Source organism: Phaethon aethereus, assembly GCF_964289735.1.
Source record: "Phaethon aethereus genome assembly, chromosome: 1".
In the NCBI taxonomy this organism is placed as follows: Eukaryota; Metazoa; Chordata; class Aves; order Phaethontiformes; family Phaethontidae; genus Phaethon; species Phaethon aethereus.
In genome coordinates, this window is record NC_138575.1 from 118,207,503 (window position 1) to 118,351,681 (window position 144,179).

At 43.4% G+C, this 144,179-nt stretch overlaps 2 protein-coding genes across 2 annotated transcripts; both read left to right on the forward strand.

Moving 5' to 3' along the window:
• Window positions 1-19,506: 19,506 nt before the first annotated feature.
• On the forward strand, window positions 19,507-71,134 carry MRPS6 (mitochondrial ribosomal protein S6; the record flags this gene model as incomplete). The annotated part of the gene is made up of 3 exons (XM_082014480.1): window positions 19,507-19,551; window positions 52,950-53,089; window positions 70,954-71,134. The coding sequence occupies 3 exons, from the start codon at window positions 19,507-19,509 to the stop codon at window positions 71,132-71,134; spliced, it is 366 nt and encodes a 121-aa protein (XP_081870606.1).
• SLC5A3 (solute carrier family 5 member 3) lies at window positions 32,997-36,197 on the forward strand (the record flags this gene model as incomplete). The annotated part of the gene is made up of 1 exon (XM_081996385.1): window positions 32,997-36,197. The coding sequence occupies one exon, from the start codon at window positions 32,997-32,999 to the stop codon at window positions 35,136-35,138; it is 2,142 nt and encodes a 713-aa protein (XP_081852511.1). The 3' UTR covers window positions 35,139-36,197.
• Window positions 71,135-144,179: the final 73,045 nt, after the last annotated feature.

Below are 144,179 nucleotides of genomic sequence, written 5' to 3' on the forward strand. Positions count from 1 at the left end.
AATGGGTGCTGCTTTTGAAAATGCTGCCTTCCATCTTGCTTTTCTTCCTGGAAAATACTGCAAATATTAATAACCCTCATCAGGAGATAATTTGGCTGATGGTCTTTTTTGTCTCTTTGGGCTGTTTCTGTTTGACATGCAAGGTGACCGAAAGTGTTAAACTTCAGCAAATTTAAATTAAGCACAAACTGCATTTTCTTACCTAGTAACATAGCCTATTTGTTAAGTTCAAAGGGGCTCTCCTGACTCCTCAGGTGTGTACCTGAGTGTGGGTACACACAAATGAGTACATGCCTAGAAGTAGGGAATAGGAAGCACAAATGGATAACATGCGGAGGCATTAATTCATCTTCACTTGTAAAATTGACTGTCTAACAAGTGTTTTATAACAGTGACTTCTGGGACCAAGTCCATCTGGGATGAATAACTTTTATATAACATTTGGGGTCTAAATTAAGAGCTGGATTCTGCCTTTGGCTGCCCCCCTAAGTAAGAAAGCAGAAAAGCACAGATGGTAGAAAATCTCACTGTAAAGTAGTGACCTTACACGCAGTATGACTGCCCAGCCAACAAATCTGCTCTCTGCCCTAGAAGATATTGCTCATGTAGCAGACCGCACACTGAGGTAGCTCTTAGTAGCTAGAAAATTGCTAATGGACTATTTCTTGTGTTAGCATATGCATGTGTGGTCCTCAGCAGCAAAAGCAGCTGCTGATACAATGTGCGATCAGTTGGTGCTGGGAAGAGGAGCAAGGAGCATCCCACGGCACCAGGCTGCCTGGTACAAACTGGCCTTCGGTGATTGTGCTCTTTATGAACTGGGGTCCCCAGTGTCTCTGTTCTTTGCTGACTGGGGCAGGACTCAGGGGCAGGGCGGTCCCTAACACTTGAATAACAACAATCAATTGTTTTAAATACTTCTGTACAGGATTGGGCTCATCTTCTTTTTGCTGTTTGGGTTTCATTTGGAAGACTAGGGAGCAAGTGTACCTCCTGCTGGAAAAAGGCCTTCCAGTCCAAGCAGTGCAGGCAACTGAGTGTCCTTGCATGGTAGATCTTCACCAAATGGGGAATAAAAACAAAGGGAAGGAATATGTGACCTTCCAACCTTAAGCTCTGAATGCCATGTGGCTGGTGGGAGGCATTAGCAAGGCTCCAGTGTTCAGTGTTGTGGGTGTCTTTACGAACGCTAGTGCCAGAGAGCCAGCAGGCTAGCAGTAAATCCAGATAAGCACCAAAATCCACATTAACACTTCTCTACTCCGCTGACAAGAGAAAAGATACTGGAAGTGTTACTGTTTTTCAAAAGTTATGTGTTGAATTCGGTCTGCAAAGCTGAGGTATTTAGGGCCCTGGTGACATCATATATCCCATCGAGTAAGCAATATTTGCAGGGACGGTGTACAAGGCAGCTATATGTGTGCTCTAGCCCTGCTTAAAATAAACCTACACATACTATCACTTTCTTATTCTGGGAACCAGCTAAAAGGGAACGAGGGCTGCAGCAGCTACATATCAGTATATACTGCACATACGCTGATTACTCCCACTCTTGTCACGGCCATTTCTACTCAGCAGTTGCCAGTGTTGTGGTGAGGCATACCTCCTGGTATTTTGGAGAACGCAGGAACAGGGTAGTCAATGTTTGCTTTGCACCCTCAATGTTGTCAGCCTAGGTGAGGGGTTTCCAGCTGCGTGTGTGCATGTAGAAGCAGTCTGTCTGCACCCAGGCAGCTGGGTTAAAATTCCTTGCTGCTGTGGGAGAGAAGGGTGTATTTATTGACTGAGGAGCGCCTGAACCTTGATCCAAGCTTCACTGAAGTCAGTGGGAATGTCAGTCAGCAGTGATGGTGTTACAGTTGCAGTGTTACAAGCCTAGAGATGGGAAAGCAGTAGCGGAAAACATGCATGATACTCACTCAGCTGAGGCTACAAACCCTAATGCCTACCTCCCCTCTCCCACTCCCCCTATTCTTTTCCACTCAAGTGTGCTGGAAGAGCTGGTAGAGATGAAAAAATAAATGCTTTGGGATAATGATGCTGAGTCATTAACCATGTGATGGAAACAATTCATTCAGTTATCACCAGCCAGCTCCACCTCCAGCCTCCCAGTAGCTGGGGGCTGCTAAAGTGCTGTCCCTCCTCCTCAGAGCCTTTTGTGTTACAAGTCCCTCTGTCCACAGGCAGGAGCGGGCACTCTGCTGTATGACTCACACCCTGGGCACTGCACTACAATAATACTTTCTTCTCAGACCCTTTCATATCTAACACAGTCGGGAAAGTCTGAAATAAGTGGAGTGGGGAGGGGAGAAAGATTAGCTCCCAATTTCTTCTCTTTTACATATTTGAATTAGTATCTGAAAGCTCACTTTGAAAGGGACCTCAGCTTGGCCTCTACAATTGTTAAGTCTCAGTTTTCACATCCATTTCTGCGTATGCACCATCCTGGATATAGGTGCGTACATGCTGCGGATGCTAGTTTGCATATAGAAAAACTACTTGCATGGTTTAGGAGATGCGGGAAAAGCTTTTCTATATGCAAACCAACATCTAGATTTTGAAAATGTATCATTAAGTGGTAGTTTATCACAGTTTTTTTGCTTTCCTTCCTTCCAAAAGACTGTATGCATACAACTGAAATACTGTGCGAGCTGCTAGCTGGAACAGGATTTTCTGATTCTTCAGTAATTTATATTTACTTCCATCTAACAATGGAAATTGCTTACAGTGCACAACTTTCAGCCTACTATGGATTAAAATGCATTTTGGAAATTTCCCCAGATTCCTGGCACATTTATTACAACAACTCAAAAATATAGAGCATTTGGGATCTTTAATCTTCACATTCCTGTAATAAGAAAAGTTGTATAATCCATCTCTGAAGGACAAATCCTTATGAAAGTGTTGCGACTATATACTGACGGTAGGCTTTCTTTGTATTAAATCTCTCATCCATACTCGGTGAGGAAAAGCCTCTTAATTTTCTCGCATTATAACATTTGCTTGTTTGTTGAAAGGCGCACATGAAAACTCAGCAGCCTGCTTCTGGAGGTCCAATTTTCCCCTCCACTCCCCTTTTCCCTCCGTGCAGCTGGCCTCCTGCGCTGGCGCGGCTTGTGGGTGGGCAACGACAGGATCAGAGCAGCGCCCGCTGGCACGGCGTGCCGCCTGGGAGAGCGGAGAGAGGCGAAGCCTGGAGGACGGACACCAGGGCGGAAAGGCAGGGTGGCGTATGTAAAGTAAGGTGCCTGTGCTTCCTACTCTTCCCTGCTTGGTGTACCTATCGCAGTCCTGGAGGAGCAGTCTTTCTCTGGTGGAGGTCTTATGGGTCATTTCCATCCCTAGTTTCTAAAGTGCTAAAGTCAATGGCATTTTATTGCTTGTTTTCCAGCTCACCCCTAATAACTTGGCCTCCGTACATTGCAGCTGCAGATAAAATATATACATGAAGGAAAATTCCACCGAACATGTTGCTTTTCACTTTCTCCTTGTTTCCAAACACCACTCTCAAAGCATGCAATGACAAGTTACATATTATATACCAGTCCTCGTTCTTCTGTTCCCCGGTCCTGTACAGAAACCTGTTTGTCATCTGTAAGGGCAGCTGAAGAGCAAAAAACAAATGGATCATTCTTTCATCTGCAGTCCAGATAGCAAAACAGCTGAGCTGGTCTGTTGACAGAGACCTAGTATTAGAAAGCATACAATTTTCTGGAAAGGTGTGTTGTTCAGCGATCACCTATCTAAGGAGTGATCTTTGGATATGACACAACATGAAAAAGTCTAGCTATTACTTGGATTCTTTCAGGGTAGAATTGTGTATTGCCTGCCGAATCTGAGAAACCAGAGAACCTGTTTAAACTAGAACAAGACCCTACTATGGATAATAAACAATGGTTGTTGGTGACATTATGAAAAAAAATGGGATTGAACCTATCAGAGCTTCAACAGGTTCAGTTCAAAACTTTGACAGTCATTTGCTGTGTAATATCTACATTTATATTTTTATCTATAGATATAGCAAGACCTGTTGCTATCCTTGCCAAATGAAAGGATAGATATAAATTGTCTACAAAAAGATGAGATGTGGGACCATTGTTTATATGATATGGAACAATTTCATTATTGTTAATTACTCATTTTGGTAGAACAACAAAGTGGTAAAAGCTTTTTTTTTTAAGAAAGATAGGAAAGAAAGCAAACTTAAAGAAGTCCAGTTTCTTTGACATTTTCATACTGGGCTTGTTCAGCCTCAAGACTTAGAAATGCTTAGATCCCAGGAAGCTAAGGTTAAAAAAGGCAAGTTTTGCCTTACCACTCTGCTAAAGGACATTTGTCGCTTCCTCTGTATTTCTAAGTCAATTTTTACTGCTCTCTCCAGTGTGGCTGTCAAAAACCACCACAAATGCTGCATAGGGCAGAGCTGCTGTTTCTTACAGGTAAAGGAACTTCTGTTTCTTTTTTTTAAATTATTTATTTATTTGTTGTTGTTGTTGTAGTATTCGTCCCCCAGTTCTGCAGCCCACACTCACCTGCAGTAATGCATGAGTGTCCTGCTCACATCTTTGCAGCAGGTGTAACACAGTTGCACAGCAGATCAAGCCACCAAAGAGACAAGATTACAGTGATGCTGGTATTGCAGTTCCACACTTTATGCTAATGCTGCCACCAAAACCGCGGTCACACCTTGCCCCTGCTGCTCTTCCTTCTCCACAGGCTCGTTCTTTCCATCTCCGCTTGCCAACGCTAGCGCTTATTTGGCTGATTGTTGAGCCAAACCATGGATTTCATCTGTCTGAAAACTAAGCAAGCCCCGCGACTCCTCCATGAGCATGTATGCGTGTGTACACACACAGGCATGCCTTAGGAGTTACTGTAGAAGTGCTACCATAGGCTGCAGACACTGGTCATCAAACTGTAAATAGCTTGGGCTTTGTCTTGTTTCTTCTTCACAGAGTACCTGGCACACACAAAGCACTAGACAAATAACAGCATTGCCATGGAAATGATCATAGCCCGTAAAGATGATTGCTATTGCATTCGTGTCTTCTGAAGTTGAAGGAGCCACTGAGAGATCATTGTATTGGTACCCCAGGTAAGTGAAAATGTCTTGTCATTTACTCACTGGCTAGAGCTGAGACTTTAGCCTGTATCACACGTATTCTACGAGCAGAGAAATGACAGGGGTGTCGTAAAGGGCTTTCTGTCAGCAAAGAAAATTCCTAGTTTGCATGCTGCCCGGAGCACCGCCAGCATCTGCAGTGGTCTGTGACCACTGCGGAGAGCTTGCTTTCTCCACTGATATCAATCTGTGTTATCGGAACGTGCCACAGGAGTGCCGGACAGCACAGCTCCTTTGTGCACGGTTCCCTTTGTGTGCACAGGAGTGGATGGTTCAGGCTCAGTTGAAACTGCTGCCTAAATAGGTGAGCAAACAAAGGACGGCAGGATGTGGTCTTACGGTTCTAATTTTACATCAGGGGATGTTGGCACAGCGCTGAGCATGAGTAGTGGTGGTGCCAATGGAAACATGCCAATATTGTCAGCTGCTGCATTGCCAATATTGGAGGGGAAGAGGGTGTAAAGCACTGGGTATAATTATGTGCGTTACTGGCCTATTAACATGAGGTAGGTGTTTGGTACTTTCTCTCTTATAATCTAGGTTTTCCATGAGAATTTGGGAATGTGACACATTAAAGAAGCGCCAGCTGAAAGAAGTGATCTTGAGAATTACTGATTGTATCATATCTTCCGCACAATTTTGTGCAGGGAGGGAACTATGCAGACTCCACTGCTAAAAAACCAAGGAAAGGAGTTGCTGTTATGCCCGGAGTTATTCTGCTGAGAATAGCACAAGTTGTTCTGCCTTGTAGACTTGTAACATCTTATTACACAATACGGACAATTCCACATCCCATAAAGCAATGATACAGTTCATTGTTTCACAGTGCCCATTTTTTTGTATCTAATTTCACCAGCGGAAATGGGAATTGCTAGAATTTTCTTTTTTTTGTGTGTGTATCAGCATTCATAACATCTCTGCAAGGGGCTATTTGGCTTCCTACTTTCCTGCAACTGTCATCTGTTTTGCTGTATCTTCCGCGCATTGTTTTTCACACACATTTGCTATATAAACCGTTCTGTGACTTACCTAATCCTAACTTCTGTACATAGATCCTCACATTTTGCTGATACATACACAGTTCAGAAAGCAAAGTTCTGTTCTGATTCACCTCATTTTTGGTAGCATTACCAATACTGTAATTGCCCTGCATGTATTGCAAGTCCCAGTAAATGTGACAGCTAGATCACCTTCCACTAAAAAAAGGTATGACTCTTTCCCAGACACTTGTAGCTGCTGAAGGAAGCCTGAAAATCCTTATTTTAAAGGGATGCACTGTTAAGGATCACTGTGGTACCTCATAAAGACAGTCCTATTTCGTTCTCACTTGCTGGAAAACAATGTGTGTGCGCACACAAGTGTGTACGCACACACACTTGGGAGGGCTGTGTGCATTGCTGCCAGACTCTGTGCTTGCCCTAACTTGCTGTGCTTAGTAACTTAGGTTCAACATACTCTTCCTTCTACCAAGCTTGCTGTGTTGTTAAATTGTGTGTTAAATTGAAGAACAGACCCAGCAGGACTATGAGTAGAAACCAAATCCTACTGATTTTCTTGAAAGCTAAAAAGTTAGAGATTTTGGATGCAGAATGGTATCTATAAGAAATGATGCTGCAAACTGTTTTCATCTGTTGGCTGTATCATTTTTGTCTCTCTTTTTTTTTTTCTGAGGTTGTGGTCCTGAGGGAGGTTTCTGGGTTTTAATTCAAAGCATGGAGGAAATAGCTGATCCTCCATTCTTACACATTCAGATATTTTTGCTTGCAGTGTTTTCTTCCAAGGCTTTTGCCTTGTTACTTCACCGTGAACAAAAAAAAAGACTGAACAAGCTGGAGCTTTTACCCTCTTACAGATGAGACAGAGCTGTTTACTGTACTACATTGAGTTAACTGAAGGCAAATTCACTGAAGGCAATGGGATAGCTGAGATGCCTTTAAGGGGATAAAAAGGCCAACAAGCGTTATGACTGGAAATGATGCATATGCTATTAAAACACCTCTGGGCTGATCCTCAGAGCCCATGATTTTTTCAGGTCTGGAGGTCTGAGTATGCTTTGATTTCTAGGTGGAGCTCCCTTCCTGCAAAAATAATTGAGACAAAAATATGGAAGCCCTGGTTCATATTTCAGACCTTTTTTTTCATGGTAGAATCCCATTTAAAGGTTCAGACTAATTGAAAGTTTCATGCTCACGAATGCAGAACTGGCCTGTAATTGTCACTAAGACAGACTTGTACTGTTCTGTCACTTCACTTACTGAGGCACTTGCAGTATATTATGCTGAAGGTTTACTACAAGCTTCATTAGCTTTTTGAAAGCCAGTAAATTCTTAATGTAGATTGTTTTGAATACACCCATGATTTAAATACACTAGATCCATGCACTGATTTTGTTTGCTGGAAATTAGGTATATAGCTGAATATATTTACCATACAGATACGTTGTATTGCTTGCTGTACATCATTTCACAGAATCCCATACATTACTTAAATTTAAAAAATATAATAAAAAGCGAGACAGCAGATTACTTATTTAGTATATGTGTTCATTATATTGTATTCCATGAAAAAAATCAGTAAACTTGTATCAGTTCCTTGTCTTAAGAGAACTTAAATTATACTTGTAGTTGAATTGGACAGGTAAAAACAAAGTGATACCAAAACCAGAGGTATTATCATTGTGTTATATACTCATTGCATAGCTAGAAAGTTTCATGGGAGTAATTTAGTATGAAATTTTTTTTTTGAAGAAAGAAATGGATCTGAGTGCACACAACAGGTCATTCCAAATCAATCTATGCTAGCAGCAGAAAGAACATTGGCTTACTCTCCTTTTTTGTATCAGTATTTTGTATTGTGAGGATCTCCTATACTGTGGTTTTCCCCCAGTGTGGTTTTCCCCAATATCCACTGAGATGATTTAGCATTTGTGATAACTTAATTTCTGGTGAGAATTTTTCTCCACCTGCACACTTTTTCGTAGCTCATTTAGAGTGTTTTCTCTTCTTGATTAATGTGACAAATGAAAACAGACAAAAACCTGGGCAATTTTGGTTTTGTAAGATCTGGCTGAGTTGTTTTGGCAGACTTGAGTCTACAAGGAGGAGGAGAAGTGAAGAGCGAGTGGTTTAGAAATCTGTCAGGAGTCTTATTCTTAAAAGTCATGGATGATCTTGGTCTATCACCAGTCAGCATCCCTGTGGTCTGCACATTTTATTAGGCACCTACAACTGCAAGACCTTAGGACCAAACACCAGTTTTGTACCCAGAAATACCTTCATGTTAGAGATGATCTTCAGCTAAGTGTTTTCGTCAAGGCTATGCTTTTTCATGTGTGACTCGAGAAGTGCAGAAAGATCCAAGTTAGACAAGGACGCTGCCCCACTCTCTGCTCTTGATTGTGCTATGTGGGATTATTCTAATGATGCAGAGGTAAGTGGGTGAGTCAAAATGTTTGTGTGTTCGTTAGGAGGAAGTCGAATGGTTTCTGAACTGAAGCTTGGAGAAAGCATTTCTTGCAACTTGCAGAATCTGGAGTGATTCTTTCATACTTCCTTGCTAAATGAAGGGGCAGTGCTTTAAGCAGTGGCAGAAGCTGGTGTGCTTGCTAGCCTCTTGCAACGTTTTTCCTGTCCCACCGTGGCTGTGTTGGTCCTGCCTGATTTCAGACTGCGCTGTTCAACGCTTCCTTAGCCAGCTGCTAACCCTCTATAGGCTATCGATCATTTCTGTGACACAATTGACTGCGTTTGTTGAGAAGGGAAGAGCCAAGTGATTCTCAGAGTCATTCCAGTGCAGTGTATATCAGGCTGTCTCACAACTTTTCCAAGACTTGGGTTTTTCTCTTGTGAAAAATAAACGGAGAGTCAGACACGAATCTATGTTTTTTTTCCAAATCCACAAATCTTCCAGATGTTGGGGGAGTTCAGACAGATGTTCTGGCTTTTACTTTCTGTTTGGAAGTCTCGTTGTTGTGTGGGGTTTTGAAGCACTAAGTGGTATTTTGCTACTGAATTCCCATCCAGACAGAAATACAAATTACCAGAAATTTCATAATAGTTTTAGAAAAACTGTTACTATTAGATTCTTAAAACCTACATAATTCCCAAGTGATCTCATCTCCCAGGTAGATGATATGAGTAACATTAAACACCTGTAAGCAGCCTGACCTTTGTAAAGGATAGTACATTTGTACAAATGTTAATTGTAGAAATTGAGTAACAACTGCATTAGTCATCTGTAAAAACTGAACTTGAAGCTGCTGGTTGTAACAGTATAGGCATCTACTGTGGGTTGCACGTGCATGAATAACTGTATTATCCAAAAGATTTAAAAATCTAATTGAAATTATTTATATTGCACTGAATAGCGTTCTTAATATAATATTGCTGGAGCTAGATTCCTTTGTAATACAACCCCTGTGAGCTCTGTTCACTGAAGTTAATACTGGGAAAAATATGGGATCCAAATATTTGCTATGGACAATTATAAATTTTCACCCCATAATAAAGCAATCAAGACTAATAGCAAGGCCTTTTTTCCTCACAACAATCTTTCTGTGGCTGGAAGCATGAGAGGTAAACAGAGAAGGTGCCTGACGAATACTCTTTATGTCATGCCAAGAGAGGATTCCTTAATCTTGTGGAATGAATGATGTGGGATATGTAACACTTCTCAAAGTGGGAGTAAAGCATGTCACAGCTAGCTTGCTTGCTAGGCAGGCAGCCTGGGGAGGGGTACATATGCCTCTTCACCTCCTAAACATACTTGGAATAAACTGACTGTTTCTCCCAAATATTTCTCTCTCTTCTCAACAGATTCTCACCTGCTCTTCCCCCTGCACCTTTGAAAAAGCATAGTGTCAGTTAGGTTTCAGCCTTAACTGTTAGATTGGATATTAGGAAAAATGTCTTGTCAAGCATTGGAAGAGGCTGCCCAAGGAAGCAGTGGAGTCACCATCCCTGGAGGTATTAAAAGACATGTGGATGCGGTGCTTAGGGACGTGGTTTAGTGGTGGACTTGGCAGTGCTTGGTTTACGGTTGGACTCGATCTTAAAGGTCTTTTCCAACCTAAATGATTCTATGATTCTATGATTCTATTTCTTGTTTATTGAGTATTTCTAATATCTCCACAGAGTCCTACAGAAACTATTTTTTTAATAGGGATTTCTCAGACAAAAATACTTGTGCATATTCTGGACAACACATGTGCATCAAATCTGAGGCTTCTGAAAACATAAGACTTGCCCTGCAAGGTGGTATACTTGGTCTGCAAATGCATAGTAAATCCAAAACATTCCTGTTGCATCAGAAGGCCTGCAGAGGTGATAATCAACTCTACAATGTACGTACAGTAGCTGTCAAGTAGCTTCTTGAAAGCATCAGCCTCACTGTGCATGAAGCATAGAGGTGATCTGCAGATGTGCAATAGGTGAGTTGGACATCTATCAGCCATGCTCAAAGTCACAATTCCAGTCAAACTGTCTGATATCTGAAAATTCTGAAGAAATGTATGAAATCTCCATTTTCTGCCCAGACACAAATTTTGAATGGAAAAAGAGTAAGTGTCCAGGGAAACCTGGGTATATTGTAACCTGGCACAGAAGTTATCGCCTTCGTGAGAGAGGCAGAAACAAAGGCTGGCTGAACATTCTTTGCTTTAATAAGCTAGAGTTTGGATAGAGAATAATCTGAAGCCATGATGCAGGGCTTCCCCCAGGAAGCAGGAGACAGGTGGGCTCCAGTGAAACAAGGGAGAATTGTATTTGCTTGTTTATTTTCTGCTTTTCTCATACATTTACAAGATTATGAGCATACATACACATGTCAGCACTATTAATAGCCACATAATAGCATGGGTTTTGCATGTGTGATTTATAAGAGTGATGGGATCAAACTTCATCACTTCCCTAAATTAATCTGGGTTAGAAATTCCTCTGAGAAAATGTAGGTTTAAACTAGATTAAACAATTGGATCAGTTTAGGTTTCCTTGTTCATGTTATTATATTTCCAGAACACGATTTATTATCAGCAAATGCCCTCACAGAGAACATGGCAAACAGCTGTAAAGCTAGGGAGAGGCATTATGCATGTAGGAGGCATCATTTTAATTGCATAGAATTACATTATCGCTTTCATAGCACTAGAAAGATGCCTTGGCAATATACACAGTCTGCGGTCATTGCCAACATAAAATGCAACCTTCACACGAGTTCTCTGTAAAGGAAACCTAACTGTTGAAAGCAATACTGTTACAGTATGACAGCAGTGCAAGAAGATGGATGGTACCGGTGTGAACACCAGAAAGACCTGAATTTTACTCCCACTCATGTCATACATGTTTTGTGCAGCTTGATGTATGACATTTCCCCCTCTTTGTACCTTTGCTGCTTCTCACACCATTTTCTTGGCTGGGCTATTCGGAACAGCAGGCCCCCAGAACAAGGACAAAGACTGTTGCCTTCCAAATATTTGCAAGGCAATGCAACAAAAACAGTCTTTCAGGTTCATGACAAAACCTTTCAATCCTCTCATAAAGGAGAAATGCTAGCACTTGGTTGTCTCCCAGGTGATGGGATTTCAAGCTCCTTTTTCCAGAAATGCACATGATGTAGCTGGGGTTTTTTTGGTGGGGTTGGTTTTTTTTTTTTGCATAAGTTACCAATGAAGGCTTAATATCTGTTTTTCACCTGTAACAGGAAAACACTGCAGCAGTAATTCAGCCATTCTGGCACAGCCTGTATCTATTTACAATTGTAGAAGGTGGGAAGAAACCTCAAGAAATTATCTAGGGGTCAGAAACCTTTCAAAGTTTGCATATTAGATCTGATTTCTTTTTCCCTGCTTTGAGGTTACATGCGCTGGAAAGAACTTACTGGGAGCTGAGAGATGCTTCACCCAACAATGACACTCTCATGATGCCAGCTCAGATTCCCAGCTCCAGATGCTATGTATGCCTTTCAAACACGTCCCTGCAAGTTAGTACGTACACTTGCCTCACAAGCTGTTGCCCTTGGGTCTAGTACCCCCCTTCCCAAACGCTCAACAATATCTAAATGAAGCCTTTTTCAGCTGTGTTTAAAATCACCAGTGCTAAAGACTCAATGACCTCCATTGACACCATGGCTTTCTTAGCCTCCTAGCTAGGAAGTTTTTCTTTATATATAGCAGAAACTGTAACTCTATATACTATTTAAGCTCCCTGCTCCCCTCTAAGCATTGTTACCTATTGCCTTCCGCTGAGTGAGCTACCTTTTACATATTTGAAGACTGTTATCATGTTTCTTCTTAGTCCTCTTTTCTCTAGATTGAACAAATCCAGTTCTTTGAGATTTCCCTCCAGGGTCAGTTTTTTAAGACATTTAGTACTTTTTGTTGCTCTCAGGACTTTCCCTAGTTGCCCATTCCTCTCCTGAGTTCAGTGACCAAAGTGAATCAATCCACTTCCGAGTCTGAAACCTCATCAGTGCTGAGTAGGGATGAAGAAATTATTTGACGTATCTCACCTAGTCAATTTATACATTTCAGCACAATACTTGCTTTTCCACACCAGTATGGCATTGTTAATTCTTAGTCAGCTTGAGCTCTTCCAAAATCCCCATGGCATTTTTGTGCAGGTCTTTTGCCTTGCTGGCTGCTCTCCATTTGGGGGTTTATTCTTACTTAAGTGTTGTAACAGCTTACATTTGTTCCTACTGCACCAAATCCTGTTGTTTTCAGACCATTTCTTCAATTGATCAAGATGCTAATCCTGCCAAGGTGCTTGTAGAACTTTCTCTACAAATTTGGTAGGCATACTTGATATACCACCTTCCAAAATACAACAAAAATAGCGAGTGGTATGAGTCCTGGGAAGGGCATCTGCAGAACTACTTTCCATAATTCTTCCACTTCAACAATGAACCAATGATAATTCCTCTTCTAGTACTTTTTTTTCCAAGCAGCTATGACTCTACCTTACAATAGTTTCGATTTAGCTCGCTTACAAGAAATCACAAGAGACTGTGTTGAAAGCCTTGTTCAAGTCAAGATATGTAATATCTATTGTCCATAAGACCTGCTATTTGTCAGAGAAGGAAATTAGTTTAGTTCGGCATGGTTTGTTCCTGGCAAATCTTTCTTGGCCTCTACTTATCATTTCATTATTTCCCATACACAAAAGAAAACTTTGTTTAATTATTTGTTTCGATTTATTTCCAGCAATTCAAGTTTGGCTGTTTTCTCTGCCTATATTCCTCAAGATGCTTTTATTATTTTTTTAAAAAATGGGTACTGCAATCACCTGTCACTGATCTTCCATTCCCTACATGCTCATGCATTTATAGATGTTTCCTTGTCATCTTGTGTTCCCCATAAACTACCCTTTGTTACAATTACTTTTGGAGTGTCACTGACCTGCCTACCGCCTAGTTTAAAGCCTTACTTACACAGCTGAGACCTCTCTTCCCAATTTTTTCCCTAGGACCTGCTGGCACTCAGCAGTTCTTGAAAACTCACCTGAGCCCTCCTGGTGACTCCACCTTCCCAACCACACATTAATTTCCAGTGTACCAGAGCCAGTGCTTTTGCCTGGAAGAACTGGAACCTATCTGAGTCCCTGACCCCTCCACTGTCACTTCCACCACCATGCAGCTGTATTTGACTTGCTCATGGTCCTACCCGGTGGAACCATTAACACACATGCAAAGGAGCAGTAAAGGGTCTCTGTGAGAGGACTAAGTGCGTCACAGCAATCTTACCATACCATCTTGGATTTGAGTTTTTGGTGGGTGGGACACCTTTGGGGTATCAGGCTGAACAGCAGAAAGATGCCTTTTCTTTCCCTTTCCATAGAAAAGAATCACCAGCCATAAATAATTTTTTTTATCTCTTGGGTGCGATGATTTTGGAATGGGCTTGAGTTGGAATTATCTGTAGTTTAAGGTTTTGTAGATTCTGGTTACTCAGTTTGAAACAGTTAATATTTCAAGTGAATATTTCAAGAAGTTGGTATGTTCTTCATTCAGAGCACTTCATATGTCTAGCACCAATTGAATTCAGTTTCATCTGGGATCATTCAGCACTTCTGCAGATTAGACCACAAAATGTCAATTCAGATACCCAGAAACTAGGAGCTTGAACTTAGTGGCCACCTGCAAGAAGCGTGGTTTAACTGACTTACCCAGCATCATACAAGAACTATGTGGCAAAGAAGGGACTGAATCCATCCCTAAGGCAGAGCTCAGCTGTTTTAACCAAGAGCTCACCCTTTTTCACATGATCCTGTATTGTCATTTACTGCACATCTTCCATTTGCCAAAATAAATGTGGAAAAAATCCTGTAGATAGTGGCCTCCTTCGCTGTGTAGTCCTGACACAGCTCCAGAGCAGCTCCACCCTGAAAAATAAATGTGGCAGAGATCCCATGGAAAGGAAAGTATGCAATTATATACTTTGCATATGCATATGCAAAGGAGAGGAAGGAGAAAATAACACTCCTCATTATGTAGTATTGATTTTGCAACCTAATCCTTATTTAAAGCAGACTTTATATGTGCAATTATCTAGCTTTTAAAAAAGCAAACAGTAAAAAAATCAAAACCCCTTCCATCATGCAGCATCATATTATTGTAAATGTCATTAGGACTGAAGCCTTTAGCTTTACTGCAGAGCTCCCTGCCACTCTGAGCTAAACAGGGAAACTGATAAGAGCGGTGGGTTGTCATCCATGCGTGGACATGAAGAATATTAGACAAATTTACTTTGTTGGGGGATTCACAGGTATTTGCTCACAGAAGAGGACTGGTGGTGGGGGCTGAATGGGGATGAGGAATCCAGAGATCTGTGGTTTTATTAGAAGGCCTGATATACACGATTCTTCCTGTTCTCTTCTAGCACAGCCCATTCAGCTTCCTCCTACCTCACCTTTCCCTGCCCTAGTATTCTTCAGGACTGCCCTTTCTCCATGCTAGTCTTCTTCCAGCCATTCTTACTTCTCCCTTTCCCCTCACCCTTTCTTTTATACCCTCTCATTAGATCCTAGTCCCAGTTTGCGAGCACCACATGAAATCACCTCCACATTCCTTCCTATTTTTCCTGCTCTGGTCTCTTTGGCCCACACCTTACCCTGACAGTCCCATTTTTCCTTCATTTCTCAGCTCTGTTTCCTTTCAATCCTTCCCCCAGGGGCAGCCCTGCCTGTGTGTCTAAGAGCCATATTCCCAGCCAGATACTTCAGGAGCCCGATGTACAAGCTTACGACAGCCCCATCTATTAATGCTATCTCCTTCACTTCGGCTTTGCTCACTCATCTGCTCCCTTGGGACCAGATGACTTCTGATATTTCACTGCTCTGACGCAGCTCCACCCATCACCTCTTTGGAGTATGTCTGGACCACAATCACTGCCATGACGGCAGAGCCACGCAGGTATTCCCATGCAGGCTTTGCACTCGCTAGTTCACCTGCTCTTACTTCAAATGTACAGTGCTCGGCTACAAACCTTACTGGGAAGGTGAGTAAATACTAGGGAGAACAGGCATGTATCTGTATCTATATCCCTGTCTATCGTCTGTAGACAAACACCAGTACAAGCAAACAAAAACACACTTGGCAGTGTAATTACTCTTTCCCCAGGCAATTCCTGTTCTCTACTAACACCTCTCAAAATCTGTCCTGATTTGAAGTTCAAGACAGCCAACATCCTAGTCCTAAATCTGTGATAAATTTTGATTTTTGTTTGATGTTGTGCAATGTATCACAGCTAGAAATTAAAGCTTTTATTAAGAAGAGAGAATTGTCTCTTCTGTGGTGCACAAAGTACTTGTTTAAAAACTAGGTATATTCCATCACAGGAAAGAGATCACCGAAGCGCAATACAGTTGTGCTTAGAGAAGCTATTAATGGTAATTTTGAGGTTTTGGAAGTGCAGTATTTTTTCTTTCACTTTCCCCCTTAATCCTGCCATGCTGGAGCTGGACTAGCTTCTTTGTCAGGAGTCTATGAGATATTGCATGATGTTTTTTAATTCCCTAAAATATTTCCAACAGCTTTTTCACAGAATGTGTTCTGTATTTACATATGCATATAGAATGCATGAGGACACATTTTTATCTTGTGCTTTATTAGAAAGAGTGACGTTATTCATTAGCGCAGTCTGTGCTGCTCTTTGGCATCGGGATGGATGTGAAGGTCACTAAGATGCAGAGAGGACGGTTTGCCTTTGTAGCACACCCAACCTCCAGCATGAAAAAGTCATGACTTGAGACTCTCAAAAGTTTACATTTGTTACTTAAAATTTGAAATTACCTACATCAGGGAGTTTATATTTCCTTACTGAGTATTTAGGGCATGGACGCTACATGTTTTTCAGACCTTCGTCTATAACTGTGTGCTTTTAAATATTAAATGAGAGTTTCCTATGGTTTTTGGATACTTGTGGTTAGCACTTGAGGAAAAAACAAACTTGTGAGATTCAAGGTAGCTCATACCTGGTGGACACGCTACATCAGTAGCAAGAAAGTCAGAAAGCATTAGGAACTCCCACAAAGACACGGGATGTTGCAGATGTATGCAGTGGTCAGTCCATGAGCATAGCTATATGTAGGCATGATACATGAGACCAGATGCCCATACGTGTGTGGCATTCAGACACAGACAGATACAGTCACTGGATCTGTGTTGCTAATAATGCATGAGAGACCCTCAGGAATACAGATCTCATTCAGTAAATATATATAGGAACGCCTGTCTGGGAGTGTGTTTATTAGATCTCACACCCAAGTGTTTCTGCATGCGTGAGCAAATCCCAGACACAGACATAAGTGGACTCGGGCTCAGTCTTGTGTTTGTGGGGTCTTGAGATGCAGTGTTGAAGTACAACCGTAGGTGGGATTCACAAAAAAGGGGGGAGGTTTTGTGGGCCGCATGCAGATGTGTACTTGCGGGGCTTGCATGTGGAATGTAGCTAGAGGTGAATATGAATGGTGAATATAAATGCATATCCAACTGCAAATCAAATATTGGCATTTGGAAGTGGCAGTAGGTATTTCAGTATATAGACTTGGAGATTTGCATAAAGTTCTGTGTGTGAGAGGGAAAGACTTCAGGAACAGGGATTGAATGCGTTTCCTTTTTTCTGGCAGAGGAGCGTTTTAAGCAGGTAGAGCGTTGGTAGAGCGGCAGGGCTTAGGGCTTTCATGTTGTGGGAAGAGAATAGCGTGGCTCACACGTGACTGTGCCACCACTGGCAGGGTGCACTGGGAGGGTGGGAACGGCTGTCCCATTGTGTGTGTACGGCACGGATACACGGGCATTCTTGCCTCCATTGGGGACCATCACTTACAAACTATTTGGATTTCCTCTGGAACTGACCAGGAACCTGTTCAGAACAAGGAAGAAGCTCAGGCCAAACACCATGGTATTAAAAAAAAAAAAACCACAAGCACACAAAGTAACCCAGGGAGGGCTTGTATGTGGCAAAGCACCAACGGGCAGTAAATTATAGCTGTCAGCTGACTGGCAATTACTGCCTGAGCACTGGGGGGGTGGGAGTTTGGGAATATGTGTAAACACTTCTGCACAGGCAATTCATCCCAAACAGCAGAAAACTTGTAGCAGTACGCAAAACAGCTCCTAGTACCCACATAGGCTTTGTTGTGCCTGTAGGGCACAGCATCTGTAGGGAACTACCTAGAACTCGCCTCTCCTTAAGATGAGGAAGGCCTACAGCATTACCAGTGCTGGCTGCGCTGCAAGTCACAATGGGAAGTCCTGGGAAAAGTTTTCAGTTAGCAATACCCGCACCTGGGATTCATTTCACCGACTACGGCATCGCTCCCATGCAAGCAGAGCGAAAAGCGACGGAAGGGCATGGCGGGGGCTCCCAGGCGAGATGCTGAGGCCTCTCTTGATGGGGTGGGGCTGGTACTTCATAGAAAGATACTCCATTAAAGTTTTTTAATCTTGAGATCTGCCTTCTTCCTTGTTTCTCCTTAAGCCATGGCATGGTGGCTCTGCTCTCTCATCCCCTGCCTCCCTCTTTTCTGAGAGCAGACAGGCCAAGTGATGAGGTCTTCAAAACCTTAGGCAGAAACTCGGCATGAGCTCACTCACCTTAAAACCAGTCTGTGTGTTGGGTCCTCTGGGGTACGTGTGAGGGTGAGCGGAGCGGGCACCCACAGAGGGACACGCCTCTGCTGTGGAGGAAAGAAATACCGTCGAAACTCTCCGAGTTTGGTGGATGCAGGTGTTGTGGGTCTGTAGGCTGGACACCAGTGTCAGGTGTGCTGCTGACAGAGGGTATCTGTGTCGCTGACCTTGATGGCTGCGTGTGAGTACTATGCCATGGGTGCGTGCTGAGCACCACCGCCTGGGAAATGTTTGCCCAGAAGCTCTCTCGTCGGCAGCACCCGGGCATCGAAGCCAGCCATCTTCCAGCCACACCGTTTTACCCCGACCCCGCTGGCCCTCGGGTCCCTGCACCCAGCCCCGCTGCGGGCGGGTCGCATCCACCTGCACCTCTGTCAGCGGGCGACAGCCACTCAGGCGCACCGAGGCGCTGGGAAGCAGAAGGTTCTGGAAGAGCTGGGGCTGTCCCACACGCGCGGCCCCAGCCCGCCACGGCCCCCTCGCCTCACCCTCCAGCACACGGGCGCTTCTGCATCGCCGTGCCGCCCGCTGCCGATGCCAGCCCACCCAGGTGCGTGGGGACGACGGCAGCAGGGCCACGGCCGTGGGCGCCGGCGGCTGGGAGCCAGGCGCAGGGGCCCCGCGCGCCGCCAGCACTGTCCTCCCCCCCCCCCCCCAATGTGCGGTCCCGGGTGTGTGTGTGCGCGGAGCGGGGGAGCGAGGGGGCGGACACAGTGGAAATTTCCACTCCCTGCAGCAGCCACAGCCGCGGCGGGAAGGAGAAAGGCGGGCGCAAGCCCTGAGCCGCCGCAGGGGGAAGGCGGCGCCCGCGCCGCGGCTCAGGCTCGTCTGGCTCGGGCCCGCTCCACCGGCGGCGGGTGTCCCCCCCCCGCCTCGCCTCTCCATACCCCCTGCCCCCCGGGCCGGGGCGGCGGGGCAGCCCGGGGGCGGGCGGGCGGCGGCCCCCGGGCGGGCGTGTGCGCGCGCGGCGGAGGCGGTGCCTGGCGCGGGCAGGGGGCGGCGCGGCGGAGCCTGCGCAGCTGCCGGCGCCCTTTAAGCCGCGCTGCCCGCCCGGCAGCCCGTGCAGCCTGGGAGCCGCGCGCGCCGCAGCTGTTGCCAGCACCGCCTGTCGCCGGGGACGCGCCTTCCTTTTCCTCCTCCCTCCGGTTCCCCCCCGCTCCCCGTCTCCGGCATCGCCGCCGCCGTCTCGTCCTCCACCTCCTCCCCGCCACCCTCTGTCCCGCCGCGTCCCCGCTCCTCCCGCCACAGCCAGCTCTAAGATGCCCCGCTATGAACTGGCTTTGATCCTGAAAGCCATGCAGAGGGTGAGTGAGGGAAGGGAGACGGGAGGGAGGGAGCCAGGTGGGACCTGACAGACACCCCCCCCCCCCCCCCCACGTCCCCGGCGTCCCCTCGTTGCCGCCTCTCACCGCTGGGGCGAGCCCTGCTCTCCCCGCCCCGCAGCGTGCTTCAGGCTCCGGTGCGTCCTTCTCTGCCCTCTCTCCCCTTCCTCTTTTTTTTCCTTCCTTTCCTCAGCTCCTGTGCAGAGTTTGCTTAGTCGCTCCCCGAGAGCCGCAGCCCCTTTCTCCCCCCTCCCCTTCGCTCCGCAGGTAAGCCGATCCCAGCCTAGGCGAACTAGATGCGTTTCTCCCCTTCTTATCCCCCCCGCTGTTCCGGCCTTTGCCCGCTGCAAGGGAAGTTCAGGCCCTTTCCTTGCCCCGATGTACACCGGTGCCGGCCCGTCCCCCTGCAGCGCCTGCCGCTGCCGCCCCGGCAGCCGCGGTGCTCCGGCTGGGTGCCTCGCACGCAGGCGGCAGCCCCGGGCTGGGTCCCCTCGCCGCCGGGAGGCCGTGCGGCCAGCTCCGGCGAGCTTTCCCTCGCACGCTGCCAGCTCCCTGCCTCCTCTCCAGACCCCTCCGTACCAGGGACGTCTCAAGAATTTTTTTTTTTTAAACCGCCCCCTCCCGTCCCCGCCGCGTTGCTAACACAGTTGAGCCCCGCTGATACGGTTGGCCGTGTCGCCCACGGGGACGGTTGCAAACCGTTGCCGCTGTTTTTGGAGGCTTGATGATAAGCCGTGTGCGAGTGAGTGAGGTTATACGATGCTCTTGCTATTTGACAAGAGCTGAATCGGTGTGGGGGGGTGGGTGGGTGTGCTTGCGTGTAAAAAATAATAATAAAATAGAAACATCTCTCTGTAGATGGGACCCTTTATTTGGAAAATAATAGCTGATGCTGGCCCTCCTCTAGTACCTTCTATAGCCTTTGTTTATCTGCTACTTTCCAGCTTAAGATGCAGTGCTGGTGTTGGAATGTAGCAGCACTTCTGCTAGGCTGTAACCCTTCTGATCTGACCCAGCGTGGACATGCTTGCTCTTGCATTTAACCTTCATTTAAATGAACATGTGTATTTGTCATAGAATAGCAGGAAGCTAAATAGCATTGCTGTGTTCCTTTTGTAGTTATGGGAGCATGTCTTCATGTATTACATGTGCTACATATACTAGTACATTTCCATTCATTTTACATGTACCATCCACATGTCAGGGTTGGCTTTTTTTTAACTTGGCTTAACTGCAGAAGCTGTAGTAGACTTCTCGGGTGAGTCCTCTAGTGGAGAAATACAGCAACAGGGGAAAAATCTGGTGACATTGCTGCACCACCTCACGGAGCAGCATTCGCTCTGACAAAACACGCTGCTTTTAGACTTAGGTTGTCAACATGTGATTTATTTTCTTTTTAATTTTTTTCCCCCCACCCCTCCCCATCAGCCTGTAAGCCGTAGGTAAGGTGATGAGATGCGCTTTGTATACATGCTGTTAATGTGGGAGATGCGTTATGCCATGCGGACGCTATAAATGCAGAGCAGGACAGCAAGTGTAGCAAATCGTACATACAACAGAGACATGAATAAACTGACTACTCTGAAAGGATGCCATGGAGTGCTGTCCGGTGGAAAGGATCTTTGGTTTGTCGGATCTAAGCACAGAGATGCAGGGATAAGCATGGAGCTGTAAGATGCTTCTAATGGGCATTGATGCAGTCAGGATTTAACATCTGCAACCTTCTCCGCTTTGAAGTTTGATTCTCTAGTATATTCTTCCCTGAAATATGTATCTTAAGGTGTGGGTGGCTTTTTTTTTTTTTAGCTCTGTTGATTATGTCAAAACACTTAAGTTTTGGTTCAGGTGTACTGCTGCTTTTAACCTACCCTTGTTGTAACTCTAAAATTTAGAGAGTTTTATTTCTAGATGCTGGTGGTTTTTGTTGCTGTTGACAGTACACCAGATCTAGGCGCTTTTTTGTGTTCCAGTATCTTGCTACTGCTGCCTTTCTTGTGTAATGAGAACACCTGAACAAAATTTCTGTAGTGGTTATATGCTACACGGTGCTGCTGAATCCTGGCAAAGGGGTTGCTCTAATGACCCCCATAGCAGTGCATAATCTCAACCTTATTGTTAATTTAAATTAGTTAAAATGTGAAGACCTGAATATGGGGCTAAAAACGATCTGAAATAACGGAGTGCCTATGTAACTCCTTCATGTAGAAGTTGGAGGGATCATATTCAGTCCTGAATAAATTGTATTGCTTCTTAACACTCATGCTTCCTGATGAGGCTACCCTGGGCAGATGTTCACTGTCCTGCCATGTCAGTCCCTCTGTGTGGTGTCTGTGTACTCCAGTGCCTGCTTTGAGGCTTGAGCAAGTGCTGACTCTTGGTGTCTGTGGCAACCTTCCTCATCTCTGGCTGCTCCCCTGCCTTGCCAAAAAAAAAAAAAAAAAAAAAAAAGGTAAGACCCTGCTGCCTGGTTTTCTTGCGTTTTAGGGCTGTCTAAACTCCTGTGAGCTCTCTGGCAGCTTGAGGGCAAACCTTCTCGGAGCTAGAGTCTGGTAGACTTTCATAGATCTAGGCTGAATAAATCCCTCAAAATCATTTTTGTTGCTTTAAACGCTGTTGCTCCCTAGCACTGCTTGTGTTCAAGTCGGGCATCCCTCCTCATTCTTGCATGTGGCTTCTGTTGTGAACCATGGACTCTGTTGTGCATCTGGTCTCCTTCCTACCCAGCTAGCCTCCACATGGTGACAGGGCGAGCATGACCCTCAGTCCTGCCTGATGCTCTCATATCCCCTTGCTTCTTGGTAGACTTCCTCAGAGCCGCTTCAGCTTTTTGTTTGTGGCTTAAAGATGCAATACCCAAGAGCTTGGTGGAGGGGGGCAAGAGGGGAAAACTTTTGCTTTCCAACTTTGTCACCAGATGCCTGCACATACTTTTCACAAAAGCTCATGACTTTATTCTGAAGTCAAAGCTGAGCAGCCGTTCTCTGTCATCTTTTGTAGGTGGCATAGGATCAGGCAATTGACTTGCATTAGAAATACTGTATTTGTAAATTGGTTGCAGACAGAGTCCTTGATCAGCAGGGACCCCAGTCAGTGACTCTTAGGAAAATAATAATAAAAAAACCCTAAAAGCACTCCCAAAATAAATAAAACTACTTCTCTTTTTTTGAAGGCTGGTTGCAGTGAGTGACTTGGATTGTGTTGCTCTGTGTGTGAGTAGATGCTTTGGGAGAAGAAAGGTATGAGGCCAACGAAGTGACTGGAGCTTAGGGTGGAAATAGTGAATTTTGCCCACGTGTGTGGCTTCCTACACTCCAGCATGCAAATAACAAATAGTACAGTGAGCTTGGAGTTTGACAGGCTTGTTATCAGTAGCGTACAGATATATGTAAACAGCCCGTTGCTGACTCTCAAGAGCCTGAGTCAAAGATTATGGTTGTGGTGGAGGTAAAGGTGCAAAATGAACACACAGCTATTCATATTCTAAACTTTACTATTCATAGCAAAAGATTAATTTCTAATTATTTCTAACTTTCTCCCAGGAGAGTCATCTTCGGCTTTCAGCGGGGGGATTATGGCAGAGCAGGACCTTCAGCAGGAAAGAGTAGTGACCCACTAGTGAAGTAGCAGGAGCTGGCGCTCGCTGGAGAAAGGAGAGCTCTTCAGGGGGGCTTCCTCTTCCTACCCTTCCCGTCCTGCCGAAACTCCCTTGAGAGCCCGGGGAAGGAAGTGAAGGGAGGGGGAAGGGGAAGGAAGAGCTGGAAATGGCTTCCTATTGCTCTGATGCTGTTTTGCAGACTGACCACAGGGCGGCAATGCGAGACACCCTCCAAGGAGAATTGGCAGCCGGGGGAAGCTAGGACAGAGAGAGGAGGTGGCGGTATTCCCATGCTGCTCTTGCTGCTGCTCCACTCTGGCGAGCTGGGACACCCGTCTTCAACAAAACAACCTTGTAACTGGAGCTGAAGTGAATGGACAGTTTGGAAATAACTTATGTTAGAGTATTTCACTAAAAAGGAGGCGTATCAATATTTTATTAGCAGTGTCCTCTTCTCCCCCACTTCACCTGTAACAAAAGGCAAATACATAGTACTTGTTATAGTCTAAAACCTAATTACCTTGTTTCAGCTAATAACCCGGTCAAGGGGACCCATTCACCCACCTCTGTACTACCATGGTGAATCTGGGCTCTTGGTTTGACTGGCATGTTTACACAACATAACTTGCCTTCAGCATCTGTTTGTTGCCTTTGGAGTGGGTTGCCATGTTTCAAAAATTCCCTACCTGCTGTGGAGGTCGTTAGCTATTTTAGGAAAGCCAAAGTAATGGGCAGTAGTGTTGCTTGACATCTTGACTATTACACTTAATTGCTCTGTAGGCAGCTGCAGCAATTGGGCTTTTGATACCTTAGTTGCTAGGAAGAAGGGAGGGGGAGAATGAAGAGGGCAGTAAGCAGGCAGATACTGCTTTTATGTTCTTTCCTTGCTGGTGAACCTACCTGTTCTTACAGTTGAATTGTACATCTTCCCTGTCTCTCTCCTCTACTCGGCAGGTTAAAATTACACAAAAGTTTTCCTCTATTTCCTTAGACTTTTTTAATAGGCTGAAACAGGCTCTTCACAGTACTATGCCTAGCAGGGAAAGACCCTGGTGTGGGGGGTGGTGCTGGAAGGAAGACCAAAGAGTTGGAACTAAAAGACAAGACTGGAGAACAACAAGACCTAGTGTTGACTTTCCTGTAGGAGTCAGCTTTTTGTTTTCTGCCTTGAGGACCTCCATAGGAATAACTGGATTTTGAAGTGTGTGGTACAGACAGCATTTGAGAATGATACCCTCTTGGCTGACGTTTGCCACGTTTTCAGTCTTAAGACTTGAGAGTGGCCCTCTTCTAAGTTTCTGCCAAGTGGGGGATATGTGCCTGGCTTGGGGGCGGGTAGAGGATTATTCTCTTCTACAAAATAGTTTAAGCCTTTTTATAGCAGATAATTGTTAGCTAGGTGAATTTGGCAGAGTTGTCCAAAGTGAGTACTAAGTTGATGGCAAGAATAAGAGACTCTAAAGCCTCTTGGCTTATACAGGCTTCTGCAGTGTACTGAGTGATGTGCTTGAGTGAGTGTCTGTAATGGGATGCGCTGGTTAACTCTGCCACTCTTACTCCCTCAGCTGTACAGCTCCAAGCCTGCGCGCTGAGGCAGGACAGTGGGCAGGCCCTTGTGTCCGTGCTGGGACTGGCAGACTTTGGTGGGATTTGGCTAGCCCCTCTTCAGTGGGTGGGAACGGCAGCTTAACCTTTAAGATACAACTTCTCCTCTTTTCCCCTGTTACCTACTTAGCAATGTGCTCTTCTTTCTTGGCTGTATAGCTCTCCTCATTTATTCACGGTGTGTATGTATACATGTGGATGTATCATGTATATGAACAGGGAGATGCTTGTAAACTTCAGCATGAGAGCAGATTGTCTATCCTTTAACTGTTGAAGAGGAAGGAAGGAGAACCTGTTGTGATAGCATTATTTCTCTCCATTGTTGTAAAAACCCTCCAAAGTGACTGACTCTTTTAAAGATGTCCATTATATCACTTAGCATAAGCTGTTAAATTAATTAAAGTATGAATGTGTGTATATGTTTGTTTTCTTCTAATACATCATATCATATTTTGTAATGATGGAAGTTCTTGCTTTCTTTATGTATTCTTTCAGGAGCTGATTTCTCCAATACCCTTGCTCCAGAGCCATAACGCTGGCAGTTCCCACATGAAAATTACTTTTGTGGTTGTTGACTATTGGTCAAGTAACTTACCTTGCTTTTTGTCAGACTCCAGCCAGAGCAGGCTGCTAATTCTTGGGGCCACAGCTGCCCAGACCTCCTCTGCTACACGTCTGTGGCAATGTAAGAGTTGCTTATGTGGAAGCCGTTGCTTGATAGAGCTGCATATACCAGCCGCTTACTCAAGGGTGGCAGGAACCACCGGGCACCAGGTTGTTCCCTTCAAAACTGTCTGCCCAGTGGACCACAGGGATATCTCTGGTGTGCCTTCTGTAGAAGAGCTGATAAGAAGGTGAAGGGGGTGTCCAGTGGAGTTGATGTGTTTGAGACTACTAGAAAAGTAGATCAATGTTTGGTAGCTTTTTAATATAGGTAATTGCAAAGCTTGATGTAGAATAACACTACTTGTTTTATAAGCAAGATAACTTTATTTAAGCCTTGTTTTGGTGTCTTAAAATCCCCAAGAAGGAACAGAAATTTTGCAAGAGCACCCAGCAGACTAGGAAGCTCGGAGGGCCTCAAACTTAAATTCTAGGATTATGTATGCCCCTGAAACTTCTGTCTCACCTTTCAATAAAACTTGCTTTATGTTCTTGGAAAGATTGTGGGCAGCCATAAATGTGATGGGAACTTGGGGAAGTCCTAAATAAGCTTAATGAGTCTGTTGTGTGTTTTTTTTTTTTTTATTCTCCCTAGAATTTCTAGGAAGAATTTCTTGTTAGTATTTTGCCCAGTTGCATGGTGACTGACACTTCCACTACTTTCTCATTGCCCAAGTAAATTCTGAAGTCTGTACTCTCCTAGCCAAAATATTCTTCAAATGGGGTGAACTGGCACATTTTTCTAGGCTAAGAGTATGCCAATTACATCATTTACTGCTGAATGGTGATAACCACCAATGGGATCACATCTTTGTACCTTGCAGCTAAAGAAAACTGTCATCTTCAGTAGTGGTAGATATTTTACAAGACTTTCTGATGGTGTGCTTCTAATAGGGTGATAGTGTTTGTCCTCTAAACCAGAAAATTTGATTCTGTTGTCCCAAATCATCTACAGAAATCCAATACTTGCATGTTTATGCTTGTTTTACCCTTGCTGTTGCTCTTAGTGACTAAGTACTTCATCAGACCAGTTCAGATAAATAGTACTTGCCAGTGGTAGAGAAAATGTTTGTGCTTCTGAACTTTAGGTTGCACCAAGAAGGAATTTCGGTCTTCGGGCTCAGTGTCCCTCTGCGGCTTCCAACTCTAGTATGTCAGCTGACATCTTGACACACTTACCTGGCAGGGAAAATTCTGCCTGATGCTACCTGATGCCAGAATCTTCTATTTTTTGCCATCTCCTGGAGGAGACACCTCCTCTCACCTCCATTAAAATGGCTTGCTTTCCCTGTTTGCCCCATTGTGCTCTTTACTTAGTTACTGTTGACCACATGCCTTCTCAGGGCCCTCTTTCCTCTTCTGCTGCCATTTCCCATGAAGAAGGAAGCATGTCCTCTGTCTGCAGTTGCAAAGAAAAGCATTGTTTCCTTGCTGAAGGATGGAGCTGCTTATAGTGACAACCCATCTTTGGGCATCTGAGCCTCTGGTAGTCATCTGCTTGAGTTATGGCAAAGGCATGAACGATTCTGCTTTATTTGCCAGGGAAGGGTGGCCCAGTGCCTCAGTGGTGCTGAGCAGCAACTGTACTTTCTGCTCTCTTCAGAGAACACGGATAACATCTGTCATCTGTGTAACCATAAGCCAATTTTGGGCTGCCTAGGGGAAAAGGAAGTACTTGCCTACATATTTTTCTTTAACCTAATAGTCCGTTTAAGTTAAACTGATGGACTAGTCCCCAGTAAGATGAGTACAGTATGTCTAGGTAGGCATGGAGAAGATGGTCTGTCTTTCTGGTATCTCTTTAACAAATAAAAAGGAACTTTCTATCTCCTTTCTTCTATCTCTAGCTTAATGTGTGCACACACACCCCCACACGCCCCTACTTTAGGTGTTTGGTGTTTTTGGAGGAACAGTGGAAGCAAGTAAATCCACTATTCCTGACAGAGTGCTGGGGGCTGACTCATGGGGAGAGAAACCATCCAAGTGCGAATTCCACGGGCAGTGGCACGAAGTGGCTAGCTGAGGCACTGCTAGTGATGTAGGTTTCAGGAAATAAGCCATCTTCCTCTTGCTTTGCAGTTCAACAGTGCTGTAGCTTCTCTTTTGTTTACGGAGTACCGAATGAGCAGTGCAATAAAGCTGCATCCTCGTTCTTCTGCACCCCCCTCCCCTCCCCCCCCTTAATTTGTGACTTGGTGGAAGACCTAAATAGGTGTATATACGTGGGATGGGGGGGAGCAAGGCTTTAAAACAAAAACAGCTAAATTGATTTACTACTCGTAACACTGTCAATCACAGTGCCCTTCAGCTTCAGTTGGCCTTACAGTATTCCAGTTACTGCTGCTGTAATAGTCCACAGAAGCCTTACATTTCTGACTGGCAAATGTAGTGTAGTTCTCTGTTTCTTCTGCTGAACTGCATGCTGTGAGGTTACTTATTTCTCTCATGTCTCCTTTAGCAGTCCTTTAGAAAAGAATCGAGAAGAATGTATTGTGGAGCAAGCTTCCTTTTCTGATGCTGCAGTAAAACGAAGACCAGAACTGGAGTGATTCCTGAAACATCAGACAAAAAAAAAGTGCATTATGTCATAACGACTCCTTTGAGTGGCTGACTTGAACCTTGTACCTCAGATTGGACTTTTATGGTAGTGATGATTTATAGAATTGCCTCTGCAGCACCTGTGTTCTCCAAGGCCAGCAGAAGTGCTGATGCAGTACTGCTTTGGGGCAGCAGAGCACGTGTGGCAAACCAGGTTAGTCAGGTCACCGCTGGTTCAGGTAACTTGTAAATGTGGTACTCTTCTACTCTGGCCTGTTGAGCTGCTGGGAATGCCAGGCCAGACCATAAGTTGAGTTATTTATTAGATGCTGCAGGTCAACTTCTGCCTTCGAGCTTTCCTGCTTCCTGCTCTACCGCTTGGTGTACAAGGGAAGGTCCTGAAACTGCAGTCCTGGATGTTTAGGGCTCTGCTGAGCAGCTGGCAAGGATAGCCCCTGCTTTCTCAAGGGCATGTACTACATAAGGAAAAGTTGATATATATCAGTTATTCCATGAAGAACATTTGTGTTCCTTTTTTGTGTTCTAGAGTGCTGCAATAAATGGAACGAAACTTTTTCCTCCTTTTTTTTTTTTTTTTTTTATTCCTGGGAAATAGGCTACCTCCAACAACATGTGTTTACTGTGGAACAGTGGACAGGTAGGAAATCACTTGCATGTCCGTAGCAGGTAGCCTGCGATGTCAGTAGGCCAGACAATACACTGGAGAGGTTGAATATTGTACAGGCACGAGACTTTTTTTTTTTTTCCCCTTCCTGGGAGAGAGATGGTTAACATTTTCCATGGGTATGTTCCTTCCATGCAAGTGAGTTGTTCAGTAGGTAAAATGCTACTGGTATGAGTTAACATACCCCTGCTTGAAGAAGGTAGAGCAGAAAAACGTTTCTAAGAAAGAACATCAAAACTACTTTGAAGTCTAGGGACAAAGTTAAGTAAGTATTTCATTTGCTAACAAATGATAGCAGTGGAAACTCCTGTGTGATATGTGGGTGTCTGCATCCTCAAACTAACCCTTAAAGCACTGGCTGTTGGGATTGACTCTCCAACTGTAAGAGAAACGGGAAGTCAACCGAGAAGCTTCCCATCTGCTGAGAAGAGAAATAGACTGAGCAGAAAAAAACCCGGTTGCTTTAGAGCTGAAGCAGTTTGATTCTGGCATATTTAAAGACCTGTTTTATTAGAAAAGCACTGTGGAGAAAGTTTTCCTTTAAAACAATCATACAAATTTCTCCTAAAAATCCCACCCTAAATCTGCTTCCCATTATCTAATATCTCTTCAGGGAATTGCCTGAGACTTTTTTTTTTTTTAAAGGACAGGCTGCCTGTTGGAGAGACATGTGCATTGTTTCACCAAAGCTGTAGTCCTCTATCTTCAGACAAGAGGGAAGCACATTGTTTTGTGTCTTTGATATGATCCAGCCAGAAAACAGCCTTAGGGGAAAAAATTCACAGTCCTTGGCAGCAGTGCTGTCTTTCTGTCCTTTTTTTTTTTTTTTTTTTTTGTCAGTGCCACAATGTACACTGTTCTAATAACTTGAGATTAAACTCACATGGGGTGTCCCAAAAGTCCTTCTTAAGACTTCAGGTCATAACTTGCTGAAAGTTCAGAGGGACGAGTCTCATTTTCATAATGAAAAAAAATTCCAGGGTTATTTTAGAATTAGGTCTAATAAGAAACTGGTACAAGAAGGTACTTCAGTACAGTAATTTACTGACAGCGCAGCAAGTTTGTAGCGGCTACTGAAAACTTTCCAGCTTCTTTCTCAAGTAAGATGAACGCTGCAAAATTCAGATGTTGATTATGAAGGTGATGGTTCAGATCTCTGTAGATTGATTATTTCAAATGTACAGTCTGGCTGTACCTTCAGGCCTAAAATGCTCAAGAAACTTCACAGATGGTTTATTTTGTTTAGAATGAGCCCATACTAGTTTGGCAAGTATCCTAATTGATAAATGTCACAATCTATTCAAGGGCAGCTGCATCTTCTACTTACACACTTTTCAGAGGGATTGGATGTGCTTGTAATAGTCATACTACGAGCTGGGTACTTCTTCTATCAAATAGACATAGTTTTAGCAAATGTTTTTGTGATTTATGCATGTTACGGTACAGTATAGTTTTGCAAGATCATTAATTAACCTACAGGGAAGATATTGGGAAGTGAACTAAAGCTCAAGTCTAACATTTTTCAGTGACAGGGCAAGACAGTAAAGGAGGGAAAGTAGTTATTACTTTTTCTCTAGCTTGCCCATTATTCTGATTTTCTGTATAGTAGTTTTCCTTCTCTTTACTGTGTTTCAGTAACATTTTTCTTTCCCTTTCCCTTAAAATGTTCATAGTTTTGGTATAAACACTATAATGTAGCTGCAATTGTAAATTTAGCTGAATTTAGTAAAAGATGCAACACTATTAAAGTGTTACTCAAAAGTGCTTAAAACTCAGAATAGTACATTATACTTGTATCTGATGGCGTCATATGATCTGAAGTGTTTATAATTTTGTGTTGGATAAAACTAATAGACTATTTAACTTCTGCTGCATTTGCGGGTGAGGATAAATGTGAATTCTTCTATGGAAGAATTTAAAATACATCTGTGGTTTGAAGCTTATGAGCATGATAAATTTAGCACACTACTGTAATCAGTCCATTTTGTGCCATGTCTCCTTAGTCTCTCGTTATTGGCTGTAACTCCAGCAGAATGAATATCTGTATTCTCATGTGGGGGGGGGGGTGGTGGTGGTGGGGAACCCTTATGATCTTTTTTTGATTCTGAACTACTCTTGAAAAACAGCCAGCTTGTACAAATAACATGATTGTGAATTTCTCCTTAAGGTCGAAGTTGTGGTTTGCTGTAAGCCGTTTTTAAAATACATCTGCTTTAATGAGAAGTGCACATTCTTACATCAGCACCGTTGCTGCCTTCAGTAATGCACAAAGTAAGGTAGAGGGGGGAGTGTGTGTATTTTCAACCTTAACTGTAGTTTTTGTTATGGTCTATCTGAGAATTTGTAATGTTTTTCTTTACTCTCTTTTTTAAACAAAATGAATATACTGCAGGGATGCTAAACAGGAAACCACCCAGATACTAGAATGTTATCTAGGTGTTTGTATCAATCACAGATGAATTAATAGGGAAATGTGAGCTTCAGCATACTGCCAAAATGCATCTGCAAATGAAATGGGAATGCCTGAAGCTGATGCTTCTAAGGCTGGTAAACCTTATGGTCAGAACAAAGATCCAGTGGTTTTTGTGCCCATTACCTTTACTAGTGGGTGGGAAAGAGGAATGGAGTTGGACCCTGTTCCTTACTCTTCTGTAATAATCTTGAATACTCAAGATTTGTATTCTGATCTTTAGACTAAACCGGTTCTTTGCTTAGATCTTCTTTTCCCTTGCTGTGCCCATTCGGTGTAGGAAGTAGAAGAATCTTATGTACAGCACTCTAAACTCATTAAATAGTTTTGGGTAGGTATAGGTAAATGATACCTCCCAAGGCATAAATAGGAGATAGGAGCATCCTACCTGCATGGCAGACGTAGGAGCCAGTGTGCAGCTCTTAAGTGCCCCTTCCTTTCTTTCCCACCTGTCCGGTTGTCTGCCAGCAAGTCTTTTTATTATCCCCTTCCCTCCACTTTGAATACTTCAATTCTGCTTGCCTAAATGAGTGCTTGTTTCCTGAGATGCTTTGGTAGAAATGGGGTGTGATTGGGGGTTCAGGAATAGAGCGGCAGGGTATGCTTTGCTTCAAGACCTTCTACCTCTGATGTTAATGTGATCCTCTTCATGCTTGGATGCAAATGGATGGCGCTGGAAACAGTGCTTCTGGCATCCTAGTAATGTGACTGCTACCAAAATCCATCTGGTTCTCCCTCCTGTGCCTAGAGTGCTCCCAAAGAATCCTGAAACCATGCGGGTGTGGGTATCCAAAGGCACGTGGCAGACAGAAATACCCTAGAGGTGTATGTCAGGCATAGTTTTACTTTTTGTCACTTGGTTCAATGGGACTTTTTCTTCACTTAGATTACATGGGATATGTATGAAGAGCTTTCAGAGTAAAATGTAACCCTGTGACCATCTGTACCCAGACAGATGCAAACTTGTCTAAAACCTGCGGAATAACCTTGATTCTCCAGCTGTTCTTAAATTTATGTTGTTTCTCAACAGTGTTGTGACTTCACTTTGATTTTTAGCTCCAGTAGCCAGCTGGTGTCTCAAGTGCACGTGTGTGACGTCAGGATCTATCAAGATTTGTGGGTGGCAGTGCTAGAGCAATACAGGAAATGACTAGCCAGGTTAATGCTCCTTAGTGGCTGCTTCCCCTCTACCCCACCCCAAGATTGCTTGAAAAAGGAAGGCCTGTTTAGTGGCTTGAGAATTAGACTTGCGAGACTGTAAAGAAAAATAAAATGTATTTCTGTTCCTTGCCTTGTTTCTGGGGAATTTGGGTCATTTAATACTCTAGAATTGCAGCGTCCCTTAAGGTACTTGTAAACATTAAAGTCAACTTATAAAAGGCATTACTACTTAGTTTTACAAGTATTTAATTATGTGTATTATGGATTGCATAAATACAGCAGGAAATACAAGGGGGAAAAAATCTGTGGTGTTCAGTCATTGTTTTACTAGACTTCAAATTATTTCTCATTACTTCATGAAATTCTTCTCTAATTCAATCTTTGTCTTTTGTCTTTGCTGCCTTGCAGGGTTGGTACAGTAGGCCTCACTAAACTTAGCTGCAACTAAGAATTTCTCCTACATCAACTGAGTTAAGGCTGATGCTCTTGTGGAATGTGGATTAAAAGTGCGTGCTAAGTTCCAAATTTCCATTTGAGAAGCGGAGAAAGTAAATGTACCACAACCACCAGCATCAGGACAGCAAACCAAGGGACAAAGAATTTGATCCACAGTGTTGATATATGTTAACTGGTTCACGTGTTGCTTAAAAGACGTTTGCTGGGGGGCGAGAAGTGGACGTCAGCTGTGCGAAGTCACTTTGTTTACAAAAATGAGGGCTTCTTTGGAAACAGCAGACATTGCCATTGTGGCACTGTACTTCGTGCTTGTAATGTGCATAGGTTTTTTTGCCATGTGGAAATACAATCGGAGCACCGTAAGTGGCTACTTCTTGGCAGGGCGTTCTATGACCTGGGTAGCTATTGGTGCATCTTTATTTGTGAGCAATATTGGAAGTGAACATTTCATTGGGCTCGCAGGATCTGGAGCGGCAAGTGGATTTGCAGTAGGTGCATGGGAATTCAACGCCTTAATGCTTTTGCAGCTTTTAGGATGGGTCTTCGTCCCAGTCTACATCCGGTCGGGAGTATACACCATGCCTGAATACTTGTCCAAGCGTTTTGGAGGGCATAGAATTCAAATATATTTTGCAGCATTGTCTCTAATTCTTTATATCTTCACCAAACTGTCAGTTGACTTGTATTCAGGGGCACTTTTTATTCAAGAATCACTAGGTTGGAACCTGTATTTGTCAGTTATCCTCCTTATTGGAATGACTGCACTGTTGACTGTGACTGGAGGTCTTGTGGCTGTCATCTACACAGACACCCTTCAAGCTCTGCTTATGATTATTGGTGCCCTCACACTTATGATCATAAGTATTACGGAGGTTGGTGGGTTTGAAGAAGTTAAAAGAAGGTACATGTTAGCGTCACCAAATATTACGTCTATCTTGTTAACCTACAACATTTCCAATACCAATTCCTGCAATGTTGACCCAAAGCCTGATGCTCTTAAAATGTTGCGCGAGCCAACAGATGAAGACATTCCCTGGCCTGGATTTCTGTTGGGACAGACCCCAGCTTCTGTCTGGTACTGGTGTGCTGATCAAGTCATAGTTCAGAGAGTTTTAGCTGCAAAAAACATTGCTCATGCCAAAGGATCCACTCTGATGGCAGGCTTCTTAAAGTTGCTGCCGATGTTTATTATAGTTGTCCCAGGGATGATTTCACGAATACTGTTTGCAGATGATATCGCCTGCATTAATCCAGAACACTGTTTTCAAGTCTGCGGGAGCAGAGCTGGATGCTCTAACATTGCCTACCCACGTTTGGTGATGAAACTTGTGCCAGTTGGTCTGCGGGGACTGATGATGGCTGTGATGATTGCTGCACTGATGAGTGACTTGGACTCGATATTCAACAGTGCCAGCACCATATTCACACTTGATGTCTACAAACTCATTCGGAAGAGCGCGACATCTAGAGAACTGATGATTGTAGGAAGAGTCTTTGTTGCATTCATGGTAGTTATAAGCATTGCCTGGGTCCCGATAATTGTAGAAATGCAAGGTGGTCAGATGTACCTTTATATTCAAGAGGTAGCGGACTATTTGACCCCACCAGTGGCTGCTCTCTTTCTTATGGGGATCTTTTGGAAGCGTTGCAATGAGCAGGGGGCTTTCTATGGCGGAATGGCCGGGTTTGTTCTTGGAGCGATACGGTTGATACTGGCGTTTATTTATCGTGCTCCGGAGTGTAACCAGCCGGATACTAGGCCAAGCTTTATCAAAAACATCCATTACATGTATGTTGCGACAGCTCTGTTCTGGATCACTGGGATTGTGACCTTTGTAGTAAGCCTCCTCACGCCTCCGCCTACGAAGGAGCAGGTTCGGACGACCACCTTCTGGGCCGTGAAAAACAGGAACGTAAAAGAGAACGCCGCAAAGGGGGAGCTGTACAAAGTACAAGAAAAGAGCATCCTCAAGTGCAATGAAAACGCTAACCATATCATTCCCAATGGCAAATCGGAAGAAAATATTAAAAATATTAAGCCGGAGGATATCAATCTTCTGGTTACTTGCAGAGATGACAGCAACCCGGTGATTTCTGTGAGTCACTCTGAAGTCGAGACACCAGTTGATTGTTACTCGAACGGACAAGCGGCTTTGATGGGGGAGAAAAAGCACGAGGAAGAGACTGATGATAGAGAGAGACATTTGAAATTCATAGATTGGTTCTGTGGCTTTAAAAGTAAAAACATGAACAAGAGAGCTGTTCGGGAGATCGAGGAAGAGACTGTTTGTTTACAAATGCTGGAAGAGACTCCAAAAGTTAAACTATTACTAAATACTGGACTGGTCTGTGTCTGTTCGCTTGGAATATTCATGTTTGTCTATTTCTCTTTGTGAGTGAATAGTGAACTTTTAAGGGTATGGCTAAACATACAGAAGTTGATACAGGTCTCTGGAGATTTTATTTGTTTTATTTTTTTTCTTTTCAAATAACATAACTGCAACCCAGGCATTGTTTACGCTATAATTGTAAGATCAACTCAACTTTAGCCTATTTAGAGACCATTTGAGACATGTTGTCCTATCTGCCGAAGGCAGAACGTGTTGTGTGGTGTCTCTTTATTTTATCTCTTTTGTCCTTTTTTTTTCTTTCCCCATTTGCAGTACTAACCTTTTGTTTTTCCATGTACAGATGTATAAATATACCAAAGGCAGGCAGGTGGCTGTGTCTGAAGTCAGGCAGTTACAGAGCTCAGTCAGCATTAAGGTGAAGATAACAAGTAATCATTTACCAATGTGTGAAATCTAAAAGATTAAAGCTGTGTCAAAAGATTTTTTTTTTTTTTTTAATATAAGGCTGCAGTGCATATTGCTGTATAGTCATTTTTGTAACATAGCTGTATTACCTTGGCCAACCTAGCACTTCTAAATTTTGCTCATTGCTTCTATTTTTTTTCCAGTTTCACATTTCTCTTGTGGCAACAACAGGAATATATTTTGTCTCATCTTGTAGCACTTAAAACATGATAGCTCTTAGCTTTCTGTGTTTTTTTTTTTTTTTTTCTCTGTAAGAAAGTTTTTCTTTTGTAAATTCCATTACTGAAAAGTTCCTGTATTTAAAAAAGAACAACACCACCAAAACACCAAAACAAAACCCTGGAGATGACAAACTGGCAATGGAGGAGAGGGGGAAAAGGAAAAAAAGAATACTCTTTCTTTGGGTTTTGTAGTACATTGAAATAGAGAAGTATATATTCAGCCTCTTCAGTCTCCAAACCTTTAGGACATAATTAGTGTTAGCCTCTTTTTAGAGAAAAATCTGTTCATAGGCTCTACCACATGGGAAAAAGATAAGTGTGAGACTTTTCATGTCTTCAGTTTGGTAAGCACACTGAAAAATAACTCTCTTCCTCTGCTGTGTATTTCTAGAAGGAGATACTCTGCAGTCCTACCATTGCTGCACACCGAGACTGTAGCGGGGGAAAAACAAGTGGGAAGACAAGAGGAGGGGGAAGTAGAAGAAAGAGGTAGAAGTGGTCCTTATTTTCCAGAGTCCTTTTGCCTCAAGTCTTCTCCCACTTCCCCTTTTACCCTGTCAAACCTTCTTATTTAAGGAATGACTCCTGAGGGAATCTGTTTCAGGAGATAAGGAGCATGCGTAGTTGGAACGTGTGTCGGCAATTGAGGTCTGCCCATATGATTCTTCAAAAAAAAAAAAAGTGACACTTTTCCCAGGCAATCACTATGATCAGTAGGTCTCAAGATGCTGAGGTTCTTATCTCCCAGAGGATGGATGCCCGAGGTAGGGATGAACAGTTTCCAAGCATGGATGTGTGTATGCAGCAGGTTGGTGGAGCTCAGCAGACCGAAAGGTTGCAGAGCTCTGTCCCATTCCCCCTTGGTAAAGCAGGAGAACGTGTTGCCATCCTGTGTGCTTTCACCCTTATGCTAAACCATGTCGGGGCCTGTTTTCGGGCGCAGAGGCCATCTGACAGTGTGTGGTTGCACTCATAGTATTAAAACTCCCTTACCCTCTAGGACAGGGTGGTCATATCCAGGCTCCCTGTGAAAGTAATTCCTTCAATTGTCTTTGCTCCTGAGCTCGTCTCGGGCATTGTTTGGGAGAGCACGAACTGGCTAGACCAAAACCGGTCTGAGGGACCATGCTGACAGTTCAACAGCACTGATTCAAGGGTCCAGCAATGTTTCCTTGGCACATAAACAAGAAGCAATCCCTATGGGTGAAATAGTTCTGTAGAGATGAAATTTGGGTTAATCCTGCCTTTGACTGCTGGAGGAAGTTTGCTTTCTAGTACAGTGGTGCTGTAAGCTGTCCAAATAGCTTTTAGTAGTATGATGTATAATACATATTTTCAGATAAAATGGTTAACTTCCATTTTTGTGGGGTTTTTTTGTTTGTTTGTTTTGGTGTTGTTTTTTCAATCAACTGAAACTCATTCATTCAGAGACTTTAAACAGAGGCCGAGATGCCCCACCTTTCTCCACTGTGTTTAGTTGCTGCGACTGGAAAGTAGACTGCTCCTAAGTGGAAATACATTAATAAGTGTAGGAGCAGTGTTGCGATCTATGTAGAAGAGGAGAGTTACCATACCCAAGTCTTGATGTTAATACCACTGTGACAAGACACATTTTCTTACTGTTTGTGTGGCTGGCTTTGTTCAGAAAAATATTTTGCATCCTTCTTAATGGTGAAATCATAGTATGTGAAATACATTAATGGCATCTCGAGTTACTTCATTAGTGGGCTGAGTTGGGAAGGATGGTACTATGAGAAAGACGTAAAACATAGTTAATTGTTTCTATGCAGGATAAAGTAATTTAGGGCAAAATTTGATCTTAGTGGGATGAAAAAGAACAACTTGTGGAGCGTGAAGATAGTCTCAGTCCAGTAATACCTTCTTGAAAAGGCTGGGATCTGGCCAATATGCCTAATTTGGCACAGGGAAAGAGAGACTCATGTACCAGGCACTGTCCCTTAGTAACGTGGCATGTTTTTCTATCAGCGGCTGGTACTTTGGATTTTCCAGGCCAGCCCTCTTTGCTCTCAGTATTAACAAATGCATTGCCACCTAACCTCTGAAGCCAGGTTAGCTCAGGGACCCTTTTGCTTGGCTGCCATTGCTTCATCTGTGCTTGCTTTTTTCCCAGGGTGCCTTAAACGGTTAGGAAGCTGAAGGCATGGCTTTTATTGCCACCACTCTTCAGAGTGGTTTGCTTATCATGCCTTTTCCCAGGTTGTTTTGCCCTCCTCTCTTCTTCCCCAAGTCATTTGCTATTTAAAGAGAACACTGTTTAAAGAGTTAACATACAGGATGCCTGTCTCCTGTTCAGTATCACTACAGTCAGATTCATGGTGAAATTATCCTTTGACTGCGGTAAGGAGTTACAGTCCTTCACAAATGTACGGTGCAGCCTTTGACTGTTGAACTGGAGATACTCCATCTCCCAGGTAATGTATTCTCACTTTTGCCAAACTAACAAGTTGCCGCATTAATCACAGCGGTAATTGGCAGTCGGTCAGGATCTTCATAAAGTGATACTTTGCATCCCCCCCATCTTTAGACCTATTATTGTGAAGAAGCTTTTAAGCAAATTATTTCTCCACTGCTTTTTCTCTTCATTTAAAAATGTGTTTCTATGCTACTCTGCCTAATGCCAGCCTCTTCATTTGTATTCTGTTTTCATGTCTTAGAGGTCCTAGAACTTGCTAATTTTCTTTGCTGCATATAACTACTTAATAAAAGGCCTTTATAAGGAAAAAAAAATAAGGCTTCAAGCAAACTGTCTATCGGTAAGCAAGTACCTTGCCCTATGTTATGGACCTTAGTATAAGAAGTTGCTTGAGGATTTTTTTATAGCGTAAACATGCCTTTGCCAATCTTCTGAGCATGATCTACATGAAGGGGTGTTAACCCAGGTTAATACATTTTGGTTTAAGCACCAACTTTTTGGTTCAGTGAAACTGCAAAGTGTCTCCCATAATGGACAATCAATTCCATAAACTTTAATGCCTGGCCTCCTCCTCCTTGGTGGAACTGGCTAGTCATGCAGGGGTAGATCCAGGAGGACATGTGCTTCTGTCTTGCAGCAATTGGTTTATTTATTGCCTTGAGCTTAGAACGACAGTCCTGAAAAACTTATTTTGGAATGACACCTTTTTTTTATTTCCCTTAACTTATTTTTCTGTTAAGATATTTGATTTTTTTCCCAGAAACTTGTTAGAAGCCTTTTATTTAAAAAAGGAAAAAAAAAAAAAAAAAAGGCTTCTTGAGAGCTTAATAGTACATTCTGGGAGGCTGTTCTTATTTAATTTTTTTTTTTTACATGAATGATTTGATGCTATTCTCTGCCAAAGTTTAGGGTTGTTTTTTGTTGGGTTTTTTTTGTAATTTTTCCTGTTAGCTTTTACTAACACCTGAAAGGAAATGGTGAGAGATTGTAAGAAATTAAAATGGCCTTCAGTACACCACGTGTGTACTTTCTACTCTTCCACTTCTGTGTTCCCCTTTCTGCCCTAATCCCAGAAGGGCCAGCGTGAGACTTCGGATGCACGTCATGAGAGTACTGTAACTAAGTAGTGAAAAGGATTTCCCACAAGGTTACAGTGAAGCAGGCAGAGCCATCAGAGGATCTCTGCGCCAGCACTTAAAGCAGATGATGCTTACAACTTTAAAACGTACAGCTTTATTTTTTTTATATATATATTTTTTTAAATCCTAAGGTAAAGGAGGTGTTGGGAGATGCTCCCTTTCAGAGAACAGGATACATGGAAGAAGTTGGAGTTGCTAAGCTCTAGCTTTCTTGAGGAAATCTTTGGATTTAGCATGTATAGCGAAGCAAAAATACTAATCTGTTCATTTGGTATTCTGTATGTTCTGTGCCCTTAAATGTAATTGTTTTGAAAATAAAACTAACCTTGTTATGTGATGTTAAAAAGCAGACTTGTGTGCAATGTTTCAAAGTTTTTTGTTTTTTTTTTAAAAAGAAAATGTTTGTATATAATTAAATGGTTTAATGTGCTTTAATTGGCCTAAGGTAAAGAGTAGTCCTAGAATGTAAACATATATAATTAGGATTTCTGATTTCACTGTGAGATCTCTGAATTCTCTTGTTTTGCAAAGTGGTTTGTTTTGTTTACAAAACACTTCTATTATTTCTTTTATGGTGTTGGTTTAAAGGCATTTGCTTCACTTCTGTTCTAATATTGAATTCATGGTATAGTGACATCTGGTGACACTTAGCATTATCAGTTTCACTGTGTAAAGTCAGACACTTTGAGCAAAAATGGTAATGATATGACAATTCTCTGTGTCTATGAATACACGTTTTTGAATGAGGTGGTTATAAAAATAGTTGCTGTGCAAAATGTTAGTAGTCTTCTTCAAGAAGAAAGCAAATTTTCTAATATCACTAGAGCAGTCTCTTCATTCATCCTCTTATTTTTAAAGCACAGTGTCAAAGTGATGCTGCTTTACCTTGTATCTCTAATACGTTTTTTTTAGATATCTGTGAAGTATTTTTGGTTTTGTTGCTGTTGTACTTTTCTGCAGATTTTATATAAAATACCAGTTAATGAACTGCCTTTTTGGTTTTTTTGTGGGTGTTTTTTTTTTTACTATTCAACTAAAATACATTTCAGACCAAAACCAAATGATATCATATAGCATTTGAAACCTGCCTTTTTCCTTGTCCCTTGGTTTTTTTTTTTTTTGAAATAAGCCAAATGGGCATGTAGATAAGATCACTATAATGGATCCAGGTCTCTTTTGGTAAAGTGTTATTTAAAGGTCTGTTAAGATCTTATAAGACAATATACTGAAAAAAATATTGTAGTAGGAATATAGATTTAGAAGTGTTAATGAGATTAATACAGTTTAGTTATATTGTAAGTTGCTACTGTCCATAATGACAAGCTTTTTGTCATAGAAACAATGTATGATAAATTAATTTTGGTCTAGTGTATAGAATTATCATTGCTATAAATCTTTGAAGTAAATCTGATGCAAAATTTTCATAGTTAGCATTGCTGGCCCTGTGTATACTGTTCTCTGTATACTGTATGCATATTATTTTGCCTACTGCATTAGTCTTCAAACTAAAACTCTTATTAGAGAGTATTTGGATACTTCAGACTGTGTTTCTTGCAGTTTACATTCCTTTACCATGGCATTTTGTCCTGTCTAAAAGTATTGTATGGAAATGTTTAAAAAATCTGTACAAAGTTTCAATAAAAATAGAGGAAAAAAAAAAAAACAAACCCAAAAAAATGAAAAAACAACAAGAATAGATATTTGTGAAGCTATTTTGGAGAACCTGTCCATAACTGTCATATGTATTCCTGTAGTAAGCCTTGCATCCCTGTATATAAAGATACTTTCTCTTTTTTTCCCTGTTATTAGAAGAAAGGGTGTGGGCATTTGGTTAGAGAAGTAAAAAAAAAACAAAAAACAAAAAACAAACACCCAAACAAAAAAAAACCCCCAAAACAAACAAATCCCAAACCAACCCAAACTAGATTGTTTAAAACTGCAAGAAGAATTTAACAATCCAAAATACGGGTGCAGAGTTTGGCTGTAAGAACTTTAGGCCAACTCATGCTGTGGGGAGGTGGGGCTGGGGTGGGCTGGACTGATCTTTCTATGACCTGAAGCTCAGGGTGCTGGTAGGGCAAGGCTAGCCCCCTGATACACACTGCAGAGCAGCAGCTTGCATACAAAACAAAATATCGGTGAACCCTCAGCAGCCTTGTTGGATATCATGTGAAATTGTGGGTTTTCTTTTTTCCTTCCCCCCCTCGCTACTTTAGCTGCCCTGTTCAGCTGCTGCTTAACCAGTTCCTGAGTGGGACAGGTACCTTCTTACTTGGTTTGAGGGTGTCCTTAAAATACTTCCAGTTACACTTCGCTATCCATCTGGGACTGCCCCAACCTGGATGCCTTGGTGTCTGTCTTGCGTTTATTTCTGGCTGCAATCTAGAAACTGATTCTGGTACACAGGTCCTCTGAGGAGCCCGTGCCAGCAGTCATGCTCTGAGAATGATGTGTGTGATGCTGTCTTCTCCCTTGTAGGAAGCAGTTACAGCTTGTGGTAGTCAGTGCTTACTTACATAGTTGCCTTTGGGGAGGGAAGGATACCTTCTTGTGATTTTTATTTTAAAAGGATGGAAACAGTGACACAGCTCTGTAAGCAGAGACCAAGCAGAGAGTTTTCCACGTCCTTCTCCCTCTTGCCCCTGTCCCCCATAAGGACATATTTGAACTAATAACCATGGAAGCATGGTGTGAATCATAACTTCTTCATTGTCCAGTGATGATGGTTCAGCAGGGAGTGGGACAGGCCTGGTGTTTAATCACTTGTGGATCGGGGATTAAGATGCTCTTTTAGAGGTGGGATGTTGGCAAAAACTGAGAAGGACGCTAAACTCGGATTTTCAGCTTCAGAGGAAATGCTGCATTCATTAAAATTATTCTTGGTATTCTCTTCCTTTGCTGCTGTGTTCTAAAAGAAAAGTGGAAGCTTTGCTGTTGTTGACTTTTGGAGAAGAAGCTGTGGATTTGGGATGAAAAATAAGAACAGTTTCCTGCATGTAGACTTGGTTGGGATTTGTGATTTCCAGGAGGGAGTGGGACTCCTGTGTTTTCATGAGTGGGCTGTTAATTAATTGGTTATCTAAGCTGTTTATTAAGTGATTATTCAATGAGTAACTTTCCATTTCATTGGTTTTAAAAGATGTTCAAGAAGGCTTTTTGTCACCAGCTGGTTCCATTTGCATTAGTTAGCAAAGACCCTGTCAATCCCCAGTTTACTGATGTTTGAGACTCTAATGTTTCTTTGGGTGTGGAGTCCTGGCCCAGGCAAGTTGTGGGCAGGTTCAATAAATGCTGCAGCAGCATTTATTTTGAGGGTTCACTAGAAAAACCCAAGGAGATGGTGGTAATGAGTACTCTTTGCCTGCTGGCTCTGAAGTGAATTCTCCCTCCTTGGATGTGGCTGTGCATGTTCTTGTGCCAGGAAAGTGAACAAGCCAGGAGGTTTCAGCTCCATGCTCTCTTCCTGCCCGTCTAGCAAGCACGTTTAATTAGGTTGTGCTTAGTGATTTGCTTTTTTGAGGGGTTTTTTGAGGTGTTTGTAGACTGATCAGAATAAGGTGACAGTTTGACTTCATGGTCATGATGCTTATAACCCTTTAATTTGTCAGCAACTATTTTTAATACTTATCTGAACAGCGAAACTAGTTTTGTAAGTTAGCTTTGAGAATCCTAATATATATGCTGTAGCGTACAGGAGAATTTGAGCAAGAAATTGCCAGGGTTCACTTTCACTTGTGCACACGAAGGTGGTCAAAACAGTGTGACTGCCACCTTAAATACTATTGAGGCTCGCAGCCAAAAATAGTTACTTCTCTGCAAAAGTGTGAGGATTTAAAAATGATGGCTATGGTCCTTCACGCACTCTTTGGAAAGTTCTTTCACTAACCACGTTCAGCTTTTGCTTAGTCCTGACTCTTCTTTGTTCTCCTACGGCAGTAAGGGTGTGCATGCTGGTGTAACAGCTATGTGTTAGGAACCAGATCGCTAGTTCTTAAAAGATTTTTCTCATAAAAGGGAGCTCGTCAGTGGCTTAGACTAGTGTGGATGGTGCTAGCGGCACACCGTAGGTCTGGCATGTTGGGGGCTTGGAATATATCCTGACACCTGACTGCTACAGTGGATGCTTTGGACAGTTGCAGGTATTTCTGCCGAGGCTGGACTACAGCTGGCACTCCGAGGCAGAAGCCTCCAACCCAGAGAATGTAAAAATTAACTGTGTTTGGCCTTCACAGCTGTGAGTCAACCAAACTAGTGTTTGTCTTCTGGCAGTGCCCCTTTCCTTTGCTGCCGTGCAGATTTCCCCCAATTACAGAGGTGTGAAAGCTCATCTGAAAAATGCTGAACGTGCCCAGAGCAATTACGCTGGAAGAATCTCTGTGGTTTCAGAGCTGCCTGCACGTGTACCAGGAGTGAGCTGTGCCCTGCGGGGAAAAGCACCAGGCTCAGTATCACGTGGCAGGCGGCTTGTGAGCTCTGGTCATGTTGCGTTCTGTTGCCAACACACCGAAGCCCTTGTCCTTCTTGAGAATACCATTGACTTTGTCCTTGAAGCATCTAGGGAAGCAAATGGTAACAGTGGTTTGATTTGTGTTCCTTCCCCAGCTTGCAGAGAAGCTAGAGAATGGAGGTGCCCTGCAGCTGAAGGAGTGATTAGCTCCGCGTTCAGGCAGCGTTTTCGTTTAACACTTGGGACAAGGGGATGCTGGGCTTCAGCTTACCTTAGAAATAGCAGCCATCACACTTGGAGCCTTTCTGTCAGTGTTTTCCAAGCTGGTGTTAAACTTTTCTATTCACCCACATACTTTAAATAAGTTGATGAGGGAAAATAATAGGGGAGCCGTACATGCATTATAAAGAGATGGAAACAAGGCTGAGTTAGAGGGGAGACATTGAAAGAAAGAGCTTATTTGAGAATAGAATTCTTAAGCAGAATTAAAATTCTTACATAAAATTAGTCTTGTCTTGAGAAATTTAATAGTATAGGTGACGTTCTTGAGAAGTAAGCTTCCAAATTTAAGTTCCAACTTAATTCTGGTTCTGGGTTGTATGTGTTATTTTTCATCCACAGCCTGTTTTCATATGAATTATGTCATATTAAACATCTTACTAAGCAAAATTGCACCACAAGACCAGAGGAGGCATAACCAGCTTTCTCAACAAAGCAGTAAACTATTAGTCATCTTTAATCTTGGAAGATGGGGAGGAAGAAAGAGCAAAACTTCTGCTCTCTGTGGTGGTAAAATCCTGAATACATCTAAAAGTACTGTCATGCACAGGATTTCTTTTTTAAACTTGTCTAAGGATGATGATGCAGACCTGGATTAGTCTAGGCTGCACAATTAAGTCTGGCTTTACATTTTGCTTATCTCAGGGCCTTCTGAAGGTGGATCCGTGAGGTTGGGCAATTGTAGTCGAAACACTTGAGGAATCCAAGGGAAAGTTTGAGAAGTCAGAAAAAGTTTCAGGTTATCTTAAAACTGGTAGCTCATTGCTTTGGGGAGAAGAATTGATGACCTGAATTGGCAAACTGCAACCACGTATCCCCTTGCAATGTGCTCAGGAAGAGGTTTACCAGTGAGAAGTAGGGAGATGGTGAAAGAAGCACTGGCTTCTTGCCTGTGGTTCCAGCTTCTGTATCACAGCATTGGAGAAGGCTTCTTTTCCTCTCACCTTCCCCTTTTTCTGCTCCTACTGTTAGCTGTTTGTTATCTTTTTGTTCTCTTCATTGGACTGTCTTCTGTTTTTCCTCTTAAACACAACAAATGTGGAAACAACAGGAATTGTATGCGAGTGTGTGTGTGTGTGCGCACGCATGCATTTCAAAGGCCAGGGAGAAAAGGTGTTTGAAATTAACTCCCTCCATGGTTTGGTGTGTTTTTTTTTTTGGGTGGTGGTTTGGTTTTTTTTTTTTGTGTGTGTGTGTGTGTGTTTTTTTTTTTTTCCTTTCCACTCGATTATTTAAGCTTAATGATTATATAAAGTAAACTTGATGAAATATATTCACATCTAAAAGTCATGAGAGTAGCAAAACTTGTAGTTTCTGGTAAGCTTGGTCTTAGCAGGTTTCTGATAAGTAGACTTTAGCTGACTGGGAGTGTTACATTGAAGTCCATATTATAATTTATTGTGGTTAAGAAGAGAGTAAGTTTTGAAATGCGGTTTTAAGGAAGGTGTTTAGTTGATTCTGAAGTTGTGGCCAATTGTTACGTTAACTGTTTTTGGTAAGAAACCCTTGAAATGGCCCTGAATTGTGGAGGATTCAGTTGCTGTTTACTTCAGACTTACAAGACACCTTCTAGAGTTCTTCTGAGAAATTAGCAAGGGTATCAACTCTCTAAAATGAATTAAATTCAGCAAAGTTCAGTATTGAGACTGATGTGTTTAACTGTGACTTGGTATTTATAGGGTACTTCTATTGCTTAGGTTTTAGTTCAGTTTCTTCAATAATTTCCTTTGATCTTAAATGTTGAGTTAAAAAAGAGGTATATTGTGGAATTTAGATTCTTTGAAGAAGAAAGGTAGATTTTGAATCAGAAGAGACAGTAGCATCACTTTGACTTTAAAAGTTGCTGCTTCCTCTGCATCCAGGTCCCTAGGCTTCATATTCGCATCAGGTGAAGTTGTTAGTTCCTTAGCTTATACCCCATTAAAATGCTAATTAAAGATCTGTTTTGAGGATTGGGTGTTATTTTTAATTCAGACTGAGTCAATTTTGATCACTCCTCCAAACTTATTTTTGGTGACTTTCCTGCTATAATTTTCCCGCTATTTGCCAAATCCGTTTCTAGAATAGTATCACGCCTTTTTGTTCAATCTGTGTTTGATGGAAATACGAAATGGTTACCATGTTCAGGAGCACCTGGGTTTCTCCCATTTGCTCCTTATTCTATGTTGAGAAAATTGTACTGTCATAGTTACAGAAACCTATGTCCCTACCTAGTGCTGCCCTATGTCCAACTTTCCCTAGACCGATCCCTCCCCATCCCTGCTCGGGTCTGGACTTCCAGGCGGATGCCCTCCCATTTTTGTTGCTCAGTTTCCGGACATCCTGATTGCACTCATCGATCACATGCAGGCCATTTTTAGCAGGGGTGCAGGACATCTTCTGTTTGCTTGATCTACCGTTTTTATCTTTATTTTGATCTTTTCTGAATAGTACATATCCCTCAGTGGTTGTACCCTGCTTAGGACTGTATTATGTTCTGTGCTGTTTATGCTTTTATAGTAATTGCAACTTTGCATCTTGTACCAGGAGTTCAAGTGTGTTCCCTAGGCAGATAAAGAACAACCCTGCCACCAGCTGTGTTGTATGCCTGGCTGTGGTTTTTACTAATATTAGCACTAATTTTTTCTTTGCTGTCCGTTCTTAATCTGCTGATTATTTTTTCATCTGTTTGCTGTGTCTTCTTGTGTACTAAAACAGGGTGTGACAATTAAATGACTCTTTCCAGCTTCCCCTTGTTTCTCATTGCAAAGCTCTTCTTTCTTATGCCAGTGTTTATCTTGGCTAGTTCACAAATCTGTGTGTGGTTTTTTTATCATTTTCACTAATAAATTTCTAGTGGTAGTAAATGACAGTAAGGAGTTGTTTTGTTCCCTAGTTTTGCTGCTTGTGAATTGCAGCTTTCTTCTAAACATAGATTTTGCATTCTTTGATTTCCACCTCAGTAAATAATCTCAGAACAACCTTTTGTAACTGTTTAACAACCAAAAAAAAGACATAATTTTATCCTACTGCTACAACATTGAAGGGATAATCCAGCTAATTATGATGGATTTCTTTCTGTTTATAATTTAAGATGTGCCCACTGACTTTAAAGGCTTCCTGTTGAATGAAATAAGTGGCCAGAAGAATTCGAGTACAGTCTTATCCCTAAAACTTAAGTATTTGGTGTGTGCTTCCTTTTCTCCCTCTAAAGACTCTTTGTGGAGGAGCTGTGGTGGCTTGAGAAGGCTTCTTTTTCAGACAGTTCTGTTTTTTCTTTCTCTTTGACTTGCTGTCCTCTCTTGAGCTCTCTCTGACCAGCTAACGAGATGGCAAATTGAGCAGTGGTGTGGAGTCTTTTCACATGGCTCTAGTTCCAGCTGTGTCGTCGTCCTTCCCTTTAGGATTGGGTGGGTGGCTCCTTGTTTTTTAGGGGACACCAGCGTTACAAAAGCTTTATTTCAAGCACTTGCCATGTTTCTGGTCTGTCTTCTTTGCAGCTTCATGGCGATGAGCTCATGTCTTTTGGCCTCTGGTAGAACAGAAGATACTTTGCTGTCAGTATTCCCCATTTTTTTCTGTTCACCTATTTTTAATACACTTGCTGGTTGCCATGTGAGTTCTGTATGACTGATAAAAACCTTGCTATGGCTTTTACTCACACTGGTGGTATATAACTTCCCTTCAAAAAGAGCTTGGTGCTGTGTTGCAGTACTTGCTGGTTATTACTGTGCATTTGTGGCTTTGATACTGGGCGGTAATTGATGGGGCACCCCAGTCCATTTCCATTTGCCCAGTCTCGTGATGCTGAAGAAGGCTGAGCATTAAACAGCTTTCTGCTCGCTGGGGTGATGAAAGACTGGCGAGGAGAAGGGGAGAAGCCAGAGGTATGGAGGAAGTGCTTAGGGCATGGTGTTCAGCTGTGTTTGCGTGGCACCCGGGGCTATGTATAACTTTATGGAAGTAGTGGAGTTTTAAATACACTGAACGAGACTCTTCGTGGAAAGGTGCCCAATGATCTCAGTGCATGTAGTTCCTGCAGCATCGGCAGCAGCTGTGCAGTGCAGCCACCTGGTAAACATGGCTACAGCGATCCTCATCTGTGGAGAAAGCCAATGATACACAGAATGTTTTGTAATGTACTTCTGTTATGATTGTTTTGCCCGGCAGATACAGGGTTGACATGCTAGTTAACATGTTTCTTCTGGGCAGCTCTAAGTTTAAAAAATGTGGGAGGAGTGTGGAATTTTGATTTGTAGACAACAGTCCTTTAGTTACTTCTTCCAGGGGCAGTTTTCCAAGGAAAAGCCCTTGGACAGTCTGCAGTGACTTCCCTCCTTTTCCTTCCACAGCTTGGTTGCGTCGGTAGGGTTGTACCTTTCTGAGAACAAGGTAACTACTTGTGGCCAAATGATAGCGAACCAAATTCACTAACAAAGTTCGCCAAATTCGCTAAGGGTGAAGCCAGCTGAAAGGGCTTTGGCTTGACTATGCCTGCTGGAGGGGGAACCAGAGCTCGAATTACGTACCAGCGCTTACAAGTTCTTGCTAGCACTTCTTGCTCTCCACCATGGATATCCTGGCACCAGCTTCCATTTTCTCCTTTTCTGTCCCCCATCTTTGCTTCCCCACATCTGTGGTATTGGAATTAGTGCTGGCTGTTCAGGAAAAAATGTTGTGGCTCCTGGGTTGGGAGCCAGGCAATACCATTTCCTATGTCCTCAACTGGTCTGGCTCTGAAGCAAACCAAGGAACCTGTGTCTGTGGACATTATGGTTAGCAAAGGCTAGCCTATATATAGTTTGGTTGATTGCTTTAGGCAAGCTATGATAAACCATGATCTTTTTTGGAGTGGAAGAATGAGAGGGATTACAGTGACAAGCTTTCAAAACCAACAGTTAGTTTATGTTTTCCAAGTATGTCCACAAGTGGGGAGGTTGCAAAAATGCGTAATATTTTACAATCCTTAATGTAGAAATCTGTGGCTTTCTTTTCTTGTTCGTTTTGTTTTGTTTTTAAATACATGGGACTTGATCTTAGGCTTCATTGTGTTTAGAAACTGCACATCATGTTGGACATGCAGCCATTTGGGGAATGTGCTGATCTGTTGGCATGTATGAAAGAGACAAAAAGCTTATGTGTCATTTGAGGGTATGAGGGATCTAGAGGAGTAAGCTTACCCAATAACCTTTAAGTTAAACCTGCACAGTTATTAAGAAGGGTACGTCAGATAATTCCACCGCTGGACATACAGCTGTTCGTCTAAAGGTCTCAATCAATTAAGATCTCTTTCGAACAGAGCTCTGTTTATGGATCAGCATTTTTTTATGCAAGTAGCAACCGTAAACTTAACAGCATTTTTATTCATTGACCTGACAGATTTCTCCTGTGATAATTGTCTGAGCACCATGGGGGCTTCAGCAACCTAACCACACACAGCAGGCACAGTGGGAGAAGACTTGAATGGCAGATCCTATTGCTTTCCAAGAGTGTATTTTCGAGCTTAGGGTTGGAAGCACTACAGGTGCGCTGCAGTGCACAAAATATTAAAGCCGTTAGGTTAGCTGCCCTTTCTCTCATTTCCCTTACTAGTGTGGGTAAGTAAAATCCTAATGGTCGGTGTCAGATTCTTGTTTAAAAGGTAAAACCTTCTAGATAGTAGTGCGTACCTTGGTGCCTGCTTCACAAACTCAATTGTTCTTGTTTTTTTCTCTTCTTTCTTGAAGCCAGATTTCTGGTATGGTTCTTACAGCATTAAACTATGGATATTACTAGCAGCTCTGTTACCCTCGTTTTTGGCTTGTCTGTGTGAAGTTGCTGCTTCACAACAAATGAGGGTGTCTCACCAGTAGCTCCTGATTTAGGTGGGTTTGAGTGCTGAGATCCTGCATGGATGGAAGCAGCATAAAACCTACCTAGAGCTAGGCCAGCTTCTCTCGCCTTTGTGCTGTGTAAGTCAAGCTGAACCAGCCATAAGGAGCTTGGGTAGAAATTCTTCATGGGGAAAGTCTTAAGAAAAGAGCCTCTGCTCCCTTCTTTCCCCTTGTGTTTTGGCATTTGTGGAGTGTGGAGGACAGGGTCAAGGAAAGCAGAGCTGCTGCTTTTCTCTGGCTGTTACCAATGTTTCTCCAATAGCAGAAGTTTGAAAGAACACTTTCCACTTTGGCAAAACAACATGTGGGTGTGATGCAGAGTAGGAGATTTATTCTGTGCCCTCTCCAAGTTGCTAGCATTATTGTGAAGACCCTACTTAATCTCCTTACTTGGCTTTTCTTGATTCTGTTCCTCATCTTCAGTCCTGTCAGCTCAGCCGACAGATTTCACAGTCACCCTTCCCTCTCTTTGAGTACTGTTCAAAGTACTGAGGGAGTAACATGCCATGGCTGCTGCTTCCCAGTTCTTCTCTGATAGTATTTGCTTGTCCTTCTCCTTGGATTTGTGGAGAGATAGAGGACTGCATGTGACTGCTAGGTGGTAGTTGTCAGACATATTAGAGGCTGAAAACACAAAATATGAGCATATAGAGAAGACTAAGAATCCAGTCTTGAAGAAAATCCTTGTGTTGATGGGATACTCTCTAGTATGCAGAAGTATTTGAGAGACAAGAGATAGATTTAAAGGGGAGAATGAAAGTATTAACATGGTCAGCATCAACAGCTGGTCAGCATCATCATCTGTAGCGTTGACATGCGAGTGCCTACGTGAGTTTACAGAATTGGTTTTATGCCATTTTTCTAGCACAAGGCTGTATAGCTGTGGCCTGCCTGTCCACCTGTCAGTCTCTCCTTTATAAGTTTGGAACATACTGGTTTTGTTCCAGGTAAGCTTGAACGAGTTTTGGAAATCTCAGAAATTCAGGCTCCTGTAGCATTTGTGGGAATGGCTTGCTTTGTGACAAGAGACCAAAAAGAGTTGTAAGGAGACCCAATAAATTCTGCAAACATTTTGGGGAAGGAGGATCTAAGCATGAAAGGTGCTTACTTGAAAATCTAATGAGTCATAATGGAAGCAGCCATCCTAAGTCAACTGAAAAATAGTGTTATTCCTGATTTTGAGCTAAAATATTATTTAAATTAATATAGTATTATCCATAAGATCTCTTAATCCCTTCATCCTAACTTTTCACACTGTGACAAGAGATACCTTTAGTATTTTGTCTCTTGTGAGAAATAATAGTTTTAACGCATAGAAGAACTTTGGCAACAGGGTAGCAACATTTCTTCGTGTGTGAACATACTTCTCTGGTCCCTGTAATTGTTTTACAGCACAATCTAAACATATATTGGAAAAAAAAGGTCCAGGCCTTTTTGCTGACCTTATAACTGTTTAGGCTCTTTGAGTTGAAAATAAATTTCCCAAACAGTTTGTGCAGACGGAGAGAAGGGGATAAAATTTCTGATTGATAGTGAGGAGCAGCAGGTGTGATCCCGTGATTGACTCTTGACTGCCACAGGGCAGTTTGCCCATGGAAACAAGAAAATGTACTTCAGGTCTTTCAAAGAGCAGTCAACGCTGCAAAACTTTATATGTTGAACATCTCTGTTCTGCATTTGGAGGCTCTTTCAGATCACCTTGTATCCTCAGAAAAATGAAGGAAAAATTGCACACGCCAGAGGGCTGCACTGCATGTCATGAGATTCTGGTACTACCTTTTTCCACCAATTTCCGTTTAGGGATCTGGACATTAAAAAACCCTTTTTTGTAGTCAAGGTGTACATCTCTACCTTAGACTTAGGAAACTAACTTTCAGTTGTCTTATACATAAGGAGATTGAAGGCTCACACAAGTTTTCTTATGGCTGAGAAGGGACAGTGAAATTGTTATGGTCGTCTGATTTAACAAAATAAAACCTGAATACAGCTGAAAATCAGCTTTTTCATTGCTTTTCTATTTACAGCTGTTGCTAACTCACTGGATAAGTAGACTTGGGAATAGATCTTGATGTGAAACGTTGTGAGGAATGCAGAAGAAAGCTATAAGTTTGGTTTGTGTTCAGTTGGACATCCATTTAGTTTCCTTTCTCTGTAGGAGATCTATTTCTTAAAATACTTCTTGTTGCTGAGAGTGTGTAAGTTTGCAGTTGTTTTCAAAACATTCTAATTTGTACTTTATTAACATTTTATAGATATTGTCGAGTGTCATTACTGAAATGATTCAGCACTCTAAAGAGCCCTGATAGGCAGTGAGCAAGAAAACGTTGCATCTGTTTTACCTACTGTTTTTTGGCTGCCTGTCCCTCAAACTTGTTTTTCTAAGGAGTGAAATCTCTGCATGTTAGACTAATTACTGCATGTCAGTTCCTTAACTCTTAAAAAGGCTTGGGTGTCGGCTGTGCAAAAGTAATGAGATATGCAGTGATTTAGCCAAGGGGCCAAATATCTATTACGCACGTGCAGTTGAAATGACCATATAAAATGAATGCGGTGCTAATTGTTGTCTCTGTAGCAAGCCACAGATTAGTGTTCCCCCCACACTGTTCACTTTAAATGTTGCAGTGAACAGTATTATAATGAGCATCGATGGTCCAGGCACCTTAAAACTGTTGCCAGTTCATAATGGCTCTTTGCCACATATATTTACTTACACCTGTGCAAGGGTCAGCCAAAGTGATACCAGGTGAGTTAAATCCATTAACTATTTCCTTTTTCCTGTTGTTGTTGGGGCCTGACTTCAGAATTTGTTGCCATAATTCACAGAGGAATTGGCTGTTTGTTCTTAAAAATCTTCTTCCTTAGGAGGAGGTCTGTTTCTGCTTCCACTTTGCCCTCTCAGGTTACAGAATGATCTCGTCCAGTGCTGAGCCGTGCAAGCACAGGTGTCCCCACTAATCACAGAATAAGAATAAACAGATTTGTGTACATTTCCCGCTTTCTTTTCTTTTTTCTTTTAAAGCCTGAGACTGCAGCTGTGCTGAAGCGCACTGTTGAGGCTCTTATGGAGAGAGGAGCCATTGTGAGGAACCTAGAAAACCTGGGAGAAAAGTCTCTGCCTTACAAAATCTCCAAGCACAAGGAGCGCCACAGAAGAGGAGGGTATGCGTGATGTGTTTTTTCCTTAAAATCCTTTAAGTGCTCCTTTAAAAAGTACATAAGTAACTCTCATTGTCTGGTCTTCCTTGTGCTTTTTGGGAGTACACTTGTACTGTCTGTGATCTCGGTAAGGTGCTGCGTGGCTGTTTGTGCGTGGGTGTTCTGCTTCTAGTGTTTTGCGTCTTTTGTTCTGTGTGGTGTCAGCTTTTTGTCGTCGTGTAACAAGTAGCCCGAGTCCCGCAGAACTACTTTCCCCAATATACACAATGTTATTTTGTTATGCCATTTTTACATAACTATTTTCCAAGCCAGTCAGGCTGTTTACTGATAAAAGCCACACTTAATCTGCTGGCTGCTAATTGGCAGGATTGATTCTTTTTCTCTAATGCATCTGAACTAAATGTTAATTACCATGTGTACCCCGTAAGACTTGCTTGTGTTTCTGATACAGCTTTGGTTAAGGAGGTTAAAGACGACCGTGTGGTTTACGGGAAGTACGATAAATGCAAGTGAAGCTGTGAAGCGGCATCTTGGATGTGCGCAGGTGGAAGGTGCTGCGGCTCGTGCCCCCCGCTCGCTTATGCCGGCGTGTTGTTGCTCCTCGAGGCTACCTCCGAAATGGATGCTGGCTCTCGCAAGGACTGAGGAATGTTGCTAGGCAACGCGCACTGCGGCGGGGCTGCCTGCGGTAATCAAAATAACAATTGGTGACACGCTCCTCCTAGTCCCTGTAATGCACCTGTGGGTAATCATCGGCTGGGTGGCCAACCTGCCTATCTGCCCTCCTCCTGGAGGGGCGTTTGGCACTGGGGAAGGCGAGGTGACTCCAGCGGTGCACCTTTTATGAAGCCCTTCTTGGATCATCTTCCCCAGGGGTGACTCACGGTTTCGCTCCCTCTTCTGAGGACCTCTTCATTCTCCTGCGAAGTGTCAGGAGTGGTGACAGCTGCCAGTTAAAGCAGACTGACAGAAAGGGTGGGGGAGGAAATCTCCACCACGTGCCTGTTACTTAACTGAAAGCAATGGCGTTGTGGCCGTGACTGTTTTGCACTCCTGCTCTGCAGTGTCCTTCACAACATGGCTTGATCCTGCCAGTTTTGCATTTTAGGATGAAGTCTTGAAGCCTACCCATGGGAGCTAATCAAAGCCTTGTCTCAAGACATAATTACTAATTACCTCATCCTTCTGTTGGAACTGAAGCATTTTATAAACATTCAAGTCTTTCCCGACTGGTTCAGCAGAACAAGGAGCTGGTGTTACTCTCTTTGTATAGGTGGGGAGCCAAGGCAGAAGGAGTAAGTTCCACTAATTTTGGATGCTGAAGTTGCGACTTTTATCTTCTAAATTTTCATTTTCTAGAGTACTTAGCACTCTGACATTTCACCACTTCGGATGACAGTTTCTGCGTGGCTTGGGTGGCAGTACTTCTGCAGAGCAGGTCTTGGGTTCTTGGGTTCTTCACCCAGGACAGGAGAAGACAGTAACCAACAACACAAGAACTATGTAGCAGAGGTGAATAGAAGCTGTTTCTACCAGCTTCAGATATGTAAACTAGCTTAACTCATCTATTGTAACAGATTACCTACTTAATAAACAGGACGAGGGGGTCTGTGGACTACAACCCTTTTCTTTGCAGAGTGCTCAGAGCAGATATATTTTGTGTTCTGAATGAGGCAAGGGTTGTAGTAGCAAATAATTGTGATCATATCTTGAAACATGGGCAGGAAAACATCAAATTAATGTCACCATTGCACCTCCACCTCTCAGTTCAAGTGTCTAAATATTCAGTCATTCTGCTTGCCCTAGATTTGGATCCTCTTATTTGACAGTTACGTCCCCTAAATTGCTTGGCTTCTTGAAAGGGAGAAATGATTGAGAGAGGGTACTACAGGAAATAGGGGTTTTTTGTGTGCTTTTAATTGAAGAACTCAAATTCAGGAGACACGAGATATTACAAGGGGAAGCAGCAGGCAGTTGCAGTACCTGGTAATGTGGGAGAATTGTATTTCTCTAGATTTTGCTGAGGAGATTGCAGTTCAGTATACAGGTGTGGTGGATTCCTGGTATACCATCCAATATTTTTTATGGTCTGGAGAATAAGTTAGGATATTAAACATAATCTAGGAATAGGAAGTGAAAGTCAGTTCTTGATCCACCTTATAAAATCAGTCTGTTCTTCTTTACAGCATCTGTGAAAAAGTAATCTTTTTTTTTTAACAGGGCAAAGTTAAAAAGGAAGAAAAAAAAGGCTTTTTAAGATACCTTACTAAGCTGGATATATGCCTGTACTTACTAAGAAATCCTAAGGTCTGTTCTCCTTCATAGCCAATTTTTAATTCTGTCTACGTACCCTTTCTTAAGCAAGTTGGTGTAGAGTGGTGTATTAAGTAGGACAGAGTATGTCACCTTTTCCTTAGTCTGAGCTTTTTCTGAAGCAACTGAAAGGGCTTCTGTGAGATATGATACTGTGTGTTTGCAGACGGCAGAGTGTTTAATCTTTCAAAGCTTTTTCATTTTGGGTTGTTTTTATTTTAGTTTAGTTTTAGTTTTGTGATTCTTAGCAGAGTTTCAGCTAGTTTATTTTCCAGTAGTATTTAGATGGTTGGAGACATAGGATGTGCACTGAATCTGTTACTTCTTTGGACTTCTTGGCTGGGGAATTGTATGAAAATTAGTGGAACACGATATTCGTAGTAACAAATTGTATGAAAATTAGTGCAATACAATAGTCATAGCATGGATCACAGCTTAATTGCATGTCTCTTGGAGACAGCTCTTGTTCGTGCAGCGGTCACTAGAACCGTCGTCACTGAGAATGACGGAATTGATGGCATGGAATCCCTCCACCTGCATGGGATGCTTGCCTGAAAACCCAAACAAACGAAATACATCTTCTTCACCAGCATAGTGAGCCTAGCATTGCTCCCTTACGAAACTCCCAGGGCTATCCAGGCTGTGTCTCTTAACTTCAAATCAAGAGCTATCAGTAGGGCAGCACCACCTATTTGCAGCTCAGCTGAAGCATGCTCTGTGGCATGCCTAGTAGTCATCCTTCTCCCAGATTTTTGCTGTACGTTTTCTTCATTTAGTTAATTCCATTTTTAACTGCAATTCAAGTCAGTATATACAGCATTTCATAAAACTTGAGTGACTGACAGCGAAAGGACGCATAAGTGCGATGTGCACAGCAAAGCTACTGCTGGACTTAGCCAGGTTTTGGTAATGTCTTTAGTGAACAGTAAAGAATTAAACTGGAAAATATGTATTCATAGGTCTGCATTGTGGTTTAACCCATCAGATTACTGCATAAACTATGTCCTGTTTAATTTCTTCAAAGGCTCGTTGTTGCTCAAGGCCTCATTTGAAATCATTCTTCTTCCAGGTCACTTGATAAAGAGGGCTTACAATCAGACTGTAATTTGGAATATGCATTCTCTGAAAACCCACAACATCTGAGAAAGCTTGTGTTTCCTTTTTGCTACTTATTGGGGACATAGTTGTTATTTTGTTGATCACATCTAATGGTGACATCCATACGATGACATCATCAATGTATTGCAGGTGTTCCAGAGCCTCACCCTATTCCAGTGCAGTCTGGATCAGTCCATGGCAAATGGTAGGGCTGTTTCTACCCCTGGGGCAGTCGATTCCAGGTGGACTGGACGCCTCCCCAAGAGAAAGCGAACTGTGACCTGCACTCTGCAATCAGTCTCTCTGATTGAGAAAAATGTGTTGGCGATATCAATGGTGGCGTACCACTTGGCTGTCTTTGACTCCAGTTTGTGTTGAAGTTCTAGCATGTCCGGCACGGCAGCACTCAGCAGTGGTGTGACTTAATTCGGGCCACAATAGTCTACTGTCAGTCTCCACTCTCCGTTAGACTTTTGCATATGGGGCTGTTAAAGGGTGAGCGAGTCTTGCTGATCACTCCCTGGCTCTCCAGCTGACAAATCAGCTCATGGATGGGTATCAGGGAATCTCGGTTGGTGTGATATTGCTGATGGTGAACTGTTGTGGTACTGATCAGCACCCGTTGTTCTTTGACCCTCAGCAACCCCACAACAGAAGGGTCCTCCAAGAGACCAGGCAAGGTAGACAGCTGTTTAATTTCCTCCGTCTCCAAGGCAGCTATACCAAAAGCCCACTGGTACCTTTTTGGGTCCTTAAAATACGTTCTCCTGAGGTAGTCTATGCCCAGGATGCACGGAGCCTCTGGGCCAGTCACAGTGGGGTGCTTTTGCCACTGATTCCCAGTTAGGCTGACTTTGGCCTCCAGTACAGTCAGCTGTTGGGATCCCCCTGTCGCTCCAGAAATACAGATGGGTTCTGCCCCTTCATAGCTTGATGGCATTAGGGTACACTGTGCACCAGTGTCCACTAGAGCCTTCCCCACAGTCCAATAAACCTAGTTGTCCCGTTCCTCCTCCTGGCTGGAGGCAGGGCCCCTCTAGTCCTGGTCATAGTATTTGCTACTCACTTCTTGTAAATATAAATCAGAAGTCCCTTTGTTAGGCTTGGAAGTAGGCAGCTCTTCTACTCTGTCTGGGGAACTGCTCACTGGAAACTGGAGCAGCAGTTTTCCTGGAAGAACCTCCTTCTGTGATTGTTTTTACTTACAACTCATGTACCTGTGCCTGTATGGTCAAGGTAGGTTTTCCATCCCACTTCCTCATGTCCTCTCAATGGTCACACAGGTAAAACCACAGGTGGCCCACTATATTCTCTCTCTTGAGCAGAGGAACGCTTACTCCAAATAGCTGAGATGCTGGTCCATACAGGTGGGGAGTAGGGCATATCATCTTTGAATTGCTGGAACTCCAGGGACAATTTCTCCATGGCCAAGATGCAAGCCCATAGGGAGGGAGAGAGACTTTCTTCGTATTGCTGGAGTTAGCCAGCCAGTTCATCCACCGTTTGTTCCTTTCCGTCTTTCCAGGTCATTACTGCCAATGAGTGGGCGTATGACGATGGTGCGCTCCAAACAAGCTTCTGCTGCATGGGTCGTGTGCACTTGACTTCATCTGGATCTTTGGATAACTGCTGGTTGTCCAGGTCATCATATATCATCTCCAGCATGGCAAATTCCCTCAGGTACTGGATACCTCTCTCCATGGTGGTCCACTTGCCTGGGTGACATATAGAATCTTCCTTGAAGGAATACCTCTCCTTCATGCCTGGCAGGAGTCATCTCCAGAGGCTGAGGGCTTGTGCTCCTTTTCCAATTGCTTTGTCAATGCCGCCCTCTCTAGAAAGGGGTCCCAGCTGCTTGACTTCCCTACCCTTTAATTCCAGGCTATTGGCCCCATTATTCCAGCATCGGAGCAGCCGGGTGACAATGTGCTTGGCTGGATGATGGCTGAAATCTTTTTGCATATCTCACAACTTACTCAGGGATAGGGATCAGGTGGTTACTGCCTTATTTATGAATTCTGCCTCTTCTCTTTTTGTGATGGCCCTGCTTTGGAGTAGCCTGCCTCATCCACTTACTCCTCCTTCTCCTTCTTAGTAGGAGCTTCTTCCCTTACTAAATGAGCTGACTTTCGCTCACAAGATTTCTTCTTGTGTATAGAGGCGAGTGATACCAGCATGGGTTGGTCCTCTAGTGCAGTTGCAGTGCCTATCATGGGGCTTGGAGTAGCCACAGTATCCGTCATTTTGTTGTCAGATCCAGAGACGTTATCTTCTCCTTGAGGGTACTGAATAATGTTGAACAGGGCTTGGTAGGTGTGGGCCAGGCCCCAGCACATTGCAGTGATTTGTGTCTCTCTGGAATTGCCAGGGTGACAGCACACTTTTTCCAAATATTTTACTAGTTTTTTGGGATTCTGCACTTGTTCAGGAGTGAAGTTCCAAAACACTGGAAGTGCCCACTGCCCGAGGTACTTGCCCATACTATCTCACACACCCTGCCACTCATAACTATACAGCCTCAGGGCAGATCTGTGGGTGGTATGCTTAAATAGTTGTTTAACCTTAAACAAGACCTGAAACACATTCAGGAGTAGGAGCAACAGGAGCATGCTGGTTTGAACATCCCAAGGATATTCAGAATTTTGAAGAGCTATTGTAACGAGCCTGGGGGAGAAGGGGAAGGTGAAAGAGTGGGGGAAAGTGTTTCTCTTTGTCTCCCCCATAGATTGGCTCTCTGAGGAGAAAACGTAGAGTGCAAATACTAATAGTTTCTGAGAGATGGTTCCTGAAGTATGGAGATGCTGGCAATAATACCAATTAGTACCAATAGTACTAATACCAAATTAGTCTCGTGACCAGTAATCTTATCATATCATAAGCCAGTGTTAACACAATACAGCAAAATTATAAGCTTAGCCCAGCTCCCAGAGGTGATAAGCAGCGCAACAAGGCTATATAAAGCATATACAGCAGGTAAGGTGTTGCGTAACACAATTCTGAGAATAAGCACAACAACTTGAAGAGCAAATAAATCAACATTGTGAGCAGCGACTATTAAACTAATATAATGAATGCTTGTAACAAAACTTGTTTTAACACACTCTGGTCAGATCTGTCATTATCTCAACCCGTTGAGCCCCACGCTGGGCGCCAAAAGGGACTGTTGAGGTTTAACCCAGCTAAACACCACACAGCTGTTCACTTACTCCCCCACAGCGGGATGGGGGAGAGAATTGGAAAAAATGTAAAGCTTTTGGGTTGAGATAAAAAGACAATTTAATAGGACAGAAAAGGAAGGGATGATAATAATGATAAAAGAATATACAAAACAAGTGATGCACAGTGCTATTGCTTACCACCCACTAACCGATGCCCAGACAGTCCCTGAGCAGTGTCTGCCGCCCCCTGCCAAGTCTACCCCCAGTTTTATTGCTCAGCATGATGTCATATGGTATGGAATATCCTTTTGGCCAGTTTGGGTCAGCTGTCCTGGCTGTGTCCCCTCCCAGCTTCCTGTGCCCCCCCAGCCTCCTCAGGCAGGGCAGTATGAGAAGCTGAAATGTCCCTGACTCAGTGTAAGCACTGCTCAGCAACAACTGAAACATCGGTGTGTTACCAACATTATTCTCATCCTAAATCCAAAACACAGCACCATACCAACTACTAGGAAGAAAATTAACTGTATCCTAGCCAGTAGACACTCAATAGGGAGGATAGTTGTCTCTTTAGAATCATAGAACAGTTTGGGCTGGAAGGGACCTTTAAAGGTCATCTTAATCCAAACCCCCTGCAATGAGTAGGAACATCTTCAACTGGATCAGGTTGCTCAGAGCCCCGTCCAACCCGACCTTGAATGTTTCCAGGGGTGGGGCATCCACCACCTCTCTGGACAAAGCACTTTTTCAAAACTCTCCAAGTTCTGTAGTGTTTTGGGATCATCTGTCTTGGATATGCTGCATTACAGGCACATTACAAACTTAAGAATATCCAAGAGACTTTATAGAGAGTGAGAATTTTACTGCCAATTGATCTGTAAAGCTGAGATTTTTCAGCCTGCCATAGGGGACTGTGGCCCACAGCTGTCACTGGAATGAGCAGTTTTACTCTCCCAGGCAGCTTTGAAGACCTCAGATCATACACATAATTGACTTGTTTCTTCTCAGAAAATTACATTCACTGAGCAAGTGATGCATGTGCATTGAGGGTATATTAAAACAAATTTAGGTCTTTCTCTTAAATGCATCTCTTTTGGCAGAAAACGCTCTCCTTTTCCTAGAGACCTAATATTGACAGCTTTTGCATTTAAGTAATTATGAAAGTAGTGTGTTTCAGGAACTGTGTAGATATGTCTGAAGAATCAAACTTTTAAATCACTGGTTTACTGATATTTTAAACTGAAGTTGAGTTAGCTACTAATTTACATGTATGGCATTAATTGCAGTAGCAGAACATTAATCATAGAATGGTTTGGGTTAGAAGGAACTTTAAACATCATCTAGTTCCAACCACCCTGCCATGGGCAGGGACACCTTCCCCTAGACCAGGTTGCTCAAACAAAAATACTTTGTTTTTATAGTCTTTAAGAGCATGATTCAAGTAACATCTCACAAAACTGTAACAAATACTATTCACCTTACAGATGAATAAAATGTGACAAGGACATATTGGTTCCAGTGTGGGTTAGGTATGTAAATTTAGTTGAGGTATTGAGCCTGAGTGACTTACCCATGGCCACTGTGTTTCTGAAAAAACAGTGGAAAAATGTAGATTAGGATTGCCAACTTTATCTCCTAACGGGCAATAGATTTGTGCCAAATATTTGTTCTACTAGCCACTACTTGTTTATAATTTTTAATAAGTAGTATTTAAATTGCTTTAACACAGTGCATTTTTTAAAATATTGTATTACATGTGTCAGGAGGGGCTTATTTCTGGAACAAACAAAAGTGAACTGATTTAAATAGGGTGTGTACTAGTATTTGAATTCAAGGAATGTTAAACTCTGGATTTGTTGGCTGTTTGTTGATGATACAGAAGGATTGAATCCCTCAAAGCAGCTTTCAAATAAAAGGTCCAGACTAGGGCTGGGTGATGACATTGCAGAGTCATTGCTGCATATTTGGTCAGTGCTAAACTGGAGAATATTGCAACTGCTTGTAAAATGATAGATCTCAGTAGCACAGTCTGTGGGTTTGCACTTTGTGGCATACCTGTTTTCTTTGGCCTTGTCAGGCTATGCCTTAATCATATGCTTGTGACGCTTCATGCTTCAGGGCATTAGATAAAGGAGGTGGTTTGGGGGACGTGGTTGGTATGTAGGATATTTTTACTTTAGGGGAGATGGTACAAGGGCAGCTGCAAAACAGATCTTTAAAAAAATAAGATTCAGACGTTCCTTTGGGAAGGTAATGGCTCAAACTTTTTGCAGACCGGGAATCTATTAAACTGGAAGGAGCTGTGACAGGGGCTTTAGGGAGAAGAAAGTGGCCAGGTGTAACTGGGTTTTGAATATCGGGTATCTTAATATCCTCCAGAGTTTTGTTGTTAGTGATTTTATCCCCCTCACCCCCAAAGTTGCTTCCATTCTTATTTTTGTTATCTCTGTTGTAGAAAAGATGATACATATCAGCCTGGTCAGTGCTCAGATTTAGTATAGTTTTGTAAATTGGTAGAGCACTGTGGCCTTTCCCTTCTACTTCATCTTGTGTATGTGTGTACTTTCCCCTATATAAATCTACCTGTAATACAGTAATGTTTTTAGACCTTTCTCCCCACATTTTTATTATTTCATTAATTTTATTTGTGAGTTCTCCAGCTAAACTGTCTGTAATTCTGATTATTCAGAACAATTTCCATGTTCTATTTGCCAGTTTTTCATTGCCTTGTTGTTTTTTTCCTTTCAGATTTGATTTTGAAAAGATGGCAATTTTCTTTTGTTATTTGCTTGCTTGTCTCTTAATCTTTCTGCTTTGCTGTTCACTCACAGTTACTCATCAGCCCACTTGTTCTCTGAAATAGCAAACTCCTCAGGTCTTACTTTTGTTCTTGATAAATTGTATTTTGAGAGCCTATCTTAACATGTGCATGGGCAATTTTCTGTAGGAGGTGTGCAGGGACTCTGGTGATTGCCAGGGTCCGCTGAGGAGGGGCATGTACTGCTAGCATCTAATGGCATCAGGAGTCAGAAAATCCAGGTTGCAATGTTAGCTATGCTGTGGACTTGTTTGTGTAATGGGGGAAAATGGCAAGGCAAGGAGATCATAGAACCATAGAATGGTTTGGTTTGCAAGGCAACTTCAAGATCATTTAGTTTCAACCCCTCTGCCGTGGGCAGGGACACCTTCCACTAGACCAGGTTGCTCAAAGCCCCATCCAACCTGGCCTTGAACACTTCCAGGGATGGGGCATCCACAGGTTCTCTGGGTAACCTGTTCCAGTTCCTCACCACCCTCATAGTGAAGAATTTCTTCCCTATATCTAATCTAAAATTACCCTCTTTCGGTTTAAAGCCATTACCACTTTGTCCTATCACTACATGCCCTTGTAAAAAGTCCTTCTTCTGCTTTCTTGTAGGCCCCCTTCAGGTACTGGAAGGCTGCTATAAGGTCTCCCCGCAACACACAGCTTGGTGTTGTTGGCAGACTTGCTGAGGGAGCACTCAATACCACTGTCCATGTCGCCGATAAAGGTGTTAAACAGTGCTGGTCCCAATACCGACCCCTGAGGAATGCCACTCATCACTGGTCTCCACTTGGACATTGAGCTGTTCACCACAAATCTTTGAGTGTGACCATCCAGCCAATTCCTTATCCACCAAGTGGTCCATCCGTCAAATCCACATCTCTCCAGTTTAGTGACAAGGATGTCGTGCGGGACAGTGTCAAATGCTTTGCACAAGTCCAAGTAGCTGACATCAGTCGCCCTTCCCTTATCCACCAACACTGTAACTCCAGCATAGTAGGCCACCAAATTTGTCAGGCATGGTTTGCCCTTAGTGAAGCCATGTTGGCTGTCACCAATCGCTTCTATTTTCCATGTGCCTTAGCATAGTTTCCAGCAGGATGTGCTCTGTGATCTTGCCGGGCATGGAGGTGAGACTGACTGGCCTGTAGTTCCCTGGGTCTTCCTTTTTCCCTTTTAAAATATGGGGGTTATGTTTCCCCTTTTCCAGCCAGTGAGAACTTCACTGGACTGCCACAGCTTCTCAAATATGATAGATAGTAGCTTAGCAACTTCATCTGCCAGTTCCCTCAGCACCCTTGCACGCATCTCATCAGGTCCCCATGGGCTTGTGCACCTTCAGGTTCCTTAGTGGTCTTGAACCCCATCTTCTCCTACAGTGGGCAGCTCTTCATTCTTCCAGTCCCTGCCTTTGCCTTCTGTGACTTGGGTGATGTGGCTTGAGCACTCGCTGGTGAAGAGTGAGGCAAAAAAGTCATTGAATACCTCAGCCTTCTCTGTATTCTGGGTAACCAGGTCTCTGTTTCCTTCTGGAAAGGGTCCACATTTTCCCTAGTCTTCCTTTTATCACCAACGTACCAATCGAAGCTTTTCTTGTTGCCCTTGACGTCCCTGGCCAGATATAATTCTATCAGGGCTTTAACTTTCCTAACCTGATCCCTGGCTGCTCGGACAGTTTCTCTGTATTCCTCCCAGGGTACTTGTCCTTGCTTCCACCCATATAGGCTTCCTGTTTGTGTTTGTGAGGAGCTCCTTCTTCATCCATGCAGGCCTCCTGGTGCTTTTGCCTGACTTCCTCTTTGTTGGGATGCATCGCTCCTGAGCTTGGAGGAGGTGATCCTTGAATATTAACCCGTTTTCTTGGGCTCCTCCTCCCTCCAGGGCTTTATCCCATGGTACTCTACCAAGCAGATCCCTGAAGAGGCTAAAATCTGCTCTCCTGAAGTCCAGGGTAGTGAGCTTGCTGTGTGCCCTCCTTACTGCCCTAAGGATCTTGAACTCCACCATTTCATGGTCACTTCAGCCAAGGCTGCCCTTGAGCTTCACGTTCCCCACCAGCCCCTCCTTGTTGATGAGAACCAGGTCCAGCATAGCACCTCTCCTCATTGGCTTCTCTATCACTTGGAGAAGGAAGTTACGATCAGGAGCCTCCTGGATTGCTTATGCGCTGCTGTGTTGTCCCTCCAACAGATATCAAGTGGTTGAAGTTCCCCATGAGGACCCGGGCTTATGAACATGAGGCTGCCTCTATCTGTCTACAGAGTGCCTCATCCACTCGGTCTTCCTGGTTGGGTGGCCTGTAGCAGACCCCCACTATCATGTCACCTGTCCCTGCCCTCCCCTTTAATCCTGATCTGTAAGGATGCAGCTTGATGAACTCAACTTGGCTTCCAGGCCCTGCAATGCTGCAAGTACTCCCCAGGAGCTAGGAGCACCAAGCTTCAATGCTGGCTTTCCCTCTGCAACAGTGGGGAAGGAGGCTGTCCTGGCCTTCCCACAAATCACTCCCATCTCCTCTGGACGCTTTAGGGTCTGAAGCGATTGGCTCTCCTATAGGAGACTTTGTGTTTTGCCTTCATCATGCAGCGTGCGATGTAACGTTGCTTTGCCAAAGCACGTGCTCAGGGAAGGGCACGTGACTGTCCCAGTTCTTGGTGACTCAGTGGCCCAATGCACAAGAAATAGTTATTAAGAGGAGTATTTCAGTAATGGAGCATCATGTTGTTTAAGAGATTTGAATATTTTTGAAACATATCTATGTAAGTTATGTTACAAGTTCAAACTTTTCCTCTTTCCATAAAGTATCTGAATTTAGATATTAGAATTCAGTGTTAGAAGCTGTACTTACACAACTTATTTTTGAACAAGCAGCTTGTGGCAGAATACTATTCCATGTGGACAAGAGGTGCTGAAGTGTCTTCCAATAACCCATGCTGTCTGGATACAATTTTATTTACTTTATTTGTAAGAGTAAAATAATAGTTACTTATCAGAACTGTTCTCTGGAGTGTTTACAAGTTTTAACAACCCTTCTCCCCATCCCCTAGTAAAATACAAACCATTGCATAGTTAAAGGACTTCATCTTGCAGATAAATATATCGATGTGTTTAGCTTCACTCAGGTAGACTCTCTTGATGTTTTTCATACTGTTGAAGACTAAAGAGGAGGAAAGAAAAACAGGTGAAAGAGGTTCCAAGCTTTCCTTTCTTAATACCACCAAACTAAACTTATAGATAATGCACAACCTGTGTTGTTTCTGTTCAGATTTTAGAACATCTTGATCTGTTTCAGCAAAAAGGACTTTTGGGTCTGTAATGCACTTAGATGAGAACAAAACCAGCTTGAGTATTTGAGTATTATGCACATTTGTAGTATTTTCTGGTAAATTGATTGTCTTCTTCCACTAGATGGGGCTTTCTTCATTGATGAGTTGAACCATTACTTTTCCTTAAATTGCTTTTGTCCACATGCACGTGCATGTAAGCGTGAAACATGCCTCAGGTAGCAGAGACCTGAAATGTTGGGCTTTTTTTCCCCTCACCTTACCTGTGGGAGTGCAATTTGCAATTTGGGTGCTTTTCAGAAGAAATGGCACGGTGCAATGGTTGCTGATGTTGAGGCACCAGTATCATTTGCTGATGCACTAAATCGTGTAGCATCCTTGTGCAAGCACATTGATTAAATGTGATGGCCGCTCTTAAATAGTGGGCTTGGTGGGATGGGGATCAGTCACCATTTTGGTGGTTTTTAAGCTGTGAGTTATACAGAAGGCAGAGAACTGACAGAAGCCGAATTAATACTCCCTGTGTAACTTCAGCCTTGCTCATAACAGTTCTGCAAACTTCCCAAATGCTGCTGAGTGAGCATGACTTTTCAAATACTCCAAATATGTCAGTTTGGTTTCTCTTTTGCAGTGTAACAGTATTTTTTTTTGTTTTCCTGCAGTGCTGCAAAATATCTTGTCATTATTTAATTGGCTTAATAACAGGTGTCTATATATAGAATTTGGTAAATGAAATTTCTGAAGACTATGAATGGTAAAATTTTTTTTTTTTTTTTTTAACTAAGTACTTGCTCATTATGGCTTATTTGTATCATTGCTGGGGCACAGTCTAGTTACTAAGGTACCAGCTCTTGGTTTTGATCTGGTACTTCCCGGTCCTTGTGATATTCAAGGGACATCTATCTATTCCATACCTGTTTTTTAAAAGCTAAATGTAACACATGTATTAGTCCTTCCAGCTACAAAATGATAATCCTTCTGCGCATGAACTTCCCGGCCTGCCCTGCTGGGGAAGGGTAGCTACCACCAGAGTTGAGAAGAAAAGCAAACTACCTCTCTCCAGAGCAATGCAGTGGTCCCAAAGATGATGTGATCATTCAGGTAGCAAAACAATTTCATTTATATAGGATTACCTTAATGAGAACAAATGTCCAGCTGCTCTCATGCGAGTGCCGCAGCTTGCTTTCCTTCAGGTGGTTCCTGTTTCCCTGTTCGACGCTTCACATCTACCTGTTCATCAGAACGTTTTCTTTCCTTTGTATCTTCCACTTCCCCACTGGGGAAGCTTACATAGACTTACTGCCATTATGTAAAGGAGAAATTTAAGCATACAGACATTTTTTGGGCACAACCACAGGACCACACAGCCTCTTCCAAGTCCACCGTACGTGTGCTTTTCCCTTGGCTCCTCAGGCTGCCAGAGTTGTATTCTAGGAGTATTTAAAAGTGAGTCTTGATCCAGGTGCTTTTCAGGGTTCCTTGAAGTCCTAGACTGTCCATTTGAAACCAAAATATTTGACTATTCTTAGGACTCAAGGTTCAAACAATTACTGGCTTGAATATATTAAAAAGGATAAATGAAACCTGGTTTTCCTCCCTCGCGCCTGTATGCGAAGGCATGTTCTTGATTTGAGATCATATGTTTTAAAATATTTTTTCAGTTAATGCATTGTTTTAATATGTTTCATTCTGCTCTCCTTTATATAAATCACCCTTCTATTTACAGTCGAGCAGGATGACAAAAATAACTGTGGTCTCATAGTGAATCAGTGGAATTTTCCTGCATTTCTCCCCTGATGACTCGGCTGACTCCTAGAGAGTCTAAATGCTTTTGCATTTTTGCTTGCAAGAATGAGGTGGTTTCCCTCCTGCATTCCTGTACTTTTCCCTATCTTTAAGTCTCACTGGGATTTAATTTTATTTACTACAGAAACAGTAGCTACAGCCTTGTGTATCGGGTCATAGATCACTGCCTGAAATTAAGCTTGCTGCATGCCTTATTGAAGGTGGATTAAAAAACCCCCATGAGCCTCATGACAGCTGATTTAAATATGTCTCTTTGGAGGCAAAGGGTTGCAGATCTCCTTGGGGATTGCATTGTCAATTGCGTTTGGTTATTGCTTTTGTAGCTGTGAGTTTCTTCTCTTTCTTTAATGAAGAAATAGTATTTTTTTACGCTGGCCCCCTTTTCCTTCTCTCTTTTTTTTTTTTGGCACTGGAAGGCAATCCGTCGCTTGTTAACGTTGTCGAGTGGTGGTTGTTTGTAAAACCTTGCATTGTCCCCAATTACTGCAGTTTTGTTCCTCAGATAAAATACCTATTCTGCGAGGAGTCATAAAGATATGCTGTAACAGCTCATCCTCCCATCCCCCCCTTCTCCTTCAGTTATCAACAGTGCGTCAGTGGAAATTTCCACCCTTTGCTAATGTGAGAGCAAGCACAACGTTGCAAAGCAGCCTTCGGAGGAAAAAAACCTACTGCCGTTTTGGGAATGCAATGAAAAGCGGCATAGAACTTGCAAGCAGAATGGAAATGAACTTGTCGAGAAACGGTGGGACTGAAATGCTGCAGCAAAGAGCGCGGTTTGCAATACGAACGAGCGCCCTTGCCAAGGGAAGGGGGCATGAGAGGGATGGTGGGTCGCCAGCTAGGATTTCTCTCCCTGTCTTCCTTTCTGTTGGTGGCAACTGTGAGAGGGTTTGGAAGGCTTCTTCCCAAGGAGAAGAGTTAAGTGTCATCTGTTATATTTACCAGTGGCTTTTAATGGCTTTAACAGAAAACACAGCTTTCCCTTTTTAAGGGGTATGCATCCTTCAGATGTTGCTGTGAAATATTTCTAATGAGTTGTCCAAGCTTAAAAATAGTTTCTTTCCCTAAACTTTTAACTGGGTGGCATCTCTTAATTTTGGAGACCAGAAAATGGTAGGCAGTTCAGTTTTCCAAATACATTAAGCCGAATCCTGCTCCCCATTGAAGCCTGTGATGATTTGCAAGGGAGACTGAGCCTGCCAGAGTTCCTCCAAATCCTTCTTGAGGCAAGTTACTCCTGTAGCTCTCAGTAGCCCTGTTGCAGTCAGAGGAGCAGCACCTTCGCTGACGTGACCTGGCACTGGTCCCTTGGCTTCAGTGACGCTCGGCCGCAGCCCGCACCAGCTGGGCATCTCTTCTGCAGGACTCGTTGCTTTAGTACAGGCTGCAGGGAGATTTTTTTCCATCAGACCCCTCGCATACAAGAATTCAGTCTGGTCTTTCTGAAAAAGACTTCAGAGTCAAATTGTGGCTATTAAGATTTTCAGGATTAGGAGGTCTGGCTAAGGAGAAGTTTCTTCGCTGTGTTTTCCATCGGTGGATTCCACCCTTGTGCAGTAATTCAGCACACGCTACTTGAGTCATTTCTGGCCCAATGGGTCTGCTCTCTGTGTAATATTTTTGATGTAATACATTTAGTTGGATGAAACAACGCCATGCAGCGTGAAGAACATGAGTGTGTCTTCTGTTGTTCATGACTCCATCCTCCTGTATTTCGTGTTCACACTTGGAGTTCAGCTTCTGGTCTTGGGGACTTACCATTCAAGATTACTTTTATGAAGGTGGACTGTGAAGTGTGATGCCTGTGGCATAGTTGATGTAGTAGGAATCCACCCCCCTTACAGAACAAATTCCTCTGTCAGGTACAGTTTTTAAATCAAACTGGGATGCTTGATCCTGCTTGTGTAATATGACTTTATTTAAGGGGTACCACTTTCAGGTTATAGTGATGCTTCATGGGGAGGTGTGCTTGAGTGGACTCCCACTCCAGGAAAGGAGAGCTTTAGTAAGAGGATGCATAAAGATTAAAATGAAATAGCTAGGTCGGAAGTGCTGTGCTGTACATTTAGCCTTTAAATTACTGCTAGTCTTGGAAACGAGGTTCTCTTCAGTAGGATTTCTGAGACTGTTGCGGTGTCTTTTTACTATACTGTAGTTAGTGCCATGCCAAATGCAGACAAAGTGATGAAAAATGTTCTGGTTACAGCTCCGTTGACAATGCTGGCTCATTCACAGCATTTCAAGGGAGGAGGGATGGCCAGTGACATGGCTCACTCATTTTTTGCAGTAGTATGATGGCGGGCACTAGGTCACTCATAACTTGCAGGAATAATAGACATAATGTTGCTAATGAATTTAAGGTACATCTCATGTTAAGAGACAGGATCTGAATTTGCATAACTGAGATTAACTTAATGAGCATTGTGTAGTTCTGTCCCTTGTCTGAAATGGGGCTCAGGAATTGCAGTAGACCTCTTTGCTTGTTTGGGTGTACTGCAGTTTTAAAAGCCTCTTACAAAATCATAGTTGAGCTCATGCACAAGGTTCAGTTCTTCAGCAAAGGAGTTTATTGCAAAAGTGACCTTGGTGACCCAAGATATTAATGGGGAGCAATGTTCTCCTTCCTGTAGGTAGGCGGTCAGCTTTTTCTTTATAGGTATCAAAGATAGCTGTGTGGTGAACACAAAGTGCTTACCTGGAGCAGGGCGTTTTATATGTGCTTTGCATGTGTGGAAGTAAGACCTTTCCAGTCCCCCCAAGGTCAGCACGACAGTATGCTCGCCAAGTCCCAAGTGCATGAGTGGGAATCGCCTGTATGTGGCTTCAGCTTCTGCCCTCAGATTGAAAATTTAAGACCTGTTCACATCAGATGTGCCTAATTTGGGATAAGTCCATCTCCTTGGGTTTCTTTTGCTGTTTTGTTTTAACTTCCATTCAGCTCTGAAGCAGAACTTTAAAGGAAGAAACGTGCTTGTATGTGTATAAGCTTGAGGTGTTTCACACTGGCATCTGTTCCCCAAAGAAAACAACGCTGTGAATTTGAGGAAGGGGAATGCATGTTGTAGGTGAAATGAATGTGCCATCCTACCTTTTTTTTAAAGACTATTCAAATCAAGGTGTGGAAATTAATGGAATAGGTACAAGAAGAGTAAGTTCTCTTTAATCTCCTTGGGTAAGCAGTGCTGTACAACAAAGACAAGTTCAGGCTGAGCCTTCTTCAATTGAACTTTTCTTATTTGAGATCAAGATAATACTGAACTTCTGTTTAAAACAATTTTGCTACCAAAATGTAAGAAAAAAATAGAAAATGTCATTTAAGAAATCCCACAGAACAGTTACTTGAATTAAAGTTGTTGCAGTAGAGGTATTTTTTTTTTATTGTGTGTATGTTTCTCATTGCAGGTATTTTTTGATAGACTTAGAGGGCCCACCTTCGATTGTATCGACCATGATGGATCATTTAGGACGTGATATTGATGTAATTAGACGTGCTTTTATAAAGCATCCTGTGTCAAAGACAGAAGAATGCAGTGGCATAATCCCAGTCAACTATGAAGATAAACTAATTGCCAAGAAGAAGTAAATATTCCAAATAGCATGTCTGAAACTTTAAAAAAAAACTTTTATTCCTGCTTCAGAAAACAATTGTGATAACTAATGTTCATCAAAAATAATCAGTTTTGGCCATGTTATGTGTGTGGTATAGTACACTATCTTTAGGTTACTGTAACATTTGAGGTTTCTTTTTGTTTCAAATAATTTGAATAGTCTTAATCTGTATGCTTATCTTGATATTTGACAACTCTGAAAATTGATTTTCTTTTCTCTTAGAGCATTACATTGATAATGAAGATTTATCCATCATCAGAATGCTAAAAATAGCATTCTTTTCTAAAGACAGATTACTTCAGGATATGTACCTTTACATAAAAGATTAAGAAGTCTACAGTGTGAATATAGCAGTATAGAATGTGATTTGTTGGAGGGATTTTTTTGCTTGTTTTTGGAAAAAGGTAATAAAAGTTTGATTAAAAATAAAACTTGACTCATTTTTTTAAAAGCAGAAAAGGTACAAGAAAAAATAACTCACCACCAAAAGACATGTCATACTTTTTTCTTTAAGGTAATAACTCTGTTCGAAGTACAGATAAAAAATTATTCTCTACAGAAAAGGCCAGAAACTTCCAGGTTGCAGGTTAGAGAATAGCCGTGCTTATATATGAACAGAAGAATAAACGATGCTTTGTTTTACCATCAGCTAGATTCAGGTGGACACTTCAAACTGAGAAAAATGTCAGGACTAAGGTCTTAACGTATATTTTGTCTTTCTTTTGCCCCTGTAAAAACAGGCGAAACAGCAATGCGTGTGAAAGATGACGTTAATGTAGTATGACCTCCTGCAGGTCTGACATAAATTCAGTAATTTCCAGAGGATCTCCATGTGTCCCCCATGCTACTGAAGGAACGCACTGGCCATTTCTTCCAACTAAGGAGCGTGTGTGTAATTCCTGTAGAAAAAAGTAAGTTGACGCATGTTGTTAGGCAAAGAAGATGTTCTTTACCTGAATAAAGCTTCATCTAGAAGCTCCCTCCTCCAGCGCCGCAGTGTTGTGCGTTGCCAAAGGGAAGGCCAGTCTGAAGGCCAAGGTCAGATTCCTGGAGACCTGTGACAGGCTGCTCTGCAGCATGCTATTTCATCACGAGTTTGTCTGTTGTCTTTTGTGGAGGCAGCTGGGTCATTTTTGGGGAAAGATACTGCCTTTTTTTTTTTTTTAGATACAGAACTTCGGAGGAGAAAGAAATGAGCGTTTCTTCTGAGTATCTTCTTGTTTTAAGGAAAAAGTGAATTAGAAAAATGAAAGAGAAAATTTTCTTTCTGTATATCTTTATTTAGGAGACATGAATGTGTGTGTGTGTGTGTGTGGTTTTGGTGGTTCCTGTCCCCGCCCCCCCTCCTGATTTTTCGGTTTTCTTTTTTTAAAATCTGCTTTTCTTTTAAGAGCAGACTGTCACATTTTGTCTCCTCTTTCCTGGAAAAAATGTTGGGAGAATAGAGAAAATGCACTACGTGTTTCCTGAAGCTGGATCTATATTAGGTGCACTTTTTTTTTTTGTAGTTGCTGCCAGTTTTGATCACACAGTTTCTATGTGCACCGGTGCCTGCTCCAGGCAGATCTTTACTTATCAACGATTTTTGCTTGTAGGACAGACCTTCTTGCCATACGGGTGTGAGCTTAGCCAGGAGTAGTCGTAGATTTGTCAGTCTATGCTAAGCGTTTGGCTCTGTGAGCTGCCCTTGCTGGTGGGCTGCTGAAAATTCAGGTTCACAGCGTAGAAAGCACAAACTACAAGTAGGGAAATACAGAACACTTTAAAGAATGCGTTTTACTCAAAAGTTTCTCAGAAGCTTTACTTAAATAGAAAGTGAACAGAAAGCCTATAGTTTAAAATCACTTTGCCTCTGACTAGGACTTTAGGCCCTAGATTTCATTTGAGTAGAAAGGAGAATGTATCAGCTTTCAGCGTCACAAAATGAAGAAGATTGTCAACAGAGGCTGTACACATATAAATGTATGTTTGTCTTTATTAAATTTCCTTTAGCGTAGTATTCAATTTTGCATTTAATTTGTTCCAATTTCTAGGTTGATGTCTGCATTTCAGTAGGAGAATCCTAGGTGCTCATTAGAGATGAGCCCATCAGCTTATTAAATATGTGCCATTACTTGTTGTGAATTAGGACCTTTGGTCAGTCAGACAGACATGCCCCTCTTTTCTGTGGGGCCCATTTCTGATCTTAACAGAAGACTGATGGATGTCAAGAGCAGAAGACTTGGGCTTCTCAGTCCAGCTTATCCCAGGAGTGGATCAACAGTGGCACATCTCTCAGAGCCTCAGCTGCTCCCCAAAAAATACAGCAGTGCCGGCTCTGAGGGAAAGCGGTCTCCAGTAGGCCACAAAACAAGGCATAGGGAGATGTTACCAAGCCTGTTTTCCTGTCTTCTGAAGCAGTGAATGTGCAAAGGGGAGTGACTGAAAGTCTTCTCTGCCTTTGGGATGGAAACACTGACCACTGAAACCAGTGGCCACAAGCAGAGCCCTGCTTGCCGGACTGGTGCGTGGTTACATAAGCACTGGTGCTTTCTCAGCAGCAGGATTTATTTATAAAAAGCCTGCTGAATAGCTGGCTCTCAACTGGATGTACTATTTTCTTCATAATTGATAGTTTCTAATATGAACATAATTTTTTTTTTTTAATAAGGGGTAGGGTGGGGGAGGCTAAGGATGGAGTCTTGGGTTACAATTTGTTTAGCCCAGTCAGCCACCCAGACTGGTAGTTAGCTATTTTGAGAAGCTAATGCATAACTGTGCGCCTTCTCTCTCAATAGCTGTAAACGCAGGGATGGACACTGGAGTATATCAGAAGATTTGAGCAGTTCTGGGTTTGAGCAACAGTCTGAGTTGTGCCATGGGAGAAAGTGAATAACTGTACCCTGAATGGTCATAAATTCTCCTGCAGAGAGGGTATGTAAGGGAATATATATATATTCTATATATCTATATATCTATATATATAGATATATTCTATATTCTATATATCTATATATAGAATATAGTGGAAGCCTTAGCACGTCTTTCAGGTGTGTTTGCCTTTTTGATCACTGATAGCTATTTTGTCCCACTGGGCTGTAAGCAACTCTTGATCTCCAAGAATAAAATTTCAGGACGCTATGTGGTGTCGCTGGAGAGCCAGAAGAGTTTGTGCAGCCAAACCATGGTCAAATACCTAAAATGTCAGACTCCATCGGCACTCCCAAAGGCCTAAACAGTTTGAATACCAGTGCTTTAAATTTTGTTTACTAAAGAATCCGATAGTGAAGCTCTTCAACCCTTCCTTAGATTATGTTCCCAAGTGTATAAAAGAAGTAGTTTTATGCTCCTAGATAGTCTGGTTTTCTTGTTTGCGGATTGTGGAGAAACACTGAGTTGGGTAAGTATTAAAATAACAACTGGCAGTTTTCCTGGCTCAGGAATGTTTTCACTGTCTTAACCTTCAGCAAACAAATGAACACAAGTGGGTTTATGGTGAAGATCTTAGGTATGTCTTCAATCACTCCTTTTTTCCTGATCTTCTTTCTCTTTCTCGGATGAATCTTGTACTCTGGAGTTTTCTTCAGCAAACTGAGGGCTCTGCACCATCAAAGCACTCAGCACTTTGCTTTCAAAGCACTCGGTGTGACCACTGGCTTGACCCCAGGAGGTTTGTGCATGCAGTGATTTGCTCCCACGGACTCAGAGCCTGTGCATCTTCCGTACATCTGACTAGCCTGTCAAAATCCTGTTTGTTGATAGTGTGAACTTAAAGAATTTCAGGATCCTCAGTGTCAGCAGAATATTTCTGTCACTAAATGTTTTAATGACACTCTGAAAATCATCTTTCAGCTGGACTTCTATTTAGGAGTAAATTGTGGGAGCTGCAGGCTGAGCTGGGTACAGCAAACACGCAGGGATATATTGCTTTGGAAATTATCTGAGGAGCTGTTAGAATGGCAACAGTCGACATGACTCATGGGCTCCTACTGTTGAATCTAGGCTTTGATCACTGAAACATACTACCTGTCACTTAATGAGATCAGTTTCTGTTTAGTAATTGCTACACTCTGTTAGGAGGGAAGACTTTGAGATTTAAAGCATGTTGGAGTCGCAGAAATTTCTCTTAAGACATGACCAGTCTGCCACATGTCATTTCTGCTCAGAGAGGCTCCCAGGATCTGTCCAGCACTGCCAGTGTCTCCAGCATAAATGTTCAAGAGTCATAAGGCAAACCCCCCAGATATTTTGAACTCGTGGCATGTAATCATGGGCTTAAAAATCATGAGTATTGTTTAAAATGTGAAGTTCTGTTTATTGGCCTTTTAGATTTTATGATTCACTTTTTTCAAACTTTGTTGCTGGCATGATTTTCACATCTGACTGAAGAGCTCTTGGAAAAACACAAGCTATAGCAAATGAGATACTTGATAAATTCATTTGGACTGGTGCTATGTCACTCCACCCACTGAAAGAGAACAAAGGAAATTAGAACGGGAATCATTGTTGTGTCCTTTCCTAGAATTCTGAGGTTCAGATAGGATAAAAGTGAGAATTGATGTGGAGCCAAAACATGCATTTTCCCAACTGCCTGCACAAAGGGAAGGTTAAAAATGCGTTACTCTCTGTAACCTATGTAATGCGTTGCTTTCTTAGTGCAGCTTCAACAGGCCTTTAAAAACACGCAGACTGCGTGTCCAGCTGGTGGACCACCTTAGGCTAATGCTGCTCCTCTTTGCACAGCTCTTTGTGCAACGCTGCAGAGGAGTGGGAGAGTCACCTCTTACTGAATGCTGGTTAAGGGGGAAGTGATGCCTTGACAGATACCAGTTCTGGAGTATTCAAGGTTGCCTTCTAAAAGCATTTTTAAAAGGAGGTAATGCTCACTGTAAACCTGGGAGAGTTTTTGTCCCTGTTATTTTTGCATTGTGCCAAGGCTGCCAAGTCAACTTTGTCTGGAGAATGCTAACTGGCATGTAGAAAATCCAGCTGATTAAAATCTTCAAAATGTTTCTGTTGAGGATAGTTTTGGGTCATAGCACAGCTCCACTGAATCAGTAAGAGGCCTCTGGCTGAGTTCTGTAGGAGCGGATGTATCCTTGACAGTACCAAGCACTTTCTCCCAAGGGGAGTCCTTTAGCCACCTTAGCAGGGTTTGTAGACTTCTGAACTTTTGTTGATGAAGACTCACATGACGCATCTGCGCAGGGGCTGGTTGGTGCACCTTGGAGAATGCTTAACACGTGCAGGGCTCTCACGGAGCTTCTGACTGACTGTGGCAATGAGATAAGTTCAGCTCGATTTTCTGCTGAGGGCTGACGTGAAAGTTACGTGCACGGAGAAAAGGGCTTTAGTTTCGCGTTTCCCTTCACGATTCACCTTGGAAGCAGCAGTGGGGTGAGGCAGGGTAGAGAAGGCTTGTTGCATACTCGGTGTTCTTGCAGACTGTCTGCTGCACTGTTTTTTGTATGTGACAAGCAGAATGAAAATGTCATATGTAATCTGTTCTGTCTGTATGCATCAGTACCTGGGAGTTATACGACTGAGGAAAATGTAAAGAGCAGGATGTTTATTATCTTATTAATGCATGGGCATCATTACCATTCTCTTGTTCAGTGAGTGGGAATGTCATGAAAGAAATACACTCACTCCTAAATGTCAAGGCGGTAGGTACCTTAGAAGTGCTAGGATCCATAGCACTGGGGTGGAGGGGTGAATGGGGCTGAGCATCCCGTTCAACACTAAGTGGCTACAGCCATGGTCATAACAGATCACACTGGGTGAAAAGTGTGATGGAGAAGGTTGTCAAAGGTGTAAAGGGTCTGTGTGGAGAAGCTGAAGGGACCCGCGCTAAGTACAGGCCACAGAGGTGTGTAGGAGTGTTGGGGGAGCAAAACCAACACACATCCCTCCCTCCTGCACTGAAGCAAGCTGTGTGTTTGCACAGAGCAGTACTGGGAGCAGCTGGTGGGTCTGTGCCCAGTGCACTCAAAGTGTAGACACAAGACTTGTGCTGCATCAGCATGCTGGAGGAGAATCAAACCAAAATTGTTTGATCCTCCAACTTGCTAAATATGAGGCAGCGTAAGATATTGCAGGTTGTACCAGCCACTGGAAAGTGCAAATGGTTTGCTTTAGTAATCCCTGTAATCCTCTATAAATAATGCCCTCCCCTATATTGATGAAAAAAATTATGTAACAGCTACACCCAGCCAAAAGGGAAAAAATAAATGAAAGAAAAAATGAACTAGTGCACTCATGATGCTGGTCAGCTTCATCTGAGCCGTATTAGGAGAGCTTAGGATTCCCGCCAGACAAAGGAGGACTATCATCAGGAAGGAAAAGCTGCGTAATCTTGGATTGGAAAAGTAGTTTTCAAGAAACTCCAGACCCCAAGACTTTGTTTGCTATGCAGGGTGCAGGCTGAGCTGGAAGGGGGGGGATTGGTATCTTGGGTCACGCTCAGCTACTCATTCATGAGGACTTTCACCCTGGGGTTCCTACACTGATTGGTCTCCAGGTCAGTAGCAGCCACCCCTGCTTTGATGTGGTGGCTCTTCCATGTTTCACGTGTGCAGAGAAATTGCTACTGGCTTGCTCTGGCACCCTTTTTAAGCTTCGCTGAAGCGTGAATTAGTGGATCAGGAGGTAGAGCTGCGAAGGGTTTCTCTCCCTGGGCTGGATATACTGGCAGAGCTGCTGGGAGATACTTGCACTGTGGCTGAAGGAAATTTTATTCTCTGGTTAGAGAATTGCAAAAGGAGCATCAGCTGCTGATTGATGGGCCCAATATTTTGCTTTAAAAGATGTGTACGTATTTGTTCAATGTACATTTAGATGCTTGGGGTTGTCCCGAGATCTTACCGTCTCCCAGGCTGTGCTTTGGGCTGCAGTCCACAGGAGTTGCCTGTGATTGACAGAGCTGACAGTAATGCCCATTTGATGATCCCTGGATATGCCATAGGGGTTAGGCACAGAGAGTGAGTGCTGGTGCTGCACCTGCCTTCCTCCTCCTTCCTCTCCTGCCTTAGCCACCTCCCGAGAAGCACTCCCCCACCATCTTCTGCTACCCCTGCCCAGAGACTGCTAGCTCAGCTGCCTGAACTTTTCATGAGATCTGGGCTTAAAAGTGGGTGGCAAGACAGAATGAGGTGTGGGCAGGTGGCCTGTGGCAGAGATCAGGGGTGTCACAGCTGCTGGTAAATGGGTAGGCCAGAGCTGGAGTCACTTCATGGATCCTCATATGTGCCTCCTTCTCTGTCCCCAAGGGACAAGTGCATAACCTTGGTTGGACTCGATGATCTTAAAGGTCTTTTCCAACTTAGACTTTTCCAACCAGGTCTTTTCTGTTGTCACAACAACCCCATGTAATGCTACAGGCTTGGGGAGGAGTGGCTGGAGAACTGCCCAGTGGAAAAGGACTTGGGGGTGCTCGTTGAACGCCGGATGAACATGAGCCAGCAGTGTGCCCAGGTGGCCAAGAAGGCCAACAGTATCCTGGCCTGTATCAGAAATAGTGTGGCCAGCAGGAGTAGGGAAGTGATCGTGCCCCTGTACTCGGCACTGGTGAGGCCGCACATCAAATCCTGTGTTCAGTTTTGGACCCCTCAGTACAAGAAGGACATTAAGTTGCTGGAGCATGTCCAGAGAAGGGCAACGAAGCTGGTGAGGGGTCTGGAGGACAAGTCTTAGGAGGAGCAGCTGAGGGAACTGGGGTTGTTCAGTCTGGAGAAGAGGAGGCTGAGGGGAGACCTTATCGCTCTCTACAACTACCTGAAAGGGGGTTGTGGTGAGGTGGATGTTGGTCTCTTCTCCCAACTAACTAGTGATAGGACGAGAGGAAGTGGCCTCAAGTTGTGCCAGGGGAGGTTTAGACTAGATATTAGGAAAAATTTCTTTACAGAGAGAGTGGTCAAGCATTGGAACAGGCTGCCCAGGGAGGTGGTGGAGTCACCATCACTGGAGGTGTTCAAAAAAACATGTAGACATGGCACATGGCATGCAGGCATGGTGGTATTGGGTTGACTGTTGGACTTGATGATCTTAAAGATCTTTTCCAACCTTAATGATTCTGTGATTCTGTAAATGATTGATTCTATGATTCTGTGACCTGGGGGTCTCCATGTGTGTGGAGGTGCATTCCCACACCAGGCGGCTGGTGCCTGCCTGAGTTGGAGACAGCACTGGGTGGGCTTGTTCCTCTGCAGCACCTTGGCTTTGCAGCTTGGGTTCTGGGGTGGGTGGAGAGGGCTTGGCTGGGACAGGGAGGATGGGGAGCAGTAGCCTTGCCTGTGGCAAAATGATGTCAGGCCTGTGCATGCAGTACTGTGCCCAGACAGTCTCACTGCACTGGTGGGTGCTGCCCGGGCTCTGCGTAGGTGGAGGAAGTCTGTGGGCCTGGTGGCAGGACAAGTAGCAATCAGGACTTGCCTCTGGTGCCGGAGCTTGCCGTGGTCCCCCCGTACTGGTGTGCCGGGTGATGCGTGACCTTGGAGGAGACACACTGTCTGTGGCAGGGCAGGGAGCAGTTTGGGTGTGCAGTGGTTTGGCCGGCACTGTGTTATCCTGTGGGTGTGTAAGGGATTTGAGCAGCTCTGGGAAAGCCACTGATGAGGTTCCCAGCCCATCAAACCAACCGAGGGGCTCTCATGGCATCCCTGCAGACAGTCTGAGGCCAGGGCAGCACGGAGGGTCAGGGAAAGGGTGCTGGAAAGCACGCTGACAAGGCAGCATAGATGCAGCCCATCTTTCCAGTTGAAGAAGGCTGCAGCAGGTTTCTCTGAAGGCTTTCTGTGCTTGATGGGTGAATCACTACCAAGAAGTGCGGCACTTCTTCTTGTGTAGGTCTGTGCTGCCGGCTTCTCCACAGCCTCCACTGACACTGAGTAATCACTTGGAGACAAGTGATGTTGATGACCGTGAAGAAGATTGTAAATCACAGCATTCTAATAGCTCCCACAGGTGGCATTCCTCTTGACCTCTCTGGGAACTCTAAAAACAGCTGTGGTCTAAAACCCCCAGTTAATTGCACTGTGAAAAGCAAGAGCCCCCTCTGAGTGTTATTACGATTTGAATTACATAGTCCTTAAATGCTGGCATTTAAGAAAGTACAGTAGTGGTCTTCCTCATGTGAGAATCCACAGAAATGTTATGGGTTCTTTTAATGGTAAATGTGGCCAACCCACTGAAGCCAGTTGCAGTCCATGGTCGGTGGTTTTACCAAAAGTATTTGCGAAGGTATTTTTGTGACGATGAAAATTAGGAAGTCCAGATGGTCATCAAGGTATCTCATTCTTGCAAGCATATGCACATACTTTGTTTTATTCCTATGCCACTGATTTCTCCTTGGATCTGGGGGAGAACATGTGTTCACTTTGCTTGCCCTGTTGATTTCAACCTGACCGCTTCCTTGCACAAAGCTAAGTGCATACCTGAACATTTGCAGGATCAGTAGCTTGCTTGATGTCATCCAGGTCCAAAAACCAGTCCTTGCTGCAGAGTTCTCCTAAAAGATTTCTAACAAACATTTCTTGAAAAATAATAGGTTGTTTTTTTAAAAATCCTGAAAATAAGGTCTAGCAGGTTGCCCACATACCAGTTATTTCCTCATTCAGATGTCAGTTTTTCCTCAGACCTGGGTGAAAGTAAGAATTTGTTAAGATTCAGGAGTTTGACTGTTTTGACTTTGATCAGTGCTAGCAACAGAGTTCTTTAAAAAAATAAAAAAGAAAAAGCAACTCTTGGCAGAGAGAAGACTCTCTAGGTGGGCCAATTAACTTTAATGAGTTTTCTCCTCTTTGCTATGTGTGTCTGTTGCTTGAAAATACCTTCTAACGTTTGGTTGAAAGCCTTCTGGAGCTTGTGGAAAGCCCGCTGGCTTCTCCAGGCTGGCGTGTTGTAGGCATACTTGGGAAAGATGAAGACTTTTTCTGACTTCAGATAAACAGATACCATTTGTTTCTGACATCTTTCAAAGTTCTGTCCCTTGCTTGGAGGTTGGACAGAATTTCAATGGAAATGACTGGATCCTCATTTTTCCCTTGTCCAATTCTTTGTAGGTTTTCTACAGTACTTTTTATTATAAAGAAGTTCAATTTTATTTTTTAATTTGAGCCTCATTGTCAGGAAACAATGATATGTGATGATACAACGATATGATATTCAAACAGGGTATGTCAATCCTCTTTCTATTGTTGGAAAGTCTGCAGTCGCAGGTACTTGCACTTACTTGACTTTCAAGCTGTTTCAGGTGTCTTTCTGTAATCAGATTAATGTTCAGATATTCTTCTACACCTATCTCTTCTTCAACGCATTCCTGAATCAATTTCTTCTCTTTTGAGTTCTTCTAATTGAGTACTTCTGTCATTGTCCATGGCCAGTGAGCTGTTTGAGGAACTTTCTATCATGTCCTGTGCAGAGATTATGGAGGAGATCAGGTGAGGTGTATGGCAAGTCTTGAAGCATTTCTTTTAAACTGCACTCTCCTGGCTTCATAGAGTCATATACACCTTAAGGCCAGAAGGTGCCTTAGATCATTTAGTTTAATCTACTGGCTATCACAGACTGTACTTATTGCCATACTCCAACCTGTTCTGAGTTGTCCCAACAAGTTTGGATTGGCATAGATTTTCTCTCTGAAAGGTAGCCAGACTTCAAATGAAGATTTCAAGTGAAAGTTAATCTAGTCCCTCTTCTGGAGAGCCTCTTCCACTGGTTAGTCACTCTCACCGTAAAATATGAGTGTTGCTTGTGCCTGGCTTCCTACAACTTGCCATCTGTTTGAGAAAGGCAGGTTCCCACTTCTGGGTTTGAGAAATCCTTGGATGTAGTTTCTGAAATGCATCTTTCCCTTGTCTCACGGACCTTAAAAAAAAGGGGGGTGGTGAGATGGGATCTCTGGTTCTCCACTCTCTTTAATGACATGATAAAAGCAACCGATCTCTTTTAATATCAAATATTGTTGAGGTAGTGCTTTTTAGATGCAGGGCTTTTCCAGATCTGCCCACTGTCTTTGCTACCATTCATACCGTTTCTGGTATTGTTTTTGTAGACAAGCTTTTCCACATCCTTCACCCTTGGAGTGAAAGAAGCACAAAGTGGAAGGTGTAAGCTCAGAAAAAAGGCAGCATGAGGCACTGTGCCTGTCACCTTCAGAAGCAGAAGTCAGAATGCGTTTGTAAGAATGCTTATTTGTAAGTCTTATACTCATGATTATATTTCTCTGATGTGCTGCTTCCCATTTGTAGGAGCATTCTTACGAGATACTTTGCAGGAAAAGTCGTCTATATTTATATAGCTATTATGTTTATTTGTAGCTTTGTGTATATTAGCAGCAAGTAAGTTTATTCCTTCCAAGAGCCTTTCCCTGGAGGATCAGTAGCAGGCAAGATATCTCATTTAACACGAGAAAAAGGGAGACGATCTGGGGAAATAAAGGATACCAAACTTGGAGTAAGGGAAAGAGGGATGGCCAAACTTGATGTTTTTCAGTAAAAAAAGGGAGAGACTTGAAGCAAAGGAAAATAATTAAATAGTTTGAGAAAACAGTTGACTGAAAAAAGCAAGTGATCTAATCAGGAAGAGGAAAATTCGAGAGAGAGTGAGGAAGTAAATTAGTTTTAGAAATAAATAATCCAGATGATGGCCTTTGGCACTCTTACATTTGATTTCCTAAATTGTCAATAAATTGTTTAGGATAAAAAGGTATAAACACAGAAAGTGTATGTGTAGTGTCTGTTTACTTTAGCCTGAACTCCCTGTTCACACTCCCTGTGTGTTGACTTTCTTTGGCCGTTACCTTGAATGCAGCAGTTTGCTCTCTAGGCAGGAAAGGGTAGGTGTAGGAGGGGATTAGTTTACACTCAAGCTCTGCTCCTGTGGGCACTTTTGATGCTACCAGCTCACACCATTTACATGTCCAAGCTCAGGTCTGGACTCCAGGCCAGCCACCTTGACACTGTGGACAAAGCCAAGGTGACAAGAAATGGAGATTTACTACTACAGCTGAGAGATCTGCCTGACTAAGGTGGCCCCTCTGCGGTCCACTGCTTCCAGTTTGCTGGCAAAGAACTTTGTCAGCCTTCAGGACTGACTGCTGTGTATTTGGACTGGCGTGGCCCAGAAAACCCATGTTCTCTGCAGATAGGGCTGCTGCAGGTTGGACTAAAAAAGGTAAGAACACAGAGCAAGGCAAGAACCTGAGTGGTCATAAAAGGCTAGGGTCTTGGTGTCTGAACCTAGGAGAAACTTTCCTGCCTCAGATCACTTCCTCTTACACAGGAGACTTTTGTTACACTGAACTCTTGGCACTTTTCCGAAAGCTTAGGCTTGCTTATTTGGCTGGGAACAGATACTACAGCTTTAGTTTCACTGTGAAACAAAAAGTTTCCAACTGCCCAGCAGTAAGAAGTCAACCAAAATCTGGGCACCAAAGCCCATAAGCCAGGTTCTGATAGTCTTTTAATGCCTTCCCACCGCAACCTGGATCTGTGTTGTCTGGCTTTTTTACTTACTGCTCATTCACTCTCTGTATGCCTAAAGCTGTCTGCTGGCATACGTGCACCTGCCTAGCATTTCAGTCATCGTATTATGAGACTCCATTTCTGCACTGCTCTGCTTTCTGCAGCCAGCTGCAGAAGATGCTGTCCCAGTCTTTCGACAATGGACCAGAGGATCACACTCAGGGTTGTAGCTAACTACAAGAGGGAACATGCTTCTGGAAGGGTCACTCAGCTTCCATACTTGTGTGGAAAATTGCTTGGGAAGGGGCTGGCATCAGGATGGCATGAGAAGGATTGTAAGGCAGGAAGAGTGCCCACTGCAAGGCAAGCAATGGTGACTATAGGTCACTACTAGCTTTTACTGCGAGGAGTTTGTCCCACCCTGAGTCCGTAAGCTGTTCACCCCGGGATATCTGGAATTTAGAGCCTCACAGGCATGCAGGCACTTGGCTTTCACTGGAACTCCTACCTAAATGTCTTACAGTGCCAGGACCTGAGCACCCTCAGTCCCTGCATGAAATCTGGGGCATGGATGTTTAGATAAAAGCTGCATGTAGCTCTGCAGATGCATACTCAAGAGCTGCTATGTCCCAGCAAGGGCAATGAAGATGCTCAAGGACATGCTGTTCCATTCCTTAAATTATCTCCTGCTTTGCACTGCTGCTTTAAAAAAGGGTTTTATTTCCTCTGCTGGGCAGCTGCACCTCAGGAACAGGAAGGAATGTGCTAATGTGCATGTGTGCTTATACAGTTTTGCAGAACCACTGAGTTTGCAAAACTCTCTGAAAAACACTTGGCGATGAAAGGGTGCATCTGAGCGTGTGTCATTGTAACCCATATAAGCTGTAGAGACACACAGAAATTAAATTAACTGCTTATTTTAAAAGCAGGTGCCAGAGTTTCCCTTCATATCATTCTCGCTCCATCATTCTCAGGCTGTGAGAAAAGTCTCCCTGGTTTCTCCTCGTCAACAGCTGTGCTCAGGGTAAAATTTGTAGGGAGGTGTTACGACGTGAACAAGTCTTTCCCCATCACACTACCACATTTTAATGAAATGGTTGCCTATTAAATCAGGGATAATATTAAGATACAGATCATGCATCCTCCAGCTTCAAACATTTATTTCTCCTGAGAAGATGTGGGGTTTTGTTGTCACTGCCAGTCTCCAACCTCGGCCTGCTGTGGAGTCTGTCTGGGGCAGGTTCTCAAAATCCAATCTCAAGCACGGTGGGGGGCTGCTTCTAGTGATGAAGCTGTTTTCTCTTCTTGACTCTTCATTAGGAGAATTACTTCCATTTCTGTAAATGGGCTTCCTTAAATCTCAGGCTCTCTGTGAGGTGGGGAAAAAGAGAAACCGAGCACCCAACCGACTCTGCCTTGCTCTCTGCCAGCACCTTACACTGTTCCCAGCGATAAGCATGGAGATGTTCATCCTTCATGTAAGAGCAAAGGGTGGCAACGGCCGTGCCCAAAAAGCCTCGTGTTCACCTTGCTGCAGGGCTCAGCAGCCAGCAGCAGGAGGGGGCCCTGGGCATGCGGCAGTTTTGGGGTGTGCAGGGAGGGGCGACCATGGTGTCAGGGATAGCTGTCCAGCAGCCTCCTGACAGTGGGGACTTCAGAAACTACTGTCTGGACCCTGAATCTAAAATAAGCATTTTTTTGTTTGTTTGGTTTTTTTAATTTTACCTGTTTTTCTTTTTCATTGCTTAGGACACCAGTTAGGTAAGTCCTGGCAGGGCCTGAGGGGTAGGTGGAGGCCTGGTGGCTCCTGAGGATGTAATGGCTGCCACACACCACTACACGCATCGCAAATGGTGTATCGAGGGCCCAGAAACCTGGGACTTTTTTTTTTTTTTTTAAACTTAATTAAATAAAATCTGCCTTGCAGTTCAGGCAACAGAAATGCTTGAGCGGTCTCTGAAACCTGCCAAAATTTCAGCGCGTTACTTTGGTGTGGGCCCACTGCTGGCTCCGAGGAGCTGCCCGCCATGGCCTGATCCTCCAGGAGGAATGGGCCTCTCTGCGACTGCAGCTTATGGGTGTTTTGCCTCTTTTCTGTGCTTTGCAGCTGCAAATTCCAGTTTTATCTTTGCTCGGCGGTTTGGTGGGTCCCTGTCGGGTCACTGGAACGGATGGCTGGCGTTTTGGGCTTTTCCCTTTCGTTGCAGAAGCATTGGCAGAGCTAAAGATGTTGCATAAGTACGTTTCCCTACAAAGTAAAAGAGTCACAAAGAGGCTGCGCGTTGAATTTGGTTGTCTCGGCATTTTAAATGTGCTGGGGCAAATTACTTGGGTATTATCCCAGTATATTCCAGGTCACCTGAAGGTTATTAGAGAAAACTTAGAGATAAGGCGTGATTGTTAGTTAGTAGTAACACAGAAGTGTTTAAAAAACCAGAAGAATTTAGCTTAATATATTCTTTTATCACTTCCTTCTCTTTGAGAAAGACATTTTCCAAGCCGATTTTTTTTGTTATTCTCACAGAAGTGGTCATATAATCTTCAAAGAAAAAAGCTTTCATCAGTAACATGGAACCAGATTTGGGCTCAAAAATTGCAGCAGAATGAACTGGATTGCTACTCTTTTCCTCCTGATGTACATTTTGTTTTGGAAAATAACATAATTTTACGTACTTGTAATGTTCTTTTTTATTTAAAGTTTTTAAAATGTGTTTTATTTTTCATTGTTTTAAACTATTTCTAGATATTGTATACGCTGTTAGCATTGATGTAGTACATACAGTATGACATGCAGTTCAAACATTCTATCACTTAAATTTTATTTGTTTATTTTATTCAAAATGTAATTTAGAGTAGCTTCTGCTCAGTGCTGACTGAAATATTTTATCTTTCTTTCTTTCCTGTGTCAAAGCATCAAACTATCCTATGAGAGAAAAAAAGATGTTTTGATCGGTACTAGGCAGCAACTGCCCTTAATGGTTCTAAAAATAACACTTTTTGGTAAAATAGAAGGATATTTAAATTATGATATGTCATATTATGACACGTCAGTATTAGTCAGTGTATAATTCTATTGATTAGTCATGAAATAACAGGAAAACATGAAGTAAGAGAACTTCCATAAAATAGAATATATTTTGAAAAGAAAATTCAAAGTCTTAAAATTGACTCTGGAAACTAGATAGCTCTTAATTGTTGTTTTCCTCCAGATTGTCCATTTACTGAGAAATTACTGAAATACTTGTTTTTTTCCTTGGATCAAAACCAAATTTCAGAAAGTCAAACTTTGATTAGAAAAGAAGTTCTGAGTTTTGATCAGCTCTGAAATAAAAGTACGCTGTTGGAACTACAGTTGTAAGATGATCTCAGGTTTTTTTCTTTTTCTTGTCTGTATTTTATGACTTCATGCTGCTATACAAATATTGCATAATATCAATGATCGTCATACATGGAAAATTTTACTTTTATGAAACTTGCTTGTAGAGATTTTATGAGTAGAATAGAGTTTTATTTATGGTAGGATTTAAGTGCTAAAAAGCTCTATGCAGCATTTGAGACGGAAGATCAGTTTTAACTATGTGCCTAAGTTCTTTTTGACAGCAAGAGAACAACTTAAGTATGAGCCTACAGATAAGCAGATGATTATGCTGAAAGGCCACCACATTCCCCTGACCCCTCCTTTCCAGTGAAATGCTTGTGGTATTAATGCCACTGCAGTTGCATGCTGTGCTAGGTTGATCATCTGAAAACCAACCTCACAGGAAAAAAAAGATCTGCTTGCAGATGAATTGGCCCCCTGATCTGGATCACTGTGTGGCTACTTGATTTCCTGGTGCGTGAAAGCCCTGGGCAGGGAGGGAGCAGGAGCATGCTGATGTGCTGTGGGGTAAAAGCAAGAGCCAAGCAGTCTCAGCCAGTGGCAGCATAGACTTGTATTGGATTAAAGTAACCCTGTAAGCACAGCCTAAGTAATGTCAAGCTTTGTTTACTTGTGTGCATAAGACTGTTTGGGCATACTGGTTCCTGGCTAACAGAACAAGTACAGCAGGATGGTTACAGATAAATATAAACACACATTTCCTCCACCCCCAAACAAACAATTCCAATGTATGTATCCTTTTGTGGCCAAAAAATGTGAACATTGAGAATGCAAAAATGGGAGCACCATGTGATAGCCAATCTCTACCTACTTTTAACCCTTTCCCCATCCCTCTCCTGTGACAGTGCCTGGTGAATTCAAACTGGTCCCTGCTTGTCTATTAGGTAGTACACCCTGCAGTGCAAGTGAATGGAAAGTGCTGATGAACACAAGCCCTCTGTATAAGTGGGAAATGAACTGCTGATCTATGTAGATAAGGCCTTGCAGCTGCCAGGATGACCACAAAGTTTGCTTAGCTTCATCTCTGAGTGCTGAGGCCACTACCTGTCCCTGCCTATGTAGTGGCGAGAGGATGGGAGTGTTACCTCAGCAGCCTTGGGTGCATTTTGGAGTTTCTAGTGACTGCAAGCATTTTATCCTTGGGTGCTAACAGCTGGGACAAGTCACAATGCCATGCAGAATGTCCAAGGAGAGATTTCAATGAGAACATGCTCTCAGTTTACTGTTCTGGATCCTCTTGTCTTAACATTTACCACACTAGGCCTGGAAAGATTGATTCATAAGACTGGTACTCATAACATTTTTTCTACCATCACATTAAAATGCATTAAATACACTTACAGTTAATGGTGTTAGATAACTGAATAGCCTCATTGGAATTTCCTTCCAGTTTTGGGGGACAGTCAATCCATGCTGTTTCTTGTGCTGCAGTTAAATGTTGTCATATTCTTTACCCCTTCACACTCCTCCAAGTTTGTCCCCAGCTATTTCTCACACCTCAGTGCATGAAGAACTTACTTTGTCTCTGATTTGATGGCATAATTGCCTGTGTGAGTACTCCTTAACCTGTTCCAATCTACTGTGGCAGCAAAACCCTACTGTATAAACTGTTTAAATTGATTTAGCTTGTTTTGACTGAGTTGGCAAGATGAAAGAGGACGACAGGAGGTCAGTGATCAGTAGTGACTTCTGCAATGGTGACTTTGAAATGAGGTGACCAGTGCCTTTTCCCAGCTGTGCCTGCGCCTCCGCTTATGTAGGAAGCTGGTATGATAATCTCTCTGCACTGTTCTGCATGTCATTTCTTCTACAGCCAAAATATCTTAGTTCTTTGACTGCACTCAAACTCTGAGTCAGGGCACCCTGGACTCATCTGAAGTGGCACACATAGCCCTTTGGTGAGCTGATGCAGTTCTGGCAGTGTTTTGCAACAATGAAAGACACATTTTCCCCTGCAGTGTGCATTATTTATGAGCATTAAATCTTGCTTGGCATCATATAGCTACTGTCCATCTCTCTGGAAAGTCGTATTGGCTGACTAACCTAAACAACTGTGCACCATTTGGAAGTGTTGCTGCCTCCCTACCTAATTTCCTTTCCAGGTCATCAGTGCCTGTGTTTAAAGACAGCCGAGTAAGTGTGGCACTGGAAAGGTCTCGTTGCCACCTTTGGCCATGAGGAAAATTGACTCTTGATTTTCACATCATTGCTTCCTGATTTTTAGATCATGAGATTATCTGGTTTCACAGCCTAGAATAATTTTGTGTCTGCAACACATTGACACCTGAGTGAAAGTCACTCTATTCCAATGACAGACAGCGCCTCGACAGATCAGTGGATGAGTACTCCCTCATTAAACTGCAGCGACTCTATCACATCCACCCCACAACTGTAGTGACTTTATGCAGGGCCTTTGTTGGCAGTCATTAGAATGCCTGCAAAGCTTTGTCAAATGGTTCTCCAGTGGCTTTACCAATATGTTCCAGAAAACAGATGATACATGATTTTTGTAGGACAGAAACCACATTTGTGAGAAATTACCATGTCTGAATGATCCTCTGGGGACATCTTGTTCTCTTTTTAAACTATTTAACCTGTGAGGCCTAGTGGTGTGTAACTCAGATCTTCAGCTTTCTGAAAACAAGTTACAAAACTGTGCTGTCCTCCCAGCCATTGAAACGGGGACTGTTTTTAATGAGTTTACTTATTTCTGTAAGGACCTGACTTGATTTCAGCCAAACTCATGAAAGTAAACCTAGAAAGTGGATGCTTTTTGAACTCATTCCTGTGCTCTAGCATAAGCCACTGTTGCTGACACATTCATCTCCTAGTCAGACTGTTTTAAGAGCTAAAGATGCAGGTTTGGGATAGGTATCGCCTCAACATCTTTAGTGCTAAAGATGGGTGCAAAGGAATCCTTTAGCTTCTCAGAAATGCAGTCTCTGCTGTGACTATTTCCCTAAAGCTGCACCAATCTAGTGAGTTCCCAGATTACTTCACAAGTTTCCTGGTTCAGATTTAATTTCAGATTCTCATTTCAAGATTTAGAGACACTGAGGTTGTATATATGCTAGCACATGGTGATAGTGAGTAGGAGAAGGCCTGCAAAGCAGAACGGTTGGTGCTGATGAGGATGCAGGATCCACACATTGTAAAATTCAATGGGCTTTTATTTTCGATTTGTTCTGGTCTGGTCCCATAAAGTGGCCACCACTTAGCAACTGGAGCACATTCAGTGCATTCCCAGAGTGCATCTTCTAGTTTAGTTTCATCTGAGAAGAATCTGGATTGTCTGCTCTGAGACATGAACACAGCATATTAAGTGAAGATGAAGAGATATGCTTCAAAAGCATACTCCTGATCTGAACTGAAGAACTAATGTAGACAAAACCTGAAAGGACCTCTACTTGATTTGTTTTAATGCTTTGGGCTATTTATTTTTCAAACTCAATTTTGGGTCTTCTGATTTCCCCTCTTATTTTTTGCTTACAGTCATTTATCATTGCCTTCATTATCACTGGTTTTCCAAACATGCAACTGCATGCTAGTCCAGCCTGAACAGCCTCTTGACTTTTCCCATTTAGCCATATGTTATTTCCTTAGAGCCTTTTATTAAAGAACGACCATTGGTGATGATTCTGTGTTGGCCCCAGGTGGCTTGTTTCTTTTCCCTCTAATTTCAGTGATTTGTGAGTCTGAACATAGTACCTCTCCAGCACCCCCCAGCCCCCTTTTCATGTAACAATTATACATTTATGAATGTATTTGTCATTGTTGATTATCTAGGACTTACAACATGCTTGTTTCACAAGTGTCATTTCTACTCTATTGTTCTTTAGGTCCTTGTTCTCATTTGCTTGGAAGCAAGACAGAACAAGCAATTACTGTCAGCTGCTTTATGACTGAAATGAGGGGACCGGCTTTCTGAACTGTTCCGGGAGATGGAGCAGAGCTGGTGCACTTTACCTTGACGAAGAACCTTCCTTAAATTTATATATGGTCTCCCAGTAGTGTGAAGGATGACTGTAGGGAAGGCAGTTTAGTAGCTAGGAGAAGTCACCTCAAAGTCAAATGGTCAGAAGTGGATTGAGAACTTAACTGAGTGCTATTTATTTTCATGATAAGGTTGTAGAAGACATTTAGAATTAGACCTTGCTGGCTGCCTGTCACCATAGACCTTTTCAAGTTCACTTTTCAGAATGCATATATTCATTTTGCAGACGGATTTGCATATTCCAGCCTGGCAGTTGCACGCACAATTAGATGACTGATTGTATGTGAACAATTCACTGACTTATTATCTCGTTTGCACTCAGCAACTGGGAAACTGCAGGCAGGTATCATTATCAGAACTGGATTCTTTACTGAAAGATTCTTTTCATTCTGGCATTTTCCTAGTCACCCTTTGCAGCCTGTGAAATCAAGAAGCATGTCAGCTCTCTAAAAGAAGCCTATATTTTGACTCCCAAATTCTGCCATGTTTGACATCAAATCAAAATTGCCTAATTATAGGCCTGCCTACTACAGTGGCTTAAGTAAAGTTCTGCTTGTGCACGAGAACGTTTTTGTGAGCACACATGGCCTGGTTTTCATGGGTGCAGGGCACCGAAAAGACAGTTCATGAAATTCTGGGTTTGGCCTGACTCAGCAAATTTGTACTGCAGTGAAAACACCCTTAGGCTGGGAACAAATGTCCTCTGGCAATTCGTCATCCAGGTGACTTTGCCTGAGGTAAGGTGTCTTTCACAAGGAGTCAATTCCTCAGATGCTTTCCCACCTCTGCGTGTTTTCACTGATTCCACGGTAAAAGGCTTTTTGTAGCTTTGTGGTGGAAGTGAGCCTTGACGATGTAGGATTATTTGTGTATCAAACACAGGGGGCTGCAGGGCAAGGTGGGTAATTTTGGCTCCTGCTGTTCCTCCTTGACCCTCCGTAGATGCCAGTGTGTCACTTGATCTAATTCCTGGGAATTCTGTCTGAGATAATCGATCCCAATTTACTTGAATATGCTCAGCTTCTAATTAAGGCTCAGCAGGCAGAGACATCTAGTGCAGATAAGGTTTACTCCGTGTTTACTCCTTAACTGAATGGGTGTACCAAAGGGAAGTGGTGCTGCTTCAGGTACTGCAAGCTACTCCTCAGACCCAAGGGATTCAGAAGCATCCATCTTGTCTGAATTTTTCATGTTGTTCGGTAGGAAAACTATAACAGGTTCAAGTTTCCCTTGCAGTTCAGCCTTTACTAAGGCAAAATTCAATTAGTCTGTTCATTGCTTCATTATGGCCTGATAAATAGCTATCACAGCAAATGGATTAGGGCTTGCTAATGCTGGATTTTTTCTTTTTTTCTTTTTTTTTTTGAGTGTGAGAAATCTCAGGCCTTATATCCCCACTCTTAGCTGGGGGTTTTTCTAAATGAATGAGGTATCACTTGAGGTTGAAACCTAAACTACGGCTCTCCTCCCTTACCCCCAAGGAGGGGGGACTAGTTGAATTAAGCTAATCCTCTTGACTTGAAACCTCATTGACTTGGATATTAAATGACATTCCAGACGGGACCACACTAGGAGCTCTGTGCTCTGTTCTGGGCATCGCAATACCAGAATGGGCCTCTTCTCACTTCAATTTCTCTTGTAATGTGGGCTGTGCGGTGCTGTAGGGCAATGTTTGACCTAAAAATGAAGGAATTATTTTCAGATGTCCCCAAGAGTGGCACTTTCAGCCATGGTGAAGTAGTGTCATCTTAAAACAATTGATAGAAGAAGTAGTGGCATCTTTCCCAGAAACTGTACTCCCTGGCATGAAACTGTAGGATGTTTCCTTGATGTAGTAGACTGCATGTGGGAACAGCAAGGGTACAGTGGGCAAGTTGAGTTTGGATTGCTTTCAACTAGCTGAACCTAGGAAATTAGCTGGGAACTGACTGCGTCTGACTCGATCAATGCAGACAGTGAGTAGAAATGAATGGAGAAGGACTACAAACTTGCTGAGGCTTGCTTTTTGCTTTTTTTAAATGCTTTTCTGAGCTCACCTGGCCATGTGCTCTGGACATCCAACCAGCCAGGTAGCCTCCTTGTCAGGTGTGGGCTAATGGAAAGGACTGTGAGGGGTTTTTTTTGTCTGTGTGGCCTCTGCCAAACACCACAGGACTATGTGGCAGGCTCAAGCTGTAAACTGTGAGGTGCTTAGGGCAGGGATGTGGACTGAAACTGGGTCTACCGTACACCAGCAGTTTTTTTGTTGAAATCAACAGGGATCTGCTGCCTCATGATGCAGAGAAGCAGACCTTCCATTGTTTCACAAAGTGCTGTCCGCATTTATGGTGGCAGGCAAATAATGCAAAGCAGCCCCTCGAGGTGTTTTCATGGGGCTTGCGAGTGGTGCAGTAGCTGCAGGCAGACAACACAAACAGTTATTCTGCTCTCTGCACCCACCAGCAAGTTGGTGTGAACTCATGCCAGTGCATCTGTGCTGCTGCTAAGCAGGGGTAATGTTTTTGGCTGGGACAATGTGGTACGTGTAATCTTATTTTAAGTTTTGCTCTGCTAAACATTTAGATTCCCTTATTGGGACTATTGAGAAAGCAGAAGCTTAATCTCCAGGGAAGTGCAACATTTCCATGGGGCTGAGCCACCTTCCCTCATTCCCTCCTTCCTTCTTTACTCCCTCCTCCCTTGTCTGCTTCGCAGCATGCTGCGGAATGAGTTCAAAAACACACACTGCGCAGAGAAAGTGAAACTGTCAGTGCATTAAAAGGGGTAGCCCAGTGTAGTAAAACGTGGCAAAGCTTAGCTGAGGGCAGCAAGGCAGGGAATTAGCCTCGTGCTGCTAAGAAATAGATGTGTTTCCTACAAAAAGAAAACTGTAAATCTCTCTCTCTCTGTGATATGACAGAAATCCTCACTGGGATGGAAATACAGTTACTAGGGCGGCACAGCCTCTGTGTCCCTCCTCGGCACTCGCTCTTGGACACATCGCAATGACTGAACCAGGTCGTGAAAACCAGGTGTGGAGGGGAGGGTCTCTAGGCTCTGAGAAATGCTGGTCAATTTGCAGGGGATGTGACTGCCCTTTTTGGCACTGCACCCATATGTGGGAAACCTCCACACTGAGCTTTCTGTTTGCTTTTATTCCAAATGGTGAGGTGACTGAGGGTGGAAGAGTTCAGGGAGCTGCTTTCAGGGAGCAAGGCTAACTCTGATATTCCACCTGGGTTTGGTCTTTAGCTCAGGGATGACAAATGACAGAGGGATCAAGTGCACCCGCAGCAAGTTTGCACATGCCACCAAGCTGAGTGGTGCGGTTGACACACCTGAGGGACAGGATGCCATCCAGAGGGACCTGGACAAGGTCAAAGAATGGGCCTGTGTGAACCTCGTGAGGTTCAAGAAGGCCAAGTGCAGGGTCCTGCACCTGGGTTGGGGTGACCCCCGGTATCAATACAGGCTGGGGGTGAAGCGGTCAAGAGCAGCCCTGAGGAGAAGGACTTTGGGGTGTTGGTTGATCCAAAGCTCAACATGACCCAGCAACATGTGCTTGCAGCCCAGAAGGCCAATGCTATCCTGGGCTGCATCCAAAGCAGCGTGGCCATCAGGTGGGGGGAGGTGATTCTGCCCCTCTACTCTGCTCTGGGGAGACCCCACCTGGAGTCCTGCATCCAGCTCTGGAGCCCTCATCACAGGAAAGACATGGACCTGTTGGAGTGGGTCCAGAGGAGGCCACAGAAATGATCAGAGGGATGGAACACCTCTCCTGTGAGGACAGGCTGAGAGTTGTTCAGCCTGGAGAAGAGAAGGCTCTGGAGAGACCTTACTGCAGTCTGTCAGCACTTAAAGGGGGCTTCTAGGAAAGATGGGGATGGACTTTCTGTAGCGATAGGACAAGGGGTAATGGTTTTAAACGAAAAGAGGGTAGATTTAGACTAGATCTAAGGAAGAAATTTTTCACAAGGAGGGTGGTGAAACCCTGGCACAGGTTGCCCAGAGAGGTGGTAGCTGCCCCACCCCTGGAAACATTCCAGGTCAGGTTGGACGGGGCTCTGAGCAACCTGATCTAGTTGAAGATGTCCCTGCTCATTGCAGGAGGGTTAGACTAGATGACCTTAAAAGGTCCCTTCCAACCCAAACTACTCCATGATTCTATGATTCTAAATCTCTGGTGGTCTATACACACACTCTGTTGCTGTAATTGTTTTGCAGATGCTGAGGTGAATGTGTGCAGACTTCGCACTTTCAGCGTCCCCTTGCTCCTCCTCCTTTTGTCTGGCCAAAGTGAACTGGCCTTCTCTGGCAGCAGAGCTAGGCTCAGCCTTGCCCCTCTGGTCTGAATGCTATTTGCTATCAGTTCAATGCTATTTGCTATCAGTTCAATGCTATTTGCTGTCAGTTCCATATCAATGCTATTGCTACTCAGCTGTTTGCAGCAGTGTCGAGCTGGATAACAATTCTGAGCACCAGACTTGGCTTTCTGGGGTTTGAGTTGCATTGCATTCAGAAATTTTCTTAAAAAGATGTTTTCGCATGCTATTACAGCCCAGGATGGCACCAAGCTTGTAAGAAAGATAATCCCATAAGATATAACATTTACATGAACTCTCATCCAACTGCTTATGGGATTTGCAGTTCCTGAACTCCATAAACATTTTACCTCTGATTTATGCTTGACCTAAAGCTAATCTAGAGGCCTGAATCCTGCCCTAGGCTAGCTCTCTGCCAAGCTCAGGTGATCGAAATTTAAAGTACGTTACTTAGAGACATGAATGTGGACTTAACCACAGCAGCAGACCAGTGCTTTATTTCTGGAGCTGCTTCTTTTTATTGACGGCCACAGACAAGACTATAAAAATAAGGCTGTCCTTGGAAAGAATGTGTATGTTTCTATTTGTCCTTATTGTCACCAGCATAGCTGCTTAATGTCCAGAAAGTGATCCTGTTCTTTTCAACAAGATGGTTGTGATATTTATCACAATGACTTTCTGCTGCAAAAAATTCCCCAGACTGGCTCTGGACCTCTTTGAGAAGTTGTTCCTTTTACTAGTTCCAAATGTATGGAACTGTAATCTCATCAAGTGTGTGCTTGTTGCTCTTATATGGTATTATGATGCTTGGTGATGTGGCTATTAATGTGGGTTTTATTACCTTCTGATCAGCAGCAAAGCACAAATCTGTTGAGTAGCAAATTATTTTCTCCAATTGAATGGAGTTTTTCAATCTTTCTGTAACCCTCCTTTAAATCTCATCAACCAGAATAATTTTTTAATATCATTTGTATCTAGAAAATTGAAATCTAGAAAAAAACATTTTTTCTCAGGGAGAGCAATAAGTTAGAAAAATGCCATTAGTTTGCTACCTGAAGTGTGGCCATATCATCATACATACTTGTGCATACTCACACTGCAGTTTTCAAAGTATCAGAATGGAAGGCCCTTATTAAATTACTGCTGATGTTTAACTTGCAGCTAAATCCATTTCTGACCAATCTGTAAGAATACAACACAATGCAAACTATATGGGTTAGAGGCAAGCTCTCTGAAGATGCTTTGCACTTCAAAAAGATGATCAACAGCAAATCTCAATTTTTGATGCAATTGGCTACAATATTCAAGTGCAGTTCAAGCATCATTCCAATGTCAGTTTAATGGCATGGTAATCAAACAAAGAAAAAGGTTCTGAACCCAAAGGCTTACCCTAGTTTTCTATTCACTCAGAGAGCTTGTTCTTCTCCTTTTGTACACCACAGACTTGTTGGCTTAGATTTGTTGCATAAAATAACTGTGAAAAAGCTATGTTGACATCTAGATCAGTAATGCATACAGCTTCTCTGCTGACTGAACAAGTCATGGGGAATTTTAACAATGGTGTAAATTTAAGGTTAGTAGTGGCTTAGTAGCAAAAATGGCATAGTGAGCATGAACCACTGATTTTTCTTGCATTGTCTTATGTTCTTCCATCAGCTGTTGCTGTTCTAACTCAATCCTTACATCTTTATAATATGATAGTTATACTCAGTTTGAGATTAAGGCATAAACTCAAACCTGTCTCTGTCCTCAGCCAATGGAATCATGATGATGCCTGAAGACTTAAGATGCCTTCTGCCTGAAGACCTGAATCTAGGATTTACCAGAGCAGTGGTTTGTTTAGCCTGGTGTATTGCCTCCAGCAGCTCAGCAGCCACTTAAAATACATGTATGTATGGATTACACATCAAACCTGCTATGTGCAATGACAGTAATAATGCCTAACTCTCAAATAGTGCCTTTCATCAATCGTTCTCAAAACGCTTTAGAAGTGATGTCAATATTAATGTCCCTATTTTACAAAAGGGGAAAGGGAGACCTGGGGAAGTGGATAACCTAGCTGTTGTTGCCCTGCAGGCTGGTGGTATAGCTGGCAACAGAACCAGATGTCCAGGATCTTCATCCTATGTCCAGTCTCTAAGGTAGCATGGCTCTGAAACAAATGCTGATTAAAGCTGAATAAAGTGCACAGGCTCCTGTTTGCTCAGAAATTAGGCAAGGCCATATTCAGTGCTGCTTGCGCTACCTTGTCAAATATACAGTAGGATTACACAGGGTTTTTAACAGGATACAGTCTGTAGGGTAGGATTACTCCTCCAGAGATGAATTGTGGTGTAGTGAAGAAGGCTGATGCCTGGAGTCTTGTCATTTGTCGCTGAAGTATGAATATGCATAAGGTACAAAACATGGGCTTGCAGGTAGTGGAAGGACAACTGCCTGATAAAGAAAAGCCTCATGCTGGCCTACTCCAGTGCAGGCTCTTGTCCATGTTCTCTGCCACAAAGCCTCTGTGTGATCCTGGGACACTCATTCATGCAGCCACAGGTGGTCATGAATGGTGTGTTCTTTATTTCCTGAATTGCTTGCAAGCCTAGGGGCTCATTTGAGGCGCATGCAGAACTGCTGCCAATAGTATGCTGCAGAAAGCAATTCCTGCCTATTTCAAATTGGGCACCCACTCTGACCAGACACTTTCATTGCTTCAATTTCCTAACGAGGGAATAATATTGTCTGCCCTGCCCTCCGGGAAGTGTTGTGAAAATAAATGAGTTAATGTTGTGCAAGCATAGAGAGCCAGATTTTCAAAGGTGTTTATTCAAATACAGACAAATATGTAGGGCAATATACCAAACACTCCCAGCAATGCTGGTCCTAATTATTTAAAACTCTATTTAAACGTCTGTCTGCATTCTTGGGCTCCTGAAGAAACTATTGAGTCTTTAGGCCTTGGAAATGCTAACACTGTGAATGCCACAGAGAAGGAAATCACTAAGGAAGTGAATGAGGATATATTCGAGGATATAAGCTGAAGGAAATTTACTGTGAGAGATAATGACTTTCTTCAGAAACAATTTGAATTGTGTGCTGTAAATAATGTTTGCCAACGCTGAACAGTTATGGCAAAACAATCTGGTGAATAGGTATTTGTTAAGAGAGTGCTGCCCATTCCACGTGTGGATTGAGGCATGGGGCTGAAAGAAAAATGGCATGTGACTGTGTCACTAAAAGCTAGTATCTGAGCATATAGATGTAAGAGAGGTAAATGAGGGTTCTACAACAATGCTGCGAGTTTTGAACGCAGTCGTTCTGTGTGCAAATTCCTTGTTTGCTTGTAAAAAAAAGGAAAGTGATCCTGTGTCTAGCCCTTTGAATGCTAAGGCTGGGACATTTAGCTATGCAGGTTATCTTTCCAGCATGTGCAGGCACTTACACTAAGAAAGAGTGGTAGGAAGCTGCTATTCCCAGTCTGGAACAACAGCAATGTGTCTCACAGGTACACTGGAAAAGTGGGCTGCGAGCACCTTCAGTTCTGCTCAGTGCTCAGCTGCATGACATCCCTTCGGTGTTGCTTCATGTTCCATACCTTTCTGTTGTCCTTCCTTCGGTCCTCTCCTTGCTGACCCATCCCCCTGCCCTGTCCCAGTCTCTCCTTCTCAAAGGTCTAGACTTGATTCTGTGGATCTGCTTGTTCTCCTCACTTGGCAAATTTGTAATTCTCCTTTCTTCCCTCAAGAATTACTTCTGAGGCACAGCATATTCCAGTTCTCTGTCTGATCTCTCTTTTTTCTCCTATGGTTTTTATTTGTGCCCTGCCTCCATGCTGCAGCCCTGTTCTACATTCCCTGGCTTTTATATGTTGTAGTCTTCTTCCTTGGGCTTCTCATTCAGTCTTGGTCTTCTCCTGTTCCCACACCCTTCCTCCCTGACTTCTTATCTCGGTTTCTTTGCCTGAACAGGCTCATGTTTCTCAATGTTTTGTATGCCCAGATACCAGTAAGACCTGACTCCCCTTTCTTCCTCTTCTTTCTTTGACCTCTTCTTCCCCCAGCTGCTCTCCCTCCTAGTGTCTCCATCCAGTCATTTGCTGCCAGTGTTTGTTTCCTCAGTTCTAAGCTCCACATCCATTTCTGTGTCTCCTCTTCAACTGTTTCTCTGTTTCCTTCCATGGCTCCAGCTCCTGGCCCTAGCAGGACCAGATCCTCTGTCCCCTCCATCCTTGTGGCTGCCAGTCACACGCTCTTTGCCTTGTGGTCCCAGCTCCCTCTTCCTGTGCTGTCTCCAGCTCCTAATCCAAGGAGCTCCTTTCCCAATGTGCTCCAGTCCTTTACTCCAATTCTCTGTCACAATTTCTCTCATATTGTCTCTGAATCTCAATATTCTCTTTTTTTCTTCTCCTGAATACTTTTTCTCTTTTCAGTGTCTGAGTCACTCTACTGTTGGATGCCAGCAGGGGCAGCATCAGCGTGTAGAAAAGCAGTTTCCTGCTCTCAGGACCAGCGCCCAGCCTCACACCAGCCTGGAAGAGCCAAAAGCAGCCTTTGCAGGTTTTCCTTGGTTTTATCTACAGCCTGAACAACATTAAGAGCTGTGGAAGAACAGGTTCAGAGAAGAAGAAAGGTTCAGAAGGAACTGCCAGAATCATTAGCTGCTGAAATTGAGGAAGTCTCTGCTAAGGATGTGTGAAGTCTGGTTTCTCTAAGAAAGATTTATAATTAAATTCACTTGGACTTTTATGGCAGAAGGTAAAGCCGTAAGACAGATAGATAGGCTAAGTTTTAGGCTTCTGCTAAATTTTAACATTCTCTCCAATGATATGGGAGTAGTAAAGCTCTTCAGAGGAATATTCATTAGAGTTTTTGCTTTAAGTGGTGAGATAATTTGTCAACTCCAAATCTCATTTTGGGAAGCAGCACAATGATTTTGGCTGAACATTTCAAAACAAACAACTGACAGAATTCCACCTGAGTTTAGGGCTTGTCATACAAACTTTCATCACAAATTGTTAAAGTTTGACTAGGTGATGGGTGTACAAAAGCAAGGTGTTACCACAGACACATTGCGCTGTGTCACTAGTTGGCAGTTCCTGTTAACCCCAGTTGGACTTGGATAATATTGTTTCATTTTCTGTCTTTCCCCTTTGCAAAACTATTAGCATTAGAAATGCATTTTAGAATTTGGCCTTCAAAAATCATGGCACTGAGTGGTACTGGCTGCCTACCAGGCTATGTGTGTGAGAATTTTTTTTTTATCCTGTTTGGAATTTGGTAAATTTATAAGATCTCCCCACACCCTTTCTCTGCAGGAGTCACTTAATTTCTTTGTGAGCTTTGCTGCTAAACTGTGCATAATTTGGGGTTTTCATTGTTTTTACCCTGCTTTTGAAGTTGCTTTGTGATTTTTGAAAAGATGTTAATTTTCCTTTTGTTGTTTTCTGTTGGCCACTTAATCCTTTCCCATTCTAATTGTTATTCTTATTGGTCTCCTCAAACTTTTCTGTTGTTTGAAATGTCTGTCATCTAAAACTTGCCTTTGTTCTTCCAACAATGATTTTGGGAGCCTCCCTGCTGAGCTGCATTCCAAATGTGTGTGTGGCTGTGGATGGGGGATTTTGGCCTTCCTTGCTCTTTGATGCTTCTCTTTCCTATATCTGGGCTATCAGCAAATACAAGCAGCACAGAGAAAACACTCCAGTTCTGTTTCCTTTGACACTGATTGTCAGAGAGCACAGAATCACAAGAAGCTTTTGTGATTACTTTCCAAAATCCCATTGCCATTGTGTTAGACTCTACCTTGGTGAATTTCTCAGATCTGTCTAATTCAGCACTTGTGGGCTGATTGCACCTTAGTTCAGGCGATCCCGTTAGGAAATTAATTTCTTTTCAAGTCTATTGAACCTCCCAGCAGCTGCACAGCAGCTCTGCAAACATTTAAGAGCTACGTACTTATCTTTGCTATAAAGTGGAAGCAAACCAGAATTACGAATCATTCCTTCAAAAATACTTTAGAATGGGATGGAATACCTGAGGGTATCCCTGGAGATACACACTGATCAGAGGGGAAGTCCAGATGTTTATCATGGATGAAATATTTTGATTTCAGTTCAAAGAATTTCACCTCAAAAGACCTTGGACCCTAATAACCATATTCAAAGAGCATGTAGGGATCATAGTTGTGTTGACTTCTGAGGCACTTGGGATCTTAAGGCCCAGATTTTAAAGCTATGAGGGTACCAAGGGTTAGATACAGCTGTATAACAGCACTATTAGGTACGCAAGCCTAAAACAGAGATCCTGGACTCAACTTTCAGCACGTACTAACTCCATGGCCCAGAGGAGTGCAACAACCAAAGAGCTATTGGATGAAAATGGGATGTGGGTGCTTCCTTTCTTAGCAGATGTTTTGCTTTTTTTTTCATCTCCAAATGGATTGGTATAAGTGCCAATTATGCGGAGAGGATTTAGGGCTGCGACTTCTGTGGGGAGAGAGATGTCTCACTGCCACCCTCTGTAAAGTGCCAGGTTTCTGCAGGGTGTGGGATTTAAGGAACCTGCTAGTTCTTGGAACTCCACTGTTTGCTGGCTTAGGCAGCTTCTTGCTCATTGCATTTGTTTCTGTAGATATCGAAGCAGCTCTTCCCTGAAGGTCTCAGTGCTCACAGCAACATCATGGCTTCCAGTCAGTGACTTAGCAGCTCTGAACTCGGCATCACAGTGTGGAAGTCCCTTCTGGGGATCTGACCCTGAAATGTGTGCGCCCTGTTATATTTACACACCTTTTGTCCTGGGGGGAAATGGCTTAGGAATTGGAGTCACTGATATGCTCTGAAAAATATGTTCATTTAGGAAAATTTGCCCCTTGCTGAACTTCAGGTGAGTGGACATGGTAGAACTGTGACAGTCCAGTTTTCTCATCAGTAACTGTGTTATGTCCTGGCACAAGCTGGTTTGGTTTGAGGTATTCGTGTCTGCAGAGCTCACTTAAAATTATCGGCTATTATCAAGGAGAGGGCAAAAATGTATGGAAATGGCCTTTGTGTACCACAAAAGCTGGTATTCTTGATCGGTGCTAGATGTTTTCTCTTTCACTAACATAGTAAAGACTCAGTCCTGAAAGCTTTACTCATCAGTTTTTAAAGTTATTAGAGCACAAAGTCATAGCATGAATATACCCATAAGTCAATGCTCTGTTTTGCTAACTAGTCATATAAAGACTACTCAATGGCCTCTGCAGGTCTCTTGGAAGCCTTAAAGATTGAGACAGCCTCTTTTTCATTTCCACTCTGTTATTGTAAAGCCTCACCTCTTGGCTCCCTTGTGTTCTCAAGCCAGTGTTGAGAACTGGCTTTGAGTTTGCTGAAGAGGCTACTGTCTTGAACTGGCCAGTTTCCTGGCTGGCTGCTGGCCTAGGGCAACACTTGATGGGCTCATAGGGGTTTGCAGGACAGAAAATACTGGCTTGATGGCACACACATTTGCAATTTCCATCCAAAATGTTTTAGTTCCTGAGAAAGCAAGCTTGGGATTGACTATGAGGCTTTGTAAATGTATGCCTTTTGATCAAACCATATTGGACATGAAAAACCCCAACCCTCAAGGAATGCTGCAGAACATCAAACATTTCATTCAGGGTCTATCTAACTACGTCTGGTTGTGACTGTGCTGGGTATTACAGAAGCAAGCTTCTCTCCCCCACCAAGGTAAACTAGTAATTCTGGGAGAAGTGCAATTTTGACAGGGTAATTAGGTCCACAGTTGGGTTTGCAGCAACTGATGTTGTATAGTTGGAAGTCACATCTCCTCACCATCCTGACCATCTCAGCTGGCCCGGTGCAAGTCTGCAGTGTCAACTTATCCTTACTCCAGCACCCAACCCTCTCCACAGCTTAAGGCCAATAGTAGATAATTCAAAATCCACTCTATCCTACCTGCCAGAGAAAAGTAATCTCCTTCTCTGAAAGCGCCAATTTCCTAATGAATCTCCCAGTCCTGATTTGAGCAACAGTCTGTATTCAGTTCAGGTGAGGAACAACTATCTTCCCTATGTGAAACTTTTAAAACTTGACAGTGTCTCTTGAGCTATTGGCAAACGGCTCTTTCATGAAAACTAACCAGTAATTTTTCAGCAATGTTGATTTGACTATAGGTGATTTGCCCAGAACACATTGCTGGGAATCAGTACACTGCTGTAGTTCAGTAGTTGGTCTTTGTCAGATACGATCTTCACTTCAGTAAATTCATTAGCTTTCCAGTGCTGCAGTAACAGAAAGACTCCCTTTTGACAATTAGGACCACAAGGGAGGGTTTGGGAAGATGATTGCTCCCTCCTGGGAAGAGATAAAAGAGTACAGTGGTAAAGAGAAGAGATTTTTCATGATAGATCTTAAGATTAAACCCAAGGGACTGCTTGTGCTGGAAGTCTGCCTTATGTTTTGTATCAATAAGTGAATTTCAAATGCTTGGCTCCTAGTCATATTTTTAGGTAATGGTTCTCTAGTTTAGCTCACTCTGATTTCTTGGAGTTGGATTAGTACATAATTAAATATGTGGAACAGTCTAACAAAAACCATGATTCTATCAAAGCAAATTAATTGCTAGGTCTGGTTTTGAACTTAGTAGAATCACTGCAAACAATGAATTTGCTACATCTTCCCTAAGTACTTTCCTACTGCCCTATTTACATTATAATCCTTGGCATTTACTGCAAGCAAACATGAAAGTAATAATTTTCTTGTGCAAATAAAAAACAAAGGGGGAGACCTGCTTCTTGTGTATATTAATGCTTCCATGTCATCTGGTGGAAACTAACTGGTGTAAACTATACTTAAGCCCCTGTTAGACTACTAGAGATGTATAAAAGAGCCTTCTTGGAAATGAAAACCACATCATTTATCCTCTGTTGCATCTGTAAACAGAGGTTTTCTTAAATGGCAAAGAAACCATTCGTGCCTGTCTGATAGTGCATCACCAAATATTCATTTTCATGCTAAGGAGTTTATGTGGAGATGGAAATTTAGGAGACATCTGAGCAAGAGTATTGGTGGTTTTGGTCTATGGCTCCATGGGCAACTCCAGCTTCTAGAATGCTTAACCTGGCACTTTTCAAAACTGCTAAATGAAAAGGCAATGCTGCTGCTTTGTAGAACAGGGCAAGGAGAAGTTTCTGCTAAAGACAAAATTTAAATGTGAGAAAAGCTGAAACTTCAAACAATGCTGTGGAGAGCCTTTATGCAAAGAGGTTTGAAGAAAGATGAGTCTCCATCTGTCCCACACACCCTTTCCCCGTATTCAACCTCAGCTTATCCTTTTAGGATTGCTACATCTTCTGGAGAGGCTGAAGAGTAGATGGAATAGGAGAGAAAAGAGGGTCTGGCTACCCAAAAGCTACTTCTCCTGTGTTCCTGTGGTTGCTGGAACTATGTATGTACTTACGTATGATTTTTAAGTGTGAGTTGCTTATATTATGTTAATGCAGTTCTTCAGATTTGTTTTCATTTCCTTTTTGGTTGTTTCAGTTATTTTAAATGAGAGGAAAATGTTTGCTTACAACACTGTGAGCCCTGTAACAAACCTGTTTAATCCTCTACACCTTGTCCATCACTGCTGTGAACAAGAAGGAGCAGAGAGCCATCCACCTTGGTTGCTGCTGTTTGACAGTTCTTGGCATGGCTGGCTTTCCCAGAGGAGCAGCAGCCCAACTATTTACACTGTGGTTGTGTCTACAGTAGCATACTGTAGAGGAAATCTCCCATCGTTAGACTGCTGGCAGAGACAATAACAGTGGGAGAACTAGCATTGGCAGGACATTGGAGCTTTTAACCATCAACCTGGCTAATCATCTCTGTATTCTTTGTGCCTCTCTAAGTAAAAATCAGGGCAAGCAATCCAATCCAATCCTGAAGGAGGCTTTAATTTTCTCAACTTGTTTGCTGGGACCACTTCACTGGTTCAGTGCATACTAGTACATAAGTCTTACCAAGTTCTCAAGGTTTCCTCTCACTTCATGCAAACAGATAGAAATTTGCTACTGAATTTTGTGAGAGCAGAATCAGGCTTTAATACTGAATTACTAGCCATTTATAAGGGCAGAAACTAATTCTGTTGATTATTTCCTCTTTGGCATAGCCTTGATTTATGCTAAAAGTGCATAAAGTTGTTAACCTACTTTTCAGAGCTGTGACGTGTCCTCCACCATGGAAAGAAGCAGTGCTGCAGTGTAGGTTTTTCTGTTTGCAGTCAGAGGATTTTGTTTTTCTGCTCTCTGAAATGCGGGCCGAGGGAGTGAAGCGCTAGGAGCATGGCATCATAAGCGAGAGATTTGGGCATCAGTTCACTCTTACTCAAGGTGCTACATCATGCTTTTCTGTTCATCTGATGTTTCTGGCTTGATGATTATTTTCAATGGTTTAAAGATTTAGAAATGAGCTTCCTTTGCAGTAATAGCTGAAAGCAATTCTAAAAACTCCTTGGATGGCAATAAGAACTCTTCATCTCCATATATCTTACTTCCAGTTAACTTGGGTCAGTTCTGGGTTTTTCTTAAATGGCAAAGAAACCATTAGTGCCTGTCTAATAGTGCATCACCAAATATTCACTTTCTTGCTAAGGAGTTCATGTGGAGATGGACATTTAGGAGAAATATGAGTGAAAGTGTTGGTGGTTTTAGTCTATGCTGATCTACAGGGGCAGAGAGGCACCTTTCAGTTAGCACCCGCCAGCTTGCTCCTTTAGACCCCTCTGAACTGGTTGTGTCAATCTGAGTGGTACGCAGCACTATTTCTTCTGTGAGATGTTTCTTTGTATCAGTCCAGATAGCCTTGCAGTCTAGCTGTATCTAGGCTCTTCATCCTCATTCTCCCTAGATACTACACCTATCTAGACACCCACTTTCTGGGGGCTCCATCTGTGCTGTTCCTCCTTCCTGCCTCTCTTCAGAAGGCGTCTTCCTGGGCAGCCATTTGCTGATCCTGTTGCTCTAATCTACCTTCAACAGAGTGTCTGCAGAAAAGCCACGCTGATGAAAAAAGAACCCGCCTAAGCACAGATTTCATCAGGCAGCCTACTTCCTGGAAGCGTGATTTCTGGGGTCAAAGTCCTGTATGTCAGATTTTCTTCTCAGTTTCTGTCTTACAAGATAACTTTATAATGATATTCAGCATTTTGGAAGGCTTTCAGATTTTGTAACTCACCCTAAAATATATTTGAAGAAGTTTCTTCCATTTGATGCCAGCCTGCTGGCCTTGGTGGAGTATTCTTTCTCTGTGTTTTCTATCCTTCAGGTTGCTTAATTCACCTGTTGTTTTATTATGAGTGAAACCCTTTAGGCTGTCTCAGATGTGGCTGATGACCTCAATCACCCTACCTGAGGTGCCTTCAAGAGTCTGATTTTCAATAGTCACTGAGCAAACTCAATGATTTTTCTCCCTGGTTTTGCCTCTGCTATTCAAACCCCTACCTGCCACTGACAGGGCCTCAGGGGTGGCTTGCTTCTTGACTGTTACAAGCCCCATACCACATCCTTCAGAGAGCTGAGAGCAAGGGAAGCCCTGCTGTACCTCACAGGTGGGAAGGAGAGGGCTCCACACCAGATCCAGTGCTCTGCTGTGGAACTGGGCTGTACTTGAACCAATTCTTTTATTTATTTATCCCCTGAGAGGTCAACCCACATGGTGAGGGAAATGAGCTTGGTAGCTAGTATGCACATGTGGGAGAGAGAGGTCTGAGGGCTTGTAATAGAAAAGGGAACTGGCCCCAGACCCCGTGAATGCTCCACTGTTTCCTCTTACTGGCTGGGATGGCAGTGGGACCCCATGCAAGACAGGAGTGGCTTAGCCCTGCTCTTTCTGAAAGAAAATGCTGAGGTGGTTCAAGACAGGGGAGTGTTCACAGAGTGGAGTGGCATGGAGGCAAGTATGTCACAGAGCCCAGAATAAGGCAGCTAAGCCTTGGGGTGGATGTAGGATTTGAATGTATGTCCTTGGCACTTCCTCTGAGCCATCTGAAGCATCTGTTGTCCATTGAATGGCCTCTTGTGAATCCCTTTGTATGGGCAGATCCGATCCCCAGGTACCCTATAATGTGCCTGGCTGCCTAGCTTAGGGCTGGGAACCCTACTGTGGAGCCCAGCAGCCAGACATGAAGCAGCTGCAGTGTTGAGTGCTCTATGTCCAGGTCCCTCTGTAGGAAGGCACCATGTTGGTAACCTTGTTCAGAGAAGCAGAAGGGTCTCATGACTTCAGATTGATTTGTGTGTCTTCAGGATACCTTAGCATATTGTTATACATCCACAGCCCTGGCTACATCATAACTGGATGGACATGTGATAATATCCAATATAAATAAATGAGAATGCATCTGTCATAGAGGGAAATACAATATGTATCTTCTGCAACACCCCCAAGCCTGTGTGCTGTCATTACAAATAGAAAAGACCATCTCTGGAGTATTTTCTTCTCTTTTGTTTTACTGATTAATCCAGACCTAGACTGGCCTTTCTGCTTGCAGTATTCGTAGTCCATGTGAAATATAGCAGAACACAGAATGATGGGACTAACATAAGTCTAAAGAATATCTTTAACTAAGCAACTATTCAGCTTTTATTATTCCAGAACTAAAGTTAGAATTGGTGAAACTTTGCTTCTTTATATGCACATGATCTTCTTACTAGCTACAAAACCATCTATATTCACACTGAAAACATCTTTACTTATGAAAATGTTGTGAATTATCCTAAATTGGTTGCTCTTCTGGACAATAAAATTATTTTTTCACCATTGAATTGGTTACTAATTCCCATTTGCAAAGCAATTAATCCACCTTCTTAATACTCTCCAAACATTAGCCGGGTTTGTCTTTCTAATAAAATCAACGTGCATTTTTTACAGAAGGCTCCTCATACATTCAGCGGATCAGTGTGTCCTGAGAAAGTGTGTCACTAAGTGACAGCATAAATCTATGATTGCCCTTTTCTCAGGTCTTAAAGAAGATTCAGCATCTTAGACAAGTAACTGGTCACCAGATGAGCTAGCCTGCAACTGTAAACCAAACAAGCATTTTAAACATGAGAACTGGTAGTTTCCAAGTAGAGCAAATGAGAAGGTGTTTGTGCGTATGTTTTGATTATCTAGTGTAACAAATACAATGTCCTGCAGTATGTGTTCTCATCAGAACTATTTGTATGGTCAGAGTTTGCTCGTGTTTAGGCACATTGCCAAATCAAAGCACTTACTTCTTCCTGTCCTGTCCAGTCTAGATATTTATATTGCACCACTGCGTGCAGTAGGAATCTCTTTAGAATGTCTTTTCAGTGGATTTTTTAACTTGAAATGGCTTTTTAAATGAAGACTGTAATGTTAGCCAAAATGGAAATTTCCTTGGTAAAAATATCTGGGTTTAATTACATTTTCATGTCTTCCATTAGGAAAACTGAGAGCTAAAAAATCTTCCTGTGTCTGGCAACCTAAACTCAAACAAATTGGCTAGTTGTCATCTGACTGGCTGAATTTTTGGGGTTATATTTTTTGATTGTAGAAAACTGGAAAACCCTTCCACTAGTTTGTGGAAGGGTTTCAGTTTTGCAGTGAAAGTTTGAAAAAATCTGTGGAAGACTGTAAATGAATTAATATTTGTATTTAGCAAGTATGTTTTTTACATTAAAATGACCTGAACTTCCAAGTGTGTTCTGAAAGCCAACACTTACTTTGTTCTGTTGAAACACATTAGTTCATAGCACTAATTTTAGGTATCTAATTCAGAAGGCTGGCTTCTAGGCTCTCTGTGTAATCCAGAGAGAAAACCTGCTACACAGCATGATTCTGGACATGTAAATCAGGCTCTTGCTCTCAATTTCCTCTTGGAGGAACCTCTCTCTGTCCCTTGACCATATGGTATGCCCAGGGACACCAGCTTCAAAGTTTGATGCTTTAAGATATCCTATGTTGGTATCTGACCAAAACCAGATTAGATAAAGAATATAACTAAGACATTTTCTGGGACCATTGTGATATGTGAGATTAGCTGCATGCATTTTTTAACATATGTAGGTTGGATAAAATTTTTCTGTGTGTGCACCATGTGTGGTTTTTTTCTGTGTGTGAGAGAAAGAGAAGGAAAGATTGTGTGAGTAGCTAAATGAGGTTTCCAAAAATATTCCCTCCCAGGAATGTGTGTCTGCTGGCTGTCTTTCCCTACCCATCCTCTTGAATTCTGTATCATTTCTTGCATTTTTGCGTCTCACAAGGCATCCTCCTCCCACTGCATCATGATTCCTCCCTTAACTTCTCTTCCTTTTGTCTTAGAGCCCCATGATTCTCTTGGCATAGTCAGAATGTCTCCTTCATGCTTTCATAATGTCTTTCTCCACTACCCTTCAAGCCCTCTTTCACTAGTTCCCAGCTCTTTGCAGAAGCAAAGCTGTATAAGGACCTAAAATATCACCTGTCTTCTAACTCAACTGATTGCCTGGCTATGGTCTATTGCTGAGAGTAACCTGAGCCAAGACAAAGTGAAAAGGAACACAGACACCATTCAGTTGGCATGAATGTTAAGTAAGGTACTTTGCTATAGAAAGTCAACGGCTCCGTAACACTTGGGAAAAAAAAAAAATCATAGAAATAGTAAGCTGAACAGCATCTTGAGAGACGTTTTAGTCCTCTCCCTGTTCTGCAACAGGGAATGTATAAATAATTATTTTCTAATTAGCTTTACTCCCCTTTTTGCTCTCCTTTGATAAGTAGAGGAATTGTTCGACCCAAGTCTGCTGGATGGTGGCTAGGTCTAGGGCAGGAAATCTCAGTCCCTGTAGTATGCAGAGCCAGCACCTGGATCCCAAGGAGCCCTCCTTTAATATTACCTCTGCTGTGTTTTCAGTTAAAAAACTGAGTTTTTCCATGAGGTCAGAGTAGGGGAACTGTGGACTTCAAACAGCACCTCTCACCAAGTTTGGCTTCAGCATCATGTCACGCAGCAAACAGTCCTCTCACACCCGTGCCATGGCAAGGTTTGCAAGGGGCCTGGTGCTTTGTTCTCTCCTATTTTAGAAGCCCCACCAGAGAGACCCAGAGTTAGACCTAGACCATATTATCTTTGCTTCTTGAAGAGAATGTGAGTCAGCATCCAGTGGCCATAATGTCGCCGAATACACTAGGTCTATTGTCTTTTCTAAGTAGGGAATTGTATGTTTGTCACAATTTGTTCTTGACAAACCCAGTGTAACTGTTTGCTATCATCTTCTAGGTACTTGAAAAACGGTAGTTTTATTTAATAAGAGTTTCTGTTTTTCAGGGGTCACTGTTTTGCTGACAGGTCTAATTCCTCCATCCTTTTTAAAGAGAAGTAGTGTGTTCTTTATCTACCAGCCATTCAAGGTGATCACTCAAGGCTCTCAGATTACTGTATCTAGCTCCTTATCACGCGAGGGATGTTTTCCTCAGACCCTGATGGTTTGAACAGCCTTAATTTATTGAACTATTTTTAACCTGTGTTTTCTACACTGTGGCCTACCTTGCTATGTCCTTGTTAGTACGAAGTCATAGTTAACTTTTTTTGTGAATACAGAAAGAAGTATATTATCATACACTTTACATCTATGTGGGCTCTTCTCCATTCCTGCTTGGAAAAGCACCACTTTTACTCTTCTAATTTATTTCTTATTCCCTTTATATCCTTTGTCACTTGACATTCATTTTTATTCCTAAGAAGTGCTTTATCTGTTCCACTCCGCTCATCCTTAGTTACGTCCTTTTGCTTTCATTATTTGCACAAGCGCTTTTTGATATTCTGGTAACCGAGGAACTCAGCATTGCGGGCTCAGAGATTGCAACAAGACCTTTCTTTTGAATCTTGTGGTTTGCCACTGCATATTTAATATAGTATTTTTTACTAACTCACAGCTATCCCCAGTTATCTTCCTAGAAGTCTACCAGCCACTTGCATAGCTGGTGAAGTCTGATCTCCTGAGATCTATTATTCCTTTTCTGCTGCTCTCATGTTTCTTTTTTCTTAGAATATTGAACTCTGTCAATTCATTCAAATTAGCTCTCAATTTGTCACTTGCCAATCAGTTGGAATTGGACAAAAGGCATAGTCAAGCCTTAGCATTCTCCCTCCACCTAAAATAAAAAGCTGCACTCAGCATGTTGCAGGCACTTGTCCCACTGAACCGTTTGTCCAAGAGATGCCCTTGTACCATCAGATATTCTCTTTGGGTCTTTCTGATATTTGTTCAAGAAAAAACTCATTTGTCCCCCTCTCCCTTTTTAAGTGGTCTTTAGTAACTTTCTAACATGATATTGGTGCCATTTTTTTCATCTGTATTTTCAACCTGATGTTCAACAAAGCCGTCTTTTCCCTTATTTGAGACTCATAGATCTACCTGCTAGAGGACAGATGAACCGCCATGTTTATTCCTGCCTTTCCTTCCTGTAGTCATGCTCTAGTCCAGAAATTTGTCCTACTAGTGATGTGCATACATGCTAGGCCTTTAAGAGATGATCACTGTACTAGGTAGTCTAAATCCTGCTCTACACCATGTCCCTGAGCTATTCATTGGCCTCACTGGAGTTGCACAAGCACAGCTGAAACTGATGCTTGGACAAATTAATCTCTAAAACTTTTCTATCTTTCTCTTTCTTTGTGTGTGTTTGTTTTGTAACCAACAATAATACAAGAATAACAGATAACAGGATCATTCCACCAAATTTTCTGCAATAAAGGGTATCTTATACCAGCCCTGTGCTACTTCTCGTTTAGTAAGCAGATTCCTGATTTAAGGGAAAATGGTTTCTTTTACTTCTGGTTAAGTAAGTTCTTGGATGCTTAAAAATGAAATCTGATTCCTCATTGAAATGGTTTACTTCCATTGTGAATTTGCCAGTTGTTGCAGAAGTTGCACATGATTGCCAGGCTCTGGTACTGCTGTGGATGTGGGGGGTGGGGCAGGGAAATCACTGAAGTATTTAATTTGAGGATAATAGTCCTGCAAATGAATGTCATAGACCTTGAAAAAAGCAAAGGGAGCTCAGCCTACTCTACTAGATTGTCTTCCCTGGAAAATACCTCCTACTCAGGGTTATAGATTTGGGCAAAGTAATCTTTCTACTGCCTAATTAAGAAATCATGTGATATTCACACATATTTCTCTGTTAAACAATCAGAGCAAGAGCAAAAACATGCCTGCAGACCATGTCTGGTTAGGCATTCTGTCAAATCTCTCTGGCATGATTTTGGACCTCTTTTCCATTCATACACTGCTTGTAAACAACTTTTTTTTTTTTAATATACTTTTACTATGACAATTCTGGGGCAGATTTATGGGGGCTCAAGAGACTCTTTCACTCCTTTTTCACCCTCTGTATTTGTTCCCCAGTCTTCCAGATTCTTGGAGGCAGGGTGAGAGAATATGCCACTTTCTGTTCTGCACCGAGGCTGTATTTAAGTCCTGCTTTTCACAGACACCTCAGAAACATTTCAACCAAAGTACCCCTCATCTTGGGATTACACTTGCTGCATTTACTGCATACTTCTATTAGCTACAACTACTGTGTAATACTGGCATAAGAATTAAGCAAATTCATAGCTCTTCTGTCCCAAACAGGACATTGATGCTTTTCTTCTGGATTGCACCACCAGGCCAAATAAGCTGTGTGCTGCTGACCCTGTTCTCTGTTTGAATCAGGGCTAAGGAACAGGGAAGTGAGGAAGGGTTTGCTGGCAGCACTTTTACAGCCCAGGGGAAGGAGTGTTTTGGGCATAGAGGTGCTCCCAGAGTGGTAGGAAACTTTAGACCCTTCACAATTTTCCCTTTGTGGGAGATGTGAAGAAAGGCCTTCCCAGGTGTGTGAAATCTGAGGATTGTGGATGGATCCACCTGGGAAAAAGAGAGAAACGTGGACAAATGGCAGCATTCGCTATTGCAATATGCAGATATACTCTGTCTACCTGGAGGCAGAATTTGGTAACTGCAGATGTGAAAAAGGAACCTTGTGGCTACAGATGACCCCTGCTTCATGTGAGAACTGAGATGAAATAAAAATTTGGAGTAAGGAGGCAAGTGCTCGCAAGTCATGAGCTTAAAGTGAGGGTGAAAGTTCAGACTTAGCTCTGTGTCCTACTTAGGAGTTCCAAGTGTAGTTTAACCTGGTACTTCTTGTTCCCCCCCAAGCAGTGCCTAATGTGCTCTGAATGGAAATTTCAAGTCATAACACTTAAACGTGGAGGCATTACACAACTGTGCCTCCTGGATGCAGCCCCAGCAGCTGCCCTGGCAGTCTTTGGGCTCGATGATGATTCCTATCGGTTTCTGTGTTGTGAGAGAGTCTAGAGATCCCAGTGTGCCAGGTGTTGTACAAACACCTTGGAGAAAAATGTCCCTGACTGAAGGAGCGCATGGTCCAAATAGCCAAGGCTGAGAGAGTGTTGCTCAGGACATGGAGGTGTGAGGAGATGTAACGATTTTCCCAGCTCTGCGGTTTGATAGTAATGTGTTTCAGGAGGGTCTGTTACCTGTGTTGAAGGGTGGGAGTGTTCCTGCTCTACCAGCCCTTAGAGTAGCACAGCTGGGAGAAAACCCTGCAACAGGAGAATTTCTTCTTCCCTCATCCTCCTGCACGCTCACCATTGAGCTAATTCAGTGTAGCCTGTTTAATACTTGGGGAATTCATCTTCCTGAAAAGATGGGAGCAGAAGTGATGTATAATACCTCACTTGGTGGTGGAGACCTTATCATGCAGTGTCCTGTGGGCGTCCCGCGTACTCAGACTGACATCATAAACTGTTGGAATATTTCTACAATCAACAACAGTTTTACTGTATGTTAAGTTTTATTTTCATCCATAGTTTGCTGACACCCAGAAGGCTCCTTTCTTTGTAGCAGAGTGTATCTCACAAACAATTCTGCTTTGGGCTACAGGACATCAAAGTTAATCTTTTTTTTGCTTCTCCCCCAGAAACCATGATCTATGAAGTAGACTCCCTTGAAATAGAGTTGTCTTCAGGGCATTACATGTTCATTACAACATGCTGGAACATGAAAGAACAAAATAAACATTACTTGATTGTAAAATAAATTTATTTTTCCTAGCTTAATTTTAAAATGGAAGAAAATAATGGTCAAATCCAAATGTTCTAAGAACCACTTGTTTCAAAGCACATAACCCTCCAGCTTGCTCCCTTTTTCTTAATCCAGTTTAGATCACTTTGTATCTATTCTGGAGCAAAGACTTCAAATTCAGAATTTTTTCTTTGGTTTCACTGGACCTTAGGCCGGGATTTAGGGAGCAGACCCTGTGGAGGCCAAAAGAAGTGGCAAAACACCAGCACTGTGACAGGTGTCAGAGAGTACATTAATGAACATTTAACCTGAACTCTTTACGTACTTCTAGTCTCTGAATTCATGGGGACAATCAGGGTTCATTCCGTGCTATGAAGATGACCTCTGCAGTATGATATGTATTGGCTGAACAGAGACTAACAGAAAAGATATGAAACTGCTGTCTGATAGATCTTTCTGGAGAAAGAAGGGAGTATTATTGGGACTGACTTGAGCAATCTTGATCTGTTCTGCCATTCTTAAAAGCAGCCTTGATTCATGTCTGAGTGCATCTTGACATGATGTACTCAGAGTGGGCCTAAGACTTGTGTGCAGGCATAGCATGATGATTGGTTGAGCTTTTTGATGCTGCAGCAGCATATGGCATGCACCCCAGCAGCATATTTTGAGTTTTTCTGAGTTTATTTGGATCCTTAAATGAGATTATTGGAAATAAAATTCACATAAAAATATCACAGAAACATCTGGAAAGAGAATCCTAGACGAGAAAAGAGCCACATCCCTAATGACAATGGATTTTACTGCTGCCCAGCTCATAACTTCAGACTACGATATGAGTCGTAAGTATTTTCCAAAGAGGCAAATTTATTTGTAATTCTCACTGGGGTTTGCTCCTCTTGGTGTTTGCAACAGCTGTGTGTATGACTGTTGGTCCCCTGCTGCATGTATTGCCACCATGTTGTGCGCTTCTGCTGCCAATGCAATGACACAGCCTCACTGCTGCTGTTTCTGAGGGTCTCCTGAAGGATCAGCAATTGGAGTAGATGGTGGCAATTTTGCCATCACCTTCAGGAGGAGCAGATTTGGGCCTCTAAGTTGCACCTTTTTATATATAGTATCCAGTGTTATTTTGCCTGGCAAACATTCGGAGTAAGTGTGGTTCTATATGGCTCCTCCCCCTGTGTCACAGGACAGGGCTCTTATATGTGAATATATCCCAGATGTTGTGCGTTGGACAAATTTAGCACTTGAGATGGGTTGTGGCATCATAGCACGTAGACAGGATTTTCCTGGAGGGAATGGAGAAGCTTGTATTATACTTGAAAGAGTAGGTTGCTATGCAATCTGCTTCACTTGGTTTTGTGCTGTGAGAACTATTTCTTTTTGCATGACCTCCAGAGTGGTCATGACAGCCAGGCAGGAGTACACAACATCTAAATTTGGCAGAGTCCTTGAAAATATATCCCATTTTGTTTGACAGATGTCCACTGAGATGGGAAAGAACTTTCTCCTGCCCCTTAGGTTGGCTGGGGACTTAAGCAAGCCATCTCCAAGGGAAGCCTGATATCATTCTCCAGTGCTGAAGCCAGGTGCTTTTATTTCAGTTCTCTGTTGAGAATTTGAGCAATTTCTGCAGGGGCTCAAGCAATGCGTTCATATCTTCACCATTTGCTGTTATATTTTTAATATGTGTATCCTTGAGATCTAATTTGGAGATCCTACCATCATAACTTACCAAAGTAGTTGCTTTGAAGTTGCACCTGGCATTTCTGAGTCATCAAAGTAGTCAGGGCTCAGGTTGAGAAAGAGCTGGAATGTGCATCTCATTAGATTAAGACAAGTGTTTTTTGCATGGTTTGAAGGAGGATGGTAGGAGACAGCAGAGGGAAATGCCTTTGAGTGCATGGAGGTAACCAACAGTGGAATCTGACACCTTGCTGGTGTAAGGGTTTTGCTTTTTCACCTCAGTAGCGTAATCTGCAAGCATCCTTGGCCACTTCATTTCCACTCTGTTGGCTTTGCATGGAGGCAGGCTTTGCCCAGTAAAACTGCAAGGAACTTAAGCTTTTTCCAGCTTGTCCCTGGCTTTGTGCGTACCCACATGTTTGTGTGTAGGCCAGCACAGCAGCAAATGGGAGACTACTTCATCAAACCCACTAGCTATTTTTCTGTTAGTAAAATAAAGACTACAAGGGCCTGAACCCAAGCACTGCAACTTGATTTTCCCTACTGTTTAATTATTAAGTTAATAATTTAATAGTTCCTGGGGTGGTGGTAGCAGGCGGCAGCCAGCTCCCTCAGTGCAAGGACCATTCCTAACAGGCAGTTTGAATGTGTCCACACTGATTTGTAGGCTGAGAGAGTTTAAAAGCACAGTTGTGGCCAGTCTATGCCGGTTGACCTCATCCATTGTGCAGTCTACTAGTACAGGTGTAGCCAGTGATGCAGAGACTCCTTCTATATGTGAGATCATGATAGTGTGCCTGTCAGTTACTGTCATGATAAGGTTTGTTTCAAGCTCTTTTTATGACTGTCTCCTCACAACAGGGCTGTGTACCACTCCCTTCAGCTGACCTGCTCATCTGGCAGCATGGAAGACCAGGGCTGGTGGTTACTTCTGTATAAGATCTCTTTCTGTGCCAGGGAAGCAGGAGTGTGCAAATTCTACTAGCATATGACTTGTCAGTTCAAAAGCACTTATTTCCCCAAAATGGAATATATATGGAGCTTTCTGCAAGCTAGACGGTTACCTGCAGGGTTGCAGTGATGCTTCCCTGCCTTGGGTTATGCTTCTGCTCTCACTGAAATCAGCAGTGGCTTCAGCAGTTCAGGACTGGACCACAAACTACAGCATATCTGGGATCCTTTAAGATGAAAGGCACTCCACGTGGGTAAGTTATCATTATTTGTTATTATCCTCTCACTGATCCACTTTGGAAGACAGATGTGCATTCCTTCCCCCCTCTGAGAACTGATGAAACATGAAAATCACTTCTTAGATAAAAAAAAGCCCACAAAGTCAACACAATACATTGTGAGTTATTTGGTTTCTAATCTCTGAAAATGAGCCAGGTCAAACAGACACAGCTTCTCTGATAAATTGTTATTCTTAGAGATTTCATCCTTCCATGGAAAAGTACTGAGCTGGCTCTCTGATCTCCTCTTACACTGTCATCAGCATACAGCAGCAGGCCAGTGGAAAATTGGAGAAAACCAGCTGCATGTAGAGTGTTAAGGGCATTATTTTTAGATGCTTCATTTCTTTCTGACTACACACACTTCCCTGTGGAAAACAAGGTTGTCTTTCCTAGTGACTTACTGACAGCTGCTGCATTATGTACGGTGAAGCTGCTCCTTAGAAATGGGATGCTAAACAAAGTAAATAGGAAGAAAACAGACCTATAAATTTGTGTAGTGCGCAACAGGAGAGATGAGGGAGGTTTGACAGTGAATGCATGGGAGTCTTAGGAAAGCATGCAAGTTCTCCCTTCAACAGAGGTATGAGTTTGAGGGGTGTAGCTCCAGTTGAATCTCCCTCTTTCCCTGACTATGGAGTTTGCTTTCTTATTTCCATGACCCATTGTGACATTTAAGAAGTATCAAAGCTGAATGCCAGCTTTCCTTGCAAACCCCAATCTGCTGTCACAACAGGGCTGCTAAAGAGAGGAATTCCCACTCCAGAACCGCTGAGAACTATGACAGTAACTAAATGCATAACAACTGTGGTGCAGGTGGTAGTTTGAAACACATGCACACATGGATTGCTCCCCTGCCTCCTGCTGACAGGGTGATTTGCTCGTTAAGCTGGATGCAGTTAGATATGCAATCTGTCAGTGTGCTGAAAACACTCAGTCTTCTTCTTTCTTTTGGTCCTGCAAGGTCTCACCTGAGTGGGAGAAGAAGGCACCTCTGGGGTGCAGCAAAACTTGCACCTCTAAGTGTTAGGTCATCCTCTGTATAGTGAGGGCAACACCTTGTATGAAGTAAGGACAAATGTGAAATCCATGGGAGGAGGACAGTAGGGAAAGTCTCTCCCTCACACAAAATTTCTGTCTTAACCACTCACACTAGCCATTCCAGTTATAAATGTTTCCTCATCCAGATTCCTTAAGGGAAACGGGAAAGAAGAGTATAGTGGGGACTGCACAGGCACATGTCTCTGGTGGCTGCACGTCTGGGTTTGTGGAACATCATGTAAATTCTGGATGTGAGTAAAAGAGGGTTTAGTTGAATTTTCACTTGTGCCAGTGTCTCACATTTGGGATGCAAATGGATACAGCTAAGATAGCTTGTCAGAGGCCTATTGTTTGTTATAGTGCCTGGGAAATGTTTGGTATAAGGTAACATGTTCCCCCTGCCCCAGAAACTGTTGCTGTCCTAGAGAAAACTGTTGATTTGTTTGCCTGAGTTTAAAGAAAACTAACGGTGTGTTAAGCCTCTCTGTTTTTCCAAGCAGTCCTTTCTCCTAGCTTTTGGGGCACTCCAGCTACTTCTAAATTGTTGGCATTGGCAGCAGGTCTTACCTCTCAGTACACATCTTTGTAAGCATCCTAACAGCCAGTAGGGGTGAAACCTGGATGCCCTCCAACTTCTCTTACTACCCCAGGAGACTGTTTTGATGCCAGACAAACTAGTGAAGAACCCAAATGGTGCCAGAGCAGGATGATGCCTGTAACTGAAAAATTAATTATTCTCTCTCGTGACATGCACGGGTATATGCATGCACATGTGTAGCATAGGTAGGTCTCCTGCATTGTCCAACCTATACATTTTTTACTTGGTTTTGCCAATCTTGAACCATTTTAGTAGGTATTTCCTGGGTCAAGTAGCCACTTCAGATTGATGTTTTGGGGGAAGTCTTGCCTAGATTAGTTCAATCATTTCCAAGAATAAGGATATTGAAAATTGTTGCTTTGTCCACACTGCATTATAAAAAATAAAATTCTTTCAGAGGTTTTGCTGAGAAGCTTTGGTGTTTCCATGCTTGAGATTTCGCAATGAGATGCCATAGTGTCAGGGGCATGCCTTTTGCTATTTTTCCAAGATAAATTGCCTCTATTTGGCCTGCTTAGTAACTTGAAATTTGACAGGCACATGTAGTCAGTAGAGAGATTTAGAAAACTTGGCACTGAGGCATGCTTCAGACCATGACTTCAGAAGCTAAGCAGAAGTTTATAGGTGGCTGCTTGGGAATACTTCTAGTGCTAGGCACAGAGACTGAGAGCAGAAAGGCTGTTTTGTACGCTTTTAGTGCTCCAGAAGGTAAAATGGAGGAATTTTTCTGGATTACTACAATGGGAATGTAAGGGGCAGTACAAGTGGCTGAAAAGAAAGAGACAAAGATTTGATCAGTGGAGCCCAGCAAGTAATTTAGATCTGTTTTCACAAAGTACGTACAGACTACAACTGGCTATGACTGTCAGACTCAGCATGGGAGATGGTGAGAATTAAAGATAAGGAGGCAACTTCAGTTTAATCCCTGTTGCTTTATGTAAGCATTGCTGGTACCACCTGTATTTATATGGGCTGTTTGGGCATACTCACCTCCTCCAGGACTCAGCCTCCTGGATGAACCAGAGTCATGCACAGACTGAGACTGGTGTTGTCTGCAGCTATGCTTGGAGAGTTGTTGAAATGGGGAGATGCGTTGTCAGTGATGCAGAGGGTACGAAGCCAAGTAAAAACAGTCTGGGTCTGGGCAGATGAACATTGGCTTGGCAATATGGATTATCTCCCTGCCTCTTGAGGAAGTGGCCAAGATTGACAAAGTGATACAGTTTTTGACTGGAGAAAAGTAACACTGGAGGAATTCTGTGCTACCTGGGGTCAAAGCCTCCTGGTGCTTATGCTCTCAGTGACAGAAGCCAGCACCATCCTCCCCTTGTTTTTGCCACACAGTGTTATACAGGAGGCCCATGCTATGCTCAGCTCCCCTCTCCAGCCTGCAGGAGGAGGGATAGACAGACAGAGCCAGACTGCTTATGGGAGAGAATTCTCAGCATATTGGACTGGAAGTCTTTGTGAGTTACGTGGAAAGGTCACCCACTAGTCATTCCCTCAGTGACTGAATAGCGACCTGGAAGCTATTCATAGAATCATAAAATCATAGGATCATAGAATCATTAAGGTTGGAAAAGACCTCTAAGATCATCAAGTCCAACCATCAACCCAACACCACCATGCCCACTAAACCATGTCCCAAAGTGCCAAGTCTACAAGTTTTTTGAACACCTCCGTTGATGGTGACTCCACCACCTCCCTGGGCAGCCTGTTCCAATGTTTGACCACTCTTTCAGTAAAGAAATTTTTCCTAATATCCAGTCTAAACCTCCCCTGGTGCAACTTGAGGCCATTTCCTCTCTTTCTATTGATAGTTACTTGGGAGAAGAGTCCAACACCCACCCCACCACAACCCTCTTCCAGGTAGTTGTATAGAGCGATAAGGTCTCCCCTCAGCCTTCTCTTCTCCAGACTAAACAACCACAGTTCCCTCAGTCGCTTCTCATAAGACTTGTTTTCCAGAGCCCTCACCAGCGTCATTGCCCTTCTTTGGACATGCTCTAGCAACTCAACTATTCTGAAACCAGTCAAAAGCCTTCTTCCTCAATGCTGGTCATCATCTTGAGTTTGGAGAGGGCAAAAATCCCATATGAACCTTGCGGGACAAAAAGTAAAAAGCATCTTATTTGTTTAGACATTGTATCCATGTCCTAGTATCCTAGATTAGATAGCAGTGTTTTGACTAACTGGGAAGTTTCTGGAGCTCTCCACCTCAGAAGAGAACTCAAAAGTGACAATATAGAGCAAATCAGTTAACTTCTCCAAGTTGAGGGACAGAGGAGATGATTGGTTTTGGTTTCGACCTTATAGTGGCCAATGAGATTAAGCGTGAACAATGGTTTTGCTGTTCTATCTCCGTGATAAACACTGGAAACTACTCTTGCTGATAGAATACCTGGAAACTGCTTTGTTGTTGCAGAGCTTCAGAGCCTTCTTTTCATTATTTACGGCTTTGCAAATGAAACGTGGGCAGCTGAGAAGCTGAGAAAGATTAGGGAGGCCTGCATGCCTCAAGGTTATTCTGATTTGTTTAGTCCCCTGTTTTATACACACTGGGGACTGATAGCATTTCCCTTCCCATTTTGGTTATTTTCTATTCCTTCATCAAATCTCAGGAGCCTCTACCATTGTGTCCTAAGGGCAGCGTCCTGCCAAGAGTCTGTTTATTGTGCTTGTGTCATTATTTACAGGCGTAGCGTCTGCTTAATGTGTCTAAGGCCTGATTTATACTTCCAACTAATGTAAATTTACACCCCAATCTTGTTTAATCTTCTCCTGCCAGGCTCACTGACTGCATAGTCACAGAACAGATTTCTCCCTGTTTCATCCCATTAGGCTCTCCAAATTCAGAACTCTGCCCTATTCAACACCTTCTAACTGCAGACCCAGAGAGCTGGCTGGATAGGTGGGTGACAAACTTCCTCATACCATGATCTGGAAACTCATTCTGGGTTTGCGCAGCAGCGTGTTGAGTATAAGCTCTCATATGAAGTCTCTGCTAATCAGCAGAGGTAGCAATGTGACTTAGCATACTTTGAGGAGCAATAGAGGGCATTATACATGTGAAAAAGCAATGGGCTGTGTCTTCACAGGAGATAATATAACTTGGGAGCTGCATCTAAATACTTCTTTCCTTACTGTGCTGTTCTGAGGCTGGCTCCTTTGCCCGAACAATACAGACAGAGCTGCCATTACAGTATTTACGTCTCATTTCTCAAGGTGAACTGGGAAGAACAGGCAATAATAATGCTCTTTCATTGTGAATTGCCTCTGCAGATCCTCACTCTTGGGAGCATGCCTCAGCACAGCCTATAGAACATCTCTGGCACATCACTGGGGATTGCTTCATGCATATTTATAAAGCACTTGGGTATCTTTCAAGCAAAAGTGGGAGGCATGCATTGTGTTATTTTTAAAATGTGGCGAATACACTGCTCCTAGCACTGCACACTGCCTATGCTAGGCCCTCCGAGTCTACACACTCAAAACAGGCAGTAGCAGGTAGTAACAGGCACTAATAAACAGTGCTCAGAACCTTTGACAACCAGTTAGGTAGAGCAGAGCACTGGCCGTGCACGCGTGTAGGCCTGCACATGTTTGTACATTAGCAGAGTGCTACCAGGGTTGCTCACCTCTGCTATTTGCAGAGTTGTCACCTGAAAGGAAGTCTCTGGCTATTTCTTTTCTTTCCTTCCTTTCTTCCTTCCTTCCTCCCTTCCTCTCTTCCTTCCTCTCTTCCTCCCGCTTTTCCTCTTTCTCTCTGTCTCTCTCCTTCCTTCCTTCCTTCCTTCCTTCCTTCCTTCCTTCCTTCCTTCCTTCCTTCCTTCCTTCCTTCCTTCCTTCCTTCCTTCCTTCCTTCCTTCCTTCCTTCCTTCCTTCCTTCCTTCCTTCCTTCCTTCCTTCCTTCCTTCCTTCCTTCCTTCCTTCCTTCCTTCCTTCCTTCCTTCCTTCCTTCCTTCCTTCCTTCCTTCCTTCCTTCCTTCCTTCCTTCCTTCCTTCCTTCCTTCCTTCCTTCCTTCCTTCCTTCTTCCCTCCCTTCCTTCTTCCCTCCCTTCCTTCCTTCCTTCTTCCCTCCCTCCCTTCCTTCCTTCTTCCCTCCCTCCCTTCCTCCCTCCCTCCCTCCCTCCCTCCCTTCCTCCCTTCCTCCCTCCATTCCTCCCTTCCTCCCTCCCTGTCTTTCCATTATTTGGAAAATGCTGTCTCAGTCATTGGGAAAGTGCTGGTAATGAATGGCTTTCTCTGAGAACAAGTGGTGTCAGTATCTGGGGCAATGGTACCACTCATAAAGGCAAGTTGGGGAGTGGAAGTGGGCCCTTGGTTTCTCTAACTGTTGGACTGTGGGAGACCTGATCCAAGGGCTGCCTCTCCTTGCCTAATGACTGGATTGAACCAGGTGTCCCCCCTCTTTGGCTATATGATAGCCCCAGGCATCCCGACTGCTTTACACTCTGTGTTGAAATACCAATAGGACCACTCTGTGGTCCTACCTCTAGGCTGAGGTCTCCCACCCACTTCTGTGCTGCTGGGTCCTGGCCCAGGGAATATGTTACACACAACAGAACAGCTTCAAGAGCGAGATGTTGCCCAATGGGGGTTTGAGCTATCTCTGTCAACGCTCTCCTTTTTCTGACCCTGCCAACACTTTTCACTTTAGGGGACCCCTCACATACATGTGACCACCAGTGAGCTACTGAAAAGGGCTGATCTGACTGAAAAATTAACATGGAGTTGAGATCAGAGGCAATTCTGAGTTCAGGCAGTTCCCTGAACTCTCTGCTTCGTTGTTAGTGCTGACAGAAGAGGTTGGGAAATTGAGACTGTAGGGAAAAGAGAAGAATTGGACTGCTGGGATTTAGATCATATTGCTGAATTTCTTCTATTGAATTTGTAGTGGCACACGAGGCCAGGTTTTAGTCTGATAGTTCAAGTGTCATGCCCTAACTTTTCCCTCATGGAAGCTAAACATGAATGTCTAAACTGAGAAAACTGGTGCTTGGTACCCCCACCTGGAGTAAGATTTAAAAAAAAAAAATCATAACCAAGCAGCATCTGATATGACACTGAACTGCTAATTTTTGCAAAGAGTTCATTATGCATTGTGGGATAGTTTTTTTTTTAGAAATATGGCCCATAGCATAACAATGTAGAAAAAAAGGTTTTTTTATGTACGTGTGTATATGTATGTGTATATAGAAATATGTCTGTAATATATATATGCATGTATATACATACATAAACTTAAAAATGGCATGGCTATTACAGTTGTAAGTCACTTGCTAGATAATTTACCCTATATTTACAGTGATAGTGTTAGATGTACTTTTAGGTTTTAGTGATGGTAGGAGACAAATTAAAGCCACGGCTGCTTAGAAAATAATTTCCAGGCATTTTGGGGCACATATTGATGGTATTTTTCATGATTTAACTTGCTCAGGAACAACAGATCTCTATGTGTTTTCCTTGTTTCAATCCCTCTTTGCCACTGCAGAGCACCACTGCAAAACCCAAGCTTAGTCTGGTTCTAGGCAGCTGATGGGAGAGCTAAAACCTGAGCTGCTCACTAGCATTTTACCATTGACAAAATTTTTTGGATCTGTTGGTCGCTGAGTTGAATGTTGGTGTTCTCTGCTGGGGTTTTTTGTTGAACTCTATATTCTGTTCTAGGAGGTGGTTTTGCAGAATGTTTATGTCCCAGAGGGTGAGATTTCATTTTGAACTCAATTAGGAGTAGAGGGCTACTTCAGCACTGTCCTCAATAAACTCGTTGGACTAGCAGAAAGCTCTGCTTGCTCTGAGCCAAAGGGCTGACATAGGAGTTGTGTCAGGAGAGGACTGACAAGGCACAGCAGGAGCTGAAGAGGGAAAAATTAAATCAGGGCAATGCTGAGGAAGAAGAACGTTTTGAGCAGAATGAGGGAACAAGCGCAGCCATTCGCTCACTACACGGGCATGTGTTTGGCTCAGGTGACAAACTGAAAATTTTCTAGGCCTTTTCTCCACCTCAAAGAGGAGTAGAAAGTCTCAGGATTTACAATGGAAAGGGCTCCAGGATGCACGGCTGGTCAGCTCAGCCCAGACCAAGGATGACATTTCCTCCTGGCACTGCTTCATGCTAAGGGGACAGACCAGCTTGAGTTGCTGCTGGCATTGCAGTAGCTACACCAGGCTCCCTCCCCCAGAGGCAAAATGCACTTGGAGAGAGAAATCTGCACACAGGCCCTTTTTTTTGTAAAAAGCCTCTCATGCCCCTTTGGCTGACCAGTGTTCACAGGCACAGGGCTCTTGAGCAACCTGATCTAGTTGAAGATGTCCCTGCTCATTGCAGAGGGGCTGGGCTAGATGACCTTTAAAGGTCTCTTCCAACCCAAACTATTCTATGATTCCTCAGGGGCTGAGGTGCTGGCAGTGCAAGTGGTATGGGCGTGGGCATACAGAGCCTACCTGCAAGAGGTGAAGAGGCATGTTCTGCACTCCCATTTGGACTTGCACCAGCAGAGATGCCAGGCATGGACTTGCATTTGACCACGTGCCTGATGTGAAGCTGCTGTACCAAACAGGTGCTGAAGTGCCAAGGAAAAAGCAGTATCATCCTTTCCTTTCTGTGCAGGACTTACAAAGAAAGTGATGTGGGGGAGCATACTTGTGCTGTGAAATAGGGATGTTAGGCACTGATGAGGGCCAATTGATTTGCCTTATTAACAAGAAGATAAGATGGAGATATCACAGTTTTAGGTATTTACATAAGTAAAAGATATCTGAAAACAGAGAGGACCCTATAGTTAAACCAAAAGAGAGGCAAATTCAGGCTAGAAAGAAGATGCTCGTTTCATCAAGTGACACCAGTGCTTTACCTTCAAGATCATTTGATACTAGCAGAAACCAGTGAGTGAAACAGCCTTGCCGTTTCACTACTTCAATGCTTACTTCAACTCCCACAACTCGCCTCTCTTGGACACATTAGCACAAGTTTTCAAGGCCATAGAGAGAACTGGATTGGGAACCAGTCCAAGTTAGTCACCCTCTCAAAAAGGAAAGGTTTATTTTAACCCAGATCAGCATCCCGATTTGATTCCCCGTGGCCTCTCGAATGCATAGGATAATGGGAAGAAGTGAGCAGCATGGGATAAGACTGAGCAGCTGGGGCCTAAGGGCAAGACCCCTTTTTGGGGTTCCATTGTGGCTGACAATGATGGTGAAACAATGGCCTAATCCCATCCCAATTCCACCACTTGACTTGAAAACAAAATAAAATCTCTAAGAAGTATGTTCTAGCTCAACCAAGTGGATAAATCCTGTGAAAATCACTGTTTCTGTGGTAACTGATGAAAAGCCACACACTGCTTTCAAAGACGTGCCGTTCCTAGTGGGTTGATACATGATTCACAAGGAGAAAACCAGCAGCTGACTGGTGACAGATTCCACCTCATACCCTGGAAGAGACCTACAATGGAGAGGTTGCTTCTTCCCCCGGTGGGTAGAGGAAGACACTCTGGTTTGAGACATTTAAAATGATCCAAGGTGGGGTGCTTGAGAATTTATAATTTTCTGCCAAGTAGGGTGTAACAGGACTCTAGCAGTCCACATTTTTCTGGTAGTCTGAAGTGTGACTTCTGATATATTAATTTGTAGCTAAACGGAAATGTTCATCTAGTCTGTCTTTTGCCTTCTTTTTTCATTGGGTTACTTTTTTAGGAACAGAGGTGAATATTGCTTACAAAACAAAGTTAAGCCCTTTAAACAAAAAAACCAAAAATGTAGTCTTCTGCAAACTAAGTTTCTGAATAATACTTTTATGCTCAACAACAATGAACTAAGAAGACTTTAGGAGGTTGGGAAATCAACATTTTCTACGCTTACTTATTCTTTTAGATTAAATCGATTGTAAAAAAAAAAGTGCTTGGATAATGAATGGTAAGTTATTTATGGCTTTTTTGAAGAAGAAATAACAATGTGCCTTCTGTGAATATTAAGTAAAAGTAACCTTAGGGGGATGGGTTGGGCAGTGTGAGTCATACACAGGTTTTGAATTATTGATGTTCTACAACTGTCAGCCCTTACAAGCTTGCACTGTGTATCTTAGTCCCTTCAAGGCAGGTGGAATAAGTTTCTGCAGATCCATATATGTTTCTACAATAATATACTATGTCAGTGCACGAAGGAATTTGTGGTCATGCTGATTTTTGAACTACCTTTCCACAGAGTGCAGCCTTTCTTGCAAAACACCATGTAGCCATGATTTTCCCAGGGGCTATTCAGGCACACTTTGTGCGCTCCAGCCCAGTACATTTCCATGAGCTACTTCCCATGTGCCTATTTTGAATACTCCTTGATTGCTTCAGGGTGCAGTTTCACTAGTTGTTTCTCAGAGCTGCGTTTGATGAAGGTAATACTGATGGTTAATAAGTCTCTGCCCTACAACATATCAGTACCTTCAATCTAAGAAATGAGAAAGCATGTAAAGTGGGTAAAAGTTACAAAGAAGAAGAATTAAACTGCTTGTGTGTTGTCCATCCCAGCTTCTTGTATGTATGGAGTGTGATGCGGTTTCGAGTCACACGCTTGTGTGCTCTATTTTTTGTGACATGATGGCTCCTTTAGCATGCTGGCCGGATGGTGCTCGTTGACTGGGTAACATTTCGTTATTACGAAAATGTTCATTCTCAGCATTCAGTGTGTGGCCCCAGGCCTTATTTACTGCAAACCATCTAAATCCTGCAGAGACTCCACTCTAATTGATTTCCTCAGCTCCACTTTGATTTAATTTATGCCACTATACTGTATGCAAGCAGTAGAGATACAATTCACCCTTCTGCAGGAAGTGGAAAAGCTTATGCTCTGTTGAAGGCTTCCCTGCAAGCTCTCTGAAGGGAGGTTGAGGGGAATTACAGTGATCAATAGTCCTTGAACTACTGGGGAGCTTCACCCCTGTATTTTATGGACAGTAGTAAAAGGTGAGGCACTACTAGGCTTTGACTATCGTCAGGAGCATCAGCAGGATGACTGTACCAGAGTGACAGAGGAGGTTGTGCTGAGGTCCTGGCCTGCATTTTAGAGGAAGCTCAAGGAAGCATCCCCAGGCTGGGGGATTTAGGGTCTCATCAAAAGACCTCTGCATAGACTTGCTACCCATGTTTGTGTGGCTCCCTGTGCCTATAGTTATAACCACAATGGGTAAGTCATTGGCAGGTGCAGAATCAGTGCCAATGGCTGTTCTTGATGGAAGGGTGTGACAGTGGTCATGGCAGCTGCGGGAATAGGGGATGTGTGTCACAACCTCAACACGTGGCTGAGGGTAGGACAGAAAACCTCATGCATGTGTGCTCTCTTCTTTTAAAAGACATGTTGGATGTTTACTTGCTGGTGCTGCTTGAAGCGTGGTGGTAGCAGAGATCCTGGTGAGTATTTTGGCCCCATAGTCGGTGGTCAGAGGTTCCCCAGTTCCTTCCACTGCATGTTAAATCCTACAGCAGAGATGGTCCTGCTGCTGCAAGCCCATGTGCTGGACACAAGCTTCAGGGCACGGAGGCAGGGTGGGGTGGGGAGGGAAAGCAGAGGGAGTTGTCTCTTTACTGTGCTTGTGTACAGCAATGTGTATACATGAACAGCTGTCTAATAGGTGTGGTATCATTTAATCCTGTCTTCGTAGGCCTACATTCATAATTTAGCATGAGGTAATATAGGGAGTAATATGTAATTATTATTAGAGACAGATTATGATAAGAATAAGAGTAGTAATTTTGGATGGATGAATAGCTGTTGCAGGCAGTCTGTGTCAGCATAGAATTAAGTATGTTAAACAGAGGTTCCATGATCAGGAAATATCAGAGGTGTGGAGAGGAGACAGATGTACGGGGTCAAAATGTCAGAAGAAATTGTCAGGTAGCCAATAAACATATTTTTAACCTTCTTTGTAGTAGGACAAGTTCATATGATCATATCCAATTATATCTAGGCTAAGATATTTTATATTATTAATTAAAAGTAGTTAAAATTATTGTTCTCTGTTACTGCAAAAGACCAATCTTGTCAACTGTTGTGGCTTCCAAGGTTGTGCCTGGGAGCACAATTCCAGAGGAACTGGAAACCGTACGGAATAGCAGCTCTGACCTCCCTGCCTGCCTGGGGCAGGAGCCTGCTGGAGCTGCCGAGGGCTGCAGGGCGGGCAGCAAGCAATCCCACCCTCTGCGCTACAGGTGCCCTCCTCCTCAATATGGCCCCTCTCGTCCTCTTTGCAGCAAATGGTGCGGCCGCCTGTGGGGCCCAGCCAGCACGGCCGGGGCCTGTCTGAGAGCCAGGAAGGGCAGGGCTGAGCCTCAAGCGCCGGTGACATTACCCACTGCAGTGAGCTTTGCTGTCCTCTGCCGGCCTGGCTCCCTCTAAGTCTCCTGCCCAGCAGGGCAGAGGAATTTTGCCCAGCAGGCTGGGATCAGCCTGTAGGGTTACAGGGAGAGTGACACAGTCCTGGTCTGCAGTGGTTCCCCTGCTCCTCCGTGCTCCTTCAGCACGACCCATGATGGTGCGGAGAGAGGCAGAGGTGTGGGGAGGAGCACTGCCATGGTCCTATGTGCCTCTGCACACCCCACCAAGGCTCGGCTGTGTCTAGCAAGGCACCGCCAGGTTTCCTCCATGCCTGGCACAAGCAGTAAACGAAGTGCCAGACTGCTGTGTCTTGTGTGCAGAAGTGCAGTAGGCACAGAAGCTCTTCCCATCTCCTTTTCTCCTCAGCCAGGCTGCCAGCTATGGGGAAGCAGAGTGGGGTCTTCCAAGGAAGGCCACTGTTCAAAGTGCCTTAGGAGACAACCTGAGAGCAGACTGTGGTCAGCACTCCCTGGCTGCTAGCAAGGGTGGAGACAGCTCCTAAGAGCTCGAATGCTCAAGTACATTGATAGTCTGCTTAAAATAGAGTGGCAGGGAGTTTACGACAATCCTGGAGTCTCTTGGGAAACTCCGATGAAGCAAATAGTGCAATGAAAATAAAAACAGACAGGTCAGGAAGAAGCTTTTCAAGCATAAAATACCAGGGCCAGAAATATCGACTGAAAAATGTGCAAACTTTTTTTTTTTTTTAAATATGAAGTCTATACCAAATTATCTGTGCTGGTTGTAACCATTTCCTCAGCCCCCACACGGTAGTCTGTCTTCATTTGCTGTTATATTTTGTTTAGATTCAAAGCTTTTATGTACTGAGATCTATCAGCTTTATGTGTTTATAAAGCTCCATATATGTCTTGGGAGTTGTTTGAACAATAATAGTAAGTAAATAGCAGGTAGTTTGGGCTGAAATGCTGCAAAATAAATACTTCAGAGTCCTGTAAGCTACTTGATTAACTATATATTTGATTTGGGAACGCGGCTGTGTGTGAAATCAGATGACAAAGGTCCAGGTGAGCTCTCAAACTGGAAGTCAGCTGTGTTGTGAAGATGTTTCCATTCTTATTAAGCCCCTGGTGCTGTCTGAAGGGCTAGTCTTTCCTTGACACCTGTGGTACAAGCCTTGAGTTTTCAATAAAAGTACAGAAATAAAAGTACAGATGAAAGTGTCTGCTTTTTGCTAAGGTAAATGACAGTTGTTGATAAACTGGGTCAGCTGAAAAGTGTCTGGAGGTGGGATTCAAGTAACTGAACTTTAGATGTCGGAGGGTAGATGTCTACATCAGAGCTGCTGCCCTGAGGTCTTTCTTGGCCTAGTTTAGGGATTTTGGTTTGAGGTTGGGATGAATCATGCCCCGCAAAGCACCTCAGTTGGCTGACTACAAAGGAAGTCTAGCTCAGTGGCTGGTGACTGCATTGGGGGAAGGCTATATTTGGGGTAGATTAATCCTGATTTGGAGGTTTTTATGCACAACAAGAAGTTAATGAATATTGTGAAGAAAAAAAAAATTGTTTCCTTTTACCTTTCACAGCAAGATGAAGGGGATTGCACCTCTGGGAAATGCAGTGCCTTGGTTTTTCCTAGGATGCTTTTGCTTTTCTGGAGTTCATGATTCTAGAAATGACACTAAGGAGGACTGTACAAGGTAAAGCTTATTTTCCACACTGGTATGTGGGAGTATCAGAAAACCTGTCAGAGGGCATATCTTCATGGGCAGGCACAGGCTAACTTTTACCCAGAAGTCAAATAGCTACCTTAACACACCTGGCCATGAATCCATCCTGGAGCACACAGAAGACCTCAGGTCTGTCTGTACATGTCTACATAGGCATAATCTGAAGCAGTTGTCCAAAAAAGACAACAAAAACCTATTGTTGTGTTTTGAATCCGGCTTCTTTGAGGTACACACGGTGAGATACTGGATAATGATAAGGGCCCTTGGTGTAGCCAAGTAGCTAAATCACAAGAAGTGTTTTAGGGATGAGGGAGTAAGTAGGTAGTTAGGGATGGAAGGCCTGTGGAAATAGCAGAGGAGCAATCTTGGAGAAGCTGTCGTGATTTATAATAGCTGTGGCATTACAGGGCAGCCAGAATCAGAGCAGTCCAGAATGTACAAAGCCATCATCAAGCCCCCAGTCTCACTCACTCTCAGCTGGCATCCTACTATTCTTGGGAAAAATGAGTGGGGAGCTGAGCATGAGGCACTCTGAGACACTCCTGGCAGTGTGTCCATGGCACAAAATCACTGCTGTGTGATCTAGCTAACAGCAGTGACCGTTCACAGTCTGCCCACATGACCATGCCTTCAATTGCTATGTGACCTGGCAGCACAGAGGTTTCATATGATTGAGGGATGAACTATGGTCTCAGAAGATGCAGAGCAGAATACAGCATGTGATACTGAGCTGTTTATAGCAAGGTGTTACTAGTTGCCTTGAGACAAAATCTTTGCTATATAGTAAGCTCCTTGCACAGTGAAATGGAAGTAAAAAAACCAGATGAGGCCTAGTCAGATGCTAAGAAATAAGGGCTGAGATATTCTCTAATTGCAAAATGGAGCATCTACAGTTACTGTCAATCACTGTACAAAAGAAAAAGCAAGCCAACGTACAAAACCAGTTAAGTATGTCATCATGAGAAAAAGCAGAACTAACAGAAGGGGGAGACTGAGTAACTGTGAGCAAGAAAGTGTTCTGCTGTCATTTGTTTCTACTTTTTCTCTGGGAAACAGGACTTCGTGGGCATACTTTGTAAATAGGATCTCACCAAAGAATCTCTCTGATGTTGTCATTAATTTTTTCCTCCTTCCATAAACAAGCCTAATAGCAACTAGCTCTAATAGTACGGTAGAATGGGCTCCTCGGGAAAAAAAAAGTTGCTTGAAGAGAAAAATCTTGGAAATATGATTCGTGGCACAGTTTTTATTTAGATCCGGATGTAGGACAAGATATATCCATATTTGGCTCAAACTGTTGACATGAGACTTAGAAGAGAAAAAAAGGGGCCCCATCTGAACTGAGGACCTGAGAAAACTTAGGTTCCAGGCATATCCTCATGAGACTGTCCAAGATAAATTAACAGCGGGCCAATTTGTAGAAGTTCAGCTGGACATTTACAGACCAAAATGTGAAAGAAGGCTAAGAACACTTCACACAGCTGTGGAATTTGCCAGGGAAACTGAACCTTCATTTAGCAGCTCACCGGGAAAGGAAGCAGACAAAAAAGTGGAATTCCATTGCTAGGAGCCTTATTAGTCAAGACTTGCTTCTAGCAGGCATCAAAGACAAAAAACAGTCACAGCTTGGTCTATTATATTTTTCAACTCCTGGAAACATTATTTAATTTGATTTAGAAAACAAGAGGATAACGCAGATATCCAGGGAGGCTGTTCAGCTAATTGCTGGTGTGGTGATCAAGAAAAACTGGCTAGAAGAGGCTTGTTATAACTGTAAGGTTGGCCAAGAGAGAGAACCACGTTGCCTAGTGCAAGTTCCTTGGAACCAAGCTACTGAAGTGCAGTTTGCATGTCCAAAGGTGGCCTGCATGCCTTTGGTTTGGATCTGGGAGTGGTGCAAGAACAGTGAGTGTTTGTCTACTGAACAGGCAATAAAACTATGAAATGCACAGTGGCAATGGACAGCAGTTCAACCATAGCTCTTCTTAGAGCTGTTAACAGTCCAAGAGAGCACTGTTCATCAAGGTTTTGAGTTCCTGCCTGCGTCTTGGACTGCAAGAGTCAGCACAGTTCATGTGAAAAAGAGGGAAATGTGTTTTAAGTTCCCTAATAAAGATTTAGGCTGGAATGGCCAGTCAGTCTCACCTCTGTTCCCAGTAAGATCATGGAGCAGATCCTCCTGGAAACTATACTAAGGCACGTGGAAAATAAAGAGGCGATTGGTGACTGCCAACATGGCTTCACTAAGGGCAAACCATGCCTGACAAATTTGGTGGCCTTCTATAATGGGGTTACAGCATTGATGGATAAGTGAAGAGTGACTGACATCATCTACGCGGACTTGTGCAAAGCATTTGACACTGTCCTGCATGACATCCTTGTCTCTAAACTGGAGAGACATGGATTTGACAGATGGACCACTCAGTGGATAAGAAATTGTCTGGATGGCTGCACTCAAAGAGTTGTGGTCAATGGCTCGATGTCCAAGTGGAGACCAGTGGCGAGTAGCGTTCCTCAGGGGTCGGTATTGGGACTGGCACTGTTTAACATCTTTGTCGGCGACATGGACAGTGGGATTGAGTGCACTGTCACCAGGTTTGCTGAGGACACTGACCTGTGTAGTGCGGTCAGCATGCTGGAGGAAAGGGGTACCATCCAGAGGGACCTTGGCAGACCTGAGGAGTGGGCCAATGTGAACATCATGAAGTTCAACAAGGCCAAGTGCAAGGTCCTGCACACGGGTTGGGGCAATCCCAAGCACAGATGGAGGCTCGGTGGAGAATGGGTTGAGAGCAGCCCTGAGGAGAAGGACTTTGGGGTGTTGGTGGATCCAAAGCTCAACAGGACCCAGCAACATGCGCTTGCAGCCCAGAAGGCCAGCGCTATCCTGGGCTGCATCCAAAGCAGCGTGGCCAGCAGGCGGGGGCAGGTGATTCTGCCCCTCTACTCTGCTCTGGTGAGACCCCACCTGGAGTCCTGCATCCAGCTCTGGAGCCCTCATCACAGGAAGGACATGGATCTGTTGGAGCGGGTCCAGAGGAGGGCCACAAAAATGATCAGAGGGATGGAGCACCTCTCCTGTGAGGACAGGCTGAGAGAGTTGGGGTTGTTCAGCCTGGAGAAGAGAAGACTCTGGGGAGACCTTATTGCAGCCTTTCAGTACTTAAAGGGGGCTTCTAGGAAAGATGGGGACAGACTTTTAAGCAGGGCCTGTAGTGATAGGACAAAGGATAATGGTTTTAAACTGAAAGACGGTAAACTTAGATTAGATGTAAGGAAGAAATTCTTCACTATGAGGTTGATGAGGCACTGGAACAGGTTGCTCGGAGAAGTTGTGGATGCCCCATCCCTGGAAGTGTTCAAGGCCAGGTTGGATGGGGCTTTAAGCAGCCTGGTCTAGTGGAAGGTGTCCCTGCCCATGGCAGGGGTTTTGGAACTAGATGATCTTTAAGGTCCCTTCCAACCTATGCCATTCTATGATTCTATGATTATATAAGAGCTTTTTATTAATCTGTTATTCACTGTGCCTTCTTTTTATTGGCACACAGATGAAACACCTAAGATTTGGGGGATGAAGAAGTCCTGAAAGCTCTGGTTTCTCCCAGGGTATGCAGTTTATTTCTGCACATAATTGAAAATTGGCCATGACATCTGCTGTATCTGTCAGACACTAGCACAGACACTGGCAATTAGCAAACTTTCTCATGCAGTAGCTGAACACACTGGTCGTCACCACAGCTGAGATTAGAACCAGGAACCACATGCTCCAGAGAAGCAACCCCACCACTGCATGATGTATGAACCCAGGGAAAGCTTCTTTCTAACCTTGGCAGTGCTCAGCTCACAGAAGACGAACTTCGGCTATTTTCTCACATTCATAAATCCTGATGTAACTAGATGTTCTTGTAGGAAGTGGGAGGTCTAGAGAAATGAAAGATTTTAGGCACTCCTATTTGGGGAGTACCCGAGGGAAGGACTGTTTGAGTAATTTGTTTGTACAGTGCCTAAAATAAAGGGGCCCCGGTCCATAATGTTAAGGGAATAGAAATAATAACAACAACAGCAGTCTTTCCCTTTTCAGAGGGGGCTCCTCACAGGATGGATGTAGAATGCAGTAGGCTGGGATTTGACCTAAGAAAGACTTGTAAAGCTTTTTTTAAGTTCTGTGCGGATGGACCCTTTTTGGCATCTGAATATGACTCATGGTTTATCAATGTGACAAGTGAGGAGGAATGTGAGAGTTGGCTCTCCCTTTGCGTATAGGCAGATAGGTTTCCATTAAAGGTGGAGGGTTGGACATGTGCACCCAAATGGGGAATCTGAAGTACAAAAAGTACATCCTGTAAGTTCTGAGTACATAGTGACCACACTACAGGTCATTGATATCCAAACCTGTTTTATACCTAGTGGTTTTCTCCATGTGACAGGCAGGAGCTATGCTTTCCCAAGGACTCTGGCAGCCCTGGCTTTGCACAAATGCTACACCTTCAGAGGATGCCTGCATGTTGTGGGGCATTTACTGAGATGTGAAGGCATTGACTCGAATAAGAGCTGAGCATTCAGTGTTCCCAGCTTAGCTTGGCTCCCCACTGGTGGAATTGTGGCACACAGAGGGAGGGAATTCAGCTGTTAGGATCTTCCTTTTTGTTCAAATATAACTGCACAGAAAAGTACTCGAGTGCTTTCAGACTGATTGTCCTCTTCCTGCTCAGTAATGAAGATGGCAGGTTGGGTGATGCAGTGTGTTCCTCCTTTAGCCTGTTGGCGGCTCAAACTACTATGGAAGCTGTTCTCTGCTGAATTTCACTTGAGAGGCATCTGCTCTTCACATGGTGGGGTCACCAGGAGTACACCTGGTGGGGTCACCAGGAGTAACAGCTGTCAAAGAGAACTGGACCCCTCGGGGTTACAAGTTGCTTTTGAAATGTTGTGCTGGTCACCTCCCCTTGCATCAGAGTTCCTGGCTAATGGCTGTATAAACACCTTACCTCAGAAGCCCATCTTTATCTCTTACGGTAGGTAGTAATTTTTTGCGTGGTACTGTGGGCTAATGCTAAGATAAGCTGTTTACCTAAGATGTTGGAAAGGTCAGTGGTGCCTTCTGCAAAAAGAAGCTGTTGTACCCCAATCCTTGCTGTTGTATCCTGCAATTTGTTCTGCTCTGATTCCACAGAAGACTTCTCTTGCCTTTTTTTCTGATTGTTCTGTCACTGAATTGTGTAATTAATGTCTTTAATATAGCAATCGTAACGTGAGGCAGTAACAGAGGCATTCTGGCAACCAAAACAAGTGAAAACCCCTGTAAATTTAATGCTCTTGTTCTTTCTCCCATGGTAAAATGTCAGTATTTTAGGAGAGAAAATGTTTTCAGCTGTGCACAGAAGGGTTTTTATTTAAGTGACCACAATTTCAGAGTTTCCATTGTGTTCTCATTCTCCCTCTCTCTTTCTTTATGAACAGGATAGTATCATTTATTTAAAATTCTCCCTGTTTTCATTGGAATGTAGTTAATTGACTTGGAAGGAGTATAATCTCTTGAAGAAAAACATGCTTACCATGTAAATAGCTCCTTCTCAAAAGGTTTGCAAAAAAGCAGATTATGTACAAATTCTTAGAATGCTCTGTTGTGCCAAACACTGTTGAATTTGCTTGAATTGGTCAAGTCCTGGCATCAAAGCATGACATTTATATGATTATTTGTGTTGTTTATTAACTAATGTATAGCTATGATAGTCTAATTACTATTGCTCTTAGTATGGCCATATAAACTGTTCACAGCAATAGCACAAACCACATGCAATTTGGCTGGTTTCAAGTTTAAGCAGGGAAGTAAAAATTACTGGGTTTCATGCAAAGCTGTTTGGCCCATGAACCTTTCATCAAATCTGCAAGAATAACTTATTTGTTTTTGGTTCCCCCCCTCCCCGTCTCCCTATACACACCCCTATATTATGGAGAAACTTAAATGAATGTTGTGTTTTTGTTACGTAACTTCAGGTCAGTGGCTGAAAATCAGGCATATGATAGGTTTCCTTGTTACTGATTGACCAAAACCATTGTCTTTGAGTGTAGTATATAGGCATAGTCATATATCTCACTACTGTGGCTGATCCTTCATGAAATGATGAAAAAGTTCTTGACACCACATACTTTAGACTCAGACTCAGCTCTGCTGGGCAGCCCAGGTGGGACACAGCTACCTTAATGTCACTGTAAATGTTGGGATTAAAAATTTAGCTCCACTGCTAAGCTGCCTCAGGGACAGATGAAGTCCATGTTCATCTGTGGCTCTGATGAGAAAGCAGCTAAGATCCTGTTTCTGGGTGTTATGGCAGTAATACTGTTTTGATGGGGTCAAAGCAACAAGCTTCCCTCTCATACCCAATCTCCCTAAAGGTCATAAGCTTGGTGCTCCCAGTATGTGTTACCTGCTGTGCTCTTACTCTGACTGAATGTGCCCAGAAATCACTCCTGGTATCACATCACCCATCACAGGAAGGTGGATCGAGAGTACTCCTGTTATTTCCAGGCTCCCCCCATTCATCCCTGATGTGGGACATTGAGGTCCAGTTCACTCTCCTGCCTGACCAGATACGGATCTGTATCATAGGTGAACAAGGGAAGCACTCCCTCTGCAGCCCCTTTAGAGCCATGTCTAGGGTACAGCATCAGCAAAATCAGCTGAACCTGCAGGAAGGGTGGGGGGATAGTGTGGATTTATACAGCTGTGGAAGCAGATGAGGTCAGTGCCATGGCAGCTCCATGCTGGTACCAAGATGGTGGAACCTGAGCTAGTCCTGCAAGATATTTCTACATGTTGAATCAGAGCCGTGTTGGCAGTGAGGAGGTCTGCTTTGCTCTTGGGTGTGCAAGGTAGGTGCAGTCCCATGCTCTGTGGTGGCAAAGGGCTGATACTGGTGCCAACTTGCACCCTCTTGGTTTGGGCAGAGCTAACATGTGGTCGCATGCTGTGTCTGATCGTATGGCTGTGCCCTCTAACTCCCTAGCCCAGCTGTTAAGGCAGTATTTAGAAAAGAGGAGCCTGCCTGCGAGTTGTGATACTATTGTATGCTGAATAGGAAGACCAGGCACAGGCAGACTGTACAGGTGTCTGCAGCAACAGCCAGTGTAGGAGTGATGAGAGGGCAAAACCACCCCACTGTCTCCTTTGTCAGCCTTGGAAAGTCTGGGCAGGATGCTGCTGCTGCTGCTACCCAGGGAAGAGTCTGGGTGTCTGGGACTGTGATGATCCTGCCAGCAAGAATCACTGCCCCTAGTTGTCTTCCTTGGAAGCCAGCAGGGCCAGCAAACCCTGGATTTCCAGCCTCCATCCCCTGATTCTCCATCTAGCACTACCCTTTTTTCTACCTCTTTCCTCCTTGTCCCCTTTAGTTTTGGAGCAGCAAAATTCAGTTTTGCCTACACTGCTGAGAAGCCTTTAGCTGGCTTTGGGAGAGAGAGGACATTTCTGAAAACTACTGATGGCATCTGAGTCCTGGAGAGGGACAATACTGAAACATACCCATGTTTTTGGCATTTCCCTTGGCTGGCTCAGCAAACTGCACTTTGTGGCTCTTGCTTTAAGGCGTGCTGTTCTCATGCTTCATTGTGGGAACGGAGGCCCTTGTATCTTGGATGCTGTGAATTCCCCATGGCAACCCAGCATCTAAAAATTGGGCATGGCCTCATGAAGTATAGCAATGCCCTGAAAAGCCTCGGTCAATGTCAAAGTATAATGGACAAAGGCAAGTCAGGGAAAGAAATTCACGGTGTTAAAGTTATTAGGCTTTGGCAGATACATGGTCATTCCAGTTTTTGTTCCCTGTTTCAAAATAGGTTTAGTCTACCATATTTTGAACATTTCATTTCTTTTAAGCAGCAGTGTAGCCTCAGGGAATTGAATGGATGCCTCAGAAGGGTAAGTTTGTTGAAAGAGATGGCTGGGGAGGGGGGGGAAGGAGAGCACTTGTGCGTTGGTTCTCACAGACCAGGGATGTATTCAGCTGAATTCTGCAGTTCCACTGTCCAAAAGTACACAAACAAACATGTTTTATTCACACACAGAATTACTGTTTTTGTGCAGTTAGGGAGGGAGGCAGGCAGGGAGTGGCCGGACAGAGAAGGGCTTTTTGTTCTCATTTTGCCTTTGGCAAATGCTCCACCACTTCACTCCAGCAGTGTTTGCAGAAGAGTTGAGATTCTCTGCTGAAAGGTGCAGAGCGCTGGGGCACTGCAGCCCGTTCCGCAGGCATGAAACCGATGCGTGTGCAGCGTGGGCCTAACTGTGTTATGGGCTGAATACCAGGGCTTTCTGCTTATAGCGACAGTTTCGAAAAAGAAAAGGTGCAACCACAAAAAGAGTTGTTTTTTTTTTTTTTCCAAGCAGCAACATTTCTAAACAAACCATTTTTAACCAGCTCAAGAATAGACAAATTAATTCTGAATGTTCTCAGTCTGTTGCCCTCGACCATCCATCATTCAGGATAACGATAGTTTTTCAGTTTATAATTCAGTCAGTGTTCATTGACAATTCCCTCTTAATTTGTTTGAAATACTTTCCAGGCCTTTGATTCTTTATAATTGCTCAGCAGAAGAAAAAGGAGGAGGGTAAGTTTTGAGACACCTGGTAGGATTTGAAAGCTTGGAAGAAATAGAAAGCCATTGTAGATGCATCAGGCAACCATGCAATATGTTATTTCATAAGCAGTCTTTCCCACCATTCACCAACCATGGGAACAAGCTGCCCTTAACCTCCTGTGCTGGAGTTTTCAAGGCCTTCCAGTTTGTAGAATCCCACAACTTCTCAGGCAAGATGCTGACTTGCTGATCTGCAAGTGTTGCACAGGGAGCATAAAATGTCCTTTTGCAGATCGCCTTAAAGGTAGGGAAGAATGCTTCTGTCCACAGACAAACTTCTCAACTGCGAACCACAGTTTGCAAACTACTAGCTGTAATGAACCTGCACCAAAAGCTGTCAGAGCACAATGTATGACTGAACAGCATCAGAGCTGGCCGAGTGGACCGTCAACATTCTTGATTTCTGCAGTAGTAAGGGTTGGGTATGGTAAAAGCACCCAGATCATACTGAGAAGGGGACAGCCTCTGCTAGGACAGAGGAATGGAAGAAAACTCCTATTGCTGTTTTCTGGGGAGAAAATTCCTTAATGATCTCAAACATATGGGTTGGGAGCAGGTGTGCTAGGTACCCTAGTCAGGCACCTCTGAGGCTCACTTTGCTTGTCGCTGCAGTCCTAGCATCAACTGTGAGGATGGGCTGAAGGGACAAAGGGGACTGCTTGAGAAAGGAATGTAAGCAGAAATGGCTGAAGAGAAGAGGGACAGGGATTTAGGGAGTAGGACTGAGTGTTTTATTACAGAGCAGTGAGAAACAAGACTGTGGAGAAAAACAGGGACAGCTGAACTAGCCAGGTTGTTATGGGGACTGTAAGGTTGCTGTGGAGGGAGAGCTCGGGAGAGCTCCTGGGATCCAAATTTGAGTTCAGCAATACGTTCAAGATTATTTATTAGGAGTATTAGAGGAATGCCCTGGAGCCCTAGGCTGGGACCAGGACTCCACTGTGCTAGCTGTTGTCTTTTCCTTACAGAGCTAACAAATCATGCAGGCAGCCTTTTCTGCTGCATACTAACTGTGACTCTCTCCCCTTCAAAGCCCAGTGTCTGTGTGAATAATTTCTAATGTAACTAATATTTTATTATTAGGTATTTGGAAGCAGGCAAACTGAAAAAACAGCAATATCTCAATTTGGCTTTTTTTTTCTAATGAACTACTGAGAATGTGAATAATGTTTGCTATCCACATACAACAAGGTGCTGGGAATCTGTGCTGTCTGACCCATTTACTGAATCATTTCTTGTGTAGGGTTTGTAATGCCAGTTCTGGTACACTGGGAGGCTGTGCTGCTGTGGGAGGAAGAGGAGGTCAGACAGGAGGAAGAGGGACAGTGTGGCCAGGCAACTGCCAGCAAGGCCTGAAGTTTTCAGGAGAGGAGGGATGTTAGCATGGCTCCAGCTCCATCCTTGGACTGCTTAAATCCTGGCTTTTTTAACAGGACGCTGTCGGTAGGCTGTGATAAAGCAGTTATATTTTTTTGTTTATCAGGTAACTGGAGTGTGAAGGAGCCTTTGCAGCCACAGTTTATAGCTCATTGCATGCTCTGGAGCTTTTTAACTGCTCCACCTGGTCTTACCTCCTCCCTGTGAGTCACTTGTGTACTACTGCCTGGAGAGGGAAGACCATCACCCTCTTGTGGGAAAGAGATGTACTGAAGCAAGTGTAAGACAGGCCAGGCAGGGGAGAATGCCTGATTTGTCCATGTCCAACAGTAAGAAAAGCAGGTCAGTACTGCCAACATCCATCCCAGTTGCTTATCTTGGTCATATTCAGAACACTTTGTGTTCACTTCGTGGCAATCACAGGGAGACACTGCTTTTTGGGATGGCTTGTCCCTTTTTCATACATAGACTCATAGAATGGTTTGGTTTGGAAGGGACCTTAAAAGATCATCTAGTCCAATACCCCTGCCATGAGCAGGGACATCTTTCACAAGATCAGGTTGCTCAAAGCCCTGTACAACCTGACTTTGAACACTTCCAATGATGGGGCGCTCACATCTTCTCTAAGCAACCTGTTCCAGTGTCTCACCACCTTCATCATAGAAAATTTCTGCCTTATGTCCAATCTAAATATACATTCTTTCAGTTTAAAATCATCGCCCTTTGTCCTGTCACTACAGACCTTGGTAAAAAGGCTTTCTCTATCTTTCTTACAAGCCCCCTTTGTATATTGAAAGGGTGCAATAATGTCTTCCTGGAGCCTTTTCTTCTCCAGGCTGAACAATCCCAACTCTCTCAGACACCTCACAGACGAGGTGTCCCAGCCTCCCCAGATGGGAGGCTCCAATTTTTGTGGCCCTCCTCTGTACCCTCTGTGCCTGCTTCACCAGGTCCATGTCTTTCTTGTGCTGAGGGCTCCAGAGCTGGATGCAGTAGTCAAGGTGCGGTCTCATGGAGTGGAGCAGAAGGGCAGAATCACCTCCCTCAAGCTGCTGGCCACCCTTCTCTTTATGCAGCCCAGGATATGACTAGCTGGATACTTTCTGGGCTGCAAGCGCGCATTGCCAACTCATATCCAATTTTTCACCCACCCTCATGCCCAAGTCCTTCTCAGCAGGGCTGCTCGCAATCCCTTCATCCCCCAGCCTGTATTGATACCGGCCTGTATTGACACCTCAACCCAGGTGCAGGACCTTGCGCTTGGCCTTGTTGAACTTCGTGAGGTTCACATTGGCCCACTCCTCAAGCCTGTTGGGGTCCCTCTGGATAGCAATCCTTCTCTCTAATGTATCAACTGCACTACTCAGCTGGGTGTCATCTGCAAACTTGATGAGGGTGCGCTGAATCCCACTATCTATTTCATCAATGCTGATATTAAATAGTATATTAAATACTACATAAGCAAGGGTATCTGTGCACAAATTATACATTGGTTATTCATTATCTGTCATTCCTTATTTACTCATCTGGGCTGTAAAGATGGGGGGGGTGAAGGCAGATTTGTACTCTTTTCTGAAATGTTCAGTCCTGGAATCAGGCTGGTTAGGCCTCTGAAAACATTTTCAGCTATTAGGTGCCATGTGAAAAAAGTTCCCCATGCTTGTTGAGTTGGGATGACAAGGCAAATCGGTGTAAAACTGCTATGCTGGCTGTTCCTCAGTAAGAGCTCTCCCTTGAGCAGGAAAGATACTGAACTAGGCAGTTTATTCTGATTCATGAGACACACTGGTCTCTATGGAGTCCTAGCAAGAGAAAGTGTCTACTCTACAGCTTACAGTAGGAGCTGAAGTCTGAGAACAGGCAGGGTGGATGGTAATGAACAACGATGGAGAAAACCTGCCATCACAAGACTTTCCAGCCTTGATGGGCTTCAGTGATGGGAGAAATTAGTGAAATAAAAATTCACTGAGGGCCATAATAAATAAAAAACCAAACAAATTAACCCTCTGTCTTCAGCTCAGGAGGCACAGATTGCTGGACACTGGAAGAACATATCAAGGAGGTACAATATATATGTCTCTTGTTCTGGTAGTTCTCTCTAGATGTATGCTGGGTGTTGGACTAGATGGACATGTGCTCTAGGCTGGTATGGGCTGTTCTTAGGTTCATCCGTGTTCTAAGTTTTCTACCGTACTTTTAAGTACAGTACTGCACCAAATCTTTATTAATCATTAAAATATTCTGAGTAGAAAAGCCTGTGAAAGACAATTATTTTTGTTAATAATCACCATCATCATCATCACAGTGGCAGAGCTCTGAGGCTTCAGTGGCAGTCAGTTCCCCTTTTATTAGTCCGTATGCAAGCATATAGGATGCACATGGCTTGCACAAAAAAGGAGAAACTCAACTGTGTATTGTTGCTGGTCTGCAGTGGAAATTTCATTTGGTGCCAGCCTTGTGGAATTGAAAGTGGCTTCCCCTAAAGAGACGTAGCTGCCCCTGAAGTCCAGCTGGGAGGGAAAGAGAAGATTGACTGTCTTGCAGAGTTGCACGGGTTCTTTGAGGACCCCAAGATGACTGTCTTCTGATGCTTTCCTGGAGAGACACCCTCTCTTACACCTCTTGTGGGCCCTGGCATGACATTGGAGGATGGCTTGCAGCAGAGCGCGCTGCGCAGGGCTGCTGCAGGTGGCAGCAGTTGGTGGCGAGCAGGTGCTGGGGCACTTGCCTGGGCACTGGAGGGCTGCAGGAATGCCAGCGCAGAGCTCCGTGGGAGTTAATTTAGTGAGCAGGGCAGCTAGCCACCTGGGGTGCCAGATGGGTGGAGAAGCAGCAAAGTGGCTATTGCTTTGCTGTCTATGCCTGTACCAGAGCCCTGAGGAGGTGAGGTAGGAGCTGGATTACATCAAGTGGTGGTTCCTGCTGGAGGGCAGAAGGGTGAGGGAGGGAGAGGACCCCCAACCCCTCCCCTGGCAATGCTGGATCTCATCCCCTTGGCAGCAGCAAGAGCTGGCTTGGAGATGCAAGATTCTCCTGTCCTTACCAGTCTGATTGATCAAACCTTGTGCCCACAGCCTGAGAGCTTGTCCACCCTCTCCCACAGGAAAGACATGGGTCCTTCTGGCTCTCTTGAACAGCAACAAGTCAGTCCCCATTCCCACTGATGCAGCATTCACTTTCACCTACCATGCTGGGAGGCCTTGAGTGTTTAATGCCCAGCTGGGTGCCTCTGTAGTGCAG